The 144,179-nt window shown below is 47.8% G+C and overlaps 1 protein-coding gene and 1 non-coding gene across 2 annotated transcripts; both read left to right on the top strand.

Moving 5' to 3' along the window:
- The first annotated feature begins 40,463 nt into the window (after positions 1-40,463).
- colec10 (collectin sub-family member 10 (C-type lectin)) lies at positions 40,464-121,499 on the top strand. Its single transcript, XM_070874889.1, has 7 exons — positions 40,464-40,471; positions 43,000-43,148; positions 94,501-94,572; positions 110,568-110,639; positions 114,276-114,329; positions 118,226-118,321; positions 121,108-121,499. The coding sequence occupies exons 1-7, from the start codon at positions 40,464-40,466 to the stop codon at positions 121,497-121,499; spliced, it is 843 nt and encodes a 280-aa protein (XP_070730990.1).
- An 11,348-nt stretch (positions 121,500-132,847) lies between these two features.
- Positions 132,848-133,044, top strand: LOC139279947 (U2 spliceosomal RNA). Its single transcript, XR_011596560.1, has one exon. It is a non-coding gene; the product is annotated as a U2 spliceosomal RNA (small nuclear RNA).
- The last annotated feature ends 11,135 nt before the right edge of the window (positions 133,045-144,179 follow it).

Genomic DNA, 144,179 nt, shown 5'->3' with positions numbered 1-144,179 from the left:
CACTGACCCTCCCCCCACCGCTCCCGATCACTGACCCTCCCCCCACCACTCCCGATCAACGACCCTCCCCCCACCGCTCCCGATCACCGACACTCCCCCCATCGCTCCCGATCAATGACCTCCCCCCACCGCTCCCGATCACCGACCCTCCCTCCATCGCTCCCGATCACTGACCCTCCCCGCTCCCCTCCCGATTACTGACCCTCCCACCATCGCTCCCGATCACTGACCCTCCCACCATCGCTCCCGATCACTGACCCTCCCCCCATCGCTCCCGATCACCGACCCTCCCCCCACCACTCCTGATCACTGACCCTCCCCCCTCACCGCTCCCGATCACTGACCCTCCCCGCACCAGTCCCGATCACTGACCCGCCCCCCATCGCTCCCGATCACCAAACCTCCCCCCATCGCTCCCGATCACCAACCCTCCCCCCATCGCTCCCGATCACTGACCCTGCCCCCATCGCTCCCGATCACTGACCCTTCCCCCACCGCTCCCGATCACTGACCCTTCCCCCATCGCTCCCGATCACTGACCCTCCCCCCACCGCTCCCGATCACTGACCCTCCCCCCACCGCTCCCGATCACTGACCCTTCCCCCACCGCTCCCGATCACTGACCCTTCCCCCATCGCTCCCGATCACTGACCCTTCCCCCATCGCTCCCGATCACTGACCCTGCCCCCATCGCTCCCGATCACTGACCCTTCCCCCACCGCTCCCGATCACTGACCCTTCCCCCATCGCTCCCGATCACTGACCCTTCTCCCACCGCTCCCGATCACTGACCCACCCCCCACCGCCCCCGATCACTGACTCTCCCCTCATCGCTCCCGATCACTGACCCTTCCCCCATCGCTCCCGATCACTGACCCACCCCCCACCGCCCCCGATCACTGACTCTCCCCTCATCGCTCCCGATCACTGACCCTTCCCCCATCGCTCCCGATCACTGACCCTTCCCCCATCGCTCCCGATCACTGACCCACCCCCCACCGCCCCCGATCACTGACTCTCCCCTCATCGCTCCCGATCACTGACACTCCCCCCATCGCTCCCGATCAACGAACCTCCCCCCATCGCTCCCGATCACTGACCCTCCCCCCCATCGCTCCCGATCACTGACCCTCCCCCCCACCGCTCCCGATCACTGACACTCCCCCCATCGCTCCCGATCACTGACCCTCCCACCATCGCTCCCGATCAACGACCCTCCCCCCACCGCTCCCGATCACTGACCCTCCCCCCACCGCTCCCGATCACTGACCCTCCCCCCATCGCTCCCGATCACCGACACTCCCCCCATCGCTCCCGATCAATGACCTCCCCCCACCGCTCCCGATCACTGACCCTCCCCCCACCGCTCCCGATCACTGACCCTCCCCCCACCGCTCCCGATCACTGACCCTCCCCTCATCGCTCCCGATCACTGACCCTCCCCCCATCGCTCCCGATTACTGACCCTCCCCCCATCGCTCCCGATCACTGACCCTCCCCCCATCGCTCCCGATCAAGGACCCACCCCCCATCGCTCCCGATCACCGACCCTCCCCCCATCGCTCCCGATCAAGGACCCACCCCCCATCGCTCCCGATCACCGACCCTCCCCCCACCACTCCTGATCACTGACCCTCCCCCCTCACCGCTCCCGATCACTGACCCTCCCCGCACCAGTCCCGATCACTGACCCGCCCCCCATCGCTCCCGATCACTGACCCTCCCCCCTCACCGCTCCCGATCACTGACCCTCCCCGCACCAGTCCCGATCACTGACCCGCCCCCCATCGCTCCCGATCACTGACCCGCCCCCCATCGCTCCCGATCACTGACCCTCCCCCCATCGCTCCCGATCACCGACCTCCCCCCATCGCTCCCGATCACCGACCCTCCCCCCACCACTCCCGATCACTGACCCTCCCCCCTCACCGCTCCCGATCACTGACCCTCCCCGCACCAGTCCCGATCACTGACCCTGCACCCATCGCTCCCGATCACTGACCCTTCCCCCATCGCTCCCGATCGCTGACCTTCCCCCCATCGCTCCCGATCACTGACCCTCCCCCCCACCGCACCCGATCACTGACCATTCCCCCACCGCTCCCGATCACTGACCCTCCCCGCACCTGATTACCGGCCCTCCCCCGATCGCTCCCGATTACTGACGCTCCCTCCATCGCTCCCGATCACCGACCCTCCCCCCATCGCTCCCAATCACCGACCCTCCCCCCATCGCTCCCGATCATTGACCTCCCCTCACCGCTCACGATCACTGACCCTCCCCGCACCTCTCCCGATCAACGACCTCCCCCCATCGCTCCCGATCACCGACCTCTCCCCGCCACTCCCGATCAACGACCCTCCCCCCATCGCTCCCGATCACCGACCTCCCCCCACCGCTCACGATCACTTACCCTCCCCCCATCGCTCCCGATCAACGACCCTCCCCGAATCGCTCCCGATCAACGACCCTCCCCGAATCGCTCCCGATCACTGACCCTCCCCCTACCTCTCCCGATCAACGACCCCCCCCATCGCTCCCGATCACCTACACTCCCCCATCGCTCCCGATCAATGACCTCCCCCCATCGCTCCCGATCACCTACACTCCCCCATCGCTCCCGATCAATGACCTCCCCCCACCGCTCCCGATCACCGACCCTCCCTCCATCGCTCCCGATCAATGACCTCCCCCCACCGCTCCCGATCACTGACCCTCCCTCCATCGCTCCCGATCACTGACCCTCCCCCCTCCCCTCCCGATTACTGACCCTCCCCCCATCGCTCCCGATCACTGACCCTCCCCCCTCCGCTCCCGATCACTGACCCTACCCCCATCGCTCCCGATCACCGACACTCCCCCATCGCTCCCGATCAATGACCTCCCCCCATCGCTCCCGATCAACGACCCTCCCCCCATCGCTCCCAATCACCGACCCTCCCCCCACCACTCCCGAACTCTGACCCTCACCCCCACCGCTCCCGATCACTGACCCTCCCCCATCGCTCCCGATCACTGACCCTCCCCCCACCGGTCCCGATCTCTGACCCTCCCCTCATCGCTCCCGCTCACTGACCCTCCCCCCATCGCTCCCGATCACTGACCCTTCCCCAATCGCTCCCGATCACTGACCCTCCCCCCACCGCTCCCGATCACTGACCCTCACCCCACCGCTCCCGATCACTGACCCTCCCCTCACCGCTCCCGATCACTGACTCTCCCCTCATCGCTCCCGATCATTGACCTCCCCCCACCGATCCCGATCACCGACCCTCCCTCCATCGCTCCCGATCACTGACCCTCCCACCTCCCCTCCCGATTACTGACCCTCCCCCCATCGCTCCCGATCACTGACCCTCCCCCATCGCTCCCGATCACCGACCTCTCCCCGCCATTCCCGATCAACGACCCTCACCCCCACCGCTCCCGATCACTGACCCTCCCCGCACCGGTCCCGATCACTGACCCTCCCCCCACCTCTCCCGATCAACGACCCCCCCCCATCGCTCCCGATCAACGAACCTCCCCCCATCGCTCCCGATCACTGACCCTCCGCCCTCCGCTCCCGATCACTGACCCTCCCCCCATCGCTCCCGATCACCGACACTCCCCCCATCGCTCCCGATCAATGACCTCCCCCCACCGCTCCCGATCACCGACCCTCCCTGCCATCGCTCCCGATCACTGACCCGCCCCCCTCCCATCCCGATTACTGACCCTCCCCCCATCGCTCCCGATCACTGACCCTCCCCCCACCGCTCCCGATCACTGACCCTCAACCCACCGCTCCCGATCACCGACCCTCCGGCCATCGCTCGCGATCACTGACCCTCCCCCCACCGCTCCCGACTACTGACCCTCCCCCCATCGCTCCCGATCACTGACCCTCCCCCCATCGCTCCCGATCAACGACCCTCCCCCCACCTCTCCCGATCAACGACCCCCACGCATCGCTCCCGATCAACGAACCTCCCCCCATCGCTCCCGATCACTGACCCTACCCCCATCGCTCTCGATCACCGACACTCCCCCATCGCTCCCGATCACTTACCTTCCCCCACCGCTCCCGATCACTTACCTTCCCTCCATCGCTCCCGATCACTGACCCTCCCCCCTCCGCTCCCGATCACTGACCCTCCCCCCTCCCCTCCCGATTACTGACCCTCCCCCCATCGCTCCCGATCACTGACCCTCCCCCCATCGCTCCCGATCAACGACCCTCCCCCCATCGCTCCCAATCACCGACCCTCCCCCCACCACTCCCGAAGTCTGACCCTCACCCCCACCGCTCCCGATCACTGACCCACTCCCCATCGCTCCCGATCACTGACCTTCCCCCCATCGCTCCCGATCTCTGACCCTCAACCCCACCGCTCCCGATCACCGACCCTCCCCCCACCGGTCCCGATCACTCACCCTCCCCTCATCGCTCCCGATCACTGACCCTCCCCCCATCGCTCCCGATCACTGACCCTTCCCCCATCGCTCCCGATCACTGACCCTCCCCCCATCGCTCCCGATCACTGACCCTTCCCCCATCGCTCCCGATCACTGACCCTCCCCCCACCGGTCCCGATCACTCACCCACCCCTCATCGCTCCCGATCACTGACCCTCCCCCCATCGCTCCCGATCACTGACCCTTCCCCCATCGCTCCCGATCACTGACCCTCCCCCCACCGCTCCCGATCACTGACCTTCCCCCCATCGCTCCCGATCACTGACCCTCCCCCCACCGCTCCCGATCACTGACCCTCACCCCACCGCTCCCGATCAACGACCCTCCCCCCACCGCTCCCGATCAACGAACCTCCCTCCATCGCTCCCGATCACTGACCCTCCCCGCTCCCCTCCCGATTACTGACCCTCCCCCCACCGCTCCCGATCACTGACCCTCCCCCCACCGCTCCCGATTACTGACCCTCCCCCCACCGCTCCCGATCACTGACCCTCCCCGCACCAGTCCCGATCACTGACACTCCCCTCTTCGCTCCCGATCACTGACCCTCCCCCCATCGCTCCCGATCAACGACCCTCCCCCCACCGCTCCCGATCACTGACCCTCCCCCCACCGCTCCCGATCACTGACCCTCCCCCCACCGCTCCCGATCACTGACCCTCCCCCCACCAGTCCCGATCACTGACCCTCCCCCCATCGCTCCCGATCACCGACACTCCCCCCATCGCTCCCGATCAATGACCTCCCCCCACCGCTCCCGATCACCGACCCTCCCTCCATCGCTCCCGATCACTGACCCTCCCCGCTCCCCTCCCGATTACTGACCCTCCCACCATCGCTCCCGATCACTGACCCTCCCCCCATCGCTCCCGATCAAGGACCCTCCCCCCATCGCTCCCGATCACCGACCCTCCCCCCTCACCGCTCCCGATCACTGACCCTCCCCCCCCATCGCTCCCGATCACCGACCCTCCCCCCTCACCGCTCCCGATCACTGACCCTCCCCGCACCAGTCCCGATCACTGACCCTCCCCCCATCGCTCCCGATCACCGACCCTCCCCCCATTGCTCCCGATCACCAAACCTCCCATCACCGCTCCCGATCACCAACCCTCCCCCCATCGCTCCCGATCACTGACCCTGCCCCCATCGCTCCCGATCACTGACCCTTCCCCCATCGCTCCCGATCGCTGACCCTCCCCCCATCGCTCCCGATCACTGACCCTGCCCCCACCGCTCCCGATCACTGACCCTTCCCCCATCGCTCCCGATCGCTGACCCTCCCCCCATCGCTCCCGATTACTGACGCTCCCTCCATCGCTCCCGATCACTGACCCTGCCCCCATCGCTCCCGATCACTGACCCTTCCCCCATCGCTCCCGATCACTGACCCTCCCCCCATCGCTCCCGATCACTGACCCTGCCCCCATCGCTCCCGATCACTGACCCTTCCCCCATCGCTCCCGATCGCTGACCCTCCCCCCATCGATCCCGATTACTGACGCTCCCTCCTTCGCTCCCGATCACTTACACTCCACCCATCGCTCCCAATCACTGACCCTCCCCCCACCGCTCCCGCTCACTGACCCCCCCCTCACCGCTCCTGATCACTGACCTCCCCCCATCGCTCCCGATCATTGACCTCCCCTCACCGCTCACGATCACTGACCCTCCCCGCACCTCTCCCGATCACTGACCCTCCCCCCATCGCTCCCGATCAACGAACCTCCCCCCATCGCTCCCGATCACTGACCCTCCCCGCACCTCTCCCGATCACTGACCTCCCCCGATCGCTCCCGATCACTGACCCTCCCCCCACCGCTCCCGATCAACGACCTCCCCCCATCGCTCCCGATCAACGACCTCCCCCCATCGCTCCCGATCAACGACCTCCCCCCATCGCTCCCGATCAACGTCCTCCCCCCATTGCTCCCGATCACTGACCCTCCCCCCATCGCTCCCGATCAACGTCCTCCCCCCATCGCTCCGGATCACTGATCCTTCCCCCACCGCTCCCGATCACTGAATCTCCCCTCATCGATCCCGATCACTGACCCTCCCCCCACCGCTCCCGATCACTGAATCTCCCCTCATCGATCCCGATCACTGACCTTCCACCCATCGATCCCGATCACTGACCCTCACCCCACCGCTCCCGATCACTGACCCTCACCCCACCGCTCCCGATCACTGACGTTCCACCCATCGCTCCCGATCACTGACCCCCCCCACCGCTCCCAATCACTGACCCTCACCCCACCGCTCCCGATCACTGACCCTGCCCCCATCGCTCCCGATCACCGACCCTCCCCCCACCGCTCCCGATCACTGACCCTCCCCCCACCACTCCCGATCAACGACCTCCCCCCATCGCTCCCGATCAACGACCCTCCCCCCATCGCTCCCGATCACTGAGCCTTCCCCTCATCGCTCCCGATCAATGACCTCCTCCCACCGCTCCCGATCACCGACCCTCCCTCCATCACTCCCGATCACTGATCCTTCCCCCTCCCCTCCCGATCAACGACCTCCCCCCACCGCTCCCGATCACCGACCCTCCCCCCACCGCTCCCGATCACTGACCCTCCCCCCCACCGCTCCCGATCACTGACCCTCCCCCCCACCGCTCCCGATCACTGACTCTCCCCTCATCGCTCCCGATCACTAACACTCCCCCCACCGCTCCCGATCAACGACATCCCCCCATCGCTCCCGATCAACGACCTCCCCCCATCGCTCCCGATCACTGACCCTCCCCCCATCGCTCCCGATCAACGACCTCCCGCCATCGCTCCCGATCACCGACTCTCCCCCCACCGCTCCCGATCACTGACACTCCCCCCACCGCTCCTGATCACTAACCCTCCGCCCATCGCTCCCGATCACTGACCCTCCCCCCACCGCTCCCGATCACTGACTCTCCCCTCATCGATCCCGATCATTGACCCTCCCTCCACCGCTCCCGATCACTGACCCTCCACCCATCGCTCCCGATCACTGACCCCCCCCACCGCTCCCGATCACTGACCCTCCCCCCACCGCTCCCGATCACTGACCCTCACCCCACCGCTCCCGATCACTGACCCTCCCCCCCATCGCTCCCGATCAATGACCTCCCCCCATCGCTCCCGATCACTGACCCTCCCCCCAATCGCTCCCGATCAATGACCCCCACCCACCGCTCCCGATCACTGACCCTCCCTCCCATTGCTCCCGATCAATGACCTCCTCCCACCACTCCCGATCACTGATCCTCCCCCCACCGCTCCCGATCACTGACCCTACCCCCATCGCTCCCGATCAACGACCCTCCACCCATCGCTCCCGATCAATGACCCTCTCCCCATCGCTCCCGATCAATGACCCTCCCCCCTTCGCTCCCGACCACCGACCCTCCTCCAACCGCTCCCGATCACTGACCCTCCCCCCCATCGCTCCCGATCAACGAACGTCCCCCCATTGCTCCCGATCAACGACCCTCCCTCCATCGCTCCCAATCACTGACCCTCCCCTCACTGCTCCCGATCATCGACCCTCCCCCCATCGCTCCCGATCACTGACATGTTAATGTCTAAGTATTATCATCTTCCTACAAGCATCTCATTTTAATAATTCAGCAACGAGAGAAATGTTATTTGTCAATTGTCAGTTCACATCCATTGCTGTATAATTTAAGTTGTTTTAGTCACCAAAATCAACTTTTTTTAACCACTTAACAATGAGGGCGAAGGCCATCTTAGACTGGGTGTTGTGTAATGAGAGAGGATTAATTAGCAATCTCATTGTGCGAGGCCCCTTGGGGAAGAGTGACCATAATATGGTGGAATTCTGCATTAGGATGGAGAATGAAACAGTTAATTCAGAGACCATGGTCCAGAACTTAAAGAAGGGTAACTTTGAAGGTATGAGGCGTGAATTGGCTAGGATAGATTGGCGAATGATACTGAAGGGGTTGACTGTGGATGGGCAATGGCAGACATTTAGAGACCGCATGGATGAACTATAACAATTGTACATTCCTGTCTGGCGTAAAAATAAAAAAGGGAAGGTGGCTCAACCGTGGCTATCAAGCGAAATCAGGGATAGTATTAAAGCCAAGGAAGTGGCATACAAATTGGCCAGAAACAGCAGCGAACCCGGGGACTGGGAGAAATTTAGAACTCAGCAGAGGAGGACAAAGGGTTTGATTAGGGCAGGGAAAATGGAGTACGAGAAGAAGCTTGCAGGGAACATTAAGGCGGATTGCAAAATTTTCGATAGATATGTAAAGAGAAAAAGGTTAGTAAAGACAAACGTAGGTCCCCTGCAGTTAGAATCAGAGGAAGTCATAACGGGAAACAAAGAAATAGCAGACCAATTGAACAAGTACTTTGGTTCGGTATTCACTAAGGAGGACACAAACAACCTTCCGGATATAAAAGGGGTCAGAGGGTCTAGTAAGGAGGAGGAGGAACTGAGGGAAATCTTTATTAGTCAGGAAATTGTGTTGGGGAAATTGATGGGATTGAAGGCCAATAAATCCCCAGGGCCTGATGGACTGCATCCCAGAGTACTTAAGGAGGTGGCTTTGGAAATAGCGGATGCATTGACAGTCATTTTCCAACAATCCATTGACTCTGGATCAGTTCCTATCGAGTGGAGGGTAGCCAATGTAACCCCACTTTTTAAAAAAGGAGGGAGAGAGAAAACAGGGAATTATAGACCGGTCAGCCTGACCTCAGTAGTGGGTAAAATGATGGAATCAATTATTAAGGATGTCATAGCAGCGCATTTGGAAAAAGGTGACATGATAGGTCCAAGTCAGCATGGATTTGTGAAAGGGAAATATTGCTTGACAAATCTCCTGGAATTTTTTGAGGATGAGTAAAGTGGACAAGGGAGAACCAGTTGATGTGGTATATTTGGACTTTCTGAAGGCTTTCGACAAGGTCCCACACAAGAGATTCATGTGCAAAGTTAAAGCACATGGGATTGGGGGTAGTGTGCTGACGTGGATTGAGAACTAGTTGTCAGACAGGAAGCAAAGAGTAAGAGTAAATGGGTACTTTTCAGAATGGCAGGCAGTGACTAGTGGGGTACCGCAAGGTTCTGTGCTGGGGCCCCAGCTGTTTACATTGTACATTAATGATTTAGACGAGGGGATTAAATGTAGTATCTCCAAATTTGCGGATGATACTAAGTTGGGTGGCAGTGTGAGCTGCAAGGAGGATGCTATGAGGCTGCAGAGTGACTTGGATAGGTTAGGTGAGTGGGCAAATGCATGGCAGATGAAGTATAATGTGGATAAATGTGAGGTTATCCACTTTGGTGGTAAAAACAGAGAGACAGACTATTATCTGAATGGTGACAGATTAGGAAAAGGGGAGGTGCAACGAGACCTGGGTGTCATGGTACATCAGTCATTGAAGGTTGGCATGCAGGTACAGCAGGCGGTTAAGAAAGCAAATGGCATGTTGGCCTTCATAGCGAGGGGATTTGAGTACAGGGGCAGGGAGGTATTGCTACAGTTGTACAGGGCCTTGGTGAGGCCACACCTGGAGTATTGTGTACAGTTTTGGTCTTCTTACTTGAGGAAGGACATTCTTGCTATTGAGTGAGTGCAGCGAAGATTCACCAGACTGATTCCCGGGATGGTGGGACTGACCTATCAAGAAAGACTGGACCAACTGGGCTTGTATTCACTGGAGTTCAGAAGAATGAGAGGGGACCTCATAGAAACGTTTAAAATTCTGACGGGTTTAGACAGGTTAGATGCAGGAAGAATGTTCCCAATGTTGGGGAAGTCCAGAACCAGGGGCCACAGTCTAAGGATAAGGGGTAAGCCATTTAGGACCGAGATGAGGAGAAACTTCTTCACCCAGAGAATGGTGAACCTGTGGAATTCTCTACCACAGAAAGTAGTTGAGGCCAATTCACTAAATATATTCAAAAGGGAGTTAGATGAAGTCCTTACTACTAGGGGGATCAAGGGGTATGGCGAGAAAGCAGGAATGGGGTACTGAAGTTGCATGTTCAGCCCTGAACTTATTGAATGGCGGTGCAGGCTAGAAGGGCTGAATGGCCTACTCCTGCACCTATTTTCTCTGTTTCTATGTAATTGCTTTCTGAATGAAAGCTGAGATACAAGAGAGCCCATCAAGAAACCCATGACATACTGAACATGCTAATAGGTCTGGAATTATGGATAGTTATAGCTATTTTTCAATACTAGAAACAGTGGGATTGCCTTAGATTGCCTTGTTGCAGCCTTTTTTTTTAAGAGCAGCAACACAACAATTTGTATTTATAAAGCACCTTTCATGCAAAACCATCCTAAGGTACTTCACATATAGGTGTAATGAAAGCTGCTTTTGAGCCAGGAAAGGAAAGATTAGGAGGATAGAGTGAAGGCTCGGTCCAAGAGATGGGTATTGAGGAGGTTTTTAAAGATGAAGACAGAGGAGAAGAGGCAGAGAGATTTATGTACAGATAGGGCCAAGTGGAATGAAGGCACTGTGACAATCGTGGTTCAAAGTAGAGGGTTGCACAGGAGGATGGAGTCAGAAAGAAGAGAGCATTCAAATGGGTATTACAGAAATAGGGTGCGGAAAGACCATAAAGGATTTGTCGACAAATGCAAGGATTTAAAAAGCAATGGGTTTATCTTATCCACCAATATTACATAAAGCTAGGGATATCACTATGTTATCATGGCCTAGAAATTCATGACCACCACAAAAGCTGTCGGGCCAGGTGTGGACGGCCGCCAAGAATGTTGGCGCTGGCAGGTCCGAAAATTATTGCTGGGGCCTAATTATCTTTAGCCCAGCGATTAACTCACTGTGGAACGCCGCCATGGTGGCGCTGGTCCCAGCAGGAGGCTCCAAGGTGGCGTGGGTGAAGCGGTGTTGCTGTTAGAATAGTCTCTCTGAAAGCGAGGTTGTCATTTCAGAAAGCAATGACGTTGTGTTAAAAGGCATTCTGAAATGAAAAAAATAAAAATGATGTCAAAATATGCAGTTTTTAACCCTTGCAGCTCAACTGCCTTCTGAAAAAAAATTAACATTAAAAATAATTCCCAAATGGGATTCTGCAGCTCTTAAAACTGAATTCCTCTTCCGCACCTGAAAAAATGGAAAAAATGCTTCAGCACTAACACAAATGGCTCTGCAAGCCAGGGAAGGGGCACCCAGGGGCCCGCACACAACACTTCAGCTTTGTGCAGGGGGTCAACACTGCAAGAGAGGTCCTCTACCCATAGGGGCCTGGAGACCCTCCAGAAAGAAGGATGTGGGACGACATCACCGAGGCCATCACTGCCGGCAGTGTCACCCCCACCACCTGGCTCCAGTGCCCAAAGAAGCTTCATGACCTCAGACCACTGATCAATATCAGTGAATCCACATCCTTCTTTCTGGAGGCTCCAGCTGGTGTGCGACCAGAACCACAAACGATCATGGCAGTTGATGCCCAGTATCCTGGCAGCAGCCACAATGCTTTCAGCCTGCGGTGTGCCAGGTGTGCTTGCTGGGCCAAACCAAGATTGCGGCTGGCTCCTTGGAGACAAGGGCGACCCACTCTGCACTTGGCTGCTGACTCCCCTTCAGCACCCCAGGACTGCTGCACAGCAAGCCTACAGTTACTCTCATTCAGCCACCAGGTGCATCATTGAGCAGACCTCTTATGCCTACCTATTCTCCCCTGTGGCTGCATCATGGCTCTGGAAAGGCTGCTGTGTTTCAGATATAAAAGCTACAGATGTCCTTCTAGGACGCCCTCGACCAGCTCTGGCCGTGGAAGGGCCAGCTGCAGACTGGGCCGCATCATCCTCCGTGCCATCAGTCTGGATTGGCTGGGGTGAAGTTGGTCAATGGTTGGCAGTAACGGCGGAGTGGGAGGGCTGGGCTCAGGACTGCTGTGATCGTGAGAGAGCATATCAGGATCCTGCTCCAATGATCCGGCGCCATTTCCCTGGAGCAGCACCTCACCATCCCCACCAATCTCCTGGAGCACAGTTGGGTGGGGTGGCGCGACACCGGAAGGTCCCTGGTGGACTGTGGTGGACCCAGCCGCGCTGGCAGTAGTCAGAGCTCGTGTGGCATCCAGGTGAAACTGCATGAGAGCAGACACAGCCTCGATGCCACCAGGCATGACAGCAGTAAGACGCTCCGTGGCCTATTGCTGAGAGCTTCCAGGCCAGCGGCCATCCTCTCCAATACAGCACTGAGATGTTGGTTCCCTTCTGCCTGTGCTGTAATGGAGGCTGCCAAACCGCCCACGACACGCGTCATCACAGCTGGATCAGCACGGTCTCTCTGGGAGTCCACCATAGTCTGCACACTGGCAATAATGGGCTCCATGGTGTGCGCAGACCTGTCCGCAATGCGGGAGGCGGACTCCTCCACGCTCCTGACCACTTGCGACAGGCTCTCGGGCACCCTTGCCATTGCCCCAACATCTGCCAATGCATGGTCTCTCCCCTTTTTTCAAAATCATCATCATCATAGGCAGTCCCTTGGAATCGAGGAAGACTTGCTTCCACTCTAAAAATGAGTCCTTAGGTGGCTGAACAGTCCAATATGAGAACCACAGTCTCTGTCACAGGTGGGACAGATAGTTATTGAGGGAAGGGGTGGGTGGGACAGGTTTGCCGCACGCTCTTTCCACTGCCTGCGCTTGATTTCTGCATGCTCTCGGCGATGAGACTCGAGGTGGTTAGCGCCCTCCCGGATGCACTTCCTCCACTTAGGGCAGTCTTTGGCTAGGGACTCCCAGGTGTCAGTGGCGATGTTGCACTTTATCAGGGAGGCTTTGAGGGTGCCCTTGTAACGTTTCCTCTGCCCACCTATGGCTCATTTTCCGCGAAGAAGTTCAGAGTAGCGTGCTTGCTTTGGGAGTCTCGTATCTGGCATGCGAACAATGTGGCCTGCCCAGCGGAGCTCATCAAGTGTGGTCAGTGCTTCAATGCTGGGGATGTTGGCCTGGTCGAGGATGTCATGTATTCAACTGTCATTGCAATCCACGTATAAACTGACCTAAGTTGTACACCATGAGAACACTGACCACTAGGTGGTGAACTTGTGGGAGACACTCCTAACCTGGACTTTCTGGTATAAAAGGGGAAGCTCCACCCACCTTCATCACTTCAGTGCTGGCTAATAAAAGGACTGGTCACAGAGTGACCTTCTCTCTATTATGGGCTTCGTGTGCATTTGTACTGTATAGTAAGGACATATTAGAGGACGCTAACGTTGGTGCGTCTGTCCTCCCAGGAGATTTGCAGGATCTTGCGGAGACATCATTAGTGATATTTCTCCAGTAACTTGAGGTGTCTACCGTACATGGTCCATGTCTCTGAGCCATACAGGAGGGTGGGTATTATTACAGCCCTGTAGATCATGAGCTTGGTGACAGATTTGAGAGCCTGATCTTCGAACACTCTTTTCCTCAGGCAGCCGAAGGCTGCACTGGTGCACTGGAGGTGGTGTTGAATCTCGTCGTCATTGCTCTTATTGATAAGAGGCTCCCGAGTTATGGGAAATGGTCCACGTTGTCCAGGGCCGCGCCGTGAATCTTTATGACTGGGGTGCAGTACTGTGCAGCGGGGACAGGTTGGTGGAGGACGTTTGTCTGCCAGATGTTTAGCGTAAGGCCCATGCTTTTGTACGCCTCAGTGAATACGTTGACTATGACTTGGAGTTCAGCCTCTGTATGCCTCCACAAAAGTCACCACATCAAAGGGCTCATCTGAGTCCTCTCCAGCAGAACTCGCAAGCGACCTTGCCCCCGGAGAACTGGCACCCAAGATTCCCTTTGCCCTTCACCATGCTGCAGCCTGCTAGGCCCCGGTGCATCACCCAGTGCAGACCCCTTTCCTAAATCTAACTGCAACGAACGCGTACTCCCAGTATCTGAAATAAGAGGTGAAGGGGAGGCTCAGAGATGGAAGGTGAGGAGTTGGGGGAACAGGGACTCACTTTCACCATTCAAGTGATGTCGTTAAATCTTTTGTGCATTGGGTAGCGGTGCGGACATGAACTGAGGTCTCCGACACCCACCTCTCTCCAGGCGTTCACAAACACCGCGCGACTGGGTTTTCTTGAGTCCGGATACAGTTCGCGTCTCCTTCCTCCACAGCTTGGACGAGGGTTTCAATTTCAACATCGGAGAAACGGCTGGCCCTCCTTGAACCTCTTGCATTAGCCATTCCGGCAGAAGCACCAAAGACAAATTCAATGCTCAGAGCCTGGCTGCAAAATCTGCCCTTTTAAAAAGGGCAGGGAGCAGCTGCCCCGTCATCACTCAATGGGAATAAGCTGAGTTTCTCGACCTAATATGTCAGTTCATCCCCACACTGCTACAAAGAGCCCATTCCCACCACCAACACCACCCAGCTCATTTTTTTTGCTCAAAGTCCCAAATTTCGCTCTAATGTCCGCCCCATCCATTGGGGCGGTAACGCATACAAAAAATCGTTAGGCGCACCCCGTTTCGGGCGGAGGGCAATTTCGGCCCCTAAGTGTTTGCACCTTACTAAATAATGTTGTAAATGTGCACATGATCCTTCCCCCTTCCACAGTAAAATCTAAACAAATCAAAGCAGTGAATAACAGGTGGCACATTACAGTGGGGTGGGTCGAGGCGCAGTGACTGGATCCGGTCAACTCCTCGAGAGAAAAGCTCATCTCACTACCCACGGGGGAGGGGGCTACGTTACAGGCCCCCGGGGGTCAATCCTGGCTGCTGGGCAGGCCCCGGGCGTAGTTCCGGCCGCTGGACAGATCCCGGCTCTATCAACCGCTCAGTGTGACAGGTCGGATCGTCCTTGTCCGGCCAGTTTTCCTAGGAGCATGGAATTGATCAATGGAGGTCCTCGCTGTGGTCCAGTAACCAACTATTGCTCAGTGGCCTGCTCAGCAGCAGTAATGCAGCCTCCTCCCTTATGGGTTGTGAGATGAGCTTTGCCTTTGGAGGAGTTGGCCGGATCCAATCACGGTGCCTGGCCCTGCCCGCTGTAATGTGCCGCGGTGGGAGTTTAATGAGCAACTGGCCTGGGCCTAGTTACTTACAATAAAACGACCAGTTACTACAGTGGAGCTGTAGAACATGCCGGCAGCTTGCCGATACTATTCTAATGAGGCTCGAACTTCAGGAAAAGCCTCCGCCTCTTTCCCGGGCACCACATGTGTGTGAGAATTTAGAACAAAATTGCATGATTTCAGTGTTCTATCGTGAGATCATGAGTAAGGCTCAATTTCACTCAGAAATCGCATCTCTCGCGATAGATTCACGAGAGTTGGTATAAGAATATAAGAAATAAGAGCAGGAGTAGACCATTTGGCACCTCGAGCCTGTTCCACCATTCAATAAGATCATGGCTGATCTGATCTTGGCCTCAACTCCACTTCCCCACCCACTTCCCATAACCCTTGACTCCCTTATCATTCAAAAATCTGTATATCTCCAACTTAAATACATTGAATGACCCAGCCTCCACAGCTCCCTGGGATAGAGAATTCCAAAGATTCTGAGAGAAGAAATTCCACCTCATTTCTGTCTTAAATGGGAAACCCCTTATTCTGAAACTATGCCCCCTAGTTCTAGATACCCCCATGTCTGAAACTGTTAATTAGCTTTTGTTAATCAGAATAACATTTATTAACCTCATAACCAGTCCAGTAAAATAAAGCTGGTAACATCAAAAGATGATGTAAATAATTACAGTCCACTATTTCCAGTGCAGTCTTGAAGAAATTGTTGATGTGCCTAAAATTAGGCCACTGTGACCCTTTAGTTATTTTAAGGAAAGCAACAAATATATAAAGCAAGGACAATTTGTTATAAGATAAATTGCAGAAAGTAATTTTTAAACATGTTAAGAAATTCAAAGAATATGGTCCAACAAATGGTCAAAAGTTTATGTTGAAATACAATCAATAACCCTGACAAGGTTTTAGTTATTTTCAGTTGTACTCTGAAACTGGTCAACACCTATCGGGAACTCCAGTAATTGTGATGTCTTCACATAATGAGAGGGAAGATCGAAACTGCATTTCCCATAATCATGCCCAGTCAAACAATTTAAACTTAAGCGATCTCCTGCAGTCTGGGCTTGATGAAAACAAAAGAAAACTCCACAACCATAAGTTCCTAATCATAAAAGGAACTGCTGGTATCAATGCAACCAAATTATATTTGGATAAGGAAGTGTGTAGGAATTTCCCTTTTGAGCAATTCTATGTGTCATATGTTGTACAACCATTTGCCTGTGTGTCACCACTTCCACTTAGTTGATGAATAAAGTCTAAATAAATCGACACATTCACAATGATTAACCATATTCCTTTCAGACACCTATTTTTCAATAAATAAAAATGGGGATATGCTGGAAATAAACAGAAGGTGAGTTAGCAAATGAGACACGAAGATAGGTTAACTTTTCAGGTGGGATCCTTCATCAGTGCACGATTTTTCATATTTTAAAAATGTAAACAAAGGGGCTCCGAAAATCTGCGGCCTTTCCGCAAATTCTCGGCATATCTTTGGCAGGAGACTGCTGGGGTGGTCAGGTCCCAGCCGTGGACCGGAATTTCCGGGATGGGTTGTGGAAGGCAGAGCTCTGCCTGCCCCAAAACTTTCCCAGCCCTCAGTGTAGGATTGGTAGAGGCATGTCTGGTGAGATTAGGTGTACGTGTCCTTCAAATGGCGGAAATGGGGCCCTCCTGCAGGTTTAAACCAGGATCATGGAAAATGAAAACCGCCAAAGAAAGATTTCCATTTTATTTTTGTTACATCATTTTAAGGCATTCCCCTCACAGAGCAGGCTGTGGGAGCATCCATAACATCTTTCTGAGGAGGATGGAGTGCCCAGAATCTCCCTGAAACCAGATTCTTGTGCCAGACCTTTCAGCCTTCCAACTATGGCAGGTGCCCTAGATATGCCCCTAGTGGGAGAGGCCCCCACTATTGACATGATTGTGAATGAACCTCCCACAAACTTTGGCAGGGTCAGTGGCAGCGGTCTCAGGCAGCACAATTTGGCACGAAAGACAGGATATCCATCTCCCTGTAGATTTTTCTGCATACATGCAACCTAAAAATTGCTCACTCAGAACTGGTGTGTTCCTTTTTTTTTCCATAAATCAGCATTCTGCATAAATAACTTTATTACTAAAAATATTTTCCAAGTTTATGTCTATTATGCCAATGGTTGTTAAAAAAAAAGTTTCCTAGCAGCCCAAAGTCAACATATTGTTTATATCATAGTGGAAGCAGAGTGGTTTCTGTTAAGTAAGCATAGTTTTTTATAGTTTTATTCAAACTCTGTCTCACATGGGAAAAGGCAGCAAATCCGAGGTCACTCGCACAGAGTACATAATGCAGATCAAAGATCCTGACAGAAGCTAACAGAGAGCACAGATACATTGTGAGTTCCTAGGACAGCACATAAAGAGGCTCCAGCAAGAAATCAACCTTTAATTTTCAAATCATTTCTGGTTCGGATTGGGCTCCTTGTTTACAAATGTCAGTTATAATAGGATTTTCAGTTGTTTAGCATTATAATGACTGTGGTAACCCATCTTTATTATATTTAGTGTATCAACAACACAGTTTATATACATATATATCCTCTTTTTTTTCTTCCTATCTTTGGCTTATAATAATGGAGTCTTCACTCCTGTGAGCTAGAGCGACTGTCCTATCCCTACCTCCCTGGGTTTGGCTAGCCAGCTCTCCTTTGTTCTTTTATTTTTCTCTGCTGCATTTTCTTTTGTTTTTTGCTGTTTCTTTCTTTGCTTCTCATCCTTCTTCCCTCGACTATGTAGGCTCCATGAATGTCCCTTGAGTCTCTGCTAAGCTTTATGTAAATAGATCAGAATACAAGAAAGGCCTCGGACGGCAAAAAGCCATTGAGCCCATTAAAGCTCATCCCTCTCGTGTCTTAACTCTCCCATGGGCGCATCCAATTGTATTTTTACCCCTCCTTTTCCTTGTAAATCACTTTTCCTTTTACTTCCAATTTCCCACTTCCTCACAAAGTAAATACAGATGAAGGTGGCCATACAGTTCACCTACCTTAGCCTTCCATAAAAACCTACAGTCCCACATAACTGTGACTAACTGCACCTTGAATAACTCCACACTTTTACATCCACCACACTACCATTGAAGACTATTCCAATCTTTGAATAAAGGTGCTTCGTGATATTAGTCCTGAACTTGCCAGTTACAGTTAGTATCTATGTCCTGCAGTCATGCATTAACTTTAAATAGTGCAGAGGACAAGAGCAGCAGGTGCATGAGAACACCATCACCTCCAAGTTCCCCTCCAAGTCACACCCCATCCAGACTTAGACATATATCATTGTTGCTGTGTCAAACTCCTGGAACTCCGTATCTAACAGCACTGTGGGAGTACCTTCCCCACACAGACTGCAGCGGTTCAAGAAGAGGTCCCACCACCACCTTCTCAAGGGCAACTAGGGATGGGCAATAAATGCCGGCCTTGACAGCAATGCCCAATCCTGAAGAGCGATTTAAAAAAAGATGAACCTTTTCTATTCCATTTGATACTTTATATACCACAATAAGGTTCCATCTTCTTTGACTCCTTGCAAGATTGAAAGGACCAAGTTTTTCTTAGTTTTCCTGACAGTCTCATTGTTCAAACATTAGGGGCTAGACTGTCCACTTTGCTTTCTATCGCCCAAAAATTGGGTGATGTTTCATCGATGGTAGATATCTCAGCCTTACCGATCACTCTAACATCGCCCATTTTTTAGATCGCGATTTTCCACTCGGCAATAAGTCAGCAATATGAAATGAGCAATTCAAAAGGTCAGCAATGTTACGTGCGCCCAGTGAACGGCCTGCGATGGGGAAGTCAAAAGCTTTCCTAGCAATGGCCTTCTGCGCATGCTGATGCCAATGGAATCCCCCTGTGGGAGACCCCCAGGTCCAGCAGCCTACCTGACCATGTAGCCTGGAACTTTGGAATGAATGTGATGCCCCTTGCAGGATACACACAACCAGTGGGAGCAGACCCACTACAGGGACAGTGGTCAATGGGCAGCCCAGCCACCACCAATGGCAACCTGCACCAGATCAGCTCTACAACCCCTGGCCACCAGGGCTAACACCAGGAGCATGAGGCCAATACCCTCCAGCTTCCCTGGCAAACCCTGGGATGACCTGACCCTCATCCCAATTGGTGGACAAGGAGCCCACCTAGTCTTGTGGCCCTGCCCACCACCCCACAACAACAATGGATAAGGAGCCCACCTAGTCTTGTGGCCCTGCCCACTACCCCACAACAACAATGGACAAGGAGCCCACCCAGTCTTGTGGCCCTGCCCACAACTACCCACATCAGTGTATACACAACAATCCATTGTGCATTGCACGCTTGGGTTGGAATCCCATCCTCGTCGCCAGTTTGGCGTATGTAGGCACCTTTAGTAATGACTCCACGAGGCAGGGTATGATACTTAAACTGTGTAGACCTGTAGTCCTTTATTTGCAGCTCCTGAGTTAGGACAACAAGCTGTGTGTTCCTTTTTATACTGGGTTACCTGCAGTGTGCAGGTAACCCTTAGGTCTCCAGCAGCAGCACCCTCTGGTGTACAGGCAAGGTGTGTACAGTGTAAGGGTACATTCAGTGTTGCATAACAGTGTTACAGACATCACACAGTAAACAGGCATGCATACACAACAATAATAATAAATATAAGTTTAAATTTGAGTGGATATATCTGTAAAATACACTAAATAACTCAAAAATTAGTCAGCACTCTTGTTTTAGCAGCTGTCTCCCTTCCTCCGATGTTCAAAATGGTGTCAAAATGGCGTCCGTAGTGCCCAGTTCTGTGAGGAAAACCCGGAAAAAGCAACTATTCTCCAGCAATGTTATCGGCGAGCAATCAGCCGGCGATGTGCCGAAAGTTAGACTGGGCGATGTGCAGGCGATCATCTCAGCGATCAGCTCGGCGATGTGAGCCGAAAGTTAGACTGGGCGATGTGCAGGCGATCACCTCAGCGATCAGCCGGCGATGTGCCGAAAGTGGGGGGGGGATAATTTTTCGGCAATGTTCCTGCCTGAATTTCCACTTTTTGATCAAAATGGGCGATAAAAAGCCGTTTTGAGCTATAGATGGGCGACATATGGGCGATGTGAAGTGGAAAGTCTAGCCCTAGTGATCAGTCTCACTCCCTGCACTAATTACAGGGCATGGTTATATCTTTTGTCTGTTGGTGACCAAGACTTAATGTTATATTCGATAGTTAAATTGACAACAGGCATGAACGTGCTGGGAATGCAGCAGGAAGTGCCTGACCACCATTTCAACCTTCTGGCCACCCCGCTTCTGCTGGGCAGGCAGGATTACAATCGGGCCTGTCATGTATCCAGACATGTTTACTGCTTGTACTTTTACATATGATGTGCCACCAGAGGGCACTATTATGGGAAACTTGTACACCAGCTGTATGGTCACTAAGGTATGCCACCAGAGGGCACTGCAGTGGGAGACTTGTAGGTTACCTGTACAGGTGTGCCAAGCCTAGTATAAAAGGCAGGCCACCATGTGTGATCATCGCTCTGGAGTTATATTAAATAGACTAAGGCCACTACAGTTCAAGTGTAATACTTTGCCTCGTGGAGTCATTATCAGAGTATCTAAAGACACAACAATTGGCGATGAGATTACGGACTTTCATGCGAAAATGGCTAACTTTGGTACGTTGCAGCAGTTCACCGATGGGGATGATTGGGATACCTTTGTGGAGCGGCTCGACCATTTCTTCACAGCAAACGACCTGGCAGGTGATGATCCGGCCATTCTGGCTGATAAGTGCAGAGCTATCCTGCTCACCAGTTGTGGGCTCACCATTTATGGCCTCATCAGGGTCTTGTTAGCACCAGCAAAGACAACGACCAAGACGTACGAGGAGCTTGTAACGCTGATCCAAGAACAACTCAAGCCCAAAGAGAGCATCCTCACAGCCAGACACCAGTTTTACACCCACCGACGGCCCAAAGGCCAAGAAATCACGAAATATGCTGCCAACCTAAGAAGGCTGGCGGCACCATGTAATTTCGGCGAACACCTCACCGAAGCGCTGCGGGATATCTTTGTCATTGGAATCAGCTACGAGGACCTTCTTCACAGGCTACTATCTGCAGATACCAAAGTCACACTGCAGAAGGCCATCACCATGATCTAGGCATTCATGACCTCGACCTGCGGCTCTAGGCGGATGACTCATCCTCAGGACTCAAAACCGGCAAGTACTATACACAGATTGGCACCTTTTAGAGGCTGGATTGTAGAACGTGAATCTCCTCAGGGGAGAGAGAACAGGCCCCTGACTCCCTTAACTCTGAATTCGCCGAGGGGGGCTAATCGGTTAGCACCATGCTGGCGTTGCGAAGGAAATTACCGGGCTCACCAGTGCCGTTTTAAGGAGTATGTGTGCAAAGGGTGCAGCACAAAGGGCCACCTCCAGCAAATGTGTAAAAGAAATAGGACTCACCGTGTTGAAGAAGAGTCTGCAGAGGGTCATGAATCCAGCGCAGATCATGAAGAAGTGATCAGAGAGGCAGCTCAGCCCCACGATGAGGTGTATGGAATGTTTACCCGCACCACAGAATGTTCCCCATTGAGAATGGAAGTCGAGATAAACGGCATTCCAGTCTTCATGGAAGTGGACACGGGGGCGAGCCAGTCAGTAATGAATCAAGAAACCTTTGAGACGCTATGTGACAATCAAGCTGAACGACCCAAGTTGGTCCCGGTTGTAGAATTTACCAATATCTCGCAAAGATTCCAGGTACCTTTCCCCTACAGAGGATAAGAATTCCTTTCTGGGCTTTTAAAATGAGTTTAAAGGGGCAGACGAAGCCTGTGGGGGATAAAAGGGGATGCATTCATGGAGACACCCCCCCCCACCCCAGTGTTTGGGCTCATAGGAAAGGGAATTCAAAATGGACCTAAATTACAGAAGCTTGAGATCCCCTAAACATATATGGGAAGGAGCATATCAATTTTAAGATTCTACAACATTTTGGCTGCGAAAAAGAGTTACCAAATACAGGAGGTGGGGCCAAATTCATGTATTAAGGATCCCAGATTGTTTGGGGGAACTATTCACCCCCTAAGAGATAATCGAATTACCCAATCAAGCACAATGGAAATCATGGTCAAAAAACTGGACAATCCTAAAACAATGCAAAACCAGTGCTAGCACATTCTCTCACCCTAATCGAGTTACTGCTGACAAAGGAGACATTTGAAAATCAATAGACAGACAGTTTAAACAGAGCCCAAGAGATTTGATGGGAGATAACGGAGCCTTTTTTGGGATATATCTATCCCCCAGTTTTACAAGGAAAGACTAGCAGAACACAGAAACTAGCAGTACACAGGAGAGAAGGAGAAAAACTAGCAGAATACAGCAGACTAGCAGAACACAGACTCGAAAGGAACACAGACAGACACAAGCAGCCGGAGTGAAAAAACGGAGTCGTGAAGGAACCTACAAGAAATCGTCAAGGACCGACTGAGCACGAGGCCCACGAAATGGAAGGTTGTCAGCAACCAAATTGACAAACCCGGGCCACCACAACCAGTGAAACCACCAACCAAAACCAACTCAGCAAAAACCGAAGAATCGACATTTATTTCCACTCTACAATCTACTTCCGAACGACCCAACGGGGGAGAAATTACCAAAAGGGACGAACTGAAACTATTCCTAACCAAAGAAAGTGGGTACTTATCCCATACATCCGAAACGCAACTTAGCGCATCAACGAACGCACCCCAACTGAAGACTACGCAGTCCGAAATCCTCTCCTCCGTCCGGGGTACGGCTCGCCTAGAAGGCCAAGTGCAGCGAACCCCGAAACCGTGATTCACTGGCAACTGTCTAAAGGGGTTGGTGAGCATAACCCCTGAACCCTCAGAGCTATAACTTAGTTAGTTAGGGGAATTGGGAGTGGGGAGGCTGGGATAACTTGTGTAAATGTATCTGCATTCTCCTCTTTACCCCATTTAGAGTTTACTGTATTCTTTTACCCACATGCTGTAATTTGACATTTTATTCAATGTGTTGTACCCTTCAGTGTCTATTGGTCTGTGTGTGTTATTAAAGGTGTGCCTTTTACTTATTTTTAAACACAATAAAGCCATACCTGCTTCCTACCTTGAAACTGATTGTCTGTCCAAGTCTGTCACAGTCCCTTCATAATTCCAGTGTCTAGAACCAAGGGTGTGGGAGCGATTCGGAACCGCTCATATAAGGTCAGAAGGGAAAGCTGACCCTCTGCAAACCACCCCTTCAGGCAAAGCTGCGCACCTACACCAATGAACTTATCCCAGTCGTTGGTAGTGCGGATGTAAAGGTACTCCATGATGGCATGGTGCACAAGTTACCTCTGTGGATTGTTGCAGGTGATGGACCAACGCTAATCGGAAGAAGGTGGATGGAGAAGATCCATTGGAGCTGGGAAGATTTTATCCCTCCAGCGATCGACGTCCCCCGCGCTCAGAGCAAGCCCCCACCTGAGGTTGGATCCGGCACCAGAGAGCAGACCAGCACAGCACCCAAGGTACAGATCACTCATCACGACTGCGTGGAGATGATCCAGCTGAGACGACCCGAACGCACCTTCCAGGCTCCAGTGGCAGGACTCCGGAGGAAGAAAATCGGATCCAAAGGCGACTTCCCAGCTTCGGTGGCAGAACCCGGGGAGAAGAGGATCACCACAGTCGACATCGTGGATAGAAGAAAGATGGCGCCCAAACCACGAGGTGAAGCGATGAAGAAAAAGATGGCGGCAGCCAGACCACGAGGTGCAGCGCTGATGGAGCAACACGTGGTACCAAGCGAAGAAGAGGATTGGGGTAAAGGTAGCAAGGCTCTCTTAAAGGAGGCCAGCAACCCACCACACTTAAAGGGACAGTTCCACATTCTCAATCAATGTAACAGCAACTGTGAGCTAAATGTAAAGCTTGTAATTGATGATCAGAGTTTTATATATGTAATAAGCAAAGAAAAGCCGTGCGATTGCGATCGGAGCTACTGTTTATCTACAATGAGTAATGAAACATTGTGCTCTGCAGGATTTCAACTGTATTCAGAAAATGTAGCAGGCAAACACCCATCGGGAGCACACAGGTCCTGCGGGCTACCCAATGCTGTAGCCTGCGTCCCTTGGACCAGAGTGATGCACCACGGAGTGTGACCACAAGCAGCTGACATAGACAAGCTGCAGAGCAAGCGATCTCAGGAGGGCAACGGCACCGGTATCGATACCCTGCCCCTGATCAGCTCCACCTCTCAGGCACCCGATGGCAGCAACAGCCATGAGCCTGAAAGAGCAAACTGCGCTAAGGCTACACCCAGGAATGAAGGGTCACCCGCAACGATTCTCCCAAATGGGACCAGGACCAGCCAGGATCCAAAACCAAATAACGCCCAGGCAAGCGAGTCAGCAGATCCCTGCACACTGCTAGACGACTGCTCCTCAGGGAGCAGCAGCGACGCAGGGCATAAGGAAAGGACAGGGAGGTCACAGGCATCTGTGAACCTGCCCGACACTAGGAGCAACGGCAAAGGCCACCACTAGACTACCTGGACATCATCCAGCAGTTCTGGAACTAGCTTGTCCTCACGCACCGGTGCTGACACCAGTACTGATTTCAAGTATTTATCAAGAATGTATCTCACCAGTCAAATGTACTTTCCTCACAACTGAACCACAAATGTAATGATGTAAATGCAATTTATTTTTCTGGACTTGAATGTATATGAATGTAATGAGCCACCGGCATAATCTATATGTGGTGTGGAGAGAATGGAATGGTCATGGACTCACAAACAGAAACCACCAGCACCTCTACTGCCAACGAAACACCACCTACTCACCCAAGATGGAAACGACCCTCCAAGGGTCAACCAGATAGAGCTAAGCCCAGAACACAATCAATGTATGAAGGTGATTTGCACTAAGGACTTGGGGGAGAGTGATGTCATGTATCCAGACATGTATACTGCTTTTACAATTACATATTATGTGCCACCAGAGGGCACTACTATGGGAGACTTGTAGGTTACCTGTACAGGTGTGTCAGGCCTAGTATAAAAGGCAGGCCACCATGTCTGATCATCACTCTGGAGTTATACTAAATGGACTAAGGTCACTACAGTTCTTTACTTTGCCTCGTGGCGGCATTATCAGAGCATCTAAAGACATAACAGGGCCTATCTGTTGTATTTTGGGAGATAGAATTTGCTGTCATTGCAGTTGCACTGAGTCCAGAGAGTGTTTTTGTTATGGTATTGGATATTGTATCATAACGTGACAGAAATTATCTGGTTTGTAGCTTGGTAGGTGTCGCCAGTGAGAGGACTGAACCATTTTGCCAGTCAGATCTCATTTGCATTCAACTGGGGAGCTGCCAGTTCATTCTGTTTTAGGGATGGTGGGGATGTGGAAGATCTGGCAGGACATCCACAGAGTACAGGTCTACAGCAAGTGATTACAGGGGTGGGCTGGATCGATTGGGGGCTTGTCGAAATCTCGACCTCCGAAAAGAATGACTCCGACACTTACAGCTCCGGCAGAAGTTTCTTTAATTTACTTGTTAGCAAGGGGCAGGTCACACTCAGTCAAGGGCTAAGTGAACACCTCCGAAATGGTACAATTTCACAAGATATTTATACAGTAAAACCCAAGTTATGGCCTCTCTCTGTGTATTGGCTCTGTCTCGCAGTCAGTGAATACAGATAAAGAGTTAATTACTACATCCTTGTCCTGACATGGTTTCCAGATATTTCCTTTTGTCAGGGTTATTAGTTGGCCAGCTGGCCATTACTCCATGAGAGTGTGGTAATGAGCTATTACCTGTCTTGCATTGTGTCAGGATTGTTCAGTTTCCTAGTCAGTTTATCTGTTTGCATCAAATGGATGAGATCTCGACAAGAGATAATGGCTGGTGGTTTGTGTACAAAGAAAAGGGTGGGGTGACATGGAACTCTTGTTGTGTAGACAATAGGAGAGCACCATGAGGGGGGGGGGGTACTTGTCTTAGCATGACTTGTCTCCTAGCTGTCTGATGGCCATCAGCCATCTCAAACCAGGTTTAGCTGTTTATGCAAGCTGACTGATTTTATGCAGCAAGTTCTGGAAGGACCAGGACTCCATTTTGATATATATATATTGCAAAGGGCACACAAATACCGTATGGTATCAGCTTAGATAAAAATACATTTCCACATTCCCCCATTTTGTCCTTCACAAGGACAACTTAATCCATTCTGATCTTGTACAGTCTCTCCATTTCCATTTCCACACAAGAGCCTTCAGCAGTTGTTGCTACCATAACTCTAGCCGTGGTCTCGGTAGGTAACATAGTTTCTCCCACCCTTCACCTGGGGCTTTGTTATGGACCGTTGTCCAGCCAACGGTTGCTATCTTTCTCCCATCAGTGGGATTAGTTGTGGTTTGCCATTTAGTCATTTGGGAACACTTGCTGCGTCCCATTTCTGGTCCTTTAGTCTCATTACTCACTAGGCATATTATACCTTCAGGATTTCCTATTCTGGGAGTAATGCTTAGGAAGGGAGGCTGACGGTTATTATTATAATTGGGCTGGTACCATCCCTGCCGACCTCCCTTCTGTTTGTTCCTTCGTTTCTGGCCCCTTAGTTAGGTTTGTCCTATTTTGCACTGTCAACCATTCTACCATTTCTGATTCGTTAAAGGGGACAGATCTCAGGGGAATACCCCCTTCAGCGTGGACAGGTACATGGGAACATATCCAACAACTCGACAAGTTTCTTTCTTGAGCATACCTATGACTCAGTGCTATAAATACGTTTACTTGCAATTCCCTTCGGTGGCAGGTCTGTACCCCTGGTGTAATCAATAATGCAAAGTAAAACCCTGTCAAGCCCAGCACCATCAGTCCCCATAGTCCATACAGTTCCTTATTCAGTCTTCCTTTTTCTGTTCCTCTGGTTCCTTCTTCCCTTCTTCCTGGTCGGGTGCCCGTTTGCAATGGGATGCATGGATTCATGTTGGTCTTTCCTTTACCTTGATTGCAGTATTGGTCGCCAGTAAGACCTGGTATGGTCCTTCGAATCTTGGCTGTAGACTGCTTTTTCTTTTAAAAATCTTGATGTAAACGAATTCCCCTGGCTCCAGGTTATGACACTTCCCTTCCGCTGGCTTGACTTGAGTTCCCTTTACCTGTGAATGAAAGCTGGAAATACATTTGGTTAGTGCAATACAATAATTCAACATATTTTTCTCCATTTTGTGGATGTCCATTTGTTTTGCAGTAAATGGTGCTGTAAATGGTAGTCGTTGGGGACGTCCCATAACTATCTCATGCGGTGACAGGCCTGTTGTTCTGTTGGTTGCAGATCGCATTACCATCAAAGCTAAGGGCAGCAGTTCTGTCCATTTCAGTCCAGTGTCATTGCATAGTTTTGCCAGCTTATTTTTAAGCATTCCATTATATCTTTCAACAAGTCCAGCTGATTGTGGATGATAACTGCAATGAAAACGTTGATTAATCTGCAAAGCTTTGCACATTTCTCTTATAACAGTTCCCGTGAAATGTGACCCGTTATCACTAGAAAGCTTAGCAGGGATTCCGAAGCGCGGTACGATTTCCTTTAACAAACATTTAGCAACAGTAGTGGCATTGGCCTTTTTACATGGAAAGGCTTCAATCCATCTAGAGAACACATCTACAATAACTAATACATACTTGAATCCCATACACATAGGTAATTCAATAAAATCCATTTGTAAATGTACAAATGGCCCGACTGGATTTGGGTGGGAGGCAGATTCTACTTTTTCCGTCTTACCCGGATTCATTGTCTGACAGTTAACACAATGTTCACAGATTTGTTTTGCAATTGCCGAAATACCTGGTGCATACCAAGTTGACAAAATATAATCTGCCAATCCCCCTTTGCCTGCATGTGTGAATGTATGAACACATCGGGCTATCCATGGAAGTAAGGATCTAGGGGCCACCACACGGCCGTCGTGGTGAACCCATATTCCTTCTGGATTTTTATAACATTGATCCTTCGTCCAGGTCACCACCACCTCCGTACTGGCCTGTGTCTGAAAAGTCAGCACGTCATTAATAGTAGGTGGCGGGTCTGAGCAATTATAAGGTTCGGATTTGATAACAGTTCAACTTCATATTTAGTGGTGGTTACGGAGGTTAGATGTTGGGTGGCACATTTAGTAAGTAAAATCTCGACAGAGTGTGGGATGTACAAAATGGTCTGATGATTTAGAGTTATTGTCTGAGCCTGTTGCATAGCATAATAAGCTGCTGCCAGCGAAGGAAGACATCCTGGTAGTTCGCGTGCCACTGGGTCTAGTTGGGTACTGAAATACGTTACCGGTCACTGCCTGTCCCCATGTAACAGAGTCAAAACAGATTGTGCAAAACCCGATTTTGTGATACACAAATAAGTTGAATAGCTTAGTGTAATCTGGTAATTCCAAGGCTGGTGCTGAAGTGAGGGGCTGTTTAAGACTCTGGAAAGCATTCCAGGATACTTCATTCCAAATCCTTCTTTAAGCATTGTGAGAATATAGTAGTTTCATTCACAGCTCGTAGGACAAACCTCCATTTGTGTGGGCTTCTGAACTGGAAGAATCGGTGTGTTACACGGACTTCTCATTTATGCTCATAGTGATTCACAGATCACAGAATGTAAAGTACTTGTTTTCTAATCTTATTAAAAGGCTTCCAAACCCAAGATTTTTCCAATACACCCAAAATGTTGATCAAGGAGATCACCTGAAATATCTCAAAATCCCAATTCAACTATTGCACTGCCACTCTTTATCAAAAAAAACAAATCCTCTTACTGAGCTAGAAGCTTTTGTACCAAGATTTTACACTAAGGACAATGAGAGTGTACTCCCCCAGCCTGCACCTCGAGAGACCCACAAAGGCTTTTTTTTTTAAAGGCATTACAACTTCCTAAGGCATTACAACTTTTAACCACCGGGACCATGTCTCAACAAACCTATCCTTTGTGCATTTCCTAGCTCCGTAACTTCTCATCCGAATAAATCCACACCTGCGCTTCTAACTTAAAATGTCTTAAACTTCCCACATATAGGACAACACTATGAAGGGTTAAAAAACTTCACTTTGTTTGAAAAAGTGGGTGGAGCTAAAACAAACAGGCAGCTCCACAACCTTTCCAAACAGGTTTCCAGACACAAGAAAAAAAACACAGAAGCACTCTCATTCAAAGACAAGACATTCACACACTCTCATTCAAAGACAAGATATTCACAAAAGTCTCTCTCCATTCAATAAAGCTTCTCCTTTTTTTTAATCCATAAGTCACTATCAGGTTCTCTTATGGCATTTAATGAAACGATGGGTAGCTGTTTGTTCGCAGCACTCGGGTCTGGGATTGGGCGTCATTGATCATTATACGGGCAATTTGGTTGTTGGCCGAATTGCTTTTGATTCTGTGATCCAAATGGATCTTGAACAGAGAAATTAGCCTGAGGTCTAGCATGTACCTGGACTTGGGTCGCATACGGGTTGGGTCCTGGAGGGGGAGGGGGTGCTCTATTACCTGCCTGTTGAGTCCAATCATAATTTGGTTGTTGCTGTTTTGCCCGGCAATCTCTAGCCCAGTGTCCAATCTGACCACAATTGTAACAGGATTCATATTGTTCCCGTCCTGCACCTCCTCTCCCTCTTCCCCTGAAATTTCCTCCTCTGCCTCGCCCTCTTCCTCTACCCTGGGGGGGGCCGTAGGATGGTGTCACCGTGGTGGGTGTTGTTGGAGCTGCTTGTTCCACAAACACGGTGACCTTGCTTTTAGATTCTCTATTTCGCTCTTGTATGTCCTTTAACATAGATACAACCTTGGATAGCGATTCCTGTCGCCATCCGAGACAAACTAGTTTAAAGGGATCTCTGAGTTCGGGTCGTAGCCCGTTTACCACGGCGCTGATCATAGGAGCTTCTACCTCCTCTATTTTCATGCCTGAACATTGGTTCATGATCTCTCGCACTTTTTCTACATAATCCTCAACATCCTCCTCCTTTCTTTGTGTAGTTTCCATAATTTTGGACCAATTAGTTTTCCTTGGGAACACTGAATGCAAGGCTTCCCAACATCTTTCCCAGAACCCCTCTCCTGGCTTCGTGCTGGGATCTGCATCCGGAGCCTCTCAATGGGTTTTTAAATCTTTGAATTTTATATCAAGTTCGGCAAATTTCGTGTCCTTTAACCATGCTTTCAGTAAGATTTGACCATCTAATATACTGGGTTCGTGGCACAAGATGATCACTTTTAACTGATCTATGGCCTTTTCGATATTGGTTTTAGGGTCTGCCAATCCTTCCACAATTATTCTTAACTCATTTGGTGACCATGGTCGATAAATAGGGACAGGAGCCCCCCCAGAGAGTGGACTGGGAAAGTCTTACTGGGTATGCAGATGATGATGGCTCCAGGGCACTGGGCCCTTGTCCACAGGTAAGACTTCGTGTGCCACCTGCAGAGCCGACATGGTATTGATTCCCTTGTGACTGATCTATTTTTCCTGCAGCTGCACCTGCATTGTTGGGAGCGGGTGTTACCCCATTTCCCTGTGCTCCGGCCCGAGGATCGTCTCCTCCTTGTTGGCTTGGAGCACCCCCCGGGGGTGGAACATACGGCGGTGGTCGATGGCTGTAGGGAGTCCAATCATCGTCCCATTCCTCATCCTCATCTTTTTCCCAACCCTTAGGGGCACTTGGTGAGTGTGCCTTTGTCTCTTTAGCAACCATAACAGATGGATGTTTGCTATGTCGAGGGCAATTCACCTGCTCTACCCGTTCATCCCCCTGCTTTCTCCCTCTAGTACACTGCTTGCTAACTCTTAGGCTTTTCTCGTGTCGTTCCTCAACTTCCCTTTTCCAATCTCCAAACGCTGACCAATTCACTTTTTTTTCCCCTCTTCTACCTGGATCTCTGTCTATAAGGCATTCTTCTAGACATGTTATTCTCTCTAAATTAAATGAACCATCGGGTGGAAATGGCCTGTTTTCACCCTTAGTCCATTTTACCCATTCTCTTAGGTGGTCAATTGAAGACTGACCACAATTCTGGAGCATAAAATGGGCTGGGGTCCCTTTTGGTGGTGGTTTACTTGCTCCAGCCCCCATTCTGGATGATTAAGATTTTCCACAGTTTCTGATCTCACAATCCTTTCGGCCAACCGAGTTCTCTACGCCCACTTCTCCTGGCCGTTACGTGGCCTGAAAAGGCTCTTAATTCGGGCTCAGTCTTGGTGTGTGAGATATGTTGGCACGAACCAACAGTAGTTGATCAATCAGTTACTGTTTCGTTTCTTAATCAATCCTTGTTTTTTTTTCGAATCACAATTTTCCCGAGTGACTCTTCCCATTTCTCTAATGGCAATGTCGTACAAAGGTATTGCACACGACAGTATAACAAGGACAGCTAGGACAAACAATATTTACGTGAGTATACAAATCATAACCTTACACTCTATCTAAACAAATAATCAATTCTCAGTCTGCGTTATACGCCACTACAGACCGAGTCCTTAACTTATCCTAATAAAACTTATAAAACTAATAAAACTTATGGTTCCATACCCTAACTCTTATCACATAAGAACCTTTGATCGATTGCGCTTCTCTTTTTTTTTTCCTACTCTTATCACATAAGAACCTTTTCCTAATTAAAAACAATAAAACTCTTATCACATAAGAACCTTCAATCGATTAGCCCTTTTTTTTTCTAATCTTATCACATAAGAACCTTCAGGAACCTTTTTCGATCGACTAGTGCTGTTTCTACCTTACCTACTGAAACCTTCCCCGGGCTGTTTCGAGATTTTTTAAGAACCCGTTCTCTTCTGCTTGCAAGCTGAGAAAGAAGTGGTTATAAAAACATAACTTTAGCTTTTAAATGTCGAGTCTTGTAGATTGCAGTACCTCCCCTGTGGACAACAGATTACATATGCGATTCAACAGTGAAGAAACCTTCTTGTGAGCAAAAGGATCACCTTGTTTGGCCACTGAAGCCTTTCACTGGAGAGGCACTATGCCTGTATCCGTTTTACTCACAGGACGGAGAGTATGCAATCTCAGTGGAACCTCCAAGAAGTAACTGTCGAAATCTCGACCTCCGAAAAGAATGACTCCGACACTTACAGCTCCGGCAGAAGTTTCTTTAATTTACTTGCTAGCAAGGGGCAGGTCACACTCAGTCAAGGGCTAAGTGAACACCTCCGAAATGGTACAATTTCACAAGATATTTATACAGTAAAACCCAAGTTATGGCCTCTCCCTGTGTATTGGCTCTGTCTCGCAGTCAGTGAATACAGATAAAGAGTTAATTACTACATCCGTGTCCTGACATGGTTTCCAGATATTTCCTTTTGTCAGGGTTATTAGTTGGCCAGCCGGCCATTACTCCATGAGAGTGTGGTAATGAGCTATTACCTGTCTTGCATTGTGTCAGGATTGTTCAGTTTCCTAGTCAGTTTATCTGTTTGCATCAAATGAATGAGGTCTCTACAAGAGATAATGGCTGGTGGTTTGAGTACAAAGAAAAGGATGGGGTGACATGGAACTCTTGTCGTGTAGACAATAGGAGAGCACCATGGGGGGGGGGTACTTGTCTTAGCATGACTTGTCTCCTAACTGTCTGATGGCCATCAGCCATCTCAAACCAGGTTTAGCTGTTTATGCAAGCTGACTGATTTTATGCAGAAAGTTCTGGAAGGACCAGGACTCCATTTTGATATATATATATTGCAAAGGGCACACAAATACCGTATGGTATCAGCTTAGATAAAAATACATTTCCACAGGCTGTGGGCTGGTTAGACAGAGAGGGGAAGATTAGCAGCGAGGCACAGAGAAAGCAATGATCATGCTGCCCAAAAGTGCCAAATAAATTATTGCTCATTGTTCCCAATGCTGCTCCATCAATTCCTTTAAGTGACGCTGCCTCGGGCCATTTCCTGCTCTGTGTAGTCGGCTGATTTAGCACTCAGTACTATGGGTATCAAAATGGTAATGTTCTCCTAACAGTAGGATTTGCATGCTCTTATGAAGCTCCCCCCTATTTCTGTCAGGAGTGCTTGCCATCCAAATTGAGGCCTGCTCAAAAATGGCAGCAGACGGGAAGCCAACATTTTGATGTCACTGCTAACCTGCTCCATATGAAAAATGGAGGAATAGAGAGGCAAAATTTAGGACCATGATGTTTCTTACTTTGGCAAGCAATGTTTCAGCCACTTGCTTTAGACAACTGCTGACTGCAGATTGTGAAGTTGTTGATGGCCCCTGTGGCAACCTAGATTGAGCTCAAGACGAAAGTTTCAGAGCTAAAGTCACTGGCTTCACGTCATGTTTCCTGTTGAATAGAAACCTTTGTGGAACGTTGTTCCTCAGAGAGCTTGAGGTAAATCCACCATTATCTCAATATTCAATTTGAAGAGTAATAGTGTGAAGACTCAGTCCTCTATTGTTGCAATCTGGTTTGTCTTGTATCCTTGCTATTCTATCTCATACTCTGCAAAGTAGCATAAATAAAGAAGGATACCTTTAGAAAAATTGGAGAATATCAAAGCCACCCTATAAAGCCCCTTCACTCACAGAATTGGCCACAGTAAATATGACATAAAAATCTAAAAATTAACTAAAAGTACCAATAAGTATCTCCTGCATATTACTGTCTGTACTTTTAAGTTACTTTCCTTTTAAAAGTGCCACCTCGATGCCCATATGGGTGGTATTAAGAAACGATGTGGTCCCAATGTGTAGACCTGAAAATGGCATGCTTGCCTTGATGGCATGGGCCAGGAATTTCTTCAGAGTTGCTCCCACTCCACCGTAACTTTGCCGGAATGCGCAAATGGGGTTCTGCTGCACTTCCAGCAAAGTTAAACTGGTGGAGCATGAGCAGCTCCGAGGAAATTCCCAAATACTACTTCCTGTAGATTTAAATGTTATAATGATACCCCAACCTATTTGACCCAAAGGCAAACCAGAAATGCATGTCATGTGAAAATAGCTAGAGATTAGAATGCACTTGTACAACTACAAAGAGGAAGAACTGTGATAACCTGCCTGAAGAAACCCCTTGACATATTGCATACAAAAGAGCACCTTTTGGAAGAAATCCTTTCTGTTCCTCCTCCTACCCCACCACCATTACCTAGTAAATAATGTTTGACCCCCATTTCCTTCTCCCATGCTCCCTTCTAATCAGCACCATTTGGTTATGATGTGGTTCAGAATGGAGGGCAGCAATTTCCCTAACAAAAAAAGTAGGAGAAATCTTGAGCTCTAGTCACCCTGCATAATTTTTCTGCATCTTTTCACAGTCTCCTACACATAGCGGCATTGCTATAGGCTTGGGAGGAAAGTGCATTGTGGAGAGAAATAGTAAAGGGAAGAAACAGGAAAAAATTGGCAAAGTAATAGCTTTTTGTAGAAAGAAATAGAGGAAACCATGCAATTTGCTCAATGCAGGAATTAATTTTAAATAAATTACATTTCCTTAAAGAATGCTTTCATTTATTTCATGGTTGCTACACCCTTTACAGATAGTTTTTAAACAAACTTTAGTATCATAGAATCAGATCCTATAAACAGAAACACAGGATGAGCAATGTGATTCGCCTGCGCAATATTAAAAGTTACTCTGTAATAAACAAATGTCACAATGAATAAACACTCTGGGAAGGATGGGATCTGGATGGGATACCAGCTGAAAGGCATGGATAAGATCTTCCATTTTATTCTGTTGCTTCGAGAGGTAAGCTGTTTATTCTTGTTCCAGAACATGCAAATCTTGTGTTTAGTCAGAAACTTTAGGTTGTGTTTACTGTTACAGCATGAGGATTGAATATATTTTGCAAGAACTCTGAGTTAGAAAGTTAAATAAACAGTGGCATACATGCTCTTTAGCCTTTTTCATTTAATTTTCAGAATGATACCCTTCCTCGGATATGTAGTTTAATGAAAAATAAGTTTCAGAAAAGATTTTGAGACAGGACCATAACAATTTTCTGTTTTAAAATGATAAAATATAAAATTGTATATATGTGGCTAATGGTTCATTTTTTTCTGGAACTTGTTCACAGTGCTTGGTTGGGCAGTTTTATCTGTATAGAATTATTTGTGAACCTTCAGTTTCATAGAACTGATCATTAAAGTAGTGAAAAAGTAGGATTTGTAAAGTATTATTCATGTAGGGTCACATCCACTATAGATAAACAGCTGCATATCCCGCTGGGCCTCAAAGGGGAAAATCCTAGTTCACCAAGAGACCTTGTGGTGAGCGACATCAAAACAAAGAGAAATAATAATTATGTGCCCAAAAAATAAATTAAAGGGGATCATTACTGATCATGAATTACTGCAAGTAATGCAATCTTAGCAGATCAAATGATTTTTTAATTTAGACCAGGACTATGCTGTTATTAACAGAACAAAAATAATTTTGAAACACTAATTCCCAGTAAAATTGTACTGTCATATTCTGTGCAACCATTAGATAAAATGACATTTTATGTTGAGATGTCATCTGATATTAAGATCCAGCAGGTTTAAAGGATAAAACAAAAATCATCAGACAAGTAAATTATGTACAAGTAAACATGTAAAGAGAAACTTCCAGACTGTCAAAATTATATTTTCGTTTGGGGCTGCAATTCTTTCTTTGTAAAATATAGAGGTAGAAAGTTGGTTCTGACCCTTTATTGGGTGCAACACGTGCCCCAAACAGAAGGCCCAAGCCTCACCCGGAGCTGGGAAGATCATTCCTGCTGCTCCTGATTCAACTCGCAGTAATATCAATCAATTACCTACTGCTCGAAGTTGTGTAAAGGTGGCCCATGTGACTAGCCCTCTGATTTTCATTCCCTTCCATCTCTCTCGCTCTCTCTCAGCAAATACCCCATGGCATACAAGACTTAACGCATTTGTCATAAATTTTCCTCTCCACTATTTTGGTGGAGACATTAAAGAGAGAAAGAAAGAACTTGCATTTATATCGCGCTTTTCATGACTTCAGAATGTCCCAAAGTGCTTTACAGTTAATGAAATACTTTTTAAAGTGTGGTGACTGTTGTTATGTAGGAAACACGGCAGCTAATTTGCACATAGCAAGATCCCACAACCAGCAATATGATAATGACCAGATAATCTGTTTTAGTGATGTTGGTCGAGGGATAAATATTAGCCAGGACACTGGGGAGAACTCCCCTGCACTTCTTCAAAATAATGCCAAGGGATCTTTAATCAACCTGAATGGGCAGATGGGCAGAAAGACGGATTCATCCTTTCACAATAAATAGTTTAAGTCCTCCGCTATAATAGTGTTGAGAGGAATTTCAGGCAAATACATTAAGCGTTCATATGCTAGTCATCATCATAAGCGGTCCCTCAAAGCGAGGATGACTTGCTTCCACGCCAAAAAAGGATGAATTCACAGGTGTTTCAATGAAGGTCCTGATATTCCAGATCCCGAACTACATGTTGAAGGGTGGAAGATGCCTGTGCGTGGATTTTTTTAATGTGGGGTGGCCGTTGCACACCAGCCACCACATGCTAAAAACGTTTAATTATATGCTAGTATCCCATGCATTACTTCAGTGCCCTTGAGTCCGAGCTCAGTGGCACTGCTGATATCAGGAATTCATTATGTGGTTTGAAACTTGTCTGCTTGGTATTATCTGCAAGGGACAGATTAATCGTCTTCAAAAGGTTCAGCCCAACAATTTCAATACATTTCCTCAGTGGTGGCCACAAGACCTCCCCACTACTAATCAACCTTTTCCAGAACATCTTGGTGTATAATAAGCATTAATGGCATAATGCTTCAATATTGTAGCCAGTTATTATGAACAATTAAAAACAAATCCAACCTTGTGCAATTGGTCATGATTTGGGATGCAGAGGCAAGTTTAAACAGAGTAGTCTTACCAAGTCTGAGGTCACACCAGAACTGAAATATAATTACAGCCTCAAGACCAATGCCACTGACTGAAAGCATTGTTAACAGGCAATCATTTCCTGTCTTTTTGTGGTACATATTTTTGTGCGCAAATTGATTGCCATATTTCCAACGTTACAACAGTGACTATACTTCAAAAATTCTTAATCAGTTGTAAAATGCTTTGATGTGTCCTGAGGTCATGAAAAGTGCTATATAAATGCAAGTTCTTTCTTTCGAGAATGACCTTGGATAGTCACTTTAAGTAGTAAAATCATGTGTGCCTGATACAATTAGAATAACAGTAATTCAAAGTGCACCTGAGGACTACAATATTCAAATTATGATTTAAATATTAAACTGCAGGAAAACAATATTCGATATTAAATAAAATATGGTTTTAGCACCCTGTTGCCATTAATCACTATGGTTGCAGATTTGGAATGCTGTTCACAGATGAAAGAAAATCTTGCCCTTAAGGCAAATTTTTAACTTCCCAGCTAGCATAGAAACATAGAAACATAGAAAATAGGTGCAGGAGTAGGCCATTCGGCCCTTCGAGCCTGCACCACCATTTAATATGATCATGGCTAATCATTCACCTCAGTACCCCTTTCCTGCTTTCCCTCCATACCCTTGATCCCTTTATCCATAAGGGCCATATCTAACTTCCTCTTGAATATATCTAACGAACTGGCATCAACAACTTTCTGCGGTAGAGAATGCCACAGGTTAACAACTCTCTGAGTGAAGAAGTTTCTCCTCATCTCGGTCCTAAATGGCTTACCCCTAATCCTTAGACTGTGACCCCTGATTCTGGACTTCCCCAACATCGGGAACATTCTTCCTGCATCTAACCTGTCCAATCCCGTCAGAATTTTATATGTTTCTATGAGATCCCCTCTCACTCTTCTAAACTCCAGTGAATACAGGCCCAGTCGATCCAGTCTCCCCTCATGTGTCAGTCCTGCCATCCCAGGAATCAGTCTGGTGAACCTTCGTTGCACTCCTTCAATAGCAAGAACGTCCTTTCTATCAACAGAAAGAAGCAGAACAAAAAGGGTGAACTTCCTAAAAGAAATTAAAAAGTTGCTAACAGTCCACTTGGAAAAAAAACAGAAGCAAAATGTTTACCTAAAATAAATGCAAACATGACTCCAGAATGAAGTAATGTTGTGATAGTGAATAATCCAGTATAGAATATCTCATTTATTTCTGAATTGTGAACTTTAGCCTTAATCTAACTAATTGGGGAAGACATTGATTAAATCCCAATTATGGATACGGAATGGGTGGAGTGACTGCAACTCGTGCCCAAAGAGCTCAGCCCAAGGATCGTCTGAAATTGGCCTTTGGGCCCATTACCATGTGACTGGTAAGCTACAGGCACCAATCGGGCATCCCAATGCAGCTCGTCAGTCAGGCCCAGAGTAAGAAAGGCTGGCGCAGGTATATTTCAGGTGCCCTTGAGGCAATGAACGTAACTGTGTGAAATTGGACCTCATTTCCTCCATTTTGTGCCCAAGGAACGGATGAAACAATGTCCAATTTTGCTCCCACTAACTCATATACTGTAGCCTTAAACAATCTTATGAGCCTAATAATTACCATTGCTGATAATGGCCCTGAATATGCGGTCGGAGGCGTACCTCCGGAGTGCACCTCCAACTTGCAAAACATTCCCGAAGTTAACTCCTGGCTCCACAGCTACGGAGAGTTTAGGTCCTAGGCTTATGTAAAGACCCATGGATCCCAGGATGCAGGCCGATTTTTAACGTTGGGTGCATTTTGTTGCCAATTTTACCCCTTTAAAAAATAGCGGTATTTTTAACGGTACTTTTGGTGAAAAATGCCGGGGAAAAAACGCTATCACCAAAAGACCAATTGCTAGCCCATTAAATACTTTTATTGTACAATTTATATACAAAATATTGCATTCAATCATTACAGAAAAATATTCCACAATTTTTACATATATAAATGCACTTTACAAATAATGTTATATATTTTGCATTAATTTAGTTTAACTCATTTTAATATTTGCAATCCTCTATTATCATATAAAAACGTTCTAATATACAATTTTGTCCCAATCTTCAATTGCTAACATTCATTTTACTATAATTTCTATATAGTTTTGAAATGATACATTCTCTATTATACCATCTGATCCAAGCAAATAGCTTCCTGTGAGTAACATCATAGGAGATTTACATGTATCTATAATAAATACAATGTTAAATATGTAATTCATTACGGAGTGTTTGTAGGCAATGACGAAATGTTGCGCAGTGGCCTTCTGCACAGAGCTTGCGTAAAATGTTTCCAGGTCATAAGAACATAAGAACATAAGAAATAGGAGCAGGAGTAGGCCATAAGGCCCCTCGAGCCTGCTCCACCATTCAATAAGATCATGGCTGATCTGATCATGGACTCAGGTCCACTTCCCTGCCCGCTCCCCATACTGTCTATTTCTGACTTAAATGTATTTAATGTCCCCGCTTCCACAGCTCGCTGAGGCAGTGAATTACACAGATTTATAACCCTCTGAGAGAAGAAATTTCTCCACATCTCAGTTCTAAACGGACAGCCCCTTATCCTAAGTCATGCCCTCTAGTTCTAGTCTTCCCACCAGTGGAAACATCCTCTCTGCATCCACCTTGTCAAGCCCCCTCATAATCTTATACGTTTCTATAAGATCACCTCTCATTCTTCTGAATTCCAATGAGTAGAGGCCCAACCTACTCAACCTTTCCTCATAAGTCAACCCACTCATCCCCGGGATCAACCTTGTGAACCATCTCTGAACTGCCTCCACAGCAAGTATATCCTTTCGTAAATATGGAGTACGCAATATTTCAGGTGTGGCCTCACCAATACCCTGTATAACTGTAACAAGACTTCCCTGCTTTTATACTCCAATAAAGGCCAAGATTCCATTGGCCTTCTTGATCACTTGCTGTATCTGCATAATATCCTTTTGTGTTTCATGCACAAGTACCCCCAGGTCCCGCTGTACTGCAGCACTTTGCAATCTTTCTCCATTTAAATAATAACTTGCTCTTTGATTGTTTTTCTGCCAAAGTACATGACCTCACACTTTCCAATATTATATTACATCTGCCAAATGTTTGTCCACTCACTTAGCCTGTCTATGTCCTCATGCAGCCTCTTTATGTCCTCCTCACACATTACCCTTCCTCCCATCTTTGTATCATCAGCAAACTTGGCTATGTTACACTCAGTTCCCTCTTCCAAGTCGTTAATATAGATTGTAAATAGTTGGGGTCCCAGCACTGATCCCTGCAGCACCTATTGGATCCAACATTGTCACACCCTGCGACTGAAGTGAATAGATTTGCACATGCGCACAAAGAAAATGCTCAAATTCAGCTTCGGGGTCGGGACCGGACAGCTGCCTCCGTCGTGTTTGGAGCTAGGGAGGAGTGAGACACGATGGGAGGGGGGTGCTGAGAATCGATGGGAGGGGGCGTGAGACACGGCGGGAGGGAGGGGTGAGACACGACTGGAGGAGGAGTGAGAAATGACAGGAGGGGGGGTGAGACATGATGGGAGGGGTTGAGACATGATGGGAGGGGGGGTGAGACACGACGGGAGGGGGGTGAGGCACGACGGGAAGGGGGTGAGACATGACGGGAGGGGGGTGAGACTTGACGACGGGAGGGGCGTGAGACTTGACGACGGGAGGGGGGGTGAGACTTGACGATGGGATTGGGGGGTGAGACACGACGGGAGGGGGGCTGAGACACGATGGGAGGGGGAGATGAGAATCGATGGGAGGGGGCGTGAGACACGATGGGAGGGAGGGGTGAGAAAAATCGGGGGAGCTGAGACACGAAGGGAGGAGGAGTGAGAAACGACAGGAGGGGGGGGTGAGACATGATGGGAGGGTTTGAGAAATGATGGGAGGGGGGTGAGACACGACGGAAGGGGGTTGAGACTTCACGACGGGGGGAGGGGGAGAATTGATGATGGGGGGGTGGTAAGACTTGATGACGGGATGGGGGGGTGAGACATGACGGGAGGGGGGTGAGACACGACGGGGGGGGGGGGGTGCTGAGACTTGACAATAGGAGGGGGGTGAGACACGACGGGAAGGGGGTGAGACACGATGGGAGGGGGGTGAGACTTGACGAGAGGAGGGGGGTGAGACATGACGGGACGGGGGTGAGACACAATGGGGGGGGTAAGACACGACAGGAGGGGGGGTGAGACATGACTGGAAGGGGGTGAGACACAATGCGGGGGCAAGACACAACAGGAGGGGGAGTGAGACACAATGGGGGGGGTAAGACACGATGGGAGGGGGGGTGAGACATGACGGGAAGGGGGTGAGACACAATGGGGGGGGTAAGACACAATGGGAGGGGGGGTGAGACATGACGGGAAGGGGGTGAGACACAATGCGGGGGTAAGACACGACGGGAGGGGGGTGAAACACAACGGGAGGGGGGTGAGACACAATGGGGGGGGTAAGACACGACAGGAGGGGGAGTGAGACACAATGGGGGGGGTAAGACACGACGGGAAGGGGGTGAGACACAATGGGGGGGGTAAGACACGATGGGAGGGGGGTGAGACATGACGGGAAGTGGGTGAGACACAATGGGGGGGGTAAGACACGATGGGAGGGGGGTGAGACATGACAGGAAGGGGGTGAGACACAATGGGGGGGTAAGACACGACGGGAAGGGGGTGAGACACGACGGGAGGGGGAGTGAGACTTGACGGGAAGGGGGTGAGACACAATGCGGGGGTAAGACACAACGGGAAGGGGGTGAGACACAATGCGGGGATAAGACACGACGGGAGGGGGAGTGAGACACAATGGGGGGGGTGAGACACGACGGGAAGCAGGTGAGACACAATGGGAGGGAGGAGTTCTGGTGAATTGCCCTATCTTCAATCATGTGTTTTATATGCTGTAAATATAACATTAGTATAAATTGGGGTGCCTCATGTGGTTTTCTATATGCTATAATATGATTCTGAACTTCTTATTGGAAAACATATATTTATAGATGTTGTGTCAAGTCAGTGTTTTTACATAAATTGAATGTATTTTACAAGTATCGTAGTAAGGTAGGGCTAGAAATTCATCTCGGGCCGTGACACAAAGCGAGTGGTATCGAATCGTTGGCCCGTTATAGGCAACGCCTAATGTTCAGTTCCATTACAGTCAATGGAACAGAATATCAGGCACTCCGTATAAAAGACAGCTGATCCGATACCGTCCGTTTGCGCCACCGCCCAAGACAAATTTCTATGCCTAGATTTTGACCTTGTGCAATAGTGTAAAACAGGCATCAATCAGCAACCCGTTTTACATCTCTCCCAGTTTTTATTTCCATTTACTGCAATAGAAATAAAAATCGGGAGAGATGAAAAATGGGCTGCCGATTCGCAGGCACCCATTTTACACTATCGCTGAAAGTCAAGATCTCCCCCATTAGCAGATGTAATTATAAATTCTGAGGACTGCTGCATTTCATTTTTTTTTGCAGGTTGGAAAAAACTAGAGGAATGGAAGTTGAGTGGGTGAAGAGATTTTTGCTCTTGCTCATAGTTCTACAAATACAAACTCTGTCTCTCACTGCAACCCGTCCTGCCTCAGACATCTGTGCAACTCACATAATCTTGCCAGGTCCAAAAGGTACTGAGGATATATTTCAGACAAACAATACTTTATGCATGACTAAAACATTATTGTTGTTATAGTAATGCATTTATTGAACTGATTTCTCTGTGGCTACTAGAGATAGTGTAATCCCACTGTGCTTTCATGCAACTAACTCCCCAACTAACTCCATAACCAACCCTCACCCACTGGATCAAGAGGCATCAGGGTAGCTATTCACCCTCTCATTCAGTTTTAATGCAAGGCATGAGGGGACCTAAAGAGATGGAAGAGAGATAAGTTAAAATGGAATATGAAAATACTTGCTAGAAAAAAGAAAAATAATTTTGGCAGGTATTGCAGGACAGAAAATGTGCACATTTTGAAACTAAAAAACATCTTGTCAAAAGGTTTGTTTCCCCGACTATGCACTAATGGAGTGCACCCACAGATTTGACCCACCCTTCTGAGAATTGGGTAGCTATGCCTAAGCACTGGAATTGCTGTGCTCCTAGTTCTGCAAACCTGAAATCTATCAGTTATTAGGGGGCCATGCAGAAAGTGTGCATGGGTATCATAATAATCCCCATATTTCATGCAAATTAAATTTGAATAGTGGCCAGATGTCCAGCCAGAAGCCACACACTGCTCAGCCAATAGATGCCACAGATTTGAAAGTGGACCAAGCATTCAGGTTCAGAGAAGACAGACATGTGAGCTTGCACCTCAGGCATCTGCCATTTACTTGGAATCTCCCCAGGAACCAAGTTTTTAGACCCAGGCGCACCTACTTGGCCATGTTTGAGGTGGCTTGCTTCTGCCATTTCCCATTTCACAAAAGAAATGGAGCCTAAAATGCAGACAAGATCAAGTGCAGGGATAACTTTGCCATTGCTGTGAAAATCACTATAGAATTGAACCTTATGCAACCGAATTCTTTTAAGCCACTACTAGTGATATATATCCACATGAGTCAGACTTTGGTTCACTGATGCATCAAACAGGTTCCAGAAGCCTAGTTTGCTGATTGATAAACTATGTTCAAAAATACTTGATAGAAGTTCTAGGCAACCATTTGCCAGACCACAATAAAACAACCACCAATTTCTTAGAGGCTCATTCTCAGAATAGCTCAGACAATAAATAGCCTTCATTGTTCACTGCAGCCACATATTTCTACTTATGCACTGTGTGGGCCAGCTAACAGCATGGATTGGTTCAGCCTCTGACCTTTCTTTCACCTGGCGAAAGCATTGAGGTTGTGCTCAGTAACATTGAGGTCCTGCAGGCAGAGTTTAGGGAGCTAGAAGAGAAATTAAAAAGCAGGACTTCAAAGGTAGTAATCTCCGGATTACTCCTGGGGCCACGTGATAGTGAGTACAGAAACAGGAGGATGGAGCAGATGAATGCGTGGCTGGAGAGATGGTGCAGGCAGGAGGGCTTCAGTTTCCTGAGGCATTGGGACCGCTTCTGGGGGAGGTGGGACCTAGACAAGCCGGATGGGTTACACCTCAACACAGCCGGGACCAATATCCTCGTGAGGGGGTTTGCTAGTGCTATTGGGGAGGGTTTAAACAACCTTGGCAGGGGGATGGAAACATGAAAATAGATTCAGTAGGGAGAGGAGTAAAGCTGAAATTAGAAAGCAACAATAAAGAAAGTAAGTTGAAGGAGACAGGAAACAAGCAGGAAAAAAGGGTAAAAAAACAAATTTAAAGGCTCTTTGTCTAAATGCACATAGCATTCTTAACAAAATAGATGAGTTGACGGCATAAATAGATACAAATCAGTATGATTTGATAGCCATTACAGAGATGTGGTTGCAAGGTGACCAGGACTGGGAACTAAATATTCAGGGGTACTTGACAATCCGGAAGGACAGACAGAAAGGAAAAGGAGGTAGGGTTGCTCTGTTGATAAAGGATGGAATCACTGCAATGGTGAGAAATGATATTGGTTCAAATGATCAGGATGTTGAAACAGTTTGAGTAGAGATAAGGAATAATAAAGAAAAAAGGTGGGCATAGTCTATAGGCCCCTTAACAGTAGCAACTCTGTTGGTTGAAGCATAAATCAGGAAATCGCGGGGGCTTGTAAAAAGGGAACCGCAACAATCATGGGTGATTTTAACCTCCATATTGATTGGACAAATTAAATTGGTCAGGGTAGCCTTGAGGAAGAATTCATAAGAGTGCATAAGGGACAGGTTTCTTGAGCAGTATGTAACGGAACCAACCAGGGGGGTAGGCTATCTTAGATCTGGTCCTGTGTAATGAGATAGCATTACTAAACAATCTCCTAGTAAAGGATCCCCTTGGAATAAGTGTTCATAGCATGGTTGAATTTCAAATTCAGATGGAGGGTGAGAAAGTTGGATCTCAAACCAGCATACTAAGCTTAAATAAAGGAGACTACAAAGGTATGAGGGCAGAGTTGGCTAAAGTGGACTGGGAAAATAGATTAAAGTGTAGGACAGTTGATGAACAGTGGCGTACATTTAAGGAGGTATTTCACAACTCTCAAGAAAAATATATTCCAGTGAGGAGGAAAGGGTGTAAAAGAAAAGATAGCCATCCGTGGCTAACTAATTAAATAAAGGACTGTATACAATTAGAAACAAGGGCATACAAAGTGGTCAAAACTAGTTGGAGGACAGATGATTGAGAAGCTTTTAAAAATCAGCAAAGAATGAATAAAAAATGATTAAGAAAGGGAAGATAGACCATGAAAGTAAACTAGCACGAAATATAAAAACAGATAGCAAGAGTTTCTATAAGTATATAAAAAGCAAAAGAGTGGCTAAAGTAAATGTTGGTCCCTTAGAGGACGAGACCGCGGAATTAGTAATGGGGAACATGGAGATGGCAGAAAGTCTGAACAAATATTTTGCATCAGTCTTTGTGGTAGAGGACAAAAACAATATTCCGACAGTGGATCGTCAAGGGGCTAGAGTGGGGGAGAAACTTAACACAATCACAATCACTAAGGAGGTGGTACTCAATAAGATAATGTGGCTAAAGGCAGATAAATTCCCCGGACCTGATAGCTTGCAAACTAGGGTCTTAAGAGAAGTAGCGGCAGGGATTGGGATTTACCAACAGTTGTTCTAATTTACCAACATTCCCTGGAATATGGGGCGATCCCGGTAGATTGGAAAACTGCAAATGTAACGCCCCTATTTAAAAAAAGATGCAGACAAAAAGCAGGAAACTGTAGACTAGTTAGCCTAACATCTGGAGTTGGGAAAATGTTGGAGTCCATCATTAAAGAAGCAGTAGCAGGACATTTGAAAAACATAATTCAGTCAGGCAGAGTCAGCATGGATTTATGAAGGGGAAGTCATGTTTGACAAATTTGCTGGAATTCTTTGAGGATGTAACGAACAGGGTGGATAAAGGGGAACCAGTGGATGTGATGTATTTGAACTTCCAGAAGCCACATAAAAGGTTTCTGCACAAGGTAAAAGTTCACGGGGTTGGGGGTAATATATTAGCAAGGATAGAGGATTGGCTAACTAACAGAAAACAGAGAGTGGGATAAATGGTTCATTGTCGTGTTGGCAATCAGCAACTAGTGGAGTGCCGCAGGGATCAGTGCTGGGACCCCAACTATTTATAATCTATATTAATGACTTGGAAGAAGGGACAGAGTGTAACGTAGCCAAGTTTGCTGACGATACAAAGATGAGAGAAAAAGCAATGTGTGAGGAGGACAGAAAAAATTTGCAAAAGGACATAGACAGGCTAAGTGAGTGGGCAAAAATTTGGCAGATGGAGTATAATGTGGGAAAGTGTGAGATTGTGCACTTTGGCAGAAAAAAAATCAAAGAGCAAGTTATTATTTAAATGGAGAAAAATTGCAAAGTGCTGCAGTACAGCGGGACCTGGGGGTCCTTGTGCATGAAACACAAAAGGTTAGTATACAGGTACAGCAAATGATCAGGAAGGCCAATGGAATCTTGGCCTTTATTGCAAAGGGGATGGAGTATAAAAGCAAGGAAGTCTTGCTACAGTTATACAGGGTATTGGTGAGGCTCCACCTAGAATACTGCATGCAGTTTTGGTCTCCGTATTTAAGGAAGCATGTACTTGCATTGGAGGCTGTTCAGAGAAGGTTCACTCGGTTGATTCCGGAGATGAGGGGGTTGACTTATGAAGATAGGTTGAGTAGATTGGGCCTCTACTCATTGGATTTCAGAAGAATGAGAGGTGATCTTATCGAAACGTATAAGATTATGAGGGACTTGACAAGGTGGATGCAGAGAGGATGTTTCCACTGTTAGGGGAGACTAGAACTAGGGGGCATAATCTTAGAATAAGGGGCCGCCCATTTAAAACTGAGATGAGGAGGAATTTCTTCTCTCAGAGGGTTGTGAATCTGTGGAATTCGCTGCCTCAGAAAGCTGTGGAAACTGGGTCTTTGAGTAGATTTAAGACAGAAATAGACAGTTTATTAACTGATAAGGGAATAAGGGGTTATGGGGAGCGGGCAGGGATTTGAACCTGAGTCCATGATCGGATCAGCCATGATCGTATTAAATGGCGGAGCAGGATCGAGGGGCCGTATGGCCTACTCCTGCTCCTATTTCTTATGATCTTATTTTTCCGATACATAGAAACATAGAAACTAGGTGCAGGAGTAGGCTATTCGGCCGTTCGAGCCTGCACCACCATTCAATAAGATCATGACTGATCATTCACCTCAGTACCCCTTTCCTGCTTTCTCTCCATACCCTTTGATCGCTTTAGCCATAAGGGTCATATCTAACTCCCTCTTGAATATATCCAATGAACTGGCATCAACAACTCTCTGTGATAGAGAATTCCACAGGTCAACAAATCTCTGAGTGAAGAAGTTTCTCCTCATCTCAGTCCTAAATGGTTTATCCCTTATCCTTAGACTGTGTCCCTTGGTTCTGGACTTCCCCAACATCAGGAACATTCTTCCTGCATCCAACCTGTCCAGTCCGTCAGAATTTTATATGTTTCTATGAGATCCCCTCTCACCCTTCTAAACTCCAGTGAATACAGGCCCAGAGGGTCCAGACTCTCCTCATATGTCAGTCCTGCCATCCCGGAATCAGTCTGGTGAACCTTCACTGAACTCCCTCAATAGCAAGAATGTACTTCCTCAGATTAGGAGACCAAAACTGAACACAATATTCTAGGTGAGGCCTCACCAAGGCCCGGTACAACTGCAGTAAGACGTCCCTGCTCCTATACTCAAATCTCCTAGCTATGAAGGCCAACGTGTCATTTGCCTTCTTCACCACCTGCTGTACCTGCATGCCAACTTTCAATGACTGATGTACCATGACACCCAGGTCTCGTTGCACCTCCCCTTTTCCTAATCTGCCACCATTCAGAAAATAATCTGACTTCGTCTTTTGTCACCAAAGTGGATAACCTCACATTTATACACATTATACTGCATCTGCCATGCATTTGCCCACACATCTAACCTGTCCAAGTCACCCTGCAGCCTCTTAGCATTCTCCTCACAGCTCACACCGCCACCCAGCTTAGTGTCATCTGCAAACTTGGAGATATTACACTCAATTCCTTCATCTAAATCATTGATGTATATTGTAAATAGCTGGGGTCCCAGCACTGAGCCCTGCGGCACCCCACTAGTCACTGCCTGCCATTCTGAAAAGGACCCGTTTATCCCGACTCTCTGCTTCCTGTCTGCCAACCAGTTCTCTATCCATGTCAGTACATTACCCCCAATACCATGCTTTAATTTTGCACACCAATCTCTTGTGTGGGACCTTGTCAAAAGCCTTTTGCAAGTCCAAATACACCACATCCACTGGTTCTCCCTTGTCCACTCTGCTCGGTACATCCTCAAAAAATTCTAGAAGATTTGTCAAGCATGATTTCCCTTTCATAAATCCATGCTGACTTGGACCAATCCTGTCACTGCTTTCCAAATGCGCTGCTATTTCATCTTTAATAATTGATTCCAACATTTTCCCCACTACTGATGTCAGGCTAACCAGTCTATAATTCCCCGTTTTCTCTCTCCCTCCTTTCTTAAAAAGTGGTGTTACATTAGCTACCCTCCAGTTCATAGGAACTGATCCAGAGTAGATAGACTGTTGGAAAATGATCACCAATGCATCCACTATTTCTAGGGCCACTTCGTTCAGTACTCTGGGATGCAGACTATCAGGCCCTGGGGATCTTTCGGCCTTCAGTCTCATCAATATCCCCAACACAATTTCCTGCCTAATAAGGATTTCCTTCAGTTTCTCCTTCTCACTAGACCCTCGGTCCACTAGTATTTCCAGAAGGTTGTTTGTGTCTTCCTTCGTGAAGCCAGAACCAAAGTATTTGGTCAACTGGTCTGCAATTTCTTTGTTCCCCATTATAAATTCACCTGATTCTGACTGCAAGAGACCTACATTTGTCTTCACTAATCTTTTTCTCTTCACATATCTATAGAAGCTTTTGCAGTCAGTTTTTATGTTCCCAGCAAGCTTCCTCTCATACTCTATTTTCCCCCTTCTAATTAAACACTTTGTTCTCCTCTGCTGTATTCTAAATTTCTCCCAGTCCTCAGGTTTGCTGCTTTTTCTGGCCAATGTATATGCCTCTTCATTGGATTTAACACTATCCTTAATTTCTCTTGTTAGCCACGGTTGAGCCACCTTCCCCGATTTATTTTTACTCAAGACAGAGATGTACAATTGTTGAAGTTCATCCATGTGATCTTTAAATGTTTGCCATTGCCTATCTACCGTCAACTCTTCAAGTATCATTCGCCAGTCTATTCTAGCCAATTCACGTCTCATACCATTGAAGTTACCTTTCCTTAAGTTCAGGACCCTAGTCTCTGAATTAACTGTGTTACTCTCCATCGTAATAAAGAATTCCACCATATTATGGTCACTCTTCCCCAAGGGGCCTCGCACAACAAGATTGCTAATTAGTCCTTTCTCATTACACATCACCCAGTCTAGGATGGCCAGCCCTCTAGTTGGTTCCTTGATATACTGGTCCAGAAAACCATTCCTAATACACTCCAGGAAATCCTCCTCCACCGTATTGCTATCAGTTTGGTTACCCCAATCTATATGTAGATTAAAATTGCCCATGATAACTGCTATAGCTTTATTGCACGCATCCCTAATTTCTTGGTTGATGCTGTCCCCAACCTCACTACTACTATTTAGTGGTCTGTACACAACTCCCACTAGCGTTTTCTGCCCTTTGGTATTCGGCAGCTCTACCCATACAGATTCCACATCATCCAAGCTAATGTCCTTCCTTATTATTGTGTTAATTTCCTCTGTAACCAGCAATGCTACCCCACCTCCTTTTCCTTTCTATTTATCCTTCCTGAATGTTGAATTCCCCTGGATGTTGAGTTCCCAGCCTTGGTCACCCTGGAGCCATGTCTCCGTGCTGCCAATTATATCATATTTGTTAATTGCTGCCTGCGCAGTTAATTTGTCCACCTTATTACAAATACTCCTCACATTGAGGCACAAAGCCTTTAGGCTTGTCTTTTTAACACACTTTGCCCCTTTAGAATTTTGCCGTAATGTAGCTCATTTTGATTTTTGTCTTGGGTTTCTCTGCCCTCCACTTTTACTTTTATTTCTATCTTTTGTTTCTGCCCCCATTCTACTTCCCTCTGTCTCCCTGCATAGGTTCCCGTCCCCCTGCCATATTAGTTTAACCCCTCCCCAACAGCACTGGCAAACATTCCCCCAAGGACATTGGTTCCGGTCCTGCAGACCGTCCGGTGTGTACTGGTCCTACCTCCCCCAGAACCGGTTCCAATGTCCCAGGAATTTGAGTCCCTCTCTTCTGCACCACTCTTCAAGCCACATATTCATTTGAGCTATCCTGCAATTCCTACTCGGACTAGCACGTGGCACTGGTAGCAATCCTGAGATTACTACCTTTGAGGTCCTACTTTTTAATTTAACTCCTATCTCCCTAAATTCAGCTTGTAGAACCTCATCCCATTTTTTACCTATATCATTGGTACCTATATGCACCATGACAACTGGCAGTTCACCCTCCCCCTCCAAAATGCCCTGCAGCCACTCCGAGACATCCTTGGTCCTTGCACCAGGGAGGCAACATACCATCCTGGAGTCTCGATTGCGGCCGCAGAAACATCTATCTATTCACCTTACAATAGAATCCCTTACCACTATAGCTCTCCCACTCTTTTTCCTGCCTTCCTGTGCAGCAGAGCCACCTACGGTGCCATGAACTTGGCTGCTGCTGCCCTCCCCTGATGAGTCATCCCCCCCAACAATACCCCAAAATGGTGTATCTGTTTTGGAGGACATAGCCGCAGGGGACCTCTGCACTACCTTCCTTCCTGTTGGTCACCCATTCCCTATCTGTCTGTGTAACCTTTACCTGTGGTGTGGCCAAATCACTAAACATGCTATTCACGATATCCTCAGTATTGTGGCTGCTCCAGAGTGAATCCACCCGCAGCTCCAGTGCCGCAATGCGGTCTGTCAGGAGCTACAGTAGGATACACTTCCTGCACATGTAGTCATCAGGGACACTGGAAGCGTCCCTGATTTCCCACATAGCACAGGAGGAGCATGACACATGTCCGAGCTCTCACTGCCATGACTTAACCCTTAGATTAACTTAATTTGGCAACAATGATAAAGGTTACCTGCTGATAAAGGGAAAGAAAAAGAAGAAAAACTACTCACCAATCACCAGACAATCACTTGCCCCCTTGGCTGTGACATCACCCTTCGATTTCTTTCTACTTCTTTTTTGCCTTCTCTCCCTGCACCTGCGCGGCTAGCCTCCCAGACGCTGCTCCCCCTCCTCGAACTCCCGCTGGCCTCCCCGACGCTGCTCCCCCTCCTCGAACACCCGCTGGCCTCTCCGACGCTGCTCCCCCTCCTCGAACTCCCGCTGGCCTCCCCGACGCTGCTCCACCTCCTCGAACTCCCGCTGGCCTCCCCGACGCTGCTCCCCCTCCTCGAACTCCCGCTGGCCTCTCCAACGCTGTCGTTCCACCTCCTCGAACTCCCGCTGGCCTCTCCGACGCTGTCGTTCCACCTCCTCGAACTCCCGCTGGCCTCTCCGACACTGCTCCCCCTCCTCGAACTCCCGCTGGCCTCCCCGACGCTGCTCCCCTTCCTCGAACTCCCGCTGGCCTCTCCAACGCTGTCGTTCCACCTCCTCGAACTCCCGCTGGCCTCCCCGACGCTGTCGATCCACCTCCTCGAACTCCCGCTGGCCTCTCCGACGCTGTCGCTCCACCTCCTCGAACTCCCGCTGGCCTCTCCGACGCTGTCGATCCACCTCCTCGAACTCCCGCTGGCCTCCCCGACGCTGTCGCTCCACCTCCTCGAACTCCCGCTGGCCTCCCCGACGCTGTCGCTCCACATCCTCGAACTCCCGCTGGCCTCCCCGACGCTGTCGCTCCACCTCCTCGAACTCCCGCTGGCCTCTCCGACGCTGTCGATCCACCTCCTCGAACTCCCGCTGGCCTCCCCGACGCTGTCGCTCCACATCCTCGAACTCCCGCTGGCCTCCCCGACGCTGTCGCTCCACCTCCTCGAACTCCCGCTGGCCTCTCCGACGCTGTCGCTCCACCTCCTCGAACTCCCGCTGGCCTCCCCGACGCTGTCGCTCCACCTCCTCGAACTCCCGCTGGCCTCCCCGACGCTGTCGCTCTGCCTCCTCGAACTCCCGGTGGCCTCCCCGACGCTGTCGCTCCACCTCCTCGAACTCCCGCTGGCCTCCCCGGCGCTATCGCTCTGCCTCCTCGAACTCACGCTGGCCTCCCCGACGCTATCGCTCTGCCTCCTCGAACTCCCGCTGGCCTCTCCGACACTGCTCCACCTCCTCGAACTCCCGCTGGCCTCCCCGACGACGTTGGGCTTTTGTCGGCCTCCCCGACGCCGCTGTTCCGCCTCCTCGAACTTCCGCCAACTCCACCAGCTGAGACATACCTTGCATCAACCCAGCGTTTAACACTCAGAACATTCAGAAAAAAATCCGCAAAGTTCAACAGGCAACCAAGTTAAAATATGTGTTTATAGCTCAGGTGAATAATTAGGCTTCATAATGAGGTAGTTGGTTAGGACCAGTTTCACTTTTTGTCATTTCAATGTGAAGAAATTTATCCCACAAAGGGGAAATGAATCAGCCTTAAAAAAGCAAAATGATCCTCTCCATGAAATAATGATGAACACTTTGCGAGTAATTACTGTTTCCTGAAAGAGCTCCACCAGGAATAATATATCTCATCAGTTTCAACATTAAACAAACATTGACTAAACAGAAGTCACAGTCTACCACTGGAGCTTCACAGTACAAAATGGGCTGACACCCACAATCCAGCTCCCTTTAGGTTAACCTGCAACAAGTCTACATTCCTCCCCGGTAGTAAAATTATGTTTGCAGAGTTCTTCCAAGAATCTTTTGCTCCAGGCAGTCTCTTTCTTCCTTTTTCTCAGATCATATGGGCTCAATTTTCCCCAGTGATTTGTGTCATTTATTTTGAGCAGGCTGCTTTTTTTGGCCTAAGTTGAAAACCCACAGTTTCCCAATCAATTTGCACCAGTGTAAGTCAGTTTGTTACGATTTTTTTAGGTACTTTTTTTTTCAACCAAAGTGGGTGTAATCTGCCACTCGCGCCAATTCTGGCCATTTAGGCAAGTTTGGCCAGCTGAGAGTTACTCCCGTTCTGCTTAGGCCAGCGCATGTGGCCTCTGCAGAAAAACCTTCTGGAGAGTTAAAGAAATCGGTGCAGGTAAGGAAATCGGCGTAGGTAAGTACAACAGATGCCCAGACAGCAGCAGCAGGAAAGGTAAGAGAGAGGGGGAGAGAGGTGGGGGTGGGGGGAGAGTTGGGGGGAGGGGGGAGAGTTGGGGGGAGGGAGAGGGGGTGGAGTGAAGCCTTTCGGGTGTAGATAGGTGCGGGGACCGGGAGGGAAGGGCCATTCGGCCTGGGATAGGGGCGGGGGAGTGGAGCGGGAGACCACTTGGCCTGGGCTAGGGGCGGGGGAGCAGACCGGCAAGCCCTTCGGCCAGGGCTAGGGGCCGGGGAGCAGGACCAGCAAGGCACTTGGGGCTCGGGGGATGGCGGGGGGGAGTGGGAAAGAGCGGACCGGCAAGGCACTTGGGGCTGCGGGGGTGGGGGGGGGGCACGGGGAGCTGGAGCTGGACCAGCACCGGCAAGGGGCTCGGGGCAGGCTACGGGCAGGGGAGCGGGACCGGCTTTAATAATTGGAGGTATGTTGCTGCAATATATTTTAATGTATTTTTAAGTTGCTGCAATATATTTTAATGTGTTTTTAAGTTAGTGCAATGTGTTTTAATGTTGGGAGCTGGCTGTATGCTTCACTTTGCAGCCTCAGCTCGCATTGTGTCCCTGATTACCGTGGCAACCCGATCTTTTTGGTGCAAATCAAGGCTCCACCCCCAAAACTAAAGGACAGGTTCGGCCACACCAAAATGAAGAAATCCAAGTGTAAGATTTTTAAATCCCTGGCATTAAATTGACAGCGAGACTGATTCTTAAATTTAAAACAATTTGGAATAGTTTATTAAACACACACACATGCACATCTATCAGCAGTCGTCAGCTATCCTATGGATCGACTTAGTTACAACATATACAAAGTTACAATAATGATTTATAAAAAGGTATACGTCACTTTCCTCTGGCTGGCTAGCTGAGCACACGGCCTGCTGTTTCGGCTGGTCTTGAGCGGGCGGTTTGCCGTGTGCTCAGGAGAGAAGGAGAGCAATCTTTGGCTTGAGTTTTTATACCTCTTAAAGCCATTGTTTCTCAGGAAGCTTCAGGATTAGATCTTGGTTCCAGGGCCATTCCTGATTGGCTTCTCCTCATACATGTGTCTGTCTGGAGGGCCAGTGCTACTCCTTAACAAGATTAATGGCTTTCTAATTAACACCTTTGTTCCTTTAAGCTCTGTCCAGCCAGAAGACAATATACAAACATAACATGCTGGAAGTCTGTGAACTTCCAATTTGTTTCAACACTGCAGCCTTTCTGTATAATCTACACTTTTAACATTTATATATATACAGAAACAATTTTGTAATTACTAAACACTTTTATTCTTACACAATGGGAAAATTTAGAACATATTTTTTTGGCGTACTTAGGCCCCCAAAAAACGGGCGTAAGTCTTCAAGTACGCCAAAAAAAAGTTTTGGGGAAAATTGAGCACATAGGTTTTTTTAATTACCTTCAAAGCTACTAGTTTGTTTTATTTACTTCCACCTTCCACCTTCTTCCTCCAAAAAAAATCAATTCAGATTTACTTCAGAATCAATTCAGGGTACCAAAAGCACATACGGTTGGCAACTATGCAGATGCTAGGCTTCCTTAAAGTGCTTAAAGTCCTTAAAGTCATTGATTGTACAGCCATCAACATTCCCTTGGCATATATGAATAAATAACATTTTTATTCCATCAACATACACTTGTGGCTGTGCATGAATGATCATGTGGTTCTCTTTGTGATATACTGGCCCCATTAACAACATTACTGCCCATACTACCATCCCACTATCTAGAACATTTCTATGTCCCTTCTGACAATAAATCTACACAGTACATTTCAAAGAAGGTGCAAACAATTTATTTTCATACTCCAGTTCTGTCTCTACTTTTTAATGTGTAGTAACTTTGTATTGTGTTCCTAACACAGATGAGGCTGCACAGAGGGAGGTTAAAGTAACTGTGACCTCAGTCTTTAATAAGACACTCCAGAGTGAGGAACAGGCCTTAGGGGCCGGCTTATATATAGTGCTCCCAAGGGATGCTGGGATCCATTGGGACTTCAGGGGATGAGTTCCCTGGTGGCGGAACATGGGAGTGCATGCTTTACAGATACACAACATCACTCCCCCTCCAAGGTCAAAGTGAAAACTATTTACAAGGTGAGACGGTCGGGAGCCTTTCTTTCCCTGGTGGACCGCCTCGGTACAAATGCCTGCTCTGGTGTGTTGGCTGTGCCCTCTCTGGGCTGGCGTGTTGTTGGCCCTGCAGGGCTGCTAGGTGAGCCTGGCCTTGCTGGGCTCTTGGGCGTGATGGGTTTGATTTCCTGGTTCGGCGTGGTGTCGTTGATCCTTTGGGTGCGTGTTGTGGGCTCGAAAAAGGTGATGTCTGCTGTGGGTTGTTCAGGGCAGTCTGTGAACCGCAGCCTCGTTTGGTCCAGGTGCTTTCTGCAAATTTGTCCATTGTCTAGTTTGACTACAAACACCCTATTCCCTACTTTAGCTATCACCATGCCCACGATCCACTTGGGACCATGTCCATAGTTTAGCACATACACAGGGTCATTCAGATCAATTTCCCATGACACAGTGGCGCGATCATCGTTTACATTTTGTTGCTGCCGCGTGCTCTCTACCTGATCATGCAGGTTGGGGTGAACCAGTGAGAGTCTGGTTTTAAGTGTCCTTTTCATGAGTAGCTCAGCCGGGGGCACCCCTGTGAGCGAGTGGGGTCTCGTGCGGTAGCTGAGCAGTACTCGGGACAGGCGGGTTTGGAGTGAGCCTTCTGTGACTCGTTTAAGGCTCTGTTTGATGGTTTGTACTGCCCGCTCTGCCTGCCCATTGGAGGCTGGTTTAAACGGGGCCGAGGCGACATGTTTGATCCCATTGTGGGTCATGAATTCTTTAAATTCGGCACTGGTGAAACATGGCCCATTGTCACTGACCAGTATGTTAGGCAGGCCGTGGGTTGCAAACATGGCCCTCAGGCTTTCAATGGTGGCGGTGGCGGTGCTTCACGATATCATTTCACATTCAATCCATTTTGAAAAAGCATCCACCAGCACCACCACCAGGAACATTTTACCAAGAAACGGGCCTGCATAGTCGACATGGACCCTCAACCATGGGCTATGGGGCAGGACCACAAACTTAGTGGTGCCTCTCTGGGCGCGTTGCTCAACTGAGCACATATGCTGCATTGCCGTACACAGGACTCGAAGTCAGAGTTGATACCGGGTCACCACACGTGGGATCTGTCTATCGCTTTCATCATTACTATACCCGTGTGTGTGCTGTTGAAATCTGAGATGAATGTCTCCCTGACCGTTTTTGGTCGTACTACACAGTTACCCCACAACAGGCAGTCTGCCTGAATGACCAACTCATCCTTTCGCTGCTGGAACGGCTTGATTGGCTCTTGCATTTCAACGGGGATGCTGGCCCAGCTCCCATGCAGTACACAGTTTTTTACTTGGGACAGCAGAGGATCTTGGCTGGTCCAAGTCCTAATCTGGCGGGCCGTGACAGATGATTTATCATTTTCAAATGCTTCCATGACCATCAACAAGTCTGCGGGCTGCGCCACCATTAACAAGTTTGCAGGCTGCGCCATTTCCACCTCCGTGGTGGGCAATGGTAGCCGACTGAGAGCATCTGTACAGTTCTCGGTGCCTGGCCTGTGGCGGATGGTATAGTTATATGCTGATAGCGCTAGTGCCCACCTTTGTATGCGGGCTGAAGCATTAGTATTTATCCCCTTGTTTTCAGCGAACAGGGATGTGAGGGGCTTGTGATCGGTTTCCAGCTCAAATTTGAGGCCAAACAGGTACTGATGCATTTTCTTTACTCCTGGAAGCACAGGCAACAGGTTGCAACTTTCCCACAACCTGAGTGTCGGCGGCAGTCGGGAGCAGCGTCAAGGAGGTGCGTGGAGAGGCCTATAAAAGGCACAGCAGGGAGTCCGGGGCCCAGCGTCGGCGGCAGTCGGGAGCAGCGTCGGAGGTGCGTGGAGAGGCCTATAAAAGGCACAGCAGGGAGTCCGGGGCCCAGCGTCGGCGGCAGTCGGGAGCAGCATCGAGGAGGTGCGTGGAGAGGCCTATAAAAGGCACAGCAGGGAGTCCGGGGCCCAGCGTCGGCGGCAGTCGGGAGCAGCGTCGAGGAGGTGCGTGGAGAGGCCTATAAAAGGCACAGCAGGGAGTCCGGGGCCCAGCGTCGGCGGCAGTCGGGAGCAGCATCGAGGAGGTGCGTGGAGAGGCCTATAAAAGGCACAGCAGGGTGTCCGGGGCCCCGCGTCGGCGGTAGTCGGGAGCATCGTTGGGAGTTCGTTGGTGAGGCCTATAAAAGACGAGCCGGTGCAGCTACAGGAAGAAGGCAAAAAAGAAGTAGAAAGAAACAGAAAGGTGACGTCACAGCCAAGGGGGTAAGTGATTGGCTGGTGATTGGTGAGTAGTTTTTCTTTTTTCTCTTCTTTAAAAGTGAGTAAACTTTAGCATTGTTGTTGCTTATCTAAGGGTTAAGTCATGGCAGGACAGCTCGGTCACGTGTTATGCTCCTCCTGTACCATGTGGGAACTCAGGGACGACACCAGTGTTCCTGACGACTACGTGTGTGGGAAGTGTATCCGCCTCCAGCTCCTGACGGACCGCGTTGCAAAGTTGGAGCTGAGGGTGGATTTACTCTGGAGCATCCACGATGCTGAGAATGGCGTGAGTAGCACGTGTAGCGAGTTGGTCGTACCGCAGGGAAAGGGTCCACAGCCAGATAGGGAATGGAAGACCAGCAGGAAGAGCAGTGCAAGGAAGGTAGTGCAGGGGTCCCCTGTGGTCATCCCCCTGCAAAACAGATACAGTGCTTTGGGTACTGTTGGGGGGAATGACTCATCAGGGGAGGGCAGCAGCAGCCAAGTTCATGGCACCGTGGCTGGCTCTGTTGCACAGGAGGGCAGGAAAAAGAGTGGGAGAGTGATAGTGATAGGGGATTCAATTGTAAGGGGAATAGATAGGTGTTTCTGCGGCCGCAACTGAGACTCTAGGATGGTATGTTGCCTCCCTGGTGCAAGGGTCAAGGATGTCTCGGAGCGGGTGCATGACATTCTAAAAAGGGAGGGAGAACAGCCAGTTGTCGTGGTGCACATTGGTACCAACGACATAGGTAAAAAAAGGGATGAGGTCCTACAAAACAAATTTAAGGAGCTAGGAGCTAAATTAAAAAGTAGGACCTCAAAAGTAGTAATCTCGGGATTGCTACCAGTGCCACGTGCTAGTCAGAGTAGGAATCGCAGAATAGCGCAGATGAATACGTGGCTTGAGCAGTGGTGCAGCAGGGAGGGATTCAAATTCCTGGGGCATTGGAACCGGTTCTGGGGGAGGTGGGACCAGTACAAACCGGACGGTCTGCACCTGGGCAGGACTGGAACCAATGTCCTAGGAGGAGTGTTTGCCAGTGCTGTTGGGGAGGAGTTAAACTAATATGGCAGGGAGATGGGAACCAATGCAGGGAGACAGAGGGAAACAAAAAGGAGACAAAAGCAAAAGAGAGAAAGGAGATGAAGAAAAGTGGAGGGCAGAGAAACCCAAGGCAAAGAACAAAAAGGGCCACTGTACAGCAACATTCTAAAAGGACAAAGGGTGTTAAAAAAACAAGCCTGAAGGCTTTGTGTCTTAATGCAAGGAGTATCCGTAATAAGGTGGATGAATTAACTGTGCAAATAGATGTTAACAAATATGATGTGATTGGGATTACAGAGACGTGGCTCCAGGATGACCAGGGCTGGGAACTCAACATCCAGGGTTATTCAACATTCAGGAAGAATAGAATAAAAGGAAAAGGTGGTGGGGTAGCATTGCTGGTTAAGGAGGAGATTAATGCAATAGTTAGGAAGGACATTAGCTTGGATGATGTGGAATCTATATGGGTAGAGCTGCAGAACACCAAAGGGCAAAAAAACGTTAGTGGGAGTTGTGTACAGACCTCTACAAAGTAGTAGTGATGTTGGGGAGGGCATCAAACAGGAAATTAGGGGTGCATGCAATAAAGGTGCAGCAGTTATAATGGGTGACTTTAATATGCACATAGATTGGGCTAACCAAACTGGAAGCAATACGGTGGAGGAGGATTTCCTGGAGTGCATAAGGGATGGTTTTCTAGACCAATATGTCGAGGAACCAACTGGGGGAAGGCCATCTTAGACTGGGTGTTGCATAATGAGAGAGGATTAATTAGCAATCTCGTTGTGCGAGGCCCCTTGGGGAAGAGTGACCATAATATGGTGGAATTCTGCATTAGGATGGAGAATGAAACAGTTAATTCAGAGACCATGGTCCAGAACTTAAAGAAGGCTAACTTTGAAGGTATGAGGCGTGAATTGGCTAGGATAGATTGGCGAATGATACTGAAGGGGTTGACTGTGGATGGGCAATGGCAGACATTTAGAGACCGCATGGATGAACTACAACAATTGTACATTCCTGTCTGGCGTAAAAATAAAAAAGGGAAGGTGGCTCAACCGTGGCTATCGAGGGAAATCAGGGATAGTATTAAAGCCAAGGAAGTGGCATACAAATTGGCCAGAAATAGCAGCGAACCCGGGGACTGGGAGAAATTTAGAACTCAGCAGAGGAGGACAAAGGGTTTGATTAGGGCAGGGAAAATGGAGTACGAGAAGAAGCTTGCAGGGAACATTAAGACGGATTGCAAAAGTTTCTATAGATATGTAAAGAGAAAAAGGTTTGTAAAGACAAACATAGGTCCCCTGCAGTCAGAATCAGGGGAAGTCATAATGGGGAACAAAGAAATGGCGGACCAATTGAACAAGTACTTTGGTTTGGTATTCATTAAGGAGGACACAAACAACCTTCCGGATATAAAAGGGGTCAGAGGGTCTAGTAAGGAGGAGGAACTGAGGGAATTCCTTATTAGTCGGGAAATTGTGTTGGGGAAATTGATGGGATTGAAGGCCGATAAATCCCCAGGGCCTGATGGACTACATCCCAGAGTACTTAAGGAGGTGGCCTTGGAAATAGCGGATGCATTGACAGTCATTTTCCAACATTCCATTGACTCTGGATCAGTTCCTATGGAGTGGAGGGTAGCCAATGTAACCCCACTTTTTAAAAAACGGAGGGAGAGAGAAAACAGGGAATTATAGACCGGTCAGCCTGACATCGGTAGTGGGTAAAATGATAGACCAATTATTAAGGATGTCATAGCAGTGCATTTGGAAAGAGGTGACATGATAGGTCCAAGTCAGCATGGATTTGTGAAAGGGAAATCATGCTTGACAAATCTTCTGGAATTTTTTGAGGATGTTTCCAGTAGAGTGGACAAGGGAGAACCAGTTGATGTGGTATATTTGGACTTTCGGAAGGCTTTCGACAAGGTCCCACACAAGAGATTAATGTGCAAAGTTAAAGCACATGGGATTGGGGGTAGTGTGCTGACATGGATTGAGAACTGGTTGTCAGACAGGAAGCAAAGAGTAGGAGTAAATGGGGACTTTTCAGAATGGCAGGCAGTGACTAGTGGGTTACCGCAAGGTTCTGTGCTGGGGCCCCAGCTGTTTACACTGTACATTAATGATTTAGACGAGGGGATTAAATGTAGTATCTCCAAATTTGCGGATGACACTAAGTTGAGTGGCAGTGTGAGCTGCGAGGAGGATGCTATGAGGCTGCAGAGCGACTTGGATAGGTTAGGTGAGTGGGAAAATGCATGGCAGATGAAGTATAATGTGGATAAATGTGAGGTTATCCACTTTGGTGGTAAAAACAGAGAGACAGACTATTATCTGAATGGTGACAGACTCGGAAAAGGGGAGGTGCAACGAGACCTGGGTGTCATGGTACATCAGTCATTGAAGGTTGGCATGCAGGTACAGCAGGCGGTTAAGAAAACAAATGGCATGTTGGCCTTCATAGCGAGGGGATTTGAGTACAGGGGCAGGGAGCTGTTGCTACAGTTGTACAGGGCCTTGGTGAGGCCACACCTGGAGTATTGTGTACAGTTTTGGTCTCCTAACCTGAGGAAGGACATTCTTGCTATTGAGGGAGTGCAGCGAAGGTTCACCAGACTGATTCCTGGGATGGCGGGACTGACCTATCAAGAACACTGGATCAACTGGGCTTGTATTCACTGGAGTTCAGAAGAATGAGAGGGGACCTCATAGAAACGTTTAAAATTCTGACGAGGTTCGACAAGTTAGATGCAGGAAGAATGTTCCCAATGTTGGGGAAGTCCAGAACCAGGGGACACAGTCTAAGGATAAGGGGTAAGCCATTTAGGACCGAGATGAGGAGAAACTTCTTTACCCAGAGAGTGGTGAACCTGTGGAATTCTCTACCACAGAAAGTTGTTGAGGCCAATTCACTAAATATATTCAAAAAGGAGTTAGATGAAGTCCTTACTACTAGGGGGATCAAGGGGTACGGCGAGAAAGCAGGAATGGGGTACTGAAGTTGCATGTTCAGCCATGAACTCATTGAATGACGGTGCAGGCTAGAAGGGCCGAATGGTCTACTCCTGCACCTATTTTCTATGTTTCTATGTTTCTATGCAACGTTAGCTTGTTGTAATACACACCCGACTCCGTACGACGATGTGTCACATGCTAGCACAAGTCTTGTCATGTATTCAACTGTCATTGTAACCCATGTATAAACTGACCTAAGTTGTACACCATGAGAAAATTGACTACTAGGTGGTGAACTTGTGGGAGACACTCCGAACCTGGATTTTCAGGTACAAAAGGGGAAGCTCCACCCACCTTCATCACTTCAGTGCTGGCTAATAAAGGTTACTGGTCACAGAGTGACCTTCTCTCAAGTATGGGCCTCGTGCGCATTTCTACTGTATAGTAAGGACATATTATTGTCGACGAGAAACTGGGATTTAAACCATGCGAGCATGGCCACTAGCAGCACAGACAAGAGGTATTGTGTTGGTGATGATTGGGACGATTTTATTCAGAGACTACAGCAAAGTTTCGTCACGAAGGAATGGTTGGGATAGGATTCGGCCGACAAACGCAGGGCTCATCTCCTGACGGTTTGTGGATCCAGGACATACTCCCTGATGACAGACCTTCTAGCGCCAGAGAAGCCGGCGGACAAGACTTTTGAAGAGCTCAGTAAGTTGATCGGGGAACACTTTAAACCGGCGAGCAGCATGCACATGGCGAGGTTTTACATGCACCGGCGGCAAGAAGGGCAAATTGTTCCAGAGTTCGTGGCAGACCTCCGGAGACTAGCGAGTCTATGTAAGTTCCCAGATGCATGCAAAGCGGAGATGCTGCGAGACTTTTTTATTGAGGGCATCGGGCACGCTGGGGTTTTCAGGAAACTGACTGAGACCAAAGACTTGACCCGGGAAACTGTGGCTTTGATGGCCCAGACATTTATCTCAAGGGAGGAAGAGACCAGAATGATATTTGACAAAAATTTTGGTTTAAATGCAGCAAATGGACAGGGAGTCAACATTGTTAACGCGGCACACAGTCCTCCAGGCAGACAGGGGCAATTGGACATGCCCGAGCATGGAGTCGAACCCAAAGGGGGAATTCAACAGAGACAATGGCTAGCTGAACGGTGATTCATGCCATCGCAAGGGACAATGCAGCCAGTAATGGGGCCATCAACACCTGTCAATGATGTGCTTAAGGACAGTTACAGAGACAGTCAGAGACGATCGACTGGTAATGGAACTTTTGTTTCCAACAACGGCTCATGTTGGAGGTGTGGAGGCAAACACACAGCCAGAGCTTGCAGTTATCAGCAATATACCTGCAGAAACTGCAACTTCAGCGGTAACTTGGTGTGTATGTGCAGGAAGCCTGCAGCCAGGTTGATGTACGAAGAGGATGGGGACGATGTAAGCCCTATGAGGCCAAATGGACACTGGGGGAAATCGCTGGAAGCTGAAGTTCAGCGAGTTCATGTGGAGCACATATACAGTTCATACACCAGGACGCCACCGATAATGATGAAAGTGCTCCTCAATGGCATCCCAGTATCAATGGAGCTAGACACAGGGGCCAGCCAGTCCCTGATGACTATCAAACAGTTCGACAAGTTATGGGCGTCCAAGGTCACGAGGCCAAAATTATTGCCAATTGACGCATAGCTACGGACATATACAAAGGAGATCATTCCGGTGCTAGGCAGCGCCATGGTAGTTGTGACCCACAAAGATTCGGAGAAGAGGTTGCCACTCTGGATTGTCCTGGGGGACGATCCCACACTGCTGGGGAGAAGTTGGCTGGCTGTCATGAACTGGAAATGGGGCGATGTCAATGCAATTTCTTCTGTGGAGCGAATATCATGCTCACAGGTCCTGGACAAATTTGACTCACTATTCCAACCCGGCATTGGCACTTTCATGGGGACCAAGGTAGTGATTCACATAAACCCAGACACCAGGCCAGTACACCACAAGGCCAGAGCGGTGCCGTACGTGATGCAGGAAAAGATAGAAGGCGAATTGGACCGCCTGCTGAGGGAAGGCATCATCTCACCAGTCGAATTCAGTGACTGAGCGAGCCCGATTGTGCCGGTGCTGAAGGCGGATGGGTCGGTCAGGATATGTGGCGATTACAAGGCCACCATCAATCGGGTATCACTCCAAGACCAGTAACCGCTACCGAGAGCGGAGGACCTCTTTGCGATGCTATCCGGTGGCAAACTTTTTTCAAAATTAGAGCTGACCTCAGCTTACATGACCCAGGAGCTGGCGAGTGAGTCGTAAAAGCTGACCACCATCACGACACACAAGGGGCTGCTTGAGTATAACAGATGTCCGTTTGGGATTCATTCGGCCACCGCGATCTTTCGACGAAATATGGAAAGCCTCCTCAAGTTGATTCCAAGGACAGTGGTTTCTCAAGACGACATCCTCATCACGGGTTGTGATACTGAAGAACACCTCCGCAATCTGGAGGAGGTGCTACGCAGACTGGACCGGGTAGGTCTGCGACTGAAAAAGGCGAAGTGCGTCTTCCTAGCTCCAGAGGTAGAATTCCTGGGGATGAGGGTAGCAGCAGACGGGATCAGACCTACCGCGTCCAAAACAGAAGCGATCCAGAGAGCACCCAGACCCCGTAACACGATGGAGCTGCGTTCGTTCCTGGGGCTCCTGAACTATTTTGGTAACTTTCTTCCCAAATTGAGCATGCTGTTAGAGCCGCTACACGTGCTCCTACACAAAGGTCGCAAATGGGTCTGGGGGGACAGCCAGGAAAGGGCTTTTGATAGAGCACGCAAATTGTTATGCTCCAACAATCTGTTAATGCGATATGGCCCATGTAAGAAACTTGTTTTAACGTGCAACGCGTCGTCCTATAGGGTCAGGTGTGTGTTGCAGCATGTTAATGCCAAGGATCAGTTACAGCCGGTAGCTTATGCCAGAAGTCTGTCCCAGGCAGAAAGGGGCTATGGGATGGTAGAAAAGGAAGCGCTTGCATGTGTATATGCTGTAAAAAAAAAAATGCACCAGTACCTGTTTGGCAGGAACTTTGAGCTGTAGACAGATCACAAACCCCTAATGTCCCTTTTGGCTGACAACAAGGCCATAAATGCAAATGCATCGGCCCGCATACAGAGGTGGGCACTTACTTTAGCCGCCTATGACTATACAATTCAGCACAGACCGAGCACTGAAAACTGCGCCGATGCACTCAGCAGGTTCCCACTAGCCACCACCGAGGGGGCAACCGAGCATGATGCTGAGATGGTCATGGCTGTTGAAGCTTTCAAAAGCGAAGGCTCACCCGTGACAGCCCGTCAGATTAAAGTCTGGACAAATAGAGACCGGCTACAGTCTTTAGTCAAGAAACGTGACTTGAATGGGGACTGGGCAGCCACGTACGGGGCATGCCCTGAGGAATTCAACCCATTTCACAGGCGCAAGGATGAACTCTCAATTCAGGCCGATTGCCTACTATGGGGAAACTGAGTAGTCATGCCCCAGATGGACAGAGAGATGTTCATCAGAGAACTTCACAATGAGCACCTGGGCATTGTCATGATGAAGGCATTTGCCAGGTTACACGTTTGGTGGCCAGGGATAGATGCAGACCTGGAACTTTGTGTTCGCAGGTGCAACACGTGTGCTCAGCTGGGCAACGTACCCAGGGAAGCCCCCCTTAGCCCCTGGTCCTAGCCCGCCAAGCCATGGTCACGCATCCATGTGGACTACGCAGGTCCTTTCATGGGAAAAATGTTTTTGGTTGTAGTAGATGCCTACTCCAAATGGATCGAGTGTGACATCCTCAATTCAAGCACATCCTCTGCCATGGTAGAAAGTCTACGGGCATTGTATCACGCCTATGGTCTACCGGACATCATGGTCTACCAGACGTCTTGGTCAGCGACAATGGCCCGTGCTTTACAAGCTTTACAAGCTGCTAATGAAAAGGACACTCAAAACCAGGTTATCCCTTATACACCCCACCATGAAAGAAATTGTTGAAAGCAGGCATCAGTCACAATGTGACTACTATGACAGGAATGCGAGGGCGCGATGTATTGATGTCAATGACCCTGTCTTTGTCCTCAACTACACTGCAGGGCCTAAATGGCTCGCAGGCACTGTGATTGCCAAAGAGGGAAATAGGATTCTGGTAGTTAAACTTACCAATGGACAAATCTGCCGCAAACACGTGGATCAAACAAAAAGGAGGTTCAGCAACCCCATAGAAGAAGCAGAGGAAGAACACGATGTAGAGTTCACTCCTCCACAGGTGACCGAACACTGGAACCAAGCGGAGGAGAGCCCAGTCACTGTGGGGCAGTCCAGACAGGCCTGAGGTACCGCAAACAGCAGACACTCAGGCCAGTGCCCAACAACCGGAGCCCCAACTCAGGCACTCTACAAGGGAGCGTAAACCACCAGAGAGACTTAACCTGTGATCCCAATAAGACTTTGGGGGGGAGGTGATGTCATGTATTCAACTGTCGTTGTAACCCATGTATAAACTGACCTAAGTTGTCCACCGTGAGAACATTGACCACTAGGTGGTGAACTTGTGGGAGACACTCCTAATCTGAACCTTCAGGTATAAAAAGGAAACTCCACCCACCTTCATCACTTCAGTGCTGGCTAATAAAGATTACTGGTCACAGAGTGACCTTCTCTCAAGTATGGGCTTCGTGTGCAGTTATACTGTATAGTAAGGACATATTAAGTCTTTTACACAGGTTATACAATACAAGCAGCTTGTTGGAGCATAAAAAGTTTCTGGCTTTCTCAAAAGCAATTACTTGGTTTTTTCCCCATACCCAGTTCTCACCTTTGCGCAATAACACATGTATGGGCTCTAAAAGGGTGGTTTACCCCGGTAGGAAGTTACCAAAAGGAGTCCCAGGAACGAACGTAGCTCCGTGACATTCTGTGGCCTGGGCGCGTTCCTGATAGCCTCTGTCTTGGTGTCTGTAGGCCGAATGCCGTCCGCCGTGATCTTTCTCCCCAAAAACTCCACTTCTGTTGCCATGAACACGCATTTCGACCTCTTCAGCCGCAGCCCTACGCAATCCAGTTGCTGGAAGACCTCCTCCAGGTTTTGTAGGTGCTCGGCGGTGTCACGACCCGTGACCAATATGTCGTCCTGAAAGACCACCGTGTGTGGTATTGACCTGAGTAGGCTCTTCCTGTTTCTCTGGAAGTTCGCTGCAGCCGACCGAATTCCAAACAGGCATCTGTTGTAGATCACCAGTCCCTTGTGCGTGTTGATGCAGGTGAGGCCCTTCGAAGGCTCCTCCAGCTCCTGCGTATGTAGGCCGAAATCAGGTCGAGCTTGGTGAATGTCTTGCCTTCTGCCAGCGTCGCAAATTGGTCGTCTGTCTTAGGTAGCGGGTATTGGTCCTGTAGCGAGAAACGATTAATAGTTACTTTATAATTGCCACAAATCCTGACCGTGCTATCACTTTTGAGTACTGGAACAATCGGGCTGGCCCACTCGCTGAATTCCACTGGGGAGATGATGCCCTCGCATTGCAGCCTGTCCAGCTCGATTTCCACCCTCTCCCTCATCATGTGAGGTATCGCTCACGCCTTGTGGTGAATCGGTCATGCCTCCGGGACCAAGTGGATCCGCACCTTCGCCCCGGAAAAGTTTCCAATCCCTGGCTCAAAAAGGGAAGGAAATTTGTTAAGAACCTGGGTATATGAGGCCTCATCGACATGTGATAGCGCTCGGATGTCTCCCCAGTTCCAGCGGATTTTGCCGAGCCAGTTCCTTCCAAGCAGTGTGGGATCATCACCTGGGACAATCCAGAGTGGCAGTTCGTGCACCGTGCCCTCGTAGGTGACCTTTACCATGGTGCTGCCCAGGACAGTGATAAGCTCTTTGGTGTACATTCTCAGTTTCGTGTGGATGGGGCTCAGGGCTGGTCTGAATGCCTTGTTGCACCACAGTCTCTCAAACATCTTTTTACTCATGATGGATTGGCTAGCACTAGTGTCCAGTTCCATGGCCACGGGTAAGCCATTCAATTTTACTTTTAGCATTATAGGTAGACATTTCGTCAAAAATGTGTGCACCCCGTGTACTTCAGCATCTGCCTCCTCTCTCTGAGGCTCGAAATTGCTTTGATCCACCATGGACCGATCTTCCTCTGCCATGTGGTGGTTAGCAGGTTTTGCAGAGCTTGCAGCTCGTTTGCAAGCTCGTTGGAGGTGCCCCATTGTTCCACAGCTCTTGCAAACATACCCTTTGAAGCGGCATGAATACGCTGACTGGCAGCCTCCACAACGCCAACAAGGTGTGAATTGCATTGCATTCATCCTTTGTTGCGGACTCTGAGTCATCTGGGTCACCTGAGGCCTGCTGGCAGTTGCAGACTCATGGTTTCTGCCCTGTACATCTCTGCTCTCAAACACAGTTCCAGTTAATTTATGAACATTGCTAGCACTTGTGTGCTGAGAGATTTGTTTGGTGTTATCACTGGTGGACATAAACGCCTGTGCTATCGCAATGGCCTTACTGAGGGTCGGTGTCTCTACAGTCAAAAGTTTTTGTAGGATGGTCTCGTGGCCAATGCCCAGTACAAAAAAGTCTCTGAGCATTTGCTCCAGGTAGCCATCAAACTCACATTGTCCTGCAAGTCATCTTAGCTCGGCGACATAGCTCGCCACTTCCTGACCTTCAGATTGCTGGCACGTGTAGAACCGATACCTCGCCATCAACACGCTCTACCTCGGGTTAAGATGCTCCCGAACCAGTGTACACAGCTCCTCACACGACTTATCTGTGGGTTTCACCGGAGCCAAATAATTCTTCATGAGGCTGTAAGTCGGTGCCCCGCAGACTGTGAGGAGGACCGCTTTCCTTTTTGCAGCGCTTCCTTCTTGTCCAGCTCGTTGGCTACAAAGTATTGGTCTAGCCGTTCGACATAGGCTTCCCAGTCCTCACCCTCTGAGAATTTCTCCAGGATGCCCACAGTTTGCTGCATCTTTGCGTTGGATTCATATTCTCGTCGCCAGTTATTGTGTTCCTAACACAGATGAGACTGCACACAGGGAGGTTAAAGTAACAGTGACCTCAGTCTTTAATAAGGCACTCCAGAGTGAGGAACAGGCCTTAGGGGCCGGCTTATATACAGTTCTCCCAAGGGATGCTGGGATCCCTTGAGACTTCAGGGGATGAGCTTCCTGGTGGCGGAACATGGGAGTGCATGCTTTACAGATACACAACACTTTCCATCTCCATTTTAAAGGAGTTCATTTACATAGCTTCAGCTTTTTTAATGGGAGCTTATTTTACATACTTACAATTAGTGTCATCATCATAGGCAGTCTCTCGGAATTGAGGAAAACTTGCTTCCGCTATTAAAGTGAGTTCTTTGGTGGCTGAACAGTCCAACACGAGAGCCACAGACCCTGTCACAGGTGGGACAGACATTCGGCGGGGGAAGAAGGGGGTGGGACTGATTTGCCGCACACTCCTTCTGCTGCCTGCGCCTGACACCTTCACGCTCGCAGCATTGAGATTCGAAGAGCTCAACGCCCTCCCGGATGCACTTTCTCCACATAGGGTGGTCTTCGGCCAGGGTCTCTCAGGTGTCAGTGGTGATGCCGCACCTCACCAGGGAGGCTTTTAGGGTGTCCTTGTAACATTTCCGCTGCCCACCTTTGGATCATTTGCCATAAAGGAGCTCTGTGTAGAGCAATTGCTTTGGGAGTCTCGTGTCTGATATGTGAACTAAGTGGCCTGCCCAGCGAAGCTGATCGAGTGTGGCCAGGGCGTCAATGCTGGAGATGTTAGCCTGGGCGAGGACACTGATGTTGGTGACAATTTGCCACAATTAGTGTATGATTTTCTCAACTGGCTCTGCATGTAAAATGTCAGACTTCAAAATCTCAAATGCTGCACTAGCCAACCAAAAAAAAAATGTTTAAATGGAGTGTTAATAACCATAATGTATTGCATTCTCATGTGGCCAGCCTCAGAACCTATACAAGTTACAGTATGATGGTGAGATAATACTCCATATTCAATTTTTGTTTTGGAGCGAAAGAAGGCTGGGGCTTCATAATTTGAATGGAAGCATTTTCCACACGATATCTGGTCCCTCAACTTACTGGATCTGAGGTGTAGTGTATTCAACATAAAGGCCTTGCAAATTTGCTAATCACGATCGCAGTAGTTATGGCAAAATCTACTCAATGGTGCCAATCAGCGCCGGAGTTTACCATGTCGGTGGGAGAGCACCTACTTTGAATGAGCCAGGTGGCCCACTGTGGGCGCATCTCTGACATCTACTTGCCCCATGCACCCCCAAAAAAACAATGCCTGCCTGCCATGGGGTCCCACGCCAGAGACTCGAGCACGTGATCTAGGCTGACACTTCACTACAGTACTGCAGAAGTACTGCAATGCGGATGAAACATTAACCTGAGTATGCCCTGTCTCGTGGACGTAAAAGATCACATGGCACTATTTTGAAAAAGAGCAGGGGAGTTCTCCAGCTATCCTGGCCAACGTTTATCCCTCCACCCACATCACGAAAACAGATTATCTGGTCATTATTTCATAGCACTTTCAGATGTCTAGAAGTCATGAAAGGCACTATATAAATGCAAGTTTTTTCTTTCTTTTTACCTATTTTCAGTTGCTTGGGGGAGTATTTATAAGCTACCTTACTGCTGGAGAACTTTGTGTGACCAATTATAATTTTAATGAAGGCTTGATCCAATGAGATTGCTTTAATTTGAAACCCAGAAGTAATTGCAGAATTACAGACAATCCCTTTAGAAGCTAAACTGACAAGATCCACTGTTTGCAGAACCTCATGTCCCTCAGAGCAGGATGATATCAGGAAACCTGAGTGGAGCATTGATGCAGGTCCAGTGCCACTCAATGCTGGCATGGGAACAGTGCCTCACGGGGACAACTTATGTCAACAGTCAGCACCGGTTTGACAGCTGAGGAGACAGGTGGCAGCTTGGAAACTACATATACAGCACTAAAAAATCTTTAGTGCAGTTCGTAGACTAAGCAGTGTTGGCAAATTGGATGTTCTCATAAACTTGGAGGTAGCATTCATGATACAGGGAAGTTTTCCAGCACCAATATGGGATATAGAGTTGTTAGTGTTTGCTGTATTGGCAAGTTGAATGTATTTGCTAGCATTGAGGTGAAATTGAAGTTAGAAACAATTTATTTCAGTTCATTGTACAGTGACTCCAGATGTATAATCTGCTGTTTGGAATTTTCATCTTCTGAACAAGGAAACTTTGGGCTAGAAATTCATCTATTTACCACCATTCCATAGTGCCAGGAAATAGCAATAAAATGGTGGCCACCGCTTTTTCGCCAGCTGGTGGTGGGTCCTGCGGTGGTCGCCATATTCATGTTCCGGTAACCGGTAGCGATCTAAATAAAAAATGGCGGCGTGGTGATGTCAATCAGCGTGAAACGGTGAATTTTTTACATTTGTTCTGGGATGGGGGCATCGCTGGCAAGGCCAGCATTTATTGCCCATCCCTCTTTGTCCTTGAAAAGGTGGTGGTGAGCCGCCTTCTTGAACCGCTGCAGTCCATGTGGTGAAGGAACTCCCTCAGTGTTAGGAAGGGAATTCCAGGATTTTGACCCAGTGACGATGAAGGAAAGGCGATATATTTCCAAGACAGGATGGTGTGTAACTTGGAGGGGAACGTGCAGATGATGGTGTTCCAAAGCACCTGCTGCCCTTGTCCTTCTAGGTGGTAGAGGTCACAGGTTTGAGAGGTGCTGCCGAAGAAGCCTTGGCAAGTTGCTGTGATGCATCAACATCGTAGGCAGTCCCTCGAGAAAGACTTGCTTCCACGCTAAAAGTGAGTTCTCAGATGAATGTACAGCCTGTAGTGTATGTAGAAAGAGTTAGACTGAACACTGTGAGCTCAAAGTAATGTGTGACCTTAGTCTTTTATTGCAGGTCTCCAGAGTGCCTCTCCAATTTGTGAAGCACTCTTAAATACCTGTGCTCCCAAGGGATTATGAGATTCCTTGGGACTCTGAGGAAGGAGCCCTCTGGTGGCTGTACAGAGTAAATACAAGTCCAGATATATAACAACATTTCCCCCTAAAGTCAATAGTGTAACTATTTACAATGTGAGTCGATCTGGGGCCCTTCTTGCCATGTTGTTGAGTCATTTGTTGGGCCCTCGCTGGGCTGCTGTGTAGCTGGCCTTGCTGGGCTGCCTGGTGTGTTGGGCCTTGCAGGGCTGCTGTGGATGATGGGTTCTGATTCGTGGTCAACCGTGGTGTCGGTTGCCACTGGTGTGTGTGTTGGAGGATCAAAAAAGGTAGGGTCCAAGGTGGGTTGCTCAGGGCAGTCCGTGAATCTGAGTTTGATTTGGTCCAAGTGTTCCCGGTGAATGAGTCCATTTGAAAGTTTGACCCGAAACACCTTGCTCCCCTCTTTGGCCACGACAGTGCCGGGAAGCCATTTGAGACCTTGCCCATAATTTAACACAAATACAGGATCATTGGGCTAGACTTTTCACTTCACATCGCCCATCTATGGCCCATCTATCGCCCAAAATGGACCACTATTGCTCATTTTGAGCAAAAAGTAGAAACTAGGCCCAAAATATCGCCGGAAAAATAGGCCCCCAAGTTTCCACTTTGATCGCTGAGATGATCGCCCAAATGATCGCCCACACAAGGCCCATCCCAAGTTTCAGCACTTAGCATGCACTTCACAGGGCCGATGCAAGGCCCAAAAGAGTGCTCAAAAATAGTTGCTTTTTCAGGGCCTTAGAGAGGGAAATGGGCACTACGGATGCCATTTTTAGCCTCTGAGGAAGGGTGGAGAATTGTTCTAAGTTATTTAGAGAATAAAATTGATGCAAATTATACTCAGAAATTTGGGACAGGGAAGATATTATCACATTATCTATGCTAAATAGATCCCATGATATATTGGAATTATTTAATAAACAGCTTTTACACACTGAAGTTATTTAATGCTATTCCGTGGTGAAACAGAATAAACAAACAAATCTGCATGATGAACTGTATATTGTAATACTTATGTAAATAATAGAGAAGGTACAAAAGTTGTAGAAATTTTTTTTTATTAACAAAAATATATTTTTTTTAAGAACTAATGAACAACACCCTCCCTCCAACACCCCCCCACCCCCCACCCCGCACCAACCCACCCTTTCCTCAAAATCCCCAAAACGTTAGAAGAAGAATAAATTGAACATTTTAAAGAACAAGTGACCATTTCAGTCATGACAACAAATGACCATTCAAGTCATGCTAACAAGTTACCATTTCAGTAATGCTAAAAAGTGACCATTTCAGAAAGAATGGAAAGTGGACAGTTAAGTAATGATAAAAAGTGAACAAGTGAATATTTAACTATTGAATACAATTGGCCCATTTAGTAACAATAACAATAACAATAACAATAACAATAACAATAACAAGAGTGTAATAAATTGATAACAGCAAGTGAACATTTTAAAACAAGTGAACTACATAGAAAAGGACTCCCCTCTCCCTACCTGCGGCCACGTTTCCCTCCAGATCCTGTCCCACCCCGTGTTCGCACCCCACCCGCTCGTTTTGGTCTACGCAGACCGACACCAAGACGTTGTGCAGAGTGGGATGTCAAGATTTCCTGCCATGGTGGAGGTGACGGAGAGGAAGCGGAAGCCTGAGGCTCTACTTCCGAGTCCGGAGGAACTGTGCCCTCCGTACTCGCTTGCGTGCTAGGCATCTCACTGCGAGCAGACACGACACCTTGGGGTGCAGCGCCATGTCCAGCCAGCAACGCATGCCGTAGGGTATTGGTTGCGGCTGTCTTCTGTCGAATAGCTTCCAAGGTCTCCCTTGCAGTCAGTGACTGCTCAGAAGACCAGTTGGAGAAGTTCTGGCAGAACTCGCTCCAGGATGCTGGAAACTGGCTCCAGTTCGCAGAGAACTGGCTCCAGTTCGCAGAGAATCCCTCGAATCTATGGATAAGGTTGCGACCAATCGCGACCATCTCCCTGCACAGGGAAATCAAGCTCTCTGTCTGGCCCTCTGCTCGCCACGCTGATCAGACCTCTGTGGGGTCGGCATTTGCAATGTGACACCGCTTGGTCCCAGCGCTTCTTCCATCTCAACCAAGATGGCCGCAGGTTGTTCCCCACCGCAAAAAAAACTCTTCTTCTTCCGTCTCCGTCTCCTCCTCCTCCTCCTCCTGCTGAAGCACAGCAGCAGGAGTCTGCAGTGGCTCCTCTTCTTCTTCAGCCTCCTGCGCTGCTCCCGATAATTGATCGAGATCTTCTTCTGTAAATGATACGATAACATTGCACAGCATAAGCAAATGGATCAGGCGAGTTAAGACATTGAAGACATTTAAGACTGACAGATTAAAATGTTCTATTGCAAATTAGCATTACGTTGCATATTTCACATTACAACATTTAACTTTATGCTGGGTTGCATAAATTTATTCATAATTTAGTTTTGTTTAAATATAACCAAATAACATTGCAGATTCTTGTTACTGTTTAGATCATTATAAATTTCAACTTACTGTCGCAGCTGCCAGTAGACTGTTCCAACATTTGCGGCATTGGTCCAGTGTCCGGGTTTCATTAGATGCCGACGTGACCACGTCAGCAATCTCTGCCCAAATCCTCCGATATGCACGGGGTGGAGGTTTCCCATGCCCACCCCGTGTCAGATCCTTCCACCTGGTGCTGACAACATTCATGAGGGCCTCATTGGCCTCCTCGCTGAAAGGCTTGGCCCTACGCCTCTCAAGTGTCGCCTCCATGTCGATTATTATGAGTTGATTCAGACCACAAAATACCGTCTCCTCTCTCTCTCTCTCCGAACCTCACAGAGCTTCTGAGCATGTGTGATGACCCATGACCCTGAAACGCGAGAAGGAGCATCAACCTGAAAAAAAAAATCAACCTGCACACGCGCAGTAATGCGTTGCTAGGGAAGCTTTTTTTTTCATTCACTTCTGTTTTCTTTGGGCGATCATGAGATCGCCGAGAAATCACACCGCCCATTTGACATCGCTGGGGTAAGGCCGAGTGGAAAACCGCAAAAAAAAAAATGGGCCTTGAGCCGACGATCAGCACGGACGATAGGTCCTGCATCGCTGGAACAAGGTCCATTTTTTTCGGCCTTCGCCAGAAAGTGGAAAGTCGAGCCCATTCTCGCGTGACACATTTGCGCTATCATGGCATGCACTTTGTTGAAGCCGCCTGCTCTCCACCTGTTCATGTAGATCAGGGTGAACTAACGAAAGCCTTGTCTTAAGTGCTCTTTTCATGAGCAGTTCAGCAGGTGGGATCCCAGTGAGTGAGTGGGGTCTCGGGTGGTAGCTAAGCAGGACTCGGGATAGGTGAGTCTGCAGTGAGCCTTCAGTTACCCTCTTCAAGCCTTGCTTGATGGTTTGCACTGCTCTCTCTGCCTGACCATTGGACGCTGGTTTAAACGGGGCAGATGTGACATGTTTGATCCTGTTACAGGTCATAAATTCTTTGAACTCAGCACTGGTAAAACATGGCCTTTTGTCGCTCACCAGGACATCTGGTAAGCCATGTGTGACAAACATGGCCCGCAGGCTTTCAGTGGTGGCAGCGGACGTGCTAGCCGACATTATCTCACATTCAATCCACTTGGAGTACTCATCGACAACCACAAGGAACATTTTACCCAAGAACGGGCCTGCATAGGTGACGTGTACCCTAGACCACGGTTTGGAGGGCCAAGACCATAAACTTAGCAGCACCTCCCTGGGTACATTGCTTAACTGCGAGCATGTATTACATCTGTGAATGCAGGACTCTAAGTCTGCATCAATGCCGGGCCACCACACGTGGGATCTGGCTATTGCTTTCATCATTACGATGCCTGGGTGGGTACTGTGGAGTCATTGATGAAGGTGTCGCTGCCCTTCTTGGGGACCACTACTCAATTGCCCCACAGAAGGCAGTCTGCCTGTATAGACATTTCATCCTTTAATGGCTTTATCTCTTCCTGCATTTCCACTGGGACACTGGACCAGCTCCCGTGAAGCACACAGCTTTTGACTAGGGATAATAAGGGGTCCTGGCTTGTCCAGTTTTTGATCTGCCAGGCAGTGACGGGTGATTGCTCACTCTCAAATGCTTCCATAACCATGGCTAGATCTGCGGGCTGCGCCATTTCCACCCCCGTGGTGGGCAATGGCAGCCTACTGAGAGCATCGGCGCAGTTTTCTGTGCCTGGCCTGTGGCGGATGGCATAGTTGTATGCGGACAACGTGAGCGCCCATCTCTGGATGCGGGCTGATGCATTGGTATTTATCCCTTTGCTCTTGGAAAACAGGAATATAAGTGGCTTATGGTCAGTTTCCAATTCAAATTTTAGCCCAAACAGGTATTGATGCATTTTCTTTACCCCAGAGACACACACTAACTCTTCTTTTTCAATCATGCTGTAGGTTCTCTCGGCCTTAGACAGACCCCTGAATGCATAAGCAACCGGTTGCAGTTTCCCAAAATCAATGGCTTGTTGCAATACACACCCAACACCATATGATGACGCATCACATGCTAGTACCAAACACTTACATGGATCATACAACACAAGCAATTTGTTTGAGCAGAACAATTTTCTCGCTTTTACAAAGGCATTTTCTTGGCTTTTGCCCCAAACCCGTTCGCCCCCTTTTCGTAGTAAGACATATAGTGGTTCTAGCAGGCTGCTGAGACCCGGTAAGAAGTTACCAAAATAGTTCAAGAGTCCCAGGAACGACCGCAGCTCCGTCACATTCTGTGGCCTCAGTGCGTTCTCGATTGCCTCTGTCTTCGTGTTGGTGGGCCTGATGCCGTCCGTTTCAATCCTCCTTCCCAAGAACTCCACTTCAGGCGCCAGGAAAACACACTTCAAGCGTTTAACCTGAGCCCCACGCAGTTGAGCCAACTAAGAACCTCCTCCAGGTTCTGCAGGTGCTCGACTGCATTCCAACCTGTGACCAAGATGTCGTCCTGGAAGACCACGGTGTGCGGGACCGACTTCAGTAAACTTTCCATGTTTCTCTGGAATATCGCCGCTGCTGATCGGATTCCAAATGGGCATCTGTTATAAACAAAAAGACCTTTGTGCGTGTTGATGCAGGTGAGGGCCTTCGATGATTCTTCCAATTCCTGCGTCATGTAGGCTGAGGTCAGATCCAGCTTCGTGAACATCTTTCCTCCCACCAGCATTGCAAAGAGGTTGTCAACTTTTGGAAGTGGGTATTGGTCCTGCAGGGAGAAACGATTGATAGTTACTTTGTAATCGGCAGAGATTCTGATGGTGCCGTCTCCCTTGAGGATTGGGACAATAGGACTGGCCCACTCACTGAACTCGATCGGTGAGATGATGCCCTCTCTTTGTAGCCGGTCAAGCTCGATTTCTACCCTTTCTCTCATCATGTACGGTACTGCTCTCGCCTTGTGATGGATGGGTCGCTCCCCTGGAATTAGGTGGATCTGCACTTTTGCTCCTTGGAATTTCCTGAAGCCTGGTTCGAACAGCGAAGGAAATTTGTTTAAGACCTGGGCACACGAAATGTCGTCAGCGGGCGATAGCGCTCGGATGTCGTCCCAGTTCCACCGTATCTTTCCCAGCCAGCTCCTTCCAAGCAGCGTGGGACCATCGCCCGGTACCAACCAGAGTGGTAGTTTGTGCACCGCTCCATCGTATGAGAACTTTATGGTAGCACTGCCGATTACAGGAATCAGTTCTTTCGTATAAGTTCTTAGTTTTGTGCAAATTGGAGTTAAGTCTGGCCTCGAGGGCTTGTTACACCACAACCTTTCGAAAGTCTTTTTGCCCATGATGGACTGGCTCGTGCCCGTGTCCAGCTTCATTGACACCGGGAGTCCATTTAGTTCAATATTCAGCATTATCGTGGGACAATTCGTGGTGAATGTGTGCACCCCATGTACCTCTGCCTCCTCTATCAGAGGTTCTGTTTCATTGTGATCCTCCGTGGATCTGTCCTCCTCTGCAATGTGGTGGTTTGCAGGTTTAGCAGGCCCAGCAGCTTGTCTGCACACTCGTTGGAGGTGTCCCATTGTTCCACAGCCCTTGCAAATTTATCCTTTGAATCGGCATGAATGGAAACAATGATCACCCCCGCAGCGCCAACAAGGTGTTAATGGCCTTGCATTCATCACCCTTGATAGTGGACTCTGAGACATCTGTGGACGTGTAGCGGCAGGTATGTTTGACCTGCCCTGTCCGTTATGATTCGAAAACAACATCCCTTGGTTCACAGTACTTGTAGCAGCACTTGTGTGCTGGGAGATTTGCTTCGTATTGTCACTGGTGGCAATGAATGCCTGGGCTATCACTATGGTCTTACTCAAGGTTGGGGTCTCTACAGTCAAAAGTTTGCGAAGTATGGTTTCGTGGCCAATGCCAAGTACGAAAAAGTCTCTGAGCATGTGCTCCGAATGTCCTTCCAATTCGCAATGTCCTGCAAGGTGTCTTAGCTCAGTGACATAACTCGCCACTTCCTGGCCTTCATATCTTTTGTAGGTGTAGAATCGGTACCTCGCCATCAGAACGCTTTCCTTCGGGTTCAAATGCTCTCGGACCAGTGTGCACAAATCGTCGTGCGATTTCTCCGTGGGTTTCGCTGGAGTGAGCAGATTCTTCATGAGGCCATACGTTGGTGCCCCACAGACGGTGAGGAGGATTGCCCTTTGTTTGGCAGCACTCGCTTCCCCATCTAGCCTGTTGGCCACGAAGTATTGGTCGAGTCGCTCCACAAAAGTTTCCCAATCATCTCCCTCCAAGAATTTCTCCAGGATGCACACTGTTCTCTGCATCTTTGGATTCGCTATCTATATCATGTCGCCAGTTGTAGTGTATGGAGAAAGAGTCAGACTGAACACTGTGAGCTCAAAGTCATGTGTGCCCTTAGTCTCCAGAGTGCCTCTCCAACCTGTAAAGCCTCCTTAATTACCTGTGCTCCCAAGGGTGGCTGTACAGCGTATATACAAGTCCAGATACATAACACAATCCAATACAGGAATTACAGTCTCTGTCACAAGTGGGGCAGATAGTCATTGAAGGAAAGGGTGAGTGGGGAGTCGCTCCTTCTGCTGCTGCATGCTCTCAGCGATGAGACTTGAGATGCTCAGCGCCCTCCCAGATGCTCTTCCTCCACTTAGGGCGGTCTTTGGCCAGAGATTCCCAGGTGTCAATGGGGATGTTGCACCTATTAAGGAGGCTTTGAGGTTGTCCTTGAAATGTTTCCTCTGCCCACCTGGGGCTCACTTGCTGTGTAGGAGTTCTGAGTAGAGTGCTTGCTTTGGGAGTCTTGTGTCGGGAATGCGGACAATGTGGTCTGCCCAACAGAGCTGGTCGAGTGTGGTCAGTGCTTCGATGCTGAGAATGTTAGCCTGGTCGTGAACACTGACGTTGGTGCATCTATCCTCCCAGGGGATTTGCAGGATCTTGTGAAGACATCGTTGGTGGCACCAAACTTATGGTCTGCAAGGCTATAGTGATACCCGCCCTCCTGTATGGCTCAGAGACATGGACCATATACAGCAGACACCTGAAATTGCTGTAGAAATACCACCAACGATGGCTCCGCAAGATCTGTAATGCATCTTGCAGATGGTACACACTGCAGTCACGGTGCGTTGGTGCTGGAGGGAGTGAATGTTGCAGGTTGTGGATGGGGGAGCCAATCAAGTGGGCTGCTTTGACTCGGATAGTGTCGAGCTTCTTGATTGTTGTTGGAGCTGCACGCATCCAGACAAGTGGAGAGTATTCCTTTACACTCCTGACTTGTGCCTTGTCAATGATGGAAAGGCTTTGGGGAGTCAGGAGGTGAGACACTCATCACAGAATACCTAGCCTCTGACCTGCTCTTGTTGCCACTGTATTTATGTGAATGGTCCAGTTAAGTTCCTGGTCAATGGTAACCCCCAGAATCTTTATGGTGGGGGATTTGGTGATGGTAATGCCATCAAATATCAAGGGGAGGTGGTTACACTCTCGCTTGTTGGAGATGGTCATTGGATGGCACTTGTGTGGCACGAATGTTATTTGCCATTTTTCAGCCCAATCCTGAATGTCATCCAGATCTTGCTACGTGCGGGCACAGACTGCTTCATTTTCTGAGGAGTTGCGAATGGAAGTGAACATTATGCAATCATCAGCGAACATCCCCATTTCTGACGTTATGATGGAGGGAAGGTCATTGATGAAGCAGCTGAAAATGGTTGAGACTCGGACACTAACCTGAGGAACTCCTGCAGCAATGTCCTGGGGCTGGGATGATTGACCTCCAACAACCACAACCATCTTCCTTTGTGCTAGGTATGACTCCAGCCAGTGAAGAGTTTTCCCCTTGATTCCCATTGACTTCACTTTTACTAGGGATCCTTGATGCCACAATACTGCCTTGATGTCAAGGGCAGTCACTTTCACCTCACCTCTGGAATTCAGCTCTTTTGTCCATGTTTGGACCAAGGCTGTAATGAGGACTGGAGCCGAGTGGTTCTGGCGGAACCCAAACTGAGCATTGGCGAGCAGATTATTGGTGCGTAAGTGCCGCTTGATAGCACTGTCAATGACACCTTCCGTCATTTAACGACACCAACGCAAACTTTGACTCTAGCGCTGAATTCAGCACTGACAATGTTGATGCCTGCACCTCTTAAAGGGCAAATTGTTAGGTAAGTTTGAATGTAAGGTTTTGAACTGTTTTTTTTTTATTATTTAAGTAGTGGCTTGCTGCAATAGATGTGAAAAGTTTTTTTAAATGTGTAGGGAATGATGCTGGATGTTTGCAAGGGCTTGACGGTAAATTAAGGCTTTTGAGAAGACAGAACATGCTGCGAATACTCAGGGGGTCAGGCAACATCCGTGGAGCAAAAAACAGAGTTCACGTCTCAGGTTGAGATGCAGCCTGACCAGCTCAGTATTTCCAGCATTTTATGCTGTCATTTCATATTTACAGCATTGGCTTGCAGAGGGAAGAGGAAGGCACGGAAGAGGAGGAAGCAGAAGTGGAGGAAGCCGAAGAAGAGGAATTAGATGGAATGATGCATCTCAGGCAACCCCTTTGTGGCTGGGACATCCGGGATGGAATCATCTGCCTGCGACCCCAGTGACCACAATGCCAATTCCCCTTTCAACATTAGTCCCACACCTTACTTTCCCTCTGTTACTGATCATCACAACATCCTCTTGGCCACGATGCTGAAATAAAAACCACCATAAAGCATACTTTCCAATCCAACTTTATACATCTATGCATCCAACATGACATCAAGAAATCAACTCATCACCCTGATGCATTCTCTTAGTGACTGGCTTGTGTGTTCCTTTGCCTATCCTACTGATGTCATGCAGTGTTACACCTGTGGCTGCAGCATGGCTTGTGGAAGGCTGCTGACTTTCAGTGGGGTCCTTGCTGGTTGACCTTGAAGAGCTGGTGACTGGGAGTGTCAAATCAATCTTTTTCTGTTCTTGTTTATTTTCACTCTCCTTTTCCTCTTATTTGTCACCCACTGGCTAGGCAGGCTGCATTTCTTGGGTGTGTGAAATGAGGAGGCCCAAGGATGGAGTTGTGGTGATGGGAGGTTGGGAAAGCATGATGTGCATGCCAGAAGAAGGATAACATAACAGGATACCAGCATCTTATGTCCTTTCAGCCATGCTGCTGGCAAGAATGGCCAGCACCGTCTCCTCCAAGGGGATGAGGTGAGGCTAAGAATGGGAAGTGTGCCTTGTGATTGGTGCAGATTATTGGTAGGTGAGTAATTGGGGGTCTTGCATTGAGCAGTGTGTAAGAAAAGTGGTGCTGCTGGTAGGAGATGGCTTTTGAAAATGCATTCACTGACGTTGACCAGTGTTCTGAGGTCATAAAGCTTCTTTGGGCATTGGAGCCAGATAGTAAGGGTGACACTGCTGGCAATGATGGCCTCTGTGATGTAGTCTTCTTTCTGGATGGCCTCCTGGCCCTTGTAGATAGAGGTCCTCTCTTGTAGATAGACCCCCTGCACAAAGCTGCAGTGCTGCGTGCGAAACCCTGGTTACCCCTTCCCTGGCTTGCTGAGCCAGTTGTGTTACTGCTGAGGCTATTTCCCCATTTGATGAGGTTAGGAAGGTAATTTAGTTTTAAGAGCTGAATATTTACAATTGGGACTTCTATATAATCTTATTTTTTTTAAGACAGAAAGGGCTGAAAATTGTATTGTTTCACGTCATTTTAATTTGTCATCATCGTAGACAGTCCCTCGAAATCGAGGAAGACTTGTTTCCACTCTAAAAGTGAGTTCTTAGGTGACTGCATAGTGCAATATGGGAATTAAAATCTCTGTCACAGGTGGGACAGACAGTCATTGAAGGAAAGGGTGGTTGGGGAGTCTGGTTTGCTGCACGCTCCTTCCGCTTCCTTCGCTTGTTTTCTGCATGCTCTCGGTGACGAGACTCGAGGTGCTCAGCGCCCTCCCGGATGCTCTTCCTCCACTTAGGGAAGTCTTTGTCCAGGGACTCCTAGGTGTTGGTGGGAATGTTGTATTTTATCAAGGAGGCTTTGAGGGTGTCCTTGAAATGTTTCCTCTGCCCACCTGGGGTTCACTTGCCGTGTAGGAGTTCCGAGTAGAGCGCTTGCTTTGTGAGTCTTGTGTCAGGCATGCGAACAATGTGGCCTGCCCAACGGAGCTGGTTGAGTGTGGTCAGTGCTTCGATGCTGGGGATGTTGGCCTGATCGAGAACACTAACATTGGTGCGTCTATCCTCCCAGGGGATTTGCAGGATCTTGAGGAGACAACACTGGTGGTATTTCTCCAGCGATTTGAGGTGTCTACTGTATATGGTCCACGTCTCTGAGCCATACAGGTGGGCGGGTATCACTACAGCCCTGTAGACCATAAGCTTGGTGTGAGATTTGAGGGTCTGATCTTCAAACATTCTCTTCTTCAGGCAGCTGAAGGCTGCGCTAGCGCACTGGAGGCGGTGTTGAACCTCATCGTCGATGTCTGCCCTTCCTGATAATAGGCTCCCGAGGTATGGAAAGTGGTCCACGTTGTCCAGGCCGTGCTGTGGATCTTGATGACTGGGGGGCAGTACTGTGTGGTGGGGTCAGGTTGGTGGAGGACCTTTGTCTTACGGATGTTTAATGTAAGGCCCATTCTTTCGTACGCCTCGGTGAAGATGTTAACTGTGGCTTGTATTCAGTCTCTGAATGTGCACAGATGCAAGCTTTGTCCGCGTACTGTAGCTCGATGACAGAAGTTGGGATGGTCTTGGATCTGGCCTGGAGGCGACAAAGGTTGAACAGGTTCCCACTGGTTCTATAGTTTAGTTCCACTCCAGCAGGGAGCTTGTTGAATGTGAGGTGGAGCATTGCAGCGAGGAAGATCGAGAAGAGGGTTGACACAATGACACAATCCTGCTTGACCCCGGTCCGGATGTGGATTGGTTCTGTGGTGGATCCGTTGGTCAGGCTTGCATGTGGTCATGAAGCAAGCAGAGGATGGCGACAAACTTTTGGGGGCAGCCAAAACAGAGGACACTCCATAGTCCCTCGTGGTTAACAGTGTCGAAGGCTTTTGTAAGATTAAAGAAGGCCATGTACAAGGGTTGGTGCTGTTCCCCGCATTTCTCTTGCAGTTGTCGCGCCGTAAAGATCATATCCGTTTTACCCCATAGTGGATGGAATCCGCACTGTGACTCCGGAAGGAGCTCCTCAGCCACAGAGAGAAGACAGTTGAGGAGGATTCTAGTGATGACCTTCTCAGTGGCTGATAACAGGGAGATTCCCCTGTAGTTGCTGCAGTCGGACTTATCCCCTTTTTTAAAGATGGTCACGATTACTGCATCTCTGAGATCTCCCAGCATGCTCTCCTCCTTCCAGAAGAGAGAAATTAGGTCATGCATTCGTGCCAATAGTACTTCTCTGCCATACTTTAGTGCCTCAGCGGGGATTCCATCCGCTCCCAATACCTTGTTCTTGAACTGACGGATGGCCTTTTCTATCACGTGCAGGGCTGGGGTTTTGCTGAGATGGTGGTGGGTAGCATGCTGCAGGATTGATTGCTTCAGTGTGTTTGGCCCCCTAAAATTCTAATGCTGCTTCATTACCCACAATTTCCTGTGAGTACCACAGCCTCGCTCACAGAGGTTGTGGGAAGCTCTAACACCACACCTGGGCAGAAACTTAGGCTGGGATTTCGGCAACAGAGGCGAGTTCGATGTGGGCGGCATTGGTGTAGCGTGGGAAACCCGACCCGAAGTGCAGTCCGCCCTCTCCCTTCAATCTTCCGTGGCTGGGGCTCGTTAAGCCCGCCCTGCGGGTTTCCAGGCCAATTAACTAGAAGCAGTCTGATGACGTCATCTGATGACGCGTCATCAGCCGGTTTCCTTAAAGAGACAATGCCGAACTTTTTATTCACAATTCATCTGTTAGTCTTTTGCAGCATTGAGCTACTGCAAACACTGACAAACACTGCACAAAGGTGTACGGCTACACCCAGGCTCACAGCACGCAGGGAGGTTCTCTTCCATTACATTGGACGGAAGAGATCTCTTCAGGAGACCAAAGCAGCCTGGTTGCACATTGCACATGAGGGCACAAGCAGGGATGTCGTCAGGAGGAGCTGGCTGCAGTGGCGCAAACCTTTCAATGATCTCAGTAGATCACGAAACGTTGCTGCAAAGTCACACTCAACCTCATCCTGCTGTGCCACTCATCACATCCCCATCACTCTGCCTTCCCTACTCTACCCCTGTGCATCCTTACTCACACCAACCTCCACCTATCCCTCTCTATCTACATTATCAGTTCCCCATTTCACTAGCCACCCCTCACATTCACCCTCTTCCTTGTCCAATCATACCAACTAACAACACACAAGGGTAGGCACTTGGGTTATGGTGGAAGTCACAGCACACAGTCCTGTATAGTTAATGTTGACGTGTTGTCAAACATTGAAATCTTTATTTTCATGACTTTGCGTTCTCGGACAAATTGGTGGGCACCTTTGGAAGTGGATTAGTGAGTTGCAGTGAATGGTGAGACATAAGTGTACCCCCCACAATAGTGATGCGTATGAAAGGAATGGATTTGACATTGTAGGGATGCTTTACTGTCTTGGTGTGGGGTGGTGCCAACCTGGCACATCATGTGGCAGCCAGGGTGTACAGCGTGAAGTGAAGTAAAAGTGGCCATGGTGAGGCCATCCCTGGCCTCCCAGGTAGCATTGTGGTCGGGTGCTGATGCCCTGTTTACTATGCAGCATCCGGTGATTGCGGAGAAGGTTGGCGATGCTGGTGCGTTTAGTGATGTTGGTGTTGGGGCTGATCGTGGTGGGATTCTGGACCAAGGTGAGATTTTGTCAAGGGCACCGATGCTGCTGGAATAGTTGGCAGGTGAGGTTGAGATGACTGAAGCGCCCTGTCAGTGGTGAGGGAGGTTGCTCCACCAAGGTGACAGTGAATAGAGAGTTCGCTGCAAATACTTCCAAAGTGCATGCAGCTAAAAAGTCTCTTCCAAAACCTGAAGCCTTCAGCTTCTGACATTGGAAAGTGAACCGCTGTAAAATGATAGCTTTTATACCACTTCTGCAGCTGTCAACTAGCCAAAGTAATAGAGAGTCACTGAGAACCCGACTCCAATTACCTGGCGTGAAACCCAAGAGATGGCAAACCCGTCAAAAGGTTGGTAAAATTGTAACTGCCTGCTTTTAAGCGTCTTAACTAGCATTTAAGTACCTTTTAATGATATTAATTACCTGTCCGCCGCTTGCTAGCGGGTCTGCCATCCGAACGCAGATCTGACAGCTGAGAAACTCACACAGAGGCAGGTTCAGAGGGGGTCCTGACCTGCTGTCAATCAGGACCATTTTGACAGCGGGCCTGCCTCCAAACCCGCATTCGCAGGGCTGGGAAGATTCCGGCCTTCATCTCGGAAGCCTCCAGCAATGCCACCAAGACGGTGTTACACGGAAGGGAAGCACTGTGGCACAAATCTACATGCCCCTCAAACCAATTTTGCTCCATTAGTGTTGTGGAAATTTTTTGTGGCTGTTAATTCCAGTTGCCAGTGAAACCAGCAACTTTGCTGGCAAACATAAATTTCTCCCGCTTTCACTTTCCATTAACAGGAATTCCCCTGTCTCAGTTTAAAGAGTAACATCAAAACATTTAATAAAACAGATTATTTTTTCTTATTGTGGGAGTATTGCTTTTCCAAGCAGAATGCTTTATTGGCTTTGGAATGTATGATTATTTTAATTGCATAACCCCCCCCCCCGCCCCCCACAGTCTAACAAACTACATCCACTAGTTATAAAAATAAGATTATTAGTTTTAAACAATTTTTAACTCAACTCCTTTACTTAAGGCTTGCAATCTTGATAAATTAATATTAATTTAATGACTAGATTTTTCAATGTTTCCACATGCACTGCACAGAAATAATTGCTTCCATTAACTTGGCACACCACCTTTGTCATCCCCCTTGCATCCTGATTACTTGCTGTACCTGCATACTAACTTTTTGTGTTTCATGCACGAAGACCCCCAGGTCCCGCTGTATTGCAGGATTTTGTAATCTCTCTCCATTTAAATAATAATTTGCTTTTCTATTTTTTTTGCCAAAGTGGATAATCTCTTCCCACATTATAGTCCATCTGCCAAATTTTTGAACATTCACTTAGCCTGTCTATATCCTTTTGCATATTTTTTGTGTCCTCCTTACAATTTGCTTTCCCACCCATCTTTGTATCATCAGCAAATTTGGCTACATTACACTCGGTCCCTTCATCCAAGTCATTAATATACATTGTAAATAGTTGTAAATAGTTGAGGCCTCAGCACCGATCCCTGTAGCACCCCACTAGTTACTGTTTGCCAACCGGAAAATGACACATTTATCCCGACTCTGTTTTCTGTTAGTTAGCCAATCCTCTATCCATGCTGGTTGTTATGTATGTAAACTTGTATATATCTTGTACAGACACCAGAGGGCTCATCCCCTGGAGTCCCAAGAGAATCCACAATCCCTTGGGAGCACAGGTACTTAAGGAGGCCTCACAGGCTGGAGAGGCACTCTGGAGACCTACAATAAAAGACTAAGGTCACACTTTACTTTGAGCTCACAATATTCAGTCAGACTCTTTATTCATATATAAAAACTGGCGACGAGATGCAGATGATGAACCCAACAATGTAGAGAACAGTGGGCATCCTGGAGAAAGAGGGAGATGATTGGAAACTTTCGTGGAGCGACACAACCAATACTTCGTAGCCAACGAGCTGGAAGGAGAAGCGAACGCTGCCAAACTAAGGGCGATTTTCCTCACCGTCTGTGGGGCACCAACGTATGGTCTCATGAAAAATCTGCTTGTTCTAGCGAAACCCACAGAGAAATGGTATGGTGATTTGTGCACACTGGTCTGGGAGCATCTGAACTTGAAGGAAAGCGGTTTGATGGTGAGGTACCAGTTCTAAACCTACAAAAGGTCTGAAGGCCAGGAAGTAGTGAGTTATGTCGCCGAGCTAAGACACCTTGCAGGACATTGCGAATTTGAAGGACATTTGGAGCATATACTCAGTGACTTTTTCGTACTTGCATTGGCCATGAAGTAATACTTCGCAAACTTTTGACTGTAGAGACCCCAACCTTGAGTAAGGCCATAGCGATAGCCCAGGCATTCATTGCCACCAGTGACAATACTAAGCAAATCTCTCAGCACACAAGTGCTGCTACAAGTATTGTGAACAAAGTGATGCTGTTTTCAAATCGCAACATACAGGGCAGGCACCACATGCCTGCAGCTGCACGTCTGCAGATGTCTCAGCGTCCACCATCAAAGATGATGAATGCAAGGCCATTAACACCTTGTTTGCGCTGCGGTGGAGAACATTGTTTCCATTCATGCCGCTTCAAAGGGTACGTTTACAAGGGCTGTGGAACAATGAGACATCTCCAACGTATGAGCAGGCGAGCTGCAAACCTTGTTAATCCCGCAAACCACCATGTTGCAGAGGAGGACAGATCCAGGGCGGATCACGATGATCCAGAGCCTCAGACCGAGGAGGCAGAGGTATATGGCGTGCACATATTTACCACAAAGTGTCCCTCGATAATGCTGAAGGTTGAATTAAATGGACTCCCGGTGCCAATGGAGCTGGACAGGGGCGCGAGCCAGTCCATTATGAGCAAAAAGACTTTCGAAAAATTGTGGTGCAACAAGACCTCAAGGCCAGTCTTGACTCCCATTTGCACGAAACTGAGAACTTACACAAAGGAACTGATTCCCGTAATCAGTAGTGCTACTGTAAAGGTTTCCTACGGTGGAGCAGTGCACAAGCTACCACTCTGGGTGGTACTGGGCGATGGTCCCACGCTGCTCGGCAGGAGCTGGCTGGGAAAGAGATGCTGGAACTGGGATGACGTCCTAGTGCTTTCGTCCGTCGATGAAACTTCCCAGGTCTTAAACAAGTTCCCTTCGCTGTTCGAACCAGGCATTGGGAAGTTCCAAGGAACAAAAGTGCAGATCAATCTAATTCCGGGGGCGCGACCCATCCATCACAAGGCGAGAGTAGTACCGTACATGATGAGAGAAAGGGTAGAGATCGAGCTGGACCGGCTGCAATGAGAGGGCATCATTTCGCCGATCAAATTCAACGAGTGGGCCAGTCCGATTGTTCCAGTCCTCAAACAAGATGGCACCGTCAGAATCTGTGGTGATTACAAAGTAACTATCAATCGTTTCTCCCTGCAGGATCAATACCCACTACCAAAGGATGACGACCTTTTTGCTACGCTGGCGGGAGGAAAGACATTCACGAAGCTGGACTTGACTTCGGCCTACATGATGCAGGAGCCTGAGGAATCATAGAAAGGCCTCACCTGCATCAACACACACAAAGGTCTCTTCATTTATAACAGATACCCGTTTGGAATTCGATCAGCCGCGGTGATATTCCAGAGAAACATAGAAAGCTTACTGAAGTCGGTCCCGCGCACGGTGGTCTTCCAGGACGACATCTTGTTTACAGGTCAGAACACAATCGAGCATCTGCAGAACCTGCAGGAGGTTCTTAGTCGACTCAACCGCGAGGGGCTCAGGTTGAAACGTTTGAAGTGCATTTTCATGGCGCCTGAAGTGGAGTACCAGGGGAGAAGAATCGCGGCGGACGGCATCAGGCTCACTGTTTCAAAGACAGAGGCAATCGAGAATGGACTGAGGCCACAGAACGTGACGGAGCTGCGGTCGTTTCTAGGACTAGGGAACTACTTTGGTAACTTCTTACCGGGTCTCAGCACACTGTTAGAATTACTGCACACCTTACTGCGTAAAGGAGACGAATGGGTATGGTGCAAAGCCAAGAAAATGCCTTTGTAAAAGCGAGAAAATTGTTATGCTCAAACAAATTGCTTGTGTTGTATGATCCATGTAAGCGTTTGGTACTAGCATGTGATGCGTCGTCGTATAGCGTCGGGTGTGTACTGCAACAAGCTAATGAATCTGGGAAATTGCAACTAGTTGCTTATGCATCCTGAAGTCTGTCTAAGGCTGAGATAGCCTACAGCATGATTGAAAAAGAAACATTAGCGCGTGTCTATAGGGTAAAGAAAATGCATCAATATCTGTTTGGGCTAAAACTTGAATTGGAGACTGACCATAAGCCACCTATATCCCTTTTTTCCGAGAGTAAGGGGATAAATACGAATGCACGGCCCGCATCCAGAGATAGGCACTCATGTTGTCCGCATACAATTACGCCATTCGCCACAGGCCAGGCACAGAAAACTGTGCCGATGTTCTCAGTAGGCTGCCATTGCCCACCATGGGGGTGGAAATTGCGCAGCCGACAGATTTAGTCATGGTTATGGAAGCATTCGAGAGTGAGCAATCACCCGTCACAGCCTGACAGATTAGAACCTGGACGAGCCAGGACCCCTTATTGTCCCTAGTAAAAAATTGTGCACTTCACGGGAGCTGGTCCAGTGTCCCATTGGAAATGCAGGAAGAGATAAAGCCGTACCAGCGGCGCAAAGATGAAATGTCTATACAGGCAGACTGCCTTCTGTGGGGCAATTGGGTAGTGGTCCCCAAGAAGGGCAGAGACACTTTCATCAGTGACCTCCACAATAGCCACCCAGGCATCGTAATGATGAAAGCGATAGCCAGATCCCACGTGTGGTGGCCCGGTATCGATGCGGACTTAGAGTCCTGTGTGCACAGATGTAACACATGCTCGCAGTTAAACAATGCATCCAGGGAGGCGCCACTAAGTTTATGGTCTTGACTCTCCAAACCGTGGTCCAGGGTCCATGTCGACTATGCAAGCCCGTTTAGGTAAAATGTTCCTTGTGGTTGTAGGCGCATACTCCAAATGGATTGAATGTGAGATAATGTCGGCAAGCATGTCCGCTGCCACCACTGAAAGCCTGCGGGCCATGTTTGCCACGCACGGACTACCTGATGTCCTGGTGAGCGACAATGGGCCATGTTTTACCAGTGCCGAGTTCAAAGAGTACATGACCCGTAACGGGATCAAAGATGTTACATCTACCCCGTTCAAACCAGGATCTAATGGTCAGGCAGAGAGAGCAGTGTAAACTATCAAGCAGGGCTTGAAGAGGATAACTGAAGGCTCACTACAGACTCGCCTATCCCGAGTTCTGCTTAGCTACTGCACGAGACCCCAATCGCTCACTGGGATTCCACCTGCTGAGCTGCTCATGAAAAGGGCACTTAAGACAAGGTTCTTGTTAGTTCACCCTGATCTACATGAACAGGTAGAGAGCAGGCGGCTTCAATAAAGTACATATCATGATAGCGCAAATGTGTCACGTGAAATTGAAATCAATGATCCTGTATTTGTTTTAAATTATGGACAAGGTCCCAAGTGGCTTCCCGGCACTATTGTGGCCAAAGAGGGGAGCAGGGTGTTTCGGGTCAAATTTTCAAATGGACTCATTCACCGGAAACACTTGGATCAAATCAAACTCAGATTCACGGACTACCCTGAGCAACCCACTTTGGACCCTATCTTCTTTGACCCCCCCAACATGGACACCAGTGGCAACCGACACCGCAGTTGACCATGAAGCAGAACCCATCACCCGCAGCAGCCCAGCAGGACTCGCCACACCAGGCAGCCCAGCAAGGCCAGCTGCACAGCAGCCCAGCGAGGGCCCAACAAATGATTCACCAAAACCAGCATTTGCACCGAGACGATCAACCAGGGAAAGAAAGGCCCCAGATTGACTCACCTTGTAAATAGTTACACTATTAACTTTGGGGGGAGTTGTAAAGGGTGATCTATCGGGGGGTCAGCTTTCCCTTCTGACCTTTATCTGACACTGTAAAAGGTCCAGTTGGGTTTTGTGCCTTTCTTTAGTGAGCTCTCTACTTTCCCTTAACTGCCCCACCTCTGTCCACAGCCTTTCCCCGACTGTGGCCCTTGCACTGGACCTCTCTTCTGCCTGCCTCAATACTCCATTTAATTTCTCATTCACCTCATCTAGAAGCCGGATCTGTAGCTGAAGGCAAATTAGCCAAACGGCCTTCTCTATCGATCTTTTATGGTCCTTGCTTTCGGTCAATTGAGCTGCAGCGTCTCCTCGACGCTCAGCATACAATAGATCGAGTACTCACTCCTTAGCCACATTTACCCTCTTAAACACATACGAGGAAATCCGCCCTTCCATTTTGCTTCTTTTCCTGAAACCAGTCTCTCTCTTATCACATCCCTTGCCCCAGAGTCCCTTCGTGGTTGCCATTATGTAAGGGGTGGTCTATCGGGGGGGTCAGCTATCCCTTCTGACCTTATATGAGCGGTTTCGAATCGCTCCCACACCCTTGGTTCTAGATTCTGGAATTATGAAGGGACTGTGACAGACTTGGACAGACAATCGGTTTCAGGGTAGGAAGCAGGTCTGGCTTTATTGTGTTTAAAAGGAAGTTAAAAGGCACGCCTTTAATAATACACACAGAATAATGATACCAATACACACTGAGGGGTACAACACGTTGAATAAAATGTTAAAATACAGCCTGTGGGGAAAAGAATACAGCTTAAACTCTGAATGGGGTAAAGAGGAGAATGCAGATACATTAACACAAATTATCCCAGCCTCCCCCCCCTCCCAATTCCCCTAACCAACTAAGTTATAGCTCTGGGGGTTCAGGGGCTATGCTCACCAATCCCTTTTGACACGGTTTTGGGGTTCACTGCACTTGGTCTTCTAGGCGAGCCATACCCCGGACGGAGGAGAGGACTTCAAACTGTGTAGTCTTCAGTTGGGGTGAGTCCGTTGATGTGGTAAGTTGCATTTTGGATGTATGGGGTAAGTACCCACTTTCTTTGGTTAGGAATAGTTTTAGTTAGTCCTTTTTGGTAATTTCTCACCCGTTGGTCATTCAGAAGTAGATTGTAGAGTGGAAATAAATGTCGATTCTTCGGTTTTTGCTGAGTTGGTTTCGGTTGGTCGTTTCACTGGTTGTGGTGGCCCGGGTTATCAATTTGGTTGCTGACAACCTTCCGTTTCGTGGGCCTCTTGCTGTTGGCATGCTCAGTCGGTCCTTGATGATTTATTGCAGTGTTCTCCACTACTCTATTTCTTCACTCCCCACCTCCGGCTGCTTGTGTTCTTTTTCTTGTAAAACTGGGAATAGATATATCCCAAAAAGGCTTCCTTATCTCCCACCAAATCTGGCCCAGATCTTTTTTTTCAAGGGAGCTGCTCATTAGTTTTGAGCTCTCTTCTTTGTCAGAATTTGTCGGGCTCATTCAGCAGTAATTTGATTATGATGTGTTAATGTGGAATGTCACCGTTTGGCATCGTTGGCAGCGTTTATACATTTGGGCCGTTGGGCTGGGCCCGTGATTTCTATAGGTCTATTTGCACATGCATACCACTCATGGTCTCCGGTGATTAGCTTGATAGCTCTTGATGCATTTATTGTCACTCGGGAGCGAATTTTTATGTCTCACAGTTCTTGTTAGTTATCGATCGACTCATTCTCCCAGACAAATTAAATTAGCTCCAATACTCAATTCCTGAGTGAAGTCCCACCCTCTGTCCTGGCAGTCTGTTCCAAAATGTTCCTTTCGAGATCTTAAACTTATAAAGCTCTTAGGTATCTTCCTCAGAGTTTTTCCTCGGATACCAAAATGTTCATCGAGTTCCAAATTAAATTCCCTTTCCTATGAGTCCAAACACTGTGGGGGGGGGGGGGGACGGTCTCCATGAATGCATCTCCTTTTATCCCCTGCAGGCCTTGTCTGCCCCTTTAAACTCATTTGTGTCCCGAAGTTTTTCCTTCCATTTTAAAAGTCCAGAAAGGGATTCTTCTCCTCTGCAGGGGAAAGGTACAAGGAATCTTTGCGAAATATTGGTAAATTCTACAGAGTGTTGTTATGTATGTAAACTTGTATATACCTTGTTCAGCCACCAGAGGGCTTAACCCCTAGAGTCCCAAGGGATCCCACAATCACTTGGGAGCACAGGTACTTAAGGAGGCCTCACAGGCTGGAGAGGCACTCTGGAGACCTGCAATAAAAGACTAAGGTCACACTTTACTTTGAGCTCACAGTATCCAGTCAGACTCTTTATTCATATATAACACTAATATATTACCCCCAACCCTGTCAACTTTTATCTTGTGCAGTAACCTTTTATGAGGCACCTTATCAAATGCCTTCTGGAAATCCAAATACACCATGTCCACTGATTCTCCCTGTGCATCACATCCTCAAAGAACTCCAGCAAATTTGTTAAACATGATTTCCCTTTCATAAAACCATGCTTACTCTGCTTGAGTAAATATAACAAGTAGCATGAATACTTTTAAATTGTATGTTTAAGTTTGAAAAGCCAGCTCCATACCAGTGCGACTAATACCAAACAATCAATTTCTCAAAAACTGTCAGAGTTATACTGGATTGTCATAACACAAAAAAACACATTACAATATAATTGCAAGGTAATTCTATTTTGTAATGGATTTATAAATGCACATAAATCATGTTTGAAGATATCTTATTCTGAAAACCATTTATGCATTTTAAAAGTAAGAGCAATGCTTGTGCTAAAGGGTTGCGCTGTTTAACCAGTAGAAACCTGGAAAGAAGAGGGAATCTTTGAATTTGCAAAACTTGCATCTGATGATTGTTTTCTGTTTTGAAAGGTGAGCAGGGTGAAACGGGTGACTCCGGTGAACCTGGGAAAACAGGAAAACTAGGTCCACCTGGACCAAAAGGTATGGTGCACTGTAATCAGAAATATATTAGCTATAATCTGCAGGGACATTTTAACTTGGCGTTACTAATATCTCCCATATCTGCTGGTCAAGAACCACACAGTGGTAATATTGCAGAACTGTAACAGGCAGGTTTTGATGATCTTGTTGCAGATTACAGTGACAGTGTGAGCTCTCAACACACCACAGCACAGTTTACATTCACAGCATATCATACACAGTTCAGTAACCCTCTACCTAGAACTTTAGTTCCAGGACTGAATTACTCTTCCTTTTGGACCTGATGATCTCAATTAACTTAGTCTGATGACTCAGTAAACAGGCTTGGTTGTTGGCGGCCTCCTTGATATTGGACAAGTTCGAGTTACACGCTCTCTCCATGTAGCATCAGCTTCTCAGTCTCTCTCGGATATTCTCATCAGGCTTTCTCCCTACACTCAGTGAGCTTTCAGACTTTATCCACCTGCACCCCCAAGGCTCACTACAGGCACTCACCCTCTTGTACTGTGTACTCAAGGATCTTTGCTGCTTCCCCTCCTGTACTCTCAGCTTCAGCTGATTTCTCAGTAAGTTCAGGTTCCAGCTAGCCCTCACTCTTGGTACTTCCTTTCCCTTACTGTGGACATTGTCTTCCCTACCTGCTGTTGATCTACCTCCCATTATCAGGTTTGTGTCTCTCTCCTTGGTTCTTTGATCTCTCTTTCTGCTTTGCTACTACCCAGCTTTTCATACTTTCTTTTGCTGTGTCTGCAATTTCCCCTGCATTCACTTTCCTCCCTGAAATCTGGGACTGGATTTTCTCCCAGATAATGCTGAGCAACTATTTTACATGTTATGCATTTCACCCAACCAGCTAATCAGCACCATCTTCCACGGTATAGTCTTGTTTTTATAATGTCAGGAAACGAGTGTAACCAGTTCAGAGGGAGAGGGGCTGCAAAATGGGGCAGAAACCCTGATGTTATACTTACTGTCATTTGCACTTTAGCAGTGCTGGGTGAAAGGGATACTCCTGCACCCCTGGCACTCGGTATTCCTAAGGGCCCGGGGAGCTCAATTTTAAATGGCTGCAATGATCACAGAGGCAGTGCAGTGATTTTCCTTCTCCCGCCCCTCCCCTCCTTGCCTGACCCTCTGCCTCCCCAGTCAAGGCAGGCATCTCAGCTGCCTAATGGTGTTGACACCCAGGAAAAATATTTAAATGCCTCCATTCCTGAGATATAGACCAGGGACACTGGTAAGTGGTGGGAAGAAGTCCTGCCTGACGCAAAATCAGCCCCCAGAATAGTTGAGCAATTTCAGTCCCTTTCTGTTTAATGTTTGTTCAAAATTACTTTCTGCATGCTAAGTGTACTTGTTTGCTCGGTCCTTCTGTACTCCTTGCATCCCACTAAATGCCTATAAACCCCCTTACTCATTCCAAAGACACAGGAGGGAAACAAAAGAGCCAGCTGTACTCTATAGGACTTAACTGAACAGAACATTAATCGTTTCACTCTGATTTCTCCATCAGGTACTCCTTCTTTTAGTGTTGCATGAGTTAGTACAGGGTAAGGTTCCTTGGATAGGGACCGCAACTAATCATCTTAACTCTTTCCCTCTCTTAGGGCTCAATTTTTCCCAGTGATTTGCGCCATTTTTTTGGAGCAGGCTGCTCCTTTTGGCCTAATTTGATAAACCAGTTTCCCCAATCAATTTGCACCAGTGTAAGTCAGTTAGTTACGATTTTTTGAGGTCAGTTTTTTTTCAACCAGAGGGGGTGTAACCAGCCACCTATGCCAATTCTGGCCATTTAGGGAAGTTTGGCCAGCTGAGAGTTACTCCCGTTCTGATTTGACCAGCGTATGTGACCTCTCCAGAAAACCCTTCCGGAGAGTTAAGGAAATCGTCACAGCAGATGCCCGGACACACTCATCATCGTCATCATAGGCAGTCTCTCGGGATCGAGGAAGACTTGCTTCCACTCTTAACATGAGTTCTTAGATGGTTATACAGTCCAATATGAGAACCACAATCTCTGTCATAGGTGGGACAAATAGTCGTTGACTGAAGGGGATGGGTGGGTGGGTTTGCCGCACGCTCTTTCCGCTGCCTGCGCTTGATTTCTGCATGCTCTCGTGAACGAGACTCGAGGTGTTCAGCGCCCTCCCGGATGCACTTCCTCCACTTAGGATGGTCTTTGGCCAGGGACTCCCAGGTGTCAGTGGGGATGTCGCACTTTATCAGGGAGGCTTTGAGGGAGTCCTTGTAACTGTTCTGCTGCCATTTGTCGTGAAGGAGTTCCGAGTAGAGCGCTTGCTTTGGGAGTCTCATGTCTGGTATGCGAATGACGTGACCTGCCCAGCGGAGCTGATCGAGTGTGGTCAGTGCTTCAATACTGGGGATGTTGGCCTGGATGAGAACGCGAACATTGATACGTCTGTCCTCCCAGGGGATTTATAGGATCTTGCAGAGACATCGTTGGTGGTATTTCTCCAGCGACTTGAGGTGTCTGCTGTATATGGTCCATGTTTCTGAGCCATACAGTAGGGCTGGTATTACTACAGCCCCGTAGACCATGAGCTTGGTGATAGTTTTGAGGGCCTGGTCTTCAAACACTCTTTTCCTCAGGTGGCCGAGGGCTGCACTGGCGCACTGGAAGCGGTGTTGGATCTCGTCGTCAAAGCCTGCTCTTGTTGACAGGAGGCTCCCAAAATAAGGGAAGCAGTCCACGTTGTCCAGGGCCGCGCCGTGGATCTTGATGACTGGGGGGGCAATGCTGTGCGGCGAGGACAGACTGGTGGAAGACCTTTGTCTTACTGATGTTTAGCGTAAGGCCCATGCTTTAGTACTCCTCACCTTGTGGACCTCTCCTTCTCCAATGATAACCTGGCCTCATCTCCTCCTCCAGCACGTGGTGAGTACCATGGCTGTGACCCCCCGCTGCCCTCCCACTCTGAACTCTAGCTGGCCACTGACCCTCCCAGTGTCTGCCCCCAACCAAGCCTTGGACCACCTACCATCAAGGGCGCTACTCAACGCCGAGCCTGCGGCCAACATCTCGCCCGAGGCAACTAGGCCCATATAGCAGTGCCTGGTCTCCAGTCGTCTTGGACCCCCTTGCCACTGGATCAAGACCTCGCTCAGCTAAGCCCGTGTGATAGCCGGTGTGCAGCGACCACCCCACATTAAAAGAACTAACACACAGGCATCTTCCACTCCTCTAGCATGAAGTTCGGGACCTGAACGTCAGGACCCTCATGGACAACCCCAACAGCGACAGACCGGAACGCCGCACCGCCATAGTTGCCCGGGAACTTAAGACGCTTTGATATTGACATCACTGCCCTAAGCAAGACCCGGCGGGCAGAAGAAGGCCAGCTCAAGGAACAAGGTGGAGGTTACACCTGCTTCTGGAAAGAGAAACCAGAGGAAGAATGCCACCTCCACAGAGTTGGCTTCGCCATCAAAAACAAGTTGGTCGACCGCCTCAAAGACTCCCCCTGCAGGGCTAACGAATGCCTCATGACTCTTTGACTCACCCTATCCCAGAACCAGTGCACCACAATTATCAGTGCGTACGTCCCAACACTCGATGCAACAGATGAGACCAAAGAGGATTTTTACTCCAATCTCGAAAATTCCCTGTCCGGACAAACTAAAAGCATTGAAAAATACATAGCAGCAACTTACCTCCAACCCCGCCCAAAGGCTGTCCGGTCCCATTGTGTGTCCCTATTCTCCCGGTTCGGTCCCATTCTCGGTCTGAGAGAGAGAGAGACAGACAGACAGACAGAGACAGTGAGAGAGGGAGAGATGGGTTACGCCACGCCATAATGAAGAAATCCAACGGGGGAAACATAGAATTTTTTTTTTTGGCATACTTAGGCCTCAAAAAATCGGGCGTAACTCTTCAAATACACCAAAAAAAAGCTTTGGGGGAAATTGAGCTCTTAATGAGCACTACCTACTGTACTCGTTCTGATACTAGTCATCCTGCCTAAGTAAAACTGACAATTAGTATGCATGCCCAATCAAAACCAGATGATACTGTCTGAAACTCATTTCACTTAAAAACTTTAACAGAAAAAGTAACTTCAATTCCATCAGTCTGGATAAATTTTAACTCTGTTCTGTGGGTGAAAGGTCAGTGTGCTGACTGTTCACTGGAACTGAAGGCCATCAGGCTCTTTGGAGATTTGACTTAAGGCACTTTGCTGTGGCAGCATGGAGGGAGTTTTACATCTAGCACTGCTGACCTGACCTGGGAATACTTCATGCCAATGCTAGAGAGGTAATTTTCTAACTTTACGTTGGCAGCCAGGATTTTCGCACGCATGTGACACTTTTTGGAAATTTGGCTGTGCACTACACATGATTATCCAAACATCAGATGAAATGGTTGGAAAATTGTGCGTGATTTGAATTTCCAATACGTGCTTCTGATGGTTGAGTGCTAGCATGAAGCAAGAATATCACCCCTTGGGCACCATTTCCCAGCAGTGACATGCTCATCTTGATACGCACATAAATTTACCAGCACTTCACTGGCAAAAGAAAAGTGAAACAGCTGGGAAAAATTGTAAACTTCAGTGAATCCAAAAGCTTGTTATTCCTGTAAATGAGATTCATTCCAGTATAGTACTGTTATCTGTAAACACACAAAGCTATTCTTCGCAGACTGAGTATAAATTACATTCACTAGTAATTTAACTCAAATTCATTGAACATGATAGAAAGGGGATTTATTTCTGAAACAAAATGTTTCCCATTAATGAGTATCAGTGTTAATATAATAGACAAACAGGATGTCCTGTAGGTGGTGAGTAAATTAAACTCAAAGAAATGTAATCTTTCTAACTCAACAGTGTCAGACATGGCTCAGTTGGTAGCACTCTCACCTCTGAGCCAGAAGGTCATGGTTCATCTCCCACTCCAGGGACTTGAGCTAGGCTGACACTCCAGCGCATTCCTGAGAGAGTGCTACACTGTCAGAGGTGCCATCTTTGGAATGAGAGGTTAAACCAAAGCCCTGTCTAATCGCTCAGGTGGATTTAAAAGATCACAAGGCAGTATTTCAAAGATGAACAGTTCCCCCTGGTGTTCTGGCAAATATTTATCACTCACCCAACATCTACAACAGAGTATCTGCTCATTGCTGTTTGTGGAACCTTGGTGTTCACAAATTGGTTGCCGTATTTCCTACATTACAACAGTAACTACACTTGAAAAAGTACTTCATTGGCTGTAAAGTGCTTTGGGATGCCCCGAGGTCATGAAAAACACTATAGTAATGCAAGTCTTTCTTTCTCATATGTTGTTGGGACCTTTAGTGATAGCCAAGCTGAGATAATAGTAAGGAACCACCAATAAAGCCAAAGGTACACATTTTGCTGTTTCTACTAATGTTTGTTAATTATATGAATATTACACCACAACTTTTAACTGAAATTGCTTTTTGGGTCCAGAACTAGTGATAATGTTAGTACAAGTTTTATATTGTAAAGTGAGCACTCAAATGTTAAGGTTCATGCCTTGATAGTCACAATTAAGGAAGGCTAGTGACACAAATACCAAATTCATGGCAGGGCAGTTAGGGGCCGAAATTGTCCCTTTGCACAAGGCCTGTTAGTGCCTCTGGCCGGCGCTAATGGGGCAATACGTGATTTGCGCCCGAGGGCAGATGGCGGAACCGACGCGGCTGGAATTGCCCCCAGGATGCTGTAGGTGAAAATGGTTTTGCGCTGCGTCCTGTCATTGGCGCCCCAGGTCGCGGCGCACACGGCAATGATGTCAACGCCGTACGCGCCAACCCCTTGTCATGCCGTGCCAACCCCTTTGCACCCCATTAAAGGGGAGGGCTTAGCGCCACGGCCGCCATTTTAATTTAATTGTCGGCCGACTCTGGAGTCGACCCAACAATGGTGGTCACTGGTTCAGCCGGGCCGCCAAGAGGCAGCTTGGCACCCCCCCTTGGGTATCGGGCCACTGGCCCAGTCAAAACACTTCCTGGTGGCCCAGTGGGCCCTTTATGAGAGGGGGTGGGGCGTTGCGACACAGTAGTGCAAAGCGAAACATCCGCGTCACGCTGACATCATCAGCGCCACGTTCCAACCTCCCTCCCGCCCCGGGAGTGCCCGCATTTTTTTTTTTCACATAAAGTGCCCAATTCCAGGGCTTATGTGTCCTGCTACTGCCGGGCAATAAAAAAGTCGGATAAATCAAATTCTGCGCCCCAAACCCAGCACAGGACAATTTCGCCTCCTTAGTCTTAACATATAAAGGCTGGTTCACTATCCATTTCATGCTCTTTCCCCTGATGCTTTGGGATACTTTTTCCACATGAAAGATGCAAGTACATTTCCCGCTTGCATTTTCTCATCATCACAGTAATGGGTAATGTCCTTAAACTAATCAAATGACACAGAGTTAATGCTGTGTTAGCTGGAGTTAAGCATTGTACAGATTCCCGACAAATGAAAAGACAGACAAACAAAAGATTGAAGATTACAGACATTTAGCAAATGTAGTCTAAAACTGAGGTTCACAACCAGGGCTCAGTGGGTCCCTATACGTCCACAAGAAGGTTTTAAGAGGTCCGCCAAAACAAGCACTGAGCAATACTTTCCCTGGTGGAGTCGATTCTGAGCAATTTATAATTAGTAACACACTCAGATGAGATGCAATCGGAAACGGGAATGGTTCATACGGGGCAAAGTTTGGATTGAACTTTGAAAGGATAGGATCAGCGAAAAGGTTGGGGCATAATGGTTTTTCTGGATAGCTGAGACTGCCGGCTTTTTCCGGGTGGACTTGATAGCGCATCGATCGATAAGTCATCCAGGCTCCTAGCGGCAAAGCAGAGGGAAGAGATGGAGAACAGGTTGGTGCGAGGTTCGGACAAAGCACTGACACCCAGTCAAGCTCATACACATAGAGCTCCTTTAATACCTCTTTTCAAACGGGAATTCTCATCAGTTTCAGAAACTGAAATCGACAGTGGATGATTTTTTTTTGAGGTAGAGGTCGTTTGCGGGTACGATCCAAACTCAGTAAGATCTCTGGTTGGTTCAGTTTGAATGAAATTAATGGAAATGTTAACTGGAATGTCACACCTGCTGGCAGTTCCTTTCTTTGCTGTTCTAGGTCTAGATGGGCGACAAAAGGGGCTGATTTGCCACCCGCATCTCTCCTGGATGGGGGTGACAATGCAGTCCTGATCCTGGGGCTTGACCTATTGATTCTGCATATTAATCATGCTCAGACTTGATGGTGTGAACACAAATTAATGTAGCCAGCCTTGTCTGGTAACTCATATCCAAAGAGAAACTTTGCATTTTTATTATATTTTATGTTAAATATAAAGATACAAATATTTTTGATGGACTTTTATGCATGTTAAGGAGAGGGATTTTAGGACTGGGGAAATGAACTATTGGATACTCCCTAGTCAGACACAGTATACCAATAAGCCTGCTTGTTTTCCCCAACCTCAGGAGAAAACCCCCTACTCAGTAATACTTATTTTCCAGAACCTAAGATGGAACAATCTGTTAAACACCTGTCGACTACAAACCCCTTTAGTGAGAACTGCCACCCACTGTCCCATCACAAAACAAAAAAGATAATAAATATATATGTTTAATTGTACTGCATAACCAATTTTTTGCAGAAAAATACTTGTGTTGTGTTACAGAGGGTCTGTGGAATTTTTAAAACACAGAAGGGGAGCCTCAGAAGCAAAAAGCTTGCGAACCCCTGGTCTAAAATCTTCATTGGTAGTGTTAACTTCCTTAACAATGCTAGTCTGAGACTGGAACATAGGTGGTAGATTAATTGTAGGTTTTTATGCTGATCATTCACTTTTTATTAATGTAATATTTATCTGCTTCTCATCATCTTTAATTTAGACCACATATTGCTTTCTATGAAATTAGATAATTTAAAAATTCATATTTTTGACTTCGCAATCTGAGTCGCAAGCTTAACTGAGAGGTGAGGAAACATTGAGGAAAGACCATGCAGGTTCAGTGGGTGTGAGAGCGAGATAGTGAGACAATACCAGAGGCACGGAGAGGCAGAAAGAGAAGGAAAAAAAAGAAAGAAAAAATGAATCACACAGGAAGCCACAGATTATGAGGCAGAGGAAGCCCTCCAGTAACTGCCAGACAAGTTCTGACCTGTCTCATTAGAGGAACCTTTGTGTAGTTTGAAACACAAGCCTTGATATGTAGGCAGCAGATTCCATGGTAGCCTCTCTCAAACACTCTCCCCATACAACCAAACTAGTCAGATATCTTGTCGAAGGAGGAAATTATATTGCAGTTCAAAGGCCAAGATACAGCAGTCTGAGCATTCAGGAGAGAAGCAAAGGCTGGTATTATGACCTCTGCTGTGAGGAGTTAGACTGCAGATGGAGTTGCCACTCGCTCTAAGGCCGCACGCATACTGTCAATGCCTGGCATAAGCTCTCCACGTAATATGGATTGTGGAATCCTCCACCCTATCTGCTATGAGTTGTAAGCTGCAAGGTAATTCTCCCAGTGACTCCAACAATTTCTGCTGCTCAGAAAGCATCCTTCTTCTAAATACTGAGCCCAGAAATCCAGATCCCTGGCTGCACCAGCTGTTGATGGAATATTTCTTCCATCAACACCTGCACCTCTTTCACCACAGTCTTTGAATGCCACACTGAGATGCAAGGACAGGTGTCAGGTGAGATAGTTGGTGGATGCTCCTGGGAAGGGCATGCTGCATTATTTATGACATACCTACCGAGACAGAGTGAGGATAAGGTGGTCCTTGTTTCAGTGCATGTGGGAGGATGCAAAGCTTGTGCCAGAACATGACCTCCTGCTTCCCCATCTACAACCTTCTCCGGAAGCATCTGGCACCTTGCAGGACCCCCTTCTTAAATGGTGTGAGGTCCTGCAATGCAGTAAGACTACCTCCCATGTGGCTTGCTCCATTTTCCTCCAAAGAAGCAGAGATAAAGAGATCACAATACGTGATCTATAGAATCTGCCTTATCTCAAATGGGAGGATGAACTTCATGATGACTAGTTCCGTATGCAGGTGTTTATCAGTGAAAGCATGTTGGCTGTCATGCCTATGCTGAGGGAAGGGTTGCCAGGCAAGGGAAGTGGTAAGAAGTGCACAGTGGTACCTCAGGAGGGAAGAATGTGAAAGGTGCTGCTACTTGATATTTAAAAGAAAGAAGAGGGGCCTGTGAAGCTGTCCCTTGCACTGTCTGACGAGGACATTGAATTTTGTTCTGCATTGACATAGTGTTTTGGATATGGTGCTGATGGCATTGATCCTGATAACTGTCACCCTCTTCTGTCGACTACCTTGGGCACCTTAAGGCCATGGATGGGAAAGAGCCTCCCCTCATCAGTAAACTCAACAGCATCATCCTTAAAGCAGGGTGCCCTACTTCTTCCAAAACTGGTTCTCAACATCAGAGACCACTTCACCTCAGACAAAAATCTAGAGAAATCCCACAGTGACAGGAGCCAGCCATTCATCTGGTGGTCCTTTACAGCACAGTCACTGGGTGTGGGCCGAATTGCTGCACAGCATGTGCACCGGATGTATGGCCACTCAAATAAAAATACTCCCCCGGGGAGGAAGTACACGTGCAGATGGGACTGGCCTAGACAAGTACACTTTCAGCATGTCCTGCAGCAGTGCACTTGGCCATGGGATCGAGGAAAATTGGCCTGATTGTTTCTGAATCCCAATATTTGATCTATCTTTGTTGAAGAGTATCCAACAAATCATCACCCACCACCACACCCCTCAATCCCGTCCCCACCCCCAATTGAATTGAAATTTATCATTTGCATCTAAGGTTCACATCATGAATTAGATCTCACATAATCCAATCCATGGTATATCAGCAGGTAAACAAGGCAAACCAATCACAACAGAGCCACAGTATAACATTGAGTGAAGTGTAATTAACTTCTAATTGCTGGTGTCATCAAAGATGAAGTTGGACACACTGATGAGTTATCTGATATCACCTTATTTAACAACATCTATGATAACACAATTAATATCAATAACAAGATACTAAGGGATAGAAATTCATAACCGTCTGATTAGGCCACGAACTTCAGCTGCTGCTGATTTACTGCTAACGAGCCAACTGCTCCCTGGCCTTCTTAAAGGGCAGGGTTTGCAGCTAGGCCCTGAGCAGGGAATCAGTTTGATTTGAAGGTATGGTGAATCCAGAAGGAGCAAGGAGCAAGGAGCAAGGAGCAAGGAGCAAGGAGCAAGGAGCAAGGAGCAAGGAGCAAGGAGCAAGGAGCAAGGAGCAAGGAGCAAGGAGCAAGGAGCAAGGAGCAAGGAGCAAGGAGCAAGGAGCAAGGAGCGATTTTTTGATGCGGAACTTGAGACCATCATCGAGGCTGTGAAGGGAAGGAGGCATGTTCCCTACCCTGACAGGCAGACTGACTCGTGCTGTGTTCCTTAATGCCTGGAGAGATCGCTGTGGAGGTCTTGGGGACCTCCACTCATGACCAAACCACCACCCAATGCCACAAAAGGCTCAATGACATCATTCGACTGATAAAAGTTCTCCCAACTCCTCAACTTCCATCTGCAAGCCTCTCCTTCACCTCTTATTTCTAGCCTTTAGTGTATATAGTCACTGAAGCATCATTTAATTGCTGAGGTGTGTGTGTGTGTTGTGTGTGTTGTGTGTGTTGTGTGTGCATTCTTGCAATGGAGGCTCCCTTTCATGTCAGAGTTACAACTGCATGTATTGGACCCACACTTGCACTCATTGCTGAGGCCTCATGACACTGATACTCAGCAAGCCTTATTTGCTTTGCAGGTGAATGTTTTTCACAACCATATAGAGCAACAGAGGACTGGTGTTGGCAAGCCAGAGATCCAGCTGCTCACTCATCTGGAAGAAAGGGTTCGGAGGCTAGTGGGCCCACATGTTGCCTTCATGTGGCCACCGGTTGTGTGGATCCCACTGGGGGCAGCATCAGTAAGTGAAAGTATTCCTTTAATGCCATCTCTCCCTGAAAGCGCCAGTGCTTACTGTGCATTTGCTTATGATAGTGTGCAAGTTGCAGGCTGCATGGTGCAATGCCCTACCTCACCATCATGGGAGCCCTTGTGCCATTTATGATTGCAGATGAGAGCTCAAGTGTGAGCCAAAGCTAGGACAACAGCATTGAGGGCACTGCGAGCCAAAGCCAGGGCAACACAATGAGGCCATTGAGAGCCAAAGCCACGATGACACTCTAGAGGTCACGCCATCTATTGGTGCCATGTCCGATGAGGAAGAGGGTGACACTGCTGGCAGCACCGAGTCACTGCTTCCTACACTTGCACGTGCCAGCTCAGATACTGGGAGTACGCGATTGGGAATGTTAGATTTAGTAGAGGAGTCTGCACTGGGTGATGCACCGGGGCCTCGCGGGCTGCAGCATGCTGAAGGGCAAAGGCAACCTTGGATGCCATCTCTCTGGGGGGAGTGAGTTTGCATGCAAGTTCTGCTGAAGAGGACTCTGATGAGCCCATTGAGGTTGGGGCTTATGAAAGAAGGGTGGAGGCTGTTATGTATGCATGCCAATGATGTACTGTAACACTATACCTGAATGTACTTTCACCCAGTATATACCTTACCTGTACACCAGAGGGTGCTGCTGCTGGAGACCTAAGGATCACCTGTACAATGCAGGTAATCCAGTATAAAAGGGAGCTCACCTCTTTTGGTGTTCTCACTCTAGGAGCTGCAATAAAGGACTACAGTCTGTACAGTTCAAGTACCATACCCCTGCCTCGTGGAGTCATTAACAAAGTGCCTACATACACAATAGAGACCATGCATTCCCAGATGTTGGGGGCAATGGCAAGGTGCCCCAGAGCCTATCGCGAGTGTGGAGGAGTCCGCTTCCCGCATTGTGAACAGCTCTGCACGCACCATGGAGCCCATCATTGCCAGTGTGCAGACGATGGTGTAATCCCAGAGTGACTATGCTGATGCAGCTGTGATACCGCGTCACATTGGCGATGTGGCAGCACAGACGCAAGGGAACGAGCGCCTGAGTGGTGCTTTGCAGAGGATGCCCACTGCCCTGGAAGCTCAATGCTCTTGTGCACTCTGGGCAACAGGCCATGGAGCGTCTTACTGCTGTGTCTCTGGTGGCAGCGAGACTGTGTCTGCTCTCATGTAGTCTCAGCTGGATACCATGTGAGATCTGACTGTTGCCATCGCAGCTGGGTCCACCACCTTCTGGCGTTATGCCACACCACTGACCTGTGCTCCAGCAGATTGGGGGTGATGGTGAGGGTGCTGCCCCAGGGGAGTGGCGCAGGCTCCTCAGGTCAGGATGATGTGCTCTCAGGATCACAGCAGTCCTGAGCCCAGATCTGTCACTCCGCCGTTGCCGACAAGCATGGAATTGCCCGAGCCAAGGCCGAATGAACACACCGAGGAGGGTGCTGCCCAATGTGTAGCTGGCCCTTCCAGGGCCAGAGCTGGTCGAGGGCCTCCTAGAAGGACATTTGTAGTTTCAACACCTGAAACACAGCAGCCTTCGCAGACCCATGAGGCAGCCACAGGCGAGACACTGCGGCATAGTTCGAGAATAGGCTTGCGTAGGAGGGATTATAAGGAGATGTACAAGGGTGATAAATGATTGTGTATATTTTTTACACCTTTCTTTCTTGTGTAATAAATCTTTATTTTGTGTTCCACTATCTGTGCAGGTCTCTCATTTCACTGTGGCCAATGATATATGAAAGGGCACATTGGGTTGGCCATGGAGATGCAAAGATGAAGGGTGAAGTGCGCATGAACTCATTGGAAACGGGCAGCAATGAGATGGTTTAGGACGTCCCTTTCAGGATTTGGAAGGCGACGCTTCCTCCTCCTCCTGCGTGTCATGCTCCTGCGCTTCCTCCTCCCGGTTGTCCTCCTCCGGTGGTACTGCCGGCTCGTCCTCCAATGGTTGTATCTGTTATGTCTATAATGTACTCATGAATGACTGACTCCACGAGGCAATGTGTTGTACTCAAACTGTAGTAGCCTTGGTCTTTTATTCCAAACTCCAGAGTGCTGTACAAGTATGGTGTGCAGCCTTTTATACAGGGCCCTGCCACCAGGGCAGGAAACCCCTGGTCTCCACCAGTTGCACCCTCTAGTGGTGCCAGCATGTATGTACATAGTGTAAACCTTATTGACAGTACATCAGGTAAACAAGTCTCCATCTTATGCAATCATATAGTGACTACACATAGAGTACATCCATAGTCTGCATATACAACAGTACCCTCATGATTGCCAGGTTGTGAAGCATGCAGCAGACGACCACGAATAGGAAGACCTGTTCAGGCGAGAACTGCAACACTCCACCAGAGCGATCCAGGCAATGGAACCTCTGTTTAAGGATTCCGATGGTCTGCTCAATGATGCACCTGGTGGCTGAATGAGAGTAATTTTAGGATTGCTGTGCAGCAGTCCTGGGGTTACAAAGGGGAGACAGCAGCCAAGTGCGCTGTGGGTAGCCCTTGTCTCTAAGGAGCCAGCCGCAATCTTCGCTGGGGCAGGAAACATGCCTGGCACACCCCCTTGCAGTTTCTGAACATCTCGGGACTGTTCTGAGGCACCCTGAATGCGACGTGGGCGCCCTGAATCCTGGGGAAACCCACAATTTGCATGAATCCGGTCTGCTGCTCCAACTGCTTCTCCCTGCTCATCAGGAAGGAAATGTTGTCCCTCCTTTTTTTTTTAAAAAGAGTATCTGTCACTTGACGGATGGAGCGATGCGCTGCGAACTGCGAAATGTTCGATATGTCTGCTGTAGCAGCTTGGAAAGATCCAGTGGTATAGACATTGAGTGCAATGGTCACTTTGGTTGTGACAGTCAGAGCTGTCCTCAGCCTTGTTTGAGGCTGGAGGTCAGGCTGCAAGAGATTTCACAGCTCCCTCACAATATCCTTCCAGGACTGAAGTCTATGGGGACATTGGTCATCCATCAGATCCATGTACGAAAACTGCTGCCTGTAGACTCTTGCACGATAGGGCCTTCTGCCCCTATACCTATACTCGTGTCTTCCTATGCAGCTGCCACATTGTCGCCTTCCTCAAGCTCTTGCTGCTCCTTGCCCTCTGCAGGCTGCTGTACATCCTGCCTTCTTTTGATTTCGCCCACTATCTTGTGCGGGCGGTCAGCTACCTGCTCCCCCTGCCCGCCCCCCTCCCTCCTGACGGCAGGTCCTTCCTAGGCCATATCTCTGGGTTGAAGTCTCACTCCATCTCCATGGCCTTCTGCATGTTGGGTCGCCATGTCTGCTGCATCCCTTGCCCACTACCTCTGGAGCCATTGGCGATGGCACCGCCTTCTCCTGCGTGCCTCCTGCCACGCACAGTGCAGAAGGCATTCCACTGCCAGCACTGACCCCTCGGCACCTGCAAGCAGAACCTCCACAATGAGGGCTCTGTGTTGTGGAGATTGAAGAGCCTGGCCCACTCGCACTTAATCCTGCTCTGAACAAAGTAACTGACAAACTTGTGAAAAGTCTGAAAAATTCTCGGCAAAAATAATGGTGTTACATGCAACACACATTTAAAGGCCGCTGGCGGTCTTGAGCTGGCACCAACCCAAAAAACTGTCGGGGGCACCAACAGGCGGCCGGAAGATTTTGGACCTGAATTTACCTTCCGGGGTGGAGCCGCTGCAGTGCATGCTCTGATGACGTCATTGAGGATGCATCTGCAGGAGCAGGGTGGAAGTGGGGGGAGCGGGGCGGGTTTTCAGACTGCAGCAAACACCCCTGAGGGCAATGTTGCAAACGTCAGTTAGTCGGCGGCTATTCCGTGCCACCCCGTGCCCACCGCTTTTAGGCAGTCAAAGGCCTTATCGGGAAGGGCAATTTAGGCCCCTAAGGATTATACAGCATTTGGTTATGCACTATTAATTGGCAGAGTCCCAACTATCATAGGCACAGCAGTCATTTAAGTGTGCCACAATATATCGGCATTTGTTGGATTTTGCTTTATAACAGTATAAGAAAATTATGTTCAGTGTTCCAAATTACATCTCAGTTAAGCAAGGTTAAGTTTACTGTCTGAAGTCAACATATCATTGGTAAGTTTCCAGTATTTGGGCTATTCCTCTGTGGTATGAGTTTAAGATATACAATTCCAGCTGTAGGTTTGTCTACTGTAGCACTGACTGCAAGTGCCTACTTCTAAGATGTGTTGCTTCAGTTTTGGAGGATGCAAATGGCAAGTTGTTATCCATGGTCATTGTCTTCCTTTCTTATCATAATTTAACTAATATTGCAAATACCTATTTCTCTGTATTGTTCTGCAGTTTACGCTGTGCTCTGACACGTATGCTATTAACCTTTACTTACCTTGCTGGGGACTATATACGTAGGTCCCCAGCAGTGGACTGACGCTCGCCCCCCGCCCCAATTTTGGACTCCCGCCCATAAGTGGTGACATCATTGTCTGTGTCTGTTAATGTAAATGAAAAAGAAAAGACCTGCATTTTATATCGTGTATTTCACCACCTCAGGACGTTCCAAAGCACTTTATCACCAATTAAGTACCTTTTGAAGTGTAGTCACTGTTGTAATGTAGGAAACGCGACAGCCAATTTGCACACAGCAAGGTCCCACAAACAGCAATGTGAAAATGACCATATAATCTGTTTGTGATGTTGAGGAAAAAATATTGGCCAGAACACCAGGGAAAATTCTTCGAAATAGTGCCGTGGGATATTTTACATCCATCTGAGGGCATAAGTTTCACTGGTTCATTTTTTTTAAATCTAAGGCCCAAGAACACTTGACCCAAATAAGAATAATTCTCCTTTTCATTCTTATTGCCTGCTAACATATACAACAAACTCCAGTTTAATTGGTCGCAAAGTATTCAGTGAACTACCATTTTGTTTGAATAACTGGCATTTTGTCAGTCAGAGCTATATTAAAATGCAGCATATATTAACCATCTAATATGAAGTTTTAATTTTATGAAGGATTGAATGGTGAACCTGGTCAGAATGGAGAAATGGGACAAATGGGTAAAATCGGTCCAATTGCTTCAAAGGGTAAGTCCAAAGTGTGAACACAGTACTGACGTGGATAGAGAACTGGTTAGCAGACAGGAAGCAGAGAGTCGGGATAAAACAGGTCCTTTTCAAAATGGCAGCAGTGATTAGTGGAACACCACAGGGCTCAATGCTGGGACCCCAGCTCTTTACAATATACATTAATGATTTAGATGAAGGAATTGAGTGTAATATCTCCAAGTTTGCAGATGACTCTAAGCTGGGTGGTGGTGTGAGCTGTGAGGAGGACGCTAAAAGGCTGCAGAGTGACTTGGACACTGAGTTAGGTGAGTGGGCAAATGCATGGCAGATGCAGTATAATGTGGATAAATGTGAGGTTATCCACTTTGGGGGCAAAAACACAAAGGCAGAATATTATCTGAATGGTGGCAGATTAGGAAAGGGGGAAGGTGCAACGAGACCTGGGTGTCATGGTTCATCAGTCATTGAAAGTTGGCATGCAGATACAGCAGGCGGTGAAGAAGGCAAATGGTATGTTGGCCTTCATAGCGAGGGGATTTGAGTATAGGAGCAAGGAAGTCTTACTACAGTTGTACAGGGCCCTGGTGAGGTCTCACCTGGAATATTGTGTTCAGTTTTGGTCTCCTAATCTGAGGAAGGACGTTCTTGTTATTGAGGGAGTGCAGTGAAGGTTCACCAGACTGATTCCTGGGATGGCGGGACTGAATCAACTGGGCCTTTATACACTGGAGTTTAGAAGGATGAGGGGATCTCCTAGAAACTTACAAGATTCTGACGGGACTGGACAGTTTAGATGCGGGAAGAATGTTCCCAATGATGGGTAAGTCCAGAACCAGGGGACATAGTCTTGGGATAAGGGGTAGGCCATTTAGCACTGAGATGAGGAGAAACTTGCTCATTCAGAGTTGATAACCTGTGGAATTCCCTACCGCAGAGTTGTTGATGCCAGTTCATTGGATATATTCAAGAGGGAGTTAGATATGGCCCTTGTAGCTAAAGGAATCAAGGGGTACGGAGAGAAAACAGGAAAGGGGTACTGAGGGAATGATTATGGCATGATCTTATTAAATGGTGGTGCAGGCTCGAGGGGCCAAATGGCCTACTCCTGCACCTATTTTCTATGTATCTATAAGAACCTTGAAGTTGCAATGTTTAGATATAACCAAGCATTTCCTATCTCATGCAATTATTTTTCCCATAGAACACTATACAAACATAAATATTTAAAATGATGAAATGCAGCACATGTATGATTAAACAAAGAGAATTGGAAAATAAATTTCTCTGATTACATCAGCACATGCTAGAACACATTGGAATAAATGTTCTATTGCAAATGTTTAAGCAATTCATTCATTCTTCCATGTCATGAAAAAAATGAATTAATTCTCTATTTTATGATGCAAACACATTTTGTAGCAACACAAACTTTGCTTAATATTCTCTCTTTCTCTCTCTCACACCCCCCCCCCAATTCAATGTCATACATTTATTTTGTGTGTGGGAGTAAGGAGAGTAGTATTAAGGAATTAAAACAGAAAATGCTGGAAATCTCAGCAGGTCAGGCAGCATCTTTGGAGAGTAAGCAGAGTTAACGTTTCGGGTCGCTGACCCATGGTCAGAACTGGAAAGTGTTCGAAAAGAACAGATTCTCAACAAGCACTGAAAGGGGAAGGGGAAGAAAGAACAAAAGTAAAGGTCTGTGATAGGTTGGAAGATGAGAGATTAGAGAGACAAAAGGGATGATGGCCCAAATTCAAATGGTAATGGTATTAATGTGGCTCCAGTAATGTTGGCACCAGTATTTTACTTAATCTTCGGTCGGAGCATTTCATCATTTTTAAATATATATATTTGCATAAAACATTTACACATATCCCTGATAAACCAATTGACAAGGTTTTTAAAAAAAAAAAATCAAAAAATGCTTCCATCTCAGGGTGAAAATGGCTTCTGTGATTTGTGAGATCAGTTCATTTCCTCCCTGTTGTCTTGATTCCGCTCCAGTGTGCAGGTGCAGAAGCATGCAGGGAACAGATTGCTGTGGCCTAATAGGTATTTAAGGCAGATTATCCCCCCCCCCCCCCCCCACCACCATTGCGGATATTGTGACAGGACAGAACTTTCCCGCTACCAAGAGGGAAGCATTCTATTGCTAAGCCAGAAAAATACCGTTGGTGTTGCAGCAGGACCACTGCTGCAGCACTTGAAGTGGAACCCCATAATGGGGGTGAAGGAGCCCCAAAAGATCTGAACTTGTGTTTTGTTAGGCCTCGCGCTGGGCAGGGGCTTAAAAATACAAGTCTTTGGAGGCTAGTGGCAGAGGGGAGCTGCCCACTACTAAGCAATCTCCCTCCAAAAAGTGCCATCAGCTAACTACCTGCTGCTACCCCAGGGACTATTGTCACCCTTCTCTTGATGGTTTCTGATAATCCAATTGAATCCTGATGGTCATCTGAAGACAGGGAAAATCTGAGGGCAGCTTGCCAACCCTCACCTCCCTGCCAACATTTGTGTGGTGGGTGAGGTAGGGGAGCAAAATTAAACTTGGGGCAGGAATGCAGCAGTAGGCCTCACTGCCCAATTCTCCTGTCTTTTCCACTGCTATCTTGCCCAAAATTGGGGGGGATGATGGTGGAATAACAGAGGAAAATCCAGCCCTTATTCTGTGGTGTGAAATAGTGCTTGTATCACCACGTAAAATCAATAAATCAGTAGCCGAGGGCACAGAAAACACTGTGGCATTGCTGTGGCCATTGATACACTAATAAAATTAACCAGTAGGCTGTATAGCTGGGACATTTAATAGAATTCAAGTACAGTGCCAGCAAACAGACCAGCGCATTGTACTTCAAGGTACAGTATGTAAACCTTATAGATAGAAGGTGCAATGCTGACTATTCTCACATGATTAGCAAATTGTTGCAGTGGGGCACATTACGGTACCCTAACTCACTAGATTCAATAGTTAGAATTTGTGAACAAGTAATTTTCCTTATTTTATACAGGCCCCAGCCTATAGAATACATTTCTTAAAACAGACTTCCCACAACAACATTATTTTCCTCCAGCCACAGACCAGTCCATGATTATATTGACTGACACCGTCCATTACCAGAAGCCAGAGATCTCTTGGTGATTTTCATTCCTGGAGATGGAGCTTCAGTATTATGAAGAACTATATCTAGCAGCTCAACTGAGAAGCTTCTAAACTTGCTCATCAAGTCGTCCAAGGGTGCAGCTCAAACCTAAACCATCCAAATGGTAATTTTGAGTGTTTTTTAATTGAAAAGTCAAACATTAATAAAAAAATATTGGATAGTTTTTTTCAGGTGATAGGTTGACACTATTATCGTCCTAAAGGAGCACCATCTTCATGAGAAGCATTTATCATATCTTTTCTTCATTTACAAACACACCTTGCAATTATTGTACACAAATCACGTTGAAATGCATCATTGTGTCATGTGTGTATGCCATCATAGTGATGACAATGATATGTGGCTGTTCTCTCTCTCTCTAAATAAAAAATTGATTTGCTAATTTTTTTTTCACAAAGACAGTGCATCTTTAAATAAAATATTATACCACTGGTAATAACTTGTTCTCTATCTCTGATTATAATGTTGTAACTCACTGTGGATTATAATTTAGGTGACAAAGGGAATAGAGGTTATCCAGGACCTCCCGGATTGAAAGGTGAACCAGGTATTGTATCTGATTTCTAAAATATATGGGTAAATTCAGCAATCCCGTGCTCTGTGAAGAGTCACATTCATTGAAGATGTTGACTGGACAGAGGACTACAACATGTGGGATTGATTACATTTACCCATCATTTTTTTGATGAGCTTTTTGCTTATGAAGCGCAGAGATGTCAGTAATGGGAATTGGAACACTTTCCGAATGTTGGCATCCTTTAATAGCATTGAGCCCTCCCATGCCTGAAGCAGTGAGAAAAATAACACTACTGTTACTCTGTTCCATCAATGTGCTTTAACGCCACCCTCAAAAGAATACCCAACTATACTGGTGACAGTCATGTTTCCTTTGCTAAGATAGAGACCATTTGGGCAACTGCGTTTGCTGGTTCCTCCAATTCCTCTTGCCTAACAAACTTCCCCCTCAGACCACCCATCCCTTAACCCTGATCTCCATCTCTCTCTAGTTTCTCTCCCATTTCCCTCCATGCCCTCTCTAAGCCCTTAATGACTGAGACCCACTTCCTGTTGCCTCGATCCCATTCCCACTAAACTGCTGACAACCCAATTTCCCTTCTTGCCCCACATATTAGCTGACATTGTAAACAGTTCTCTCCCCTCGGCATTGTCCTGTCCCTTTCAAAACCACTATCATCAACTCCTTCCTCAAACAACTACCCTCAACTGCTCTTTCCTTGCTAACTACTGCCCCCAGCTCCAAACTCCCTTACCTCTCCAGCCCTGAATGTGTTATGACTACCCAAATCTGAACCCATCTTTCATACAACTCCCTGTTTGAATCCCTCGAGTTGGGTTACCACCATCCCACAGCACTGAAATATTTACGATTGACATTCACCTTGACTGTGCTGCATTCTTCCTCCTTGTTCACTTTGGCCACTCTGCAACTTTTGACATGGTCAATCATATAATCCTCCTTCAATGCCTCTCATTCATTGTGCTACTCAGTAGGGCTGTAATTATTTGGTCACACAAAGAGCTTTAACAATGACTTCACCCTAACATCACCTAAGGAGTCCCCCCAAGGATCCATCTCTGTCACCCTTCTCTTCCTCATTCAGGTGCTACCCCTAGTGACATCGTCTGCAGACATGGGGCCAGCTTCTCCATGTATGCTGATGACACTTCCACTGGCTCTGTGCTGTCAGACTATTTAATCAAACATCTAGTCTTAAATGAACTGCAATGTTTCCCTTAAACAAGACCAAAGCCATCTCCCTCAGCTCCTGCCATAAACGCCTTATTCTTGCCATCAACTCTATTCCTTATCCAGTGTCCTAGCTGACATTTACTCAACAATTTTGCTGTTCCAAAACCAGCCATCATAGAAACATAGAAACTAGGTGCAGGAGTAGGCCATTCGGCCCTTCGAGCCTGCACCACCATTCAATAAGATCATGGCTGATCATTCACCTCTACCCCTTTCCTGCTTTCTCTCCATACCCCTTGATCCCTTTAGTCATAAGGGCCATATCTAACTCCCTCTTGAATATATCCAATGAACTGGCACCAAGAAAACTCTGCGGTAGAGGATTCCACAGGTTAACAACTCTGAGTGAAGAAGTTTCTCCTCATCTCGGTCCTAAATGGCCTACCCCTTATCCTTAGACTATGTTCCCTGGTTCTGGACTTCCCCAACATCGGGAACATTCTTCCTGCATCTATCCTGTCCAGTCCCATCAGAATTTTATGTTTCTATGAGATCCCCTCTCATCCTTCTAAACTCCAGTGAATACAAGCCCAGTCGATCCAGTCTCTCTTCATATGTCAATCCTGCCATCCCATGAATCAGTCTGGTGAACCTTTGCTGCACTCCCTCAATAGCAAGAACATCCTTCCTCAGATTAGGAGACCAAAACTGAACACAATATTCCAGGAGAGGCCTCACCAAGGCCCTGTACAACTGCAGTAAGACCTCCCTGTTCCTATACTCAAATTCCCTAGTTATGAAGGCCAACATATCATTTGACGCCTTCACCGCCTGCTGTACCTGCATGCCAACTTTCAATGACTGATGTACCATGACACCCAGGTCTCGTTGCACCTCCCCTTTTCCTAATTTGCCGCCATTCAGATAATAATCTGCCTTCGTGTTTTTGCCCCCAAAGTGGATAACCTCACATTTATCCACATTATACTGCATCTGCCATGCGTTTGCCCACTCACCTAACCTGTCCAAGTCACCCTGCAGCCTCTTAGCATCCTCCTCACTGCTCACACCGCCATCCAGCTTAGTGTCATCTGCAAACTTGGAGAGTTTACACTCAATTTCTTCATCTAAATCATTGATGTATATTGTAAATAGCTAGGGTCCCAGCACTGAGCCCTGCAGCACCCCACTAGCCACTGCCTGCCATTCTGAAAAGGACCCGTTTATCCCGACTCTCTGCTTCCTGTTTGCCAACCAGTTCTCTATCCACGTCAGTACATTACCCCCAATACCATGTGCTTTAATTTTGCACACCAATCTCTTTTGTGTGGGACCTTGTCAAAAGACTTTTGAAAGTCCAAATACACCACATCCACTGGTTCTACCTTGTCTACTCTACCAGTTACATCCTCAAAAAATTCTAGAAGATTTGTCAAGCATGATTTCCATTTCATAAATCCATGCTGACTTGGACCGAACCTGTCACTGCTTTCCAAATGCGCTGCTATTTTATCTTTAATAATTGATTCCAACATTTTCCACACTACTGATGTCAGGATAACCAGTCTTTAATTACTAGTTTTCTCTCTCCCTTCTTTCTTAAAAAGTGGTGTTACATTAGTTACCCTCCAGTCCATAGAAACTGATCCAGAGTCTATGGACTGTTGGAAAATGATCACCAACGCATCCACTATTTCGAGGGCCACTTCCTTAAGTACTGTGGTTCATCTGAGTAATACTGTCAATTTCATGCCAATTTTACAGTTTTGTACAGTGGATACATAACTACCAAGACTGGAACTGCTTCCATTAACACCAGCACAGACTATATGGACCAAAGGGCCTGTTTCTGTGTTATAGCATTATATGACTCCACATAAAATCTCACCTTACAACTGACAATGGGGATATTTATCTCCTTAGTCTGGAGTGAATTTCAACTCCGAGGTAGTCTGCTAAACTAATGTTTCACTCAGTGCTGTGCCTGATTTTTATTTCTATCTTATGTTATTATCACAACTCCCATCCATTACAATCAATAGTATTTTAAATATGAATACTACAGGTAAGGTAGATCTGGAAGATTACTTCAAACTAAACCATGACAGCTGGATAACAAAACACAGATTCAAACTAGAGAACGTCAAATTCAGGATTGATATCAGGAAGTTCTTCACAAAGAGTAATTAACATATGGAATGGACTTCAGGATGGAGCAGTGAAGGCAAAAATCCTGGAATTATTTAAGTGACAGATACCATGATGGGTGGAGGACAAGTTCTTTGTAGATGGGTGACCAAAGATAGATCAATTGGCCTGCCCCATTTGTATCTAGTGATTTATTTGACTCTTCAACATGCCAAAGCCAATAGTGTGACAGAAACACTTTTCTCCTTAAAGTCTTCACTTTAATATTCTGGCCAGTCTTATTTTGAGACCTACTGTCATGCATGTCAACCATCATATGAGTGCCAGGTGCTAATTGACCAGCACCTACATGTCAGTTCATTACTTGGGAGGTGAAATTCCTCGAGACTCTATTTTTGGTGAACTTGTTAATGTGGTACTGCAAAGTTCCTCTATTAGTTCAGCAGTGATGATTAAATAGTGGGTCCTTTCATGCTTCAGTCATAAATTGTTGTCAGACAAACAAAACCCATGCTTATCCTGGGTATGTCAACAATAACCTGGGTAACATCACTCACACCTAATGTGTTCTGATAAATCAATAGGCAGCTTCTGTGACTGTGGAAGATACCGGAAAATTGTAGGACAGATGGATATCAACATTGCTCGTCTGAACAACACGATGCTCTTTGTAAAGAATGGTAGGTAATTTTAGATTATAAATTGAAACAATTCCCAACTGAATGGGCATGCTGGCATATGATTGTGAATATGACAGACAAAGTCAAGGGAATGTTTATTTTAGAGCAAAATTTATATTAGCATCAGGAATACATTGATATTTTCTTAATATTTTATATTTAGTTATTATTACAGAATTCCAAATGCCATTGTTCTATAATTCATATAGATTTATATTGCAATATAATTGATCTGGAATGCACTGCTTGACAATGTGATGGGAGCACATTCAACAGTGACTTTCAAAAAGGAATTGGATAAATACTTAAAAAGGAAGAGTTTGTAGGGCTATGGGGAAAGAGCGAGGGCGTGGGATTAATTGGTTAGCTCTTTCAAAGAGCCGCCAGATACGATGGGAGCAATTTTAATGTTGTGCCGCACTGGGAGTGGGTGGCCCGGTAACATACGGGAGACCCAGAGGGTACCCCCGTAAGGTGTGGAGATTTGACTCGCATCACTGACAGGTTCCCCACCTAGAATTCAGCCTGATTGACAGGCTTGGCACCCAGTGGAGTGGGGAATCCTGGAGAAGAGGCTGCAGCCTCAGGTAGGTGTGAGCTCCGACCCTCGGGGTGGGGAGGTGCTGGGGGGGCGATCCAGAGAGGTGGGAGGGTTTAATGGGGGGGGGGCGGACTGATGATGGGGGAAGCTTGGGAAGCCTGGAAGAAGCACTCTTGCTCCTCCTGGTCCACAAGCTGTGCTCCCTGGCTGCCCTCACCTCGTTGCCAGGAACCGCAGCCAGCCAAAGTTAAACCTGAAAAGCAGATTAAATCCTAAGCTTCCAGCCTCATTATCATATTTAATGTGTCAACCCACATCTTGGGAGCGGGTTGGATGCCTGCTCCCTGTCTCGTCTCCATTAAAAGCATAACTGGGCGGGTTGGGATTGGAATTTTTTTTTTTTAAACACTTTATCCTCCCACCCGACCCAAATCCGCCCGATTTTGGGATTAAAATTCCCCCGATGAGCCAAATGGTCACCTTCTGTGCTGTATGGTGCTACTGATTCTTTAGAATGTTCTTTAAAACGTTTCCCATTATGAATACAGGCCTTTTGAAATTTAAGGGAATGTCACAAGATCACACAGTAGTTTAAAGAGCTTAGGGGGACAAGGTCACACATTATTTTTGTCACAAGTTTCACATGCAAGAGAGATGTTGACAGATTTATGACACAATTACATATTTTAATATGTAGTATTGATGTGCCACTGTATTAGGAAACAAACAAAAAAGACTTGTCAAATCTTTTCAGTTGCCCTGTGTCCTTTTAAATGGAACAAGGATGTGCGGCACACATAGCCTGTCTAGGACTTTATAAGTTGAACGCAAATGGATTTAAAGGGATTATTATTGATAGAAGAACATAAGAATTAGGAACAGGAGTAGGCCATCTAGCCCCTCGAGCCTGCTCCGCCATTCAACAAGATCATGCTGATCTGGCCGTGGACTCGGCTCCACTTACCCGCCCGCTCCCTGTAACCCTTAATTCCCTTATTGGTTAAAAATCTATCTATCTGTGATTTGAATACATTCAATGAGCTAGCCTCAACTGCTTCCTTGGGCAGAGAATTCCGCAGATTCACAACCCTCTGGGAGAAGAAATTCCTTCTCAACTAGGTTTTAAATTGGCTCCCCCGTATTTTGAGGCTGTGCCCCCTAGTTCTAGTCTCCCCGACCAGTGGAAACAACCTCTCTGCCTCTATCTTGTCTATCCCTTTCATTATTTTAAATGTTTCTATAAGATCACCCATCATCCTTCTGAACTCCAACAAGTAAAGACCCAGTCTATTCAATCTATCATCATAAGGTAACCCCCTCATCTCCGGAATCAGCCTAGTGAATCGTCTCTGCACCCCCTCCAAAGCTAGTATATCCTTCCTTAAGTAAGGTGACCAAAACTGCACGCAGTACTCCAGGTGCGGCCTCACCAATACCCTGTACAGTTGCAGCAGGACCTCCCTGCTTTTGTACTCCATCCCTCTCGCAATGAAGGCCAACATTCCATTCGCCTTCCTGATTACCTGCTGCACCTGCAAACTAACTTTTTGGGATTCATGCACAAGGACCCCCAGGTCCCTCTGCACTGCAGCATGTTGTAATTTCTCCCCATTCAAATAATATTCCCTTTTACTGTTTTTTTTTCCAAGGTGGATGACCTCACATTTTCCAACATTGTATTCCATCTGCCAAACCTTAGCCCATTTGCTTAACCTATCTAAATCTCTTTGCAGCCTCTCTGTTTCCTCTACACAACCCGCTTTCCCACTAATCTTTGTGTCATCTCCACTAATCTTTGTGTCATCTCCACTAATCTTTGATGCCTGTTTACATTGATGGTATGTTAAGCGTTATCAGATAATGAAGTAGCTAAAAGCCAAATACATAGAATCATAGAATGATACAGCACAGAAGGAGGCCATTCGGCTCATCGTGCCAGTGCGGGCTCTTTGAAAGAGTTATGCAATTAGTCCCACTCCCTTGCTCTTTCCCCATAGCCCTGTGAATTTTTACTTTTCAAGTATATATCCACTTCTCCTTATGAAAATTACATTTGAAGCTGTTTCCACCACACTTTCAGGCAGTGCTTTCCAGATCATAACCTATTGCATAAAATAATTTATTCTCATCTCCCTCTGGTTCTTTTGCCAATTTGCAAACATGCAGAGTCCTTGGTCACCAATAGGCATAAGCACTGGCCATTGGTTGAAAAACAAAATAAATTCACTACTTTATTCTCCTACAGTTATAGCAGGCATCAAAGAGACAGAGGAGAAATTCTACTTGATTGTGAAAGAAGGGAAGAATTACAATGCTGCTCTTGTACACTGCAAAGACAGAGGAGGATCACTGGCGATGCCAAAGGACGAAGAGACAAACACGCTCATTGCTGCCTATGTGAACAAGACTGGCTTATCTCGAGTGTTCATTGGGGTAAATGATTTAGAAAAGGAAAGGCAATTCATGTACACTGACTCTACCCCTCTGCAGAATTACAGCCATTGGAGACCAGGAGAACCCAACAATGCCTTTGGTGGTGAGGATTGTGTAGAAATGGTAAGCGATGGAGGTTGGAATGATGTGGAGTGCCACCTCACCATATACTTTGTCTGTGAATTTTTAAAAAAAATTTCGTGAGTTAAAAGGAGACCTGCAATTCACCTAAGGTAACAGTCACTAATAGTTTATAAGAAAATAATGGCTGTTTATATCTTTAACATATTGGGGTCATAATTAAATACACTTAATTAGATCAACCAATTATATATTAACTCCTAAAACTATGTACGAAGATTTTCAATTTAAAAGGAGGATGTTGGTGGAAAACATTGATCAAAGATATACATTTTCAATCTGCAATTTTGCTGTATTGGACAATAACTTTTAATTTATTTTTTTAGTATGCTGTGCAATTTAATAAAGAATAATCCAATATTTTCTCCTTGCAGTGATCCCTGCCTGGTCCATTACTTCTTATTATAGCATCGTGGTCATTAGTACTATTGCCTCTTTCATGGTCTAACAGCAGATCCCATAAACAAACCTTGCCCCTGACAGTCTGTACCTTTTCTATAATCTGTTCTCACAAAGGTGTGTGCCTAAGGGACTAAGCCCTTTTCTTACTGTATTTAATATAGACATCACAACGCTATCAAATTCTCACCAACATAGCAGATATTACCACACACATAACAGTTTACAGACCAAAGCAATTCTTTGTCTGGGGTCAATTTTAACCTCCTTTCCACAGGGCGGGAAAGGTATGTGGGAGCGGTTAAAATCGGGCCAGTCAGCTTATCGGCCTGAATTTGCTCCAGTACCATTTTCTCTTCATTGACTTTCAAGTCTTACTTCAGCCAGCAAAACTTCCATGTATGTATCAGAGAATCTTGGAGCCCTTAATGCTGCAAACCCCACCCCTCCCCACCAGGTTGGTGCTCCTACAGATATTCTTCCACTTGTTCTTCCTGCTGTTCAAAGAGTAGTTTTCTTTTTCCCTCACTCCCAGCAGCAATAACCCAATGAAGAATGGCAGTACTGTGCCTAACCCACCCTGCATGGATAATGAATATCACTGGAGGAAAGTGCAGTGAGTTAGTATCATGGTTATGTTGTGTGAGGGGGGGGGGGGGTGGAAGTCCCATCCCACCGCTAATCTGCCAATGGGAAGAGAATTCATCCCAGAATATCGGGAGAAACAAGCGTGTCTCATAGTTCAGAATAAACTTCTTAAATCAGTGTTTCTCAAATTGGGACCTCCGTGGACCGCTGGGGGTCAGTAGAGACTTTCCAGGTGGTACACGACTGGAGACAGCCGACACAGATTCAGTTCTTGCGACTTATTCTCCTCACAGAGGCCCACAGCTCTCACTCATAGTACAAAGAGCACTCCCTGCCCGTTGAGCCGATTCCTCTCCCTGGCACCGCAACCTTGTGCCATCCTCCTGACACATGGTCAGAGTACCTGCGAAGCCCTTCAAATACGTGCCTGAATGTGTTTGCGCAAACACATACAATCCCACAGTGAAGCTGTTACAGAACATGTCAGTGGGACAGTATGGCGGCAAGTTATGTTTTCAGCATTATCCCAGCATGTGCATGGATACACCTGCCCTTACTCGCCCTGGCCAGCCTGCTGATGGCATTATAAATCATAGCAAAGGTTAAAGCTGTTGGATGGAGGTTGCAGAGATAGTGAATCGTCTCCCAGGTCTTGACAAATCTTCTAGAATTTTTTGAGGATGTAACTAGTAGATTGGACAAAGGAGAACCAGTGGATATGGTGTATTTGGACTTTCAGAAGGCTTTTGACAAGGTCCCACGCAAGAGATTAGCATGCAAAATTAAAGCACATGGTATGGGGTTAATGTATTGACGTGGATAGAGAACTGGTTGGCAGACAGGAAGCAAAGAGTAGGAATATACGTGTCCTTTTCAGAATGGCAGGCAGTGACTAGTGGGGTACGGCAAGGTTCAATGTTGGGACCCCAGCTATTTACAATGTACATTAATGATTTGGATGAAGGAATTGAATGTAATATCTCCAAGTTTGCAGATGACACTAAGCTGGTGGCGGTGTGAGCTGTGAGGAGGATGCTAAGAGGCTGCAGGGTGACTTGGACAGGTTAGGTGAGTGGGCAAATGCATGGCAGATGCAGTATAATGTGGATAAATGTGAGGTTATCAACTTTGGTGGCAAAAACAGGAAGGCAGAATATTATCTGAATGGCGGCAGATTAGGAAAAGGGGAAGTGCAACGAGACCTGGGTGTCATGGTACATCAGTCATTGAAAGTTGGCATGCAGGTACAGTAGGTGGTGAAGAAGGCAAATGGCATGTTGGCCTTCATAGCGAGAGGATTTGCGTATAGGAGCAGGGAGGTCTTACTGCAGTTGCACAAGACCTTGGTGAGGCCACACCTTGAATATTGTGTACAGTTTTGATCTCCTGATCTGAGAGAGGACATTCTTGCTATTGAGGGAGTGCAGCGAAGGTTCACCAGACTGATTCCCAGGATGGCAGGACTGACATATGAAGAAAGACTGGATCGACTAGGCTTATATTCACTGGAATTTAGAACAATGAGAGGGGATCTCATAGAAACATATAAAATTCTGACGGGATTGGACAGCTTAGATGCAGGAAGAATGTTCCTGATGTTGGGGAAGTCTAGAACCAGGGGTCACAGTCTAAAGATAAGGGGTATGCCATTTATGACCGAGATGAGGAGAAACTTCTTCACTCAGAGAATTGTCAACCTGTGGAATTCTCTACCACAGAAAGTTGTTGAGGCCAGTTTGTTTGATATATTCAAGAGGGAATTAGATGTGGCCCTTACAGCTAAAGGGATCAAGGGGTATGGAGAGAAAGCAGGAATGGGGTACTGAAGTTGCATGATCAGCCATGATCATATTGAATGGTGGTGCAGGCTCAAAGGGCCGAATGGCCGACTCCTGCACCTATTTTCTATGTTTCTATAGGGCAGCAAAGGAGCATGACATTTTCTTGCATCAGAAGTTTCAGGGATTTCTTTCCATTAAGAATGAAAATCTAACAAAAGAATACATTTTTTAAGGAATAGAAATAAACCTTGATTTTGCATTGTCAGCAAAGTTCCTTTACATACAGTTTGATTGTTGGGGCAAACCAAAACTGTGGGCTGCAGTACCCTCAGAGCAATAGCAGGCAAAGAATGGAAACAACCTTTTCCCTTCTTTTCAACACACTCTTTTATTCCAGAAAAACTGAAAGGCATGTTTTTGTAGGGGAAACAATTGGCTTGCAGTGTGACACATTGTCTGGAATTTTCACATTGCAGAGCCTGCGGGTTTGGGAGCGAGTCGGTGGTTAAAAGTGCTTTGGGAACTCACCATCATCCACGTTTCAATGCGTGCCTTGGACCCGCTCGGGAAAGGTGATCAACCTCATTGAGGTAGTTAACTGCTCATTTAGAGACCCTTAGCAACCTGTTTAACGTGAGGTTTCAACTTTAAGTAGTTGCGCACGGGAATCATGGACCAAAGGAAGCTCGACTGTGAAGGGGGAAGGCGGGAGCTCAGTGGCCGTTGTGCTACTTCATTAAGTGACAGCTGGAAAATACAGATAAGTACACAAACCTTACACCTGCTTTCTTGCCTAAGGGAAAGGATCTTGCTGACACCATTTTGTGCAGAGATTTTGTTTTCATGAGTTTGCAGGTGATTTCTGCAACTTCGGAAGCTACTGTCACTACATTGGAGGTTTGTACCTCTGATGTCCAATTTACTTGCCATCTATTAGATCAGCATGGTTGTTGTTTATGCTGTTTCACTTGGAATCTCAGATTCAGACCAAGATGAGCCCCAACAGCAGCAGTAACAACATCAGCAGCAGTAACAACACCAGTGGCCTTCTCTTCACCGACCTGTTGCTCCACAGGAGAGAAGGGTGAGCACAGGAGTGCACTGTGCTGGAGGCGATACCCCCAACATAGGCTATACACACAAAGGTGAGCTTCCTGGACATGACTGAGCAGCAGTGCTTCAGGAGGTTCAGGCTATTGCTCCAGGTCGTCGGACATTTGTAGCTTGGTGGAAGAAAGCTCTGCTGCCCAGAGGACCGGGTGGACATGCCTTCCCAGTGTTTGTCAAAGTTACCACCACCCTCAACTTCTTTACCTCAAGCTCCTATCAGGGATCTGCAGCAGACATTTGTAGGATCTCACAGTCAGCCACCCACAAATGCATCACCCATGTGACCGATGCCATGTTTCACAAGTCAGCCACTTACATACACTTTGCCATTGATGGAGCCAGTGTTACTGAGCGGGCGCTCGGCTTTGTGGCTCTGGCTGGCATCTCACAGATGCAGGGCGTCATCGACTGCACATATGTGGTCATTAAGGCACCCCCATATCACCCAGGAATGTTTGCGAACTGGAAGGGCTTCCACTCCCTCGTCTGCAACCATAAAAAGCTCATCATGCATGTGTGTGCCAGATTCCCTGGGAACTGTCGTGACTCTTTTGTCCTGTGCCAATCCATCCTCCCTCAGCTCTTTGCACCTCCAAACAGACTTACCGGCTGGCTGCTTGGAGACAAAGGCTATCCTCTGAAGGCATGGCTGATGACACCCTTGAGGACAAGCAATGAGGCTGAGGAGCACTATAATGAAAGTCACATGTCCACCAGATCTGTCACCTAAGCAATTGGCATGCTGAAGATGCACTTCAGATGCTTTGATAGCTTCAGAGGAGCCTTTCAGTATGCACCAGCCAGGGACTCCAGAATCATCAGTGTCTGTTGCGTGCTGCACAACATAGCTGCAGAAGGAGCAAGATGCAGAGTGCACAGCCTCTTCAGAGGAGGAGGAGGAATAGGTGGAAAATGATGAGGAGGAGGAGGAGGAGGAACCCGAGGTAGAGATGGCACCAGCAGCAGCGCACATTGCTGTCTGGGAGGCCTGGCATAGCCTCATAATGGCCAGATTTACTTAGGTTGCACCAGTGCACCCATATGGCTGCCACATGCTGGATCAACTTCCCCATCTTCCCCTCAATAGCACGGAAAAGCAAACTTGCAATGACCAAACCATTCCTGTCAACCAAACACCCATTGCTCGAGGTTAAGTAATGTCTCACCATTCATTCCAAGTGATAAAGCCACTTCCCAGGTAGCAGGCAAAAATAGACAAGACAGGAAAGCAGTGCAAAGAAATAAATTTATTTGCATCATACAACTGAAATGTTACACTAACATTTTGGCAAACACCCACGTGCATACCGGTGTGCTTCTACGATTGGGTCTTTTTTCTCTTTTGAGTGCTTCTACAAGGTGCAATCCCTGTTGCTTCAGCTGGGGTAGAGGCAGGCTGCTCACTTTCCTGCTGTGACAGATTTGGCAGATGTCCTCTGGGTTTAAAGGCCTGTGAGGGCTCCACCACTCCTCTTGCAACTATGCAGGGACAGTCTTGGCCATTGGGATCTGAGGCAGCATGTGGGGCTCTGACTGAGGGGGAGGCAACAGGGGAGAAATGGGTGTGCTTTGAAAGGAGCCCCTATTTCCATGTTCCCTCTCACCATCATCCCTCTCATGGAACACCCGCAGATCACTGCTAGCCAGGAGCTAGAGAGCACATCAGTGGGGCAATGAACGCCCAAGTCAATGTTGGTATCTCTCCAAGAGATGAGGTCAATGAGACTCTGCAATCTGTTCGCAGCAAGCATGTTCAACTGGCGCATTAGCTGCTCCATGCAGGTGGCCATCCTTTCCATGGAACAGCACGTCATCGCCATCACGGCTGGAAAAGCTGCCAGAGTTTTGCGCATTTGTTGCTGCTCCTCCAAGATCAACCTCGTTGTCGACTGCCCCCGAGGTTCAGCAGAGCTTGGAGGGTCTTGCACCCTCTGACGAGGACATTCCACTGCTGTCCCTGTCTCCACCATCTGCTCTTGTTCACTTGTGATGGGTGAGACACCAGGTGACAACACTCTCACTCAAAGTTCTCTTCTTGCCCTCCTCGCAGAAGAGAGCAGAGAACATGAGTGAAAGAGAGAGAACTTTATACAATTTTGATGTCTGCAGGGGAGGAGGCACTCGAATTAAGTGGAGTGACTGAGCTGATAGCGGTGGGAAAAAGAGAGAGGGGGAGCGCTATGACTCGCTGAACCCACTCAGACATGTGTGTATCTGCGCTTATGCGTGTGGATCTGGTGAATGGAGCTTCCTCTGATGAGTCGTCTTCCTCCTCTGGCTGGAGAGTGGGCGGGACGGGACGGGGGTGTGCCCTTGATGGACCTGTGGGAAAGTAAAGACATGAATTACAACTCTTATGATAGGAATGTGTAACATTACTGTTATGTCTTGGATAAGGAGTCAGATAAGATACTGCAAGCACAAAGTAAGTGTGACCGTAGTCCTTTATTACATATCTCAGAGTGCCTCTCCAGCCTGTGAGGCCTTCTTATATACAGGTGCTCCCAAGGGATTGTGGGATCACTTGGGACTCTAGGGGATAAGCCCTCTGGTGGTTAGATGAAGTCCTTACTACTAGGGGAATCAAGGGGTATGGTGAGAAAGCAGGAATGGGGTACTGAAGTTGCATGTTCAGCCATGAACTCATTGAATGGCGGTGCAGGCTAGAAGGGCCGAATGGCCTACTCCTGCACCTATTTTCTATGTTTTTCTATTAGACATGGTAATTACAGGTTTACACACATAACAACACTCCCCCCACCCCAAAGTCAATAGTGTAACTATTTACAATGTGAGTCGATCTGGGGTCTTCCTTTCCCTGGTTGATCGTCTCGGTGCAAATGTTGGTGTTGGTGAGTCATTTGTTGGGCCTTCGCTGGGCTGCTGCACAGCTGGGGATGGTGAGTCTTGCTGGGCTGCTGCGGGTGATGGGTTCTGCTTTGTGGTCAACCGCTGGGTCATAGAAACTATGGGCCCAAGTTTCCACATGATTCGCGCCTGATTTTTAGGAGCAACTGGTGGAGAACGGACTATTTTAGAAATCGCAATTCTCCACATTTTTTTTTCTGCAGTTCTAGTCAGGTAGAACAGTTCTAGTTTAGAACAGAATTTTTTCTTCAAAAGGGGCGTGTCCGGCCACTGACGCCTGATTTGAAAGTTTCCACAGTGAAAATGTACTCCAATCTAAAGTAGAATGGAGCCAGTGAAGATTTTTGTAGAACTGAAAAAACCTGTTCTACACATTAAAAAATCAGGCGCAGGTTACAAATTAGGCGTCCAGAACGAGGTGGGGGGGAGTGGGGGGGGGGGAGGGGGAGAAGGGAAGTCATTAAATTCGACAATAAATCCTTATTTATACTTCTACAAATATCATACAAATAAATCCAACCTGAATAAACATTTAAAAGCCAAGAAAAGATTAAATAAACCATCTTCCTACCTGTGTGAAAGTGCTTCAGCCAGGGAGAATTCTGCAGTTGTTCGTGCCGCTGAGCGAGAGAGGGAGGGAGAGAGAGGGAAGGGGAGAGGGAGAGAGAGGGAAGGGGAGAGGGAGAGAGGGAGGGAGAGGGAGAGGAGGGGAGAGAGGGAGAGGAGGGGAGAGAGGGAGAGGAGGGGAGAGGGAGAGGAGGCGAGAGAGGGAGGGGAGAGGAGGGGAGAGAGGGAGGGGAGGGAAGAGGGGGGGGGTCGGGGAACAGGAGCGGGTGTCGGGTCGGCGGGGGGGGAGCGGGCCTCGGGTCGGGGCGGGGAGCGGGTCGGGGGGGGGGGGGAGAGCGGGTCTCGGGTCTCGGGGTGGGGGGGAGCGGGTCACGGGTGTCGGGGCGGGGGGGGAGCGAGTGTCGGGTCGGGGGGGGAGCGGGCCTCGGGTTGGGGCGGGGAGCGGGTCGGGGGGGAGCGGGCCTTGGATCAGGGCGGGGAGCGGGTCTCGGGTGTCGGGTCTCGGTCGGGGCGGGGGGGGAGCGGGTCTCGGGGGTCGGGTCTGGTCGGCGGGGGGGGGGGGGAGCGAGTGTCGGGTCTGGTCGGGCGGGGAACAGGAACTGGCCGTGGGAGGAGCCTCATTCACGCAGCCCCAGTGAGGCCATTGGGCCAGGGCTAGGGGGTGCGTGCTTCGGGCCCCTCCCACACAGTTCGGCGCCTGGAGCTACTGCACTTGCGTGCCGACTGTAGCGCGCATGTGCAGAGGTCCCGGCACTGTTTTCAGCGCAGGGACCTGGCTCCGCCCCCCCCACAGCTCGTGCCGGCTGCGCCAAGTGCCACAGGACCTGTAAGTCGGTGGAGAATACTGAGGATTTTTTTAGGCGCCGTTTTAGGCGCGAAAAACGGGCGCCCAGCTCGGAGGGGCGCCCGTTTTTTTTCTTGTGGAAACTTGGGCCCATAGACACATAGAAAATAGATGCAGGAGTAGGCCATTCGGCCCTTCGAGCCTGCACCGCCATTCAATGAGTTCATGGCTGAACATGCAACTTCAGTACCCCATTCCTGCTTTCTCACCATACCCCTTGATCCCCCGAGTAGTAAGGACTACATCTAACTCCCTTTTGAATATATTTAGTGAATTGGCCTCAACAACTTTCTGTGGTAGAGAATTCCACAGGTTCAACACTCTCTGGGTGAAGAAGTTTCTCCTCATCTCGGTCCTAAATGACTAACCCCTTATCCTTAAACTGTGACCCCCTGGTTCTGGACTTCCCCAACATTGGGAACATTCTTCCTGCATCTAACCTGTCTAACCCCGTCAGAATTTTATATGTTTCTATGAGGTCCCCTCTCATTCTTCTGAACTCCAGTGAATACAAGCCCAGTTGATCCAGTCTTTCTTTACAGTCCCGCCATCCCGGGAATCAGTCTGTTGAACTTTTGCTGCACTCCCTCAATAGCAAGAATGTCCTTCCTCAGATTAGGAGACCAAAACTGTACACAATACTCCAGGTGTGACCTCACCAAGGCCCTGTACAACTGTAGCAACACCTCCCTGCCCCTGTACTCAAATCCCCTCGCTATGAAGGCCAACATTTCATTTGCTTTCTTAACCGCCTGCTGTACCTGCATGCCAACCTTCAATGACTGATGTACCATGACACCCTGGTCTCTTTGCACCTCCCCTTTTCTTAATCTGTCACCATTCAGATAATAGTCTGTCTCTCTGTTTTTACCACCAAAGTGGATAACCTCACATTTATCCACATTATACTTCATCTGCCATGCATTTGCCCACTCACCTAACCTATCCAAGTCACTCTGCAGCCTCATAGCAGCCTCCTCACAGCTCACACTGCCACCCAACTTAGTGTCATCTGCAAAGTTGGAGATACTACATTTAATCCCCTCATCTAAATCATTAATGTACAATGTAAATAGCTGGGGCCCCAGCACAGAACCTTGCGGCACCCCACTAGTCACTGCCTGCCATTCTGAAAAGTCCCCATTTACTCCTACTCTTTGCTTCCTGTCTGCCAACCAGTTCTCTATCCACATCAGTACATTACCCCCAATCCCATGTGCTTTAACTTTGCACATTAATCTCTTGTGTGGGACCTTGTCGAAAGCCTTCTGAAAGTCCAAATACACCACATCAACTGGTTCTCCCTTGTCCACTCTACTGGAAACATCCTCAAAAAATTCCAGAAGATTTGTCAAGCATGATTTCCCTTTCACAAATCCATGCTGACTTGGACCTATCGTGTCACCTCTTTCCAAATGTGCTGCTATGACATCCTTAATAATTGATTCCATCATTTTACCCACTACCGATGTCAGGCTGACCGGTCTATAATTCCCTGTTTTCTCTCTCCCTCCTTTCTTAAAAAGTGGGGTTACATTGGCTACCCTCCACTCCATAGGAACTGATCTAGAGTCTATGGAATGTTGGAAAATGACTGTCAATGCATCCGCTATTTCCAAGGCCACCTCCTTAAGTACTCTGGGATGCAGACCATCAGGCCCTGGGGATTTATCGGCCTTCAATCCCATCAATTTCCCCAACACAATTTCCCGACTAATAAGGATTTCCCTCAGTTCCTCCTTCTTACTAGACCCTCTGACCTCTTTTATATCCGGAAGGTTGTTTGTGTCCTCCTTAGTGAATACCGAACCAAAGTACTTGTTCAATTGGTCTGCCATTTCTTTGTTCCCTGTTATGACTTCCCCTGATTCTGACTGCAGGGGACCTACATTTGTCTTTACTAACCTTTTTCTCTTTACATATCTATAGAAGCTTTTGCAGTCTGTTTTAATGTTCGGTTGCCACTTGTGTGTGTGTTGGAGGGTCGAAAAAGGTGGAGTCTATTGTGGGTTGTTCTGGATAGTCAGTAAATCTGAGTTTGGTTTGGTCCAAGTGTTTTCTGCAGATGAGTCCATTTGCGAGTTTGACCACAAACACCCTACTCCCCTCTTTGGCCAAAACAATGCCAGGAATCCACTTGGGACCTTGTCCATAGTTCAACACAAATACAAGATCATTTACTTCAATTTCACATGACACATTTGCGCGATCATGATATGTATTCTGTTGAAGCTGCCTGCTCTCTACCTGTAGATTAGGGTGGACTAACGAGAGCCTTGTCTTAAATGCCCTTTTCATGAGCAGTTCAGCGGGAGGGAACCCCGGTGAGCGAGTGGGGTCTTGTGCGGTAACTAAGCAGGACTCGGGATAAGTGAGTCTGCAGTGAGCCTTCAGTTACCGTTCTCAAGCTCTGCTTGATTGTTTGAACTGCTCGTTCTGCCTGACCATTGGACGCTGGCTTAAAAGGGGCAGATGTGACATGTTTGACCCTATTGCGGGTCATGAATTCCTTGAATTCGGCACTGGTAAAGCACGGCCCATTGTCACTTACAAGGACATCAGTCAGGCTGTGAGTGGCAAACATTGCCCGTAGGCTTTCAATGGTGGCAGCGGACATGCTTGCCAACATTATCCAATTGGAGTACGCATCTATAAACACCAAAAAATGTTTTCCCAAGAATGGGCCTGCATAGTCGACATGAACCCTAGACCACGGTTTGGAGGGCCAAGACCATAAACTTAGTGGCGCCTCCCTGGGTGCATTGCTTAACTGGGAACATGTATTACATCTGTGTCGATACCGGGCTACCACACATGGGATCTGGCTATCGCTTTCATCATTACAATGCCTGGGTGGGTACTGCAGAGATCACTAATCAAAGTGTCCCTGCCCTTTTTTGGCATAACTACCCGATTACCCCATAGGAGGCAGTCTGCCTGTATAGATATTTCATCTTTGCACCGGTGGTATGGCTTTATTTCTTCCTGCATCTCTAAAGGGACACTAGACCAACTCTCGTGGAGCACACAGATTTTTTACTAAGGACAGTAAGGGGTCCTGGCTCATCCAGGTTCTAATCTGTCGGGCGGTAACAGATGATCGCTCACTCTCAAATGCTTCCATTACCATAACTAAATCTGCAGGCTGTGCCATCTCCACCCTGGTGGTGGGCAATGGTAGCCTACTGAGAGCATTGACACAGTTTTCCGTGTCTGGCCTGTGGCAGATGGCGTAGTTGTATGCGGACAATGTGAGCGCCCTCGGCCTTTTGGCTAAGATCATGCGTAACTGACCTGACAGGGGAGTAACCATGACCAGAAAGTGGTTCTCCCTGGATCAGGAAGGTGGTTCTCCTATGCTTTTTGGAAATAGGAGGTGGGTGGGGGGCACACATCCACCTCCATGGCACGAACCTGGTATTGCAGTACTTCCAGGAACGGTGCTTTGGTTCTCGGCCTTTTGGCTAAGAGCAAAAACATTGGCGCAAAGTGATCCTTGAATGGGCCCAAGGTGACCTTTGGCGTTTGTGATCTGACAAGTTGATCTGACAAAGAATTGGAAAGATTGGTAATGAATAAAACATTTAAAAAAAATGTGAGCGCCCATCTCTGAATGCGGGCCGATGCATTTGTATTTATCCCCTTATTTTCAGAAAAGAGGGATTTCAGCAGCTTATGGTCGGTTTCCAATTCAAATTTGAGCCCGAACAGATATTGATGCATTTTCTTTACCTCGTAAACACACGCTAACGCTTCTTTTTTGATCATACTGTAGGCCCTCTCGGCCTTAGAAAGACTTCTGGATGCATACGCAACTGGTTGCAATTTCCAAAATTCATTAGCTTGTTGCAATACACACCCGACCCCGTACGACGACGCATCACATGCTAGTACCAAACGTTTACATGGATCGTACAACACAAGCAATTTGTTTGAACATAACAGCTTCCTAGCTTTCTCAAAGGCATTTTCTTGGCTTTTACCCTATACCCATTCATCTCCTTTATGCAGTAGAGTGCAGGGGTTCTAACAATGTGCTAGGACCCATTAAGAAGTTACCAGAATAGTTCACGAGTCCTAGAAACGACTGCAGCTTCATCACGTTCTGTGGTCTTGGTGCATTATTGATTACCTCCGTCTTCGAATCGGTCGGCCTGATGCCGTCCGCTGCGATTCTTCTCCCCAGGAACTCCACTTCAGGCGCCAGGAAAATGCACTTTGAGCGTTTTAGCCTGAGCCCCACATGATTAAGCTGACTAAGAACCTCCTCCAGGTTCTGCAGGTGCTCGATGGTGTCCCGACTTGTAACCAAGATGTTGTCCTGGAAGACCACGGTGCGCGGGACTGACTTCAGCAAGCTTTCCATGTTCCTCTGGAAAATCACCGCGGCCAATCGAATCTCAAACAGTCATCTGTTGTAAATGAAAAGACCTTTGTGCGTGTTGATGCAGGTGAGGCCTTTCGAAGATTCCTCCAGCTCCTGCATCATGTAGACCGAGGTCAAGTCCAGCTTCGCGAGCGTTTTCCCTCCCACCGGCTAGCGTCGCAAATAGGTCGTCTGCCTTTGGTAGCGGGTATTGATCCTGCAGTGAGAAACGGTTGATAGTTACTTTGTAATCACCACAAATTCTGACCGTGCCATGTCCCTTGAGGACTGGAACAATCGGACTGGCCCACTCATTGAATTCGATCGGTGAAATGATGCCCTCTCGCTTCAGCCTGTCCAGCTCGATCTCCACCCTCTCTCTCATCATGTAAGGTACCACTCTCACCTTATGATGGATGGATCATGCCCCCGAAATCAAATGAATCTGCACTTTTGCTCCTTGGAACTTCCCGATGCCTGGTTCAAACAGCGAGGGGAACTTGCTTAGGACCTGGGCACATGAAGTGTCGTTGACAGACGAAAGTGCTCGGACGTTGTCCCAGTTCCAGCGTATCTTTCCCAGCCAGCTCCTGCCGAACAACGTGGGGCCATTGCCCGGTACCACCCAGAGTGGTAAATCGTGCACCGCTCCATCATAGGAGACCTTTACGGTAGTACTGCCAATTATGGGAATCAGTTCCTTTGTGTATGTTCTAAGTTTGATACGAATGGGAGTCAGGACTGGCCTTGAAGCCTTATTGCACCACTTATCAAAGCTCTTTTTACTCATTATGGACTGGCTCGTGCCCGTGTACAGCTCCATGGACACCGGGATTCCATTTAATTCAACCTTCAGCATTATCGGGGACACTTTGTGGTAAATGTGTGCACCCCATATACCTCTGCCTCCTCGGTCTGAGGCTCTGGTTCATCATGATCCACTGCAGGTCTGTCCTCCTCTGCAGCATGGTGGCTTGCAGGATTAGCAGGGTTTGCAGCTCGCCTGCAAATATGTTGGAGGTGTCCCATTGTTCCACAGTCCTTGCCCTTGCAAACGTATCCTTTGAAGCGGCATGAATGAAATCGATGATCACCCCCGCAGCGCCAACAAGGTTTTAATTGCCTTGTATTCACCACCCGTGAGGGCCGACTCTGAGTCATCTGCGGACTTGCAGCTGCAAGCATGTAAGTCCTGCCATGTACATTTCGATTCAAAACAATGTTACTTTGTTCACAGTACTTGCAGCAGCAGAAGGGGGCTGGGAAATTTGTTTGGTATTGTCACTGGTGGAGGTAAACGCCTGGGCTATTGCTATGGCTTTACTCAAGGTTGGAGTCACTACAGTCAAAAGTTTGCAAAGTATTACTTCATGGCCAATGCCAAGTACAAAGAAATCCCTGAGCATGTGCTCCAAGTGTCCTTCAAATTCGCAATGTCCTGCAAGGTGCCTTAGCTTGGCGACATAGCTCACCACTTCCTGGCCTTCAGACCTCTTGTACGTGTAGAACCGATTCCTCACCATCAGAATGCTTTCCTTCGGGTTTAGATGCTCCCGGACCAATGTGCACAACTCATCGTACGTTCTGCTGGAGTGAGCAGGTTTTTCCATGAGGCCATACGTTGGTGCCTCGCAAACAGTGAGGAGGATTGCCCTTCATTTGGCAGCGTTCCCTTCTCCTTCCAGCTCATTTGCCACAAAGTATTGCTCAAGTCGCTCCATGAAGGTTTCCCAATCATCTCCCTCCAAATATTTCTCCAGGATGCCCACAGTTCTCTGCATTGTTGCATTGGGGTTTGTCATCTGTATCTCGTCGCCAGTTGTTATGTCTTGGATAAGGAGTCAGACTAGATACTGCAAGCCTCAAAGTAAGTGTGACTGTAGTCCTTTATTACAGATCTCAGAGTGCCTCTCCAACCTGTGAGATCTCCTTATATACAGGTGCTCCCAAGGGATTGTGGGATCCCTTGGGACTCCAGGGGATAAGTCCTCTGGTGGTTAGACATGGTAATTACAGGTTTACATACATAACAATTACCATCATGCACCTGATGATATTTGATTGGCTGCTGACATCAGTCACCATAAGTGACTGTTGTATGCCATATGGGATTATTTAATTCTGTCACCAAGTTGCTGGGAGGACCCCTCTCCCCATCTCCCACCGCTATCAGCTCAGTCAATTCACTTACTTTGAGAGCCTCCTCCTCAGCAGATGTCAAATTTGTATATATTGGAGGGCCACCTCTAGTTCTCTCTCTTTCATTCCTGTTTTGGGCTCTCTTCTCCTGCAAGGAGGGAAAGAAGAGAACTTTGAGTGAGAGTGATGGAATGAGTGTAAGGGATGGATGGGCTACATCTGTAGAGGGTGACTATGAGTGAGTTGTACGATTTCTCCGTGGGTTTTGCTGGAGTGAGCAGATTCTTTATGAGGCCATACACTGTTGCCCCACAGACGGTGAGGGGGATTTCCCTTCGTTTGGCAGCGCTCTCTTCCCCATCTAGCTCATTGGCCACGAAGTATTGGTCGAGTCGCTCCACAAAAGTTTCCCAATCATCTCCCTCCGAGAATTTCTCCAGGATGCCCACTGTTCTCTGCATCTTTGGATTCGCTATCTGTATCTTGTCGCCAGTTATTGTGTATGGGGAAAGAGTCAGACTGAACACTGTGAGTTCAAAGTTAAGTGTGACCTTAGGCTTTTATTGCAGGTCTCCAGAGTGCCTCTCCAACCTGTGAAGCCTCCTTAAATACCTGTGCTCCCAAGGGATTGCGGGATCTCTTGGGACTCCAGGGGATGAGTCCTCTGGTGGCTGTACGGAGTAAATACAAGTATATCTATACAACAACATTCCCCTGCAAAGTCAATAGTGTAACTATTTACAATGTGAGTCAATCTGGGGCCCTTCTTGCCCTGGTCTCGGTGTGAAAGCTGGTGTTGTTGAATCATTTGTTGGGCCCTCACTGGGCTGTTGTGCAGCTGGCCTTGCTAGGCTGCCTGGTGTGTTGAGCCCTGCTGGGCTGCTGTGGATGATGGGTTCTGCTTCGTGGTCAACCGTGGTGCTGGTTGCCACTTGTGTGTATGTTGGGGGATCAAAAAAGGTAGGGTCCAAGGTGGGTTGCTCAGGGTAGTCCGTGAATCTGTATTTGATTTTATCCAAGTGTTTCCGGTGAATGATTCCATTTCAAAGTTTGACCCGAAACACCCTGCTCCCCTCTTTGGCCACGACAGTGCCGGGAAGTCACTTTAAACCTTGTCCATAATTTAATACAAATGCAGGATCATTGATTTCAATCTCGCGTGACACATTTGCGCTATCATGGTATGCATTTTGTTGAAGCCACCTGCTCTCTACCTGATCATGAAGATCAGGGTGAACTAACGAGAGCCTTGTCTTAAGTACTCTTTCATGAGCAGTTCAGCAGGTGGGATCCCAGTGAGCGAGTGGGGTCTTGTGCGGTAGCTAAGCAGGACTCGGGATAGCCTTCAGTTACCCTCTTCAAGCCCTGCTTAGTGGTTTGCGCTGCTCTCTCTGCCTGACCATTGGATGCTGGTTTGAACGGGGCAGATGTAACATGTTTGACCTCATTACGGGTCATGAATTCTTTGAACTCAGCACTGGTAAATATAAAGTCCTGTCCCCTCAGTACAGATTTACACGAGGCATGTAGTGAAGTCAAGGTCACTCTGGATCTGCACCTTTATTTCACAGCTCTGGAATGCTGCACTTGCCTGAGACCTGTCCTTATATACCTGTCTCTTGCAAGTGCACCCCTGGTGGTAAGGTATGCTGGTGGTTACAGGTCATATCTTATTACAGTCATGTATAGCATGTTAGGATACAGTTATATATAATAATGTAAGATACATGACATCACCCTCCCCCAAGGTCTTATTGTCTTTATAGGTTCAGTCTCTCAGGTGGTCTACACTCTCGCGTGGAGCGTCTGAGTTGTGGTTCAGTTGTTTGCCTTGATGTCTGTTTTTCTTTGGGTGTGATTGCTGGTATCTTGCCTGGGCTGTCTGTTTCGATTGGTGTGATTGTTGTTGACTCGCCTGGGCTGTCTGTTGGGATTGCCCTTCCTGAGGTTGTTCCCTCTGTTTGTCCATCAGGTGTGGTGTGAGTTCCACATTGTAGTCTGCCTCTGGTTCCGCAGTGTTGTTGGTAAATCTGCTTTTGACTTGGTCTACGTGCCTCCGGCACGTTTTGCCATTGTCCATTTGTACTACCAGTAGCCTGTTTCCTTCCTTGCCCGTTACTGTCCCTGCAAGCCATTTGGGACCCCTGCCATAGTTTAGTACAAACACTTTGTCCCCTATCTCATTCCATCTCCCCCTCGAATTTCTGTCATGGTACTCAGTCAGCTTTGCCTCAACGATTTCGTGCATGTCTGGGAGGATTAATGAGAGCCTTGTTTTTAAAGTCCTTTTCATCAACAGTTGCGCGGGGGGGGATCCCAGTCAGTGAGTGCGGACGAGATCTGTATGCCAGCAGCAGTTGCGACAGGCGACCCTGCAGAGTGGGACCTTGGATTTTAAGCATGCCTTGTTTAATGATTTGCACTGCTCTCTCCGCCTGGCCGTTGGAGGCCGGCTTGAACGGTGCTGTCTTGATGTGGTTTATGCCGTGGTCAATTATAAAGTCTTGGAATTCTGCGCTGGTGAAGCACGGACCATTGTCACTGACCAATGTGTCAGGGATTCTGTGCGTTGCAAACATGGTTGCGAGGCTCTCCACAGTGGTGGAGGTTGTGCTCGAGTTTAAAATGGTGCATTCGATCCACTTTGAAAATGCATCTACAACTACGAGGAACATTTTGCCCATGAATGGGCCCGCATAGTCTACGTGCACCCGTGACCACGGTTTGGTAAGGCAGGGCCAGGGGCTCAGTGGGGGCATTGCTGAGTTGGGCACAAATGGTGCACCTTCGGACGCAGAGCTCCAAGTCCGCGTCAATACCAGGCCACCAGACGTGGGATCTGGCTATGGCCTTCATGAGAACGATCCCCGGGTACTCGCGGTGGAGCTCCTGGACAAATGCCTCTCTGCCTCGCAGAGGCATGACTACTCGGCTGCCCCACATCAGGTAGTCTGCTTGTAGTGATAGCTCATGCATGCACCTGTGAAAGGGTTTTAATTCCTCGGGGCAGGCATCGCGAGCCTCTGCCCAGTCACCGGTTAGGACACATCTTTTTACTAAGGATAACGTGGGGTCGCTGGCCATCCAGGCTCTGATTTGGCGAGCCGTCATGGGCGAACCTGTGGACTCAAAAGCATTGATTGCCATGACTATCTCACAGTCCTGTTCATCAGACCCTTCCGTGGTCATCAGGGGTAGCCTGCTGAGCGCGTCGGCAGAGTTGTCTGTGCCTGGTCTGTGCCTTATTGTGTAGTCGTAGGACGCCAGCATGAGTGCCCACCGTTGAATTCGCGCCAAGGCATTGGCATTTATTGCCTTGTTCTCAGATAGGAGGGACATGAGGACTTGTGGTCGGTTTCTAACGCGAACTTGGCCCCGAAAAGGTGTTGGTGCATCTTTTTGACACCGTACACGCACGCGAGCGCCTCCTTCTCTACCATTCCGTACCCGCGCTCCGCCCGCGAAAGTGAGCTGGAGGCATAAGCTATGGGTTGTAATTTGCCTGCACTGTTGACATGTTGCAAAATGCACCCGACCCCATACGCTGATGCATCGCATGTGAGAACTAGCTTTTTACCTGGGTCAAAGAAAGTCAAAACATTGTTGGAACACAGAAGGTTGCGTGCCTTATTGAAGGCGCGTTCCTGGGCGTCCCCCCAAAACCAATCACACCCATTTCTGAGTAGCATGTGGAAAGGCTCCAGCAGCGTGCTTAAGTTCTGCATAAAGTTCCCAAAGTAATTGAGTAGCCCGAGAAAGGCGCGCAGTTCTGAGACATTCCGGGCCTGGGTGCCAGGCGAATTGCTTCTGTTTTGGACTCTGTTGGGCGGATTCCATCAGCAGCAATCCTTCTGCCCAAAAATTCAACCTCGGGTGCAAGAAACAGGCACTTGGATTTCTTGACTCGTAGGCCTACCCGATCCAACCGCTTTAGTACTTCCTCCAAATTACGGAGATGGGAATCGGTGTCCCTGTCCTTATATACCTGTCTCTTGCAAGTTCACCCTGGTGGTAAGGTATGCTGGTGGTTACAGGTCATATCTTATTACAGTCATGTATAGCATGTTAGGATACAGTTATATATAATAATGTAAGATACATGACAGTAAAACATGGCCAATTGTCACTCATCAGGACGTTGGGTAGGCCTGTAGGCTTTCAGTAGTGGCAGCGGACGTGCTAGCCGACATTATCTCACATTCAATCCACTTGGAGTACGCGTCTACAACCACAAGGAACATTTTACTCAAGAACGGGTCTGCATAGTCGACGTGTACCCTAGACCATGGTTTGGAGGGCCAAGACCATAAACTTAGCGGCGCCTCCCTGGGTACATTGCTTAACTGTGAGCATGTATTACATCTGCGAACGCAGGACTCTAAGTCCGCATTGATACCGGGCCACCACACGTGGGATCTGGCTATCGTTTTCATCATTACGATGCCTGGGTGGGTACTGTGGAGGTCACTAATGAAGGTGTCTCTGCCCTTCTTGGGGACCACTACTCGATTGCCCCACAGAAGGCAGTCTGCCTGTTTAGACATTTCAGCTTTGCGCCGCAGGAACAGCTTTACCTCTTCCTGCATTTCCACTGGGACACTGGACCAGCTCCCGAGAAGCACACAGCTTTTGACTAGAGATAATAAGGGGTCCTGCTTTGTAGGTTTTGATCTGCCGGGCAGTGACAGGTGATTGCTCAATCTCAAATGCTTCCATAACCATGGATAGATCTGCGGGCTGCACCATTTCCACCCCTGTGGTGGGCAATGGCAGCCGACTGAGAGCATCAGCGCAGTTTTCTGTGCCCGGCCTGTAGCGGATGGCGTAGTTGTATGTGGACAACATGAGTGCCCATCTCTGGATGCAGGCCGATGAATTGGTATTTATCCATTTACTCTCGGAGAACAGGGATATAAGTGGCTTATGGTCAGTTTCCAATTTGAATTTGAGCCCAAACAGGTATTGATGCATTTTTTTTACCCCATAGACACACGCTTACACTTATTTCTCAATCATGCTGTAGGCTCTCTCGACCTTAGACAGACTCCTGGATGCATAAGCAACCGGTTACAGTTTCCTGAAATCATTAGCTTGTTGCAATATACACCCAATGCCATATGACGACGCATCACATGCTAGTACCAAACGCTTACATGGATCATACAACACAAGCAATTTGTTTGAGCATAACAATTTTCTCGCTTTTACAAAGGCATTTTCTTAACTTTTGCCCCAAACCCATTCATCCCCTTTTCATAGTAAGACATGCAGTGGTTCTAACAGTGTGCTGAGACCCGGTAAGAAGTTACCTAAGTAGTTCAGGAATCCCAGAAACGACTGCAGCTCCATTGCGTTCTCAATTGCCTCCACCTTCGCGTTGGTGGGTCTGATGCTGTCCACCGCAATCCTCCTTCCTAGGAACTCCACTTCAGGCACCAGGAAAACGCACTTCGAGCGTTTTAACCTGAGCCCCATGCTGTTGATTCGACTAAGAACCTCCTCCAGGTACTGCAGATGCTCAACTGTGTTCCGACTTGTGACCAAGATGTTGTCCTGGAAGACCACAGTGTGTGAGACCAACTTCAGTAAGCTTTCCATGTTTCTCTGGAATATCGCCGCCACCAATCGCATTCCAAGGGCATCTGTTATAAACAAAAAAACCTTTGTGCGTGTAGTTGCAGGTGAGGGCCTTCAATGATTCCTCCAATTCCTGCATCATGTAGGCTGAAGTCAGATCCAGCATTGTGAATGTCTTTCCTCCCGCCAGCGTTGTAAAGAGGTCGTCGGCCTTTGGTAGTGGGTATTGGTCCTGCAGGGAGGAACGATTGATAGTTATTTTGTAATCACCACAGATTCTGACAGTGCCGACTCCCTTGAGGACTGGGACGATAGGACTGGCCCACTCGTTGAACTCGATCGGGGAAATTATGCCCTCTCTTTGGAGCTGGTCTAGCTCGATCTCTACCCTTTCTCTCATCAGGTACAGTACTGCTCTCGCCTTGTGATGGATAGGTCGCACCCCCGGAATTAGGTGGATCTGCACTTTTTCTCCTTGGAATTTCCCAATGCCTGGTTCGAACAGCGAAGGAAATTTGTTTAAGTCCTGGGCACACGAAGTGTCATCAATGGATGCGAGCGCTCAGACGCCGTCCCAGTTCCAGCGTATCTTTCCCAGCCAGCTCCTGCCGAGCAGCGTGGGACCATCACCCGGTACCACCCAGAGTGGTAGCTTGTGGACCGCTCCACCATAGGAGACCTTTATAGTAGCACTGCCGATTATGGGAATCAGTTCCTTTGTGTAAGTTCTCAGTTTCGTGCAAATGGGAGTCAAGACTGGCCTTGAGGCCTTGTTGCACCACAACCTTTTGAAAGTCTTTTTGCCCATGATTGTCTGGCTCACGCCCGTGTCCAGCTCCATTGACACCGAGAGCCCATTTCGTTCAACATTCAGCATTATCGGGGACAATTCGTGGTGAATGTGTGCACCCGATGTACCTCTGCCTCCTCGATCTGAGGCTCTGGTTCGTCGTGATCATGCGTGGATCTGTCCTCCTCTGCAACATGGTGGTTTGCAGGTTTAACAGGCTTTGCAGCTCGCCTGTACGCTCGTTGGAGGTGTCCCATTGTTCCACAGCCCTTGCAAACGTACTCTTTGAATCAGCATGAATGGAAACGATGATCACCCCCACAGTGCCAACAAGGTGTTAATGGCTTTGCATTCATCACCCTTGATGGTGGACGCTGAGACATCTGCGGACGTGCAGCTGCAGGTATGTGTGACCTGCCCTGTACGTTACGATTCGAAAACAATATCACTTTGTTCACAGTATTTGTAGCAGCACTTATGTGCTGAGAGATTTGCTTCGTATTGTCACTGGTGGCAATGAACACCTGGGCTATCGCTATGGCCTTACTCAAGGTTGGGGTCTCTACAGTCAAAAGTTTAGGTAAGTATGGTTTCGTGGCCAATGCCAAGTACAAAAGAATCTCTGAGCACGTGCACCAAATGTCCTTCAAATTCGCAATGTCCTGCAAGGTGTCTCAGCTCGGCGACATAACTCGCCACTTCCTGGTTTTCAGACCTTTTGTAGGTGTCGAACCGGTACCTCACCATCAGAATACTTTCCTTCGGGTTCAAATGTTCTCGGACCAGTGTGCACAAATCTTCGTACGATTTCTCCGTGGGTTTCGCTGGAGTGAGCAGATTCTTCATGAGGCCATACGTTGGTGCCCCAGAGACGGTGAGGAGGATCGCCCTTCGTTTGGCAGCGCTCTCTTCCCCATCTAGCTCCTTGGCCACGAAGTATTGGTCGAGTCGCTCCACAAAAGTTTCCCAATCATCTCCCTCCGTGAATTTCTCCAGGACGCCCACTGTTCTCTGCATCTTTGGGTTCGCTATCTGTATCTCGTCGGCAGTTGTTGTGTATGGAGAAAGAGTCAGACTGAACACCGTGAGCTCAAAGTAAAATGTGACCTTAGTCTTTTATTGCAGGTCTCCAGAGTGCCTCTCCAAACTATGAAGCCTCCTTAAATATCTGTGCTCCCAAGGGATTATGGTCTTCCTTGGGACTCCAGGAGATGAACCCCTGGTGGCTGTACAGAGTAAATACAAGTATACATATATAACAAGCAGTAGTCTTAATCCCATGTGATCCCCCCCCCCCCCACCCCCGTCCTCATATCCCTTTAGTTCCCTTTCATTCAATCATCTGTTTTTGAAATTAGGCTACAAAATATGTGACCTGGCTATAGTTCTTAATTATAAAGGACATCACTTGGTATGTTTGTAGAAAAAGGTAGTAGTTTTTATTCACTATTAGTAATAGTACTAACAGACCAGAGTGTAGCTAGCCTGAGAACAAGCAGATTGCAGAAGTGGAGCTCCAAAGGTCCTTGATCGAATCCCACTACGCAAAGTTTGCATTATCTTTTATACATTTTTTGGAGCAGTGTGTCAGCTTTAACTTCCTCTTCCCATGGGCTTTACAGCTGTAGGTGATTACATGGATGCTTCAAAGCCACACACATTTTGTCAGTTCCACACGAACTAGTTTACAGTTTTGAAAACAATATTCTTCCCC

This window comes from Pristiophorus japonicus, chromosome 1 (assembly GCF_044704955.1).
Source record: "Pristiophorus japonicus isolate sPriJap1 chromosome 1, sPriJap1.hap1, whole genome shotgun sequence".
NCBI classification, from domain to species: domain Eukaryota; kingdom Metazoa; phylum Chordata; class Chondrichthyes; family Pristiophoridae; genus Pristiophorus; species Pristiophorus japonicus.
Note: the sequence above shows the minus strand (reverse complement) of the source record. Positions and strands in the feature narration are given on the sequence as shown.

Excerpts from the sequence above, each read along its gene's own strand:
- colec10 (XM_070874889.1), top strand. Across the intron at positions 94,573-110,567 it reads AGGTCCACCTGGACCAAAAG|GATTGAATGGTGAACCTGGT; the intron begins GTATGGTGCACT and ends AATTTTATGAAG. Across the intron at positions 110,640-114,275 it reads CGGTCCAATTGCTTCAAAGG|GTGACAAAGGGAATAGAGGT; the intron begins GTAAGTCCAAAG and ends ATTATAATTTAG.